At 38.2% G+C, this 144179-nt stretch overlaps 2 protein-coding genes across 4 annotated transcripts in view; one reads left to right on the forward strand and one right to left on the reverse strand.

The window, feature by feature from the left end:
- Positions 1-40987: 40987 nt before the first annotated feature.
- DCT (dopachrome tautomerase) lies at positions 40988-89660 on the forward strand. Of its 3 annotated transcripts, none has more exons than XM_027855697.1 (8): positions 40988-41383; positions 54718-55017; positions 59568-59668; positions 59836-60002; positions 65792-65971; positions 70937-71072; positions 74947-75148; positions 89611-89660. In XM_027855697.1, the coding sequence occupies exons 1-8, from the start codon at positions 41074-41076 to the stop codon at positions 89619-89621; spliced, it is 1407 nt and encodes a 468-aa protein (XP_027711498.1). In that variant the 5' UTR covers positions 40988-41073; the 3' UTR covers positions 89622-89660. The 3 variants fall into 3 exon arrangements, with proteins under 3 accessions (XP_027711498.1, XP_027711497.1, XP_027711499.1); XM_027855696.1 differs by lacking the exon at positions 89611-89660 and adding an exon at positions 78434-79109; XM_027855698.1 differs by lacking the exons at positions 54718-55017; positions 89611-89660 and adding an exon at positions 78434-79109.
- Positions 89661-107109: 17449 nt separating this feature from the next.
- The window catches only part of GPC6 (glypican 6), a 1245595-nt gene continuing 1208525 nt past the window's right edge, over positions 107110-144179 (reverse strand). Inside the window, exons 7-9 of the mRNA XM_027855687.1 lie at positions 133682-133818; positions 114259-114434; positions 107110-109159 (exon numbers count right to left, since the gene is read on the reverse strand). Coding sequence (XP_027711488.1) covers positions 108957-109159; positions 114259-114434; positions 133682-133818 — 516 coding nt within the window. The 3' untranslated portion in view covers positions 107110-108956. The remainder of the gene's footprint in view (positions 109160-114258; positions 114435-133681; positions 133819-144179) is intronic.

The following is a 144179-nucleotide window of genomic DNA, read 5'->3' on the forward strand; positions in this document are numbered from 1 at the left end:
TTTAGCAAGCAGTGATCCTTGGGAATGTATGGGGCCTAAGGGAACTAACAGTTCTCCCTGAGTGTGTATTAATTTTATCAGATGCTTTTTTTCCCTCTTCGAGCTGAAATATGCTGGAAGAATGCACTGGAGGAAAGTTTTGATGGTGGAGATGAGAAAGGAGAAGAATAAGGGTGATAAGGTATTGGAATGAATTAAGATAATAGATAAATATCCATCCTGAGTGGTTTCATACATTCATTTGCATTGAAACTGAAGACTGAACCAGATGACGAAGGCAGTCTATGATAGAGGGTAAAGGGTACTGGAGTAGGAATAAGGAAGCACTAGTTTAAGTCTTGGTCTTGATACTTAGTAGCCATGTGACCTTGGGCTTTGCCTCCCAGGCTCTCAGTTCCCTCATCTGTAAAATGACAGGGTTTGTACTCAGCAATCTCTAAGCTCCCTCTGAGCCCTAAGATTCTATGATTCTCTTGATGTGCCTCTTAACTCTATGATTCTGTGCACAATGAATGAAGTGCAATGTACGAAGCACTATGTTAAACAATGGGGGTACAAATAGAACAGTCTATGCTCTCAAGAAGAAAATGCAACCTTGCCCCAAAGGTAGACATGGAGGAGGCCCAGAGTCAGAGGGGGACTTTGGTATCTGAATCCTGTGATAAGCTGCTTCTTGCTATCTATAAAGCCTTTAAGGTTGCTGTCTATGCTTTTCTGTCTGCCTTCCACTATAGGGAATGCCACTTAGTTCCAGGGAGAAGGCTTAGGGTGGTTGTATTCTTCTTTCCTCAACACTAGGTTCTCAGGGCAGCAAGAGAGCACCTGTTCTTTAACCATTTCACTCCCTGATCTTTTAGGTTATCTTCACTCCAAGTCACAGCCCCTCCTATTCCTTACATAAACAATCCAGGGACCTTGGGTTTATGACAGTCCACTCCATAACCCTTGGGTGGTGGTTGTTGTTCAATCATTTCAGATGTACCCATCTCTTCATGACCCTATTTTGGGTTTTCTTGGCAAAGATACTGGAGTGGTTTGCTATTTTCTTCTCCAGCTCATTTTACAGGTGAAAAAACTGAGGCAAACAGGGTTAAGTGACTAAAACGGAGCAATTTTTTATACCATGAAAAAAAAATCCTAAAGATCCACATTACTTCTCCTGTTAATGTTTTTTTTTTTTTTTTTGGTACTGAATTAAAAAAAAACCAAGTATGAATCCATGCTGTAATGTTTAAATCATACTTAATTGTTCACATAGTATATACATAGGCAGTCACACTATAGCAATATTAGTTACTTAATTTAATGGAGCAGAACTTCATGAAATATTATTCTAAAATTGATATTATATTATGCCCATAACTTATCTAAGCCTAAAGTGTCTTATGCCTTATTCCAGAAGCACTTATTAGTTAATTAATTGATTTATGTTTTATAGCATTTAAGGCTGGTTTGTCCTATCCTGTAGTTATTAAGTAGGCTTAGTTGTGGAACAGGCAAGAATAATAGTGCTATATAGCAAGGCAGAAATAGTTCCTTTCTAAACACAATGATAACTATAGCCTTATAAACAAAGAGAAAATAGTTTATGGACAGTACTACATAGCTGTAAATTTCATATTTTAATCACTTTGTGTGTAGTATATCTCAAATCCTGTATGTCCTTCAATACCTATGTCAAATTCTACTTTCTACATTAGGCCTTTCTTTCCCCACTTTTTGACCTTTTCAAGAACTTTATTATCTCCACTTTACATTTTATCATAATCTTATAGTTCATCTTGAATTATTCTTTCTCCTGGTTTCATGTTTGCCCTTTTTACCAAAATACCTCTTTTAGACAGAATTGGAGATATTTGTGTTCTAAAATAAATATTGGCATTAAGTAAAGGTTTTGAGAATCTATAGGAATTTCTTTTAAAATGTACCATAAGTATCTAAGGGAAGAGGCTTTTTTTAAAAGCATAAGGTGACACTGTTCCAGCTATGCTAGGGGATAGACTAGTGATGCCAGGGGTTTGGCTTTATCCAAGATCTTTACTTTGACATTTCGACGATGGATCTTTAATATCACTGGCATGAATAATCTTCATTGATATAGAATATAGCTCCCCTGTGACTTCTAGTCTTGTGCAATTCTTGTCTGTGCCTTTCCACAAATTCTCAAAAGAGAATCCACCCAAGGAGCTACACTTCCTCTCATTCTTTTAATATTCAAGGCTACCAATGCAACACTGAGCCTTCCCATCACTTGCTGTTCATTATAACTATAAAGATAAGTCTCATTTCTGTCCATGAATATCTCAGTGATAGCTTTTGACTATAATTTTCAGTTGTAAGTCATTGTTGGCAATATGGTCTAGTCTACTTATACCTACCATGAATGTTTAAATACTCTTTTGTGTTGGTTACAATTTTGATTCTTTCAAGATTATGGTTCCCCAGGATTTGTACTCATATAGTATCATTGGAAATGTTATTATTAAAGTGATGGGATGTTGAGGCAATAAGCAGTTTGGGCTGAATGAAACCACTGTATGACTCTTCAAATACAGCCTATCCCATTTGCCTTATTCTACTCACCTGATGCCAGTTATTGTCAATCTGCAGTGCCTAGTCAAGATATCTAGGTTTATATTGATGGATTAATTTCATGGACTGCCTGTTATAGCTTTATGTTATAGTCTGAGAATATGCATTTTACACCCTCTGTTTTTTTCATTGTACTTCATTAGACTATTCTCTTAAAAATTTTTTTGGATTGTTGTCTTTTGCTATTACATTACATATATTTACCAGAGTGTCCTCCCTCCGATTTCTGAGGAACCATCCCTCATTCAAACAAAACAAAATCAAAGGCAGGGGGATGGGGCAGGCAGTTCAGCAAAACTAAGAAATATATTGAAAAAGTGTAATTTTATATACAGTGATTGATAATTACGATCTTACATCCTTGCAAAGAAGCTGAGGGAGGTGCTTTTTCATGTTTTTGCTTTGAGGCCAAGTTTGATTAATATAGTTACATAGCATTTGGTTCTGATTTTTTTTGTTATTGTTCTTTCAATTTATACCATTGCAATAGTGTTTGTTTCTCTGTTTCCTCTTACTTTACTTTGAATCAGTTCATATGTCTTTCCATTCTTCTTTGTATTTATCTGTCCTTGTAATATAATCACATTGTATTACATTGATGTATCACAACTTGTTAACCTATTCTCCACTGGATGAGTATCTGCTTTGTTTTCATGTCTTTACTACTGCAAAAGTGCTGTTATAAATGTTTTGCTGTGTTTGGGACTATCCTTGGGGTAAATGACCAGCTGCGTAATTTCTGGCTCATAGGTTATATACATTTTATCCGTTTATTGGCATAATTCCAAATATCTTTACAGAATGATTGGAATAATTCACAGTTCTACCATCAGTCCATCAGTGTCATCATACTTCTACAAGCCTTCAAACATTGACTATTCACATCTTTTGGTATCTTTGCCAATTTCCTTGGTGTGAGGTGAAACCTCAGAGTTTTGTTTTGTGTTTCTCTTATTATTAGTGATTTGGAGCATTTTTTAACTGAAAGGAATAGGAACAACATTTTTAATGAAGTCTAAAAGGTATAGATCAAAATGAAAATAGCTATCATCTGTTGAAGGACAAGGGAGAGCCTGGCTTCAAAGCAGAATAGATTGGAGAATGTCCAGAGTATCCCAAATTGAACTCATTATCCCTCCCCTATCCTTCCCCAACTCTTTCCCAACTCTTCCCTCCTCCACACTTTCCTATTACTGTTGAGGGCTTCACTATCTTGCCAGTTACCTAGGCTAGTAACCTAGATGTCATCTTCAACTCCTCACTCTCTCTCTCACCCCACATTCAATATGTTGCCAAGTCCAGTGGATTCTACCTTTCTGACATCTCTCCTATATACTCCCTTTCTCTCCTGTGACAGTGCTACCACCTTGGTGCAGCCCCTCCCATCACCTTATGCCTGAACTATTGCAATAGCCTCCTGGTTGTTCTCTCTGCTTCAAATCTCTTTTCACTCCAGTTCATTCTCCACTCAGCTGTCTTATTGATCTTCCTAAAACTCAGGTCTGACCATGTCACTCCCATATTCAATAAACTGCAGTAGCTGCCCAGGATCTGGGCAGGATCCTCCAGGATCAAATATAAAATTCTCTGATGTTTAAAGCCCTTTATAACCTGACTCCTTCCTACTTTTCTAATCTTCTCATCCCTCCCCCTTTCCCCGCCCCTGCCACTTACCCTGGATTCCAGTGACATTGGCTATCTTGCTGTTCTTCACACACAACAGTATCTCTCAACTCTGTCCATTTTTCACTGGCTGTCCTCTTGCATTGAATTCTCTCTTTCCTCATCCCCATCTCTTGGCCTCCCTGGCTCCCTTTAATTTACAGATAAAATACCACTTTTTGCAAAAAAGTCTGATCTGATTCCCCTTAAAGTTAGTACCATCCTTCTCTTGATTATCTCCAATTTATTCTGTATTTATCTTGTTTGTACATAGTTATTTACATATCTCCTGTTTTTGACTGTGAACTCCTTTAGATCAGAGCCTAAGTTTTTGTTTTTTTTGTGTGCCATTTCTCAGTTCCTAGCACAATTTCTGTTGGTTGGAGTCACTTAATAAATTCTTGTTGACTTGACTTGATGGAGAAGAGAGTTGGAACCCTTTGGTGGCACTCCAAAAGGAAGGTTATGTGCATAGTCCTTTGTCTAGAAAATTGTTCACGTAGTAAAGAGAAAGACAAGCTGAAATACTTCAGGGGACAGGTTCTGCCTGAGCACTTACAAAGGTTAATTCAGGTGAGAAGCCTGAAGGGGTCGAGTCTATGCATTCCAGTGAGCATCTATTATACTGTTGACATCTTTGAAAAACTCTCTAACAACCACCAAAGCAACAGCAACAACAGCCTTCTCTCATTTTCAAATTGCTCAAGGTGTTTTTATTGCTGTTATTTTAAAATTTAATGCTCAAGTAACTTGCCAGATATACAGATTTAGCAAAGCTTCCAGATGTAACTGAAAGATTAAGAACCGAGTTAAGCATCTGAGTTTGGAGAGCTAATAAGGTAAATCTGACAGCCTAACACAAATAGAAACATGTTGGAATAATGGAAACATTTCCCTTAATCCACCAATTATCAGTTCAGTCATCCTTGCTGTATTAATAGGCTGTGCAGGTGGAGTCTAGAATTGTTTGGCCTTCTGTATATGTGCTTGGGAGGTCTTCTCTGAAGAGTAATTTTTGGACCTTCTGGTGGCCCCCAGGGACTCCAGAACTTTTTCATTGAACAGTTTCATGCAGTGTTGAATCATCTGGTTCAGACAACAGAGTGACTCTCAGTTCAAGACCGGCATTATATGTGTGGCCAGGATGATTGTTCAATTTAATTCAGTTCTATTTAATCATTATTTATCAAGTACTTATTATGTGCAAGGCATTCTGCTATGTGCTAGAAATGCAAAAAAGACAAAAGGAAAAGTAATCACTGCCTTTAGAGAGTTACATTCTACAAGAAAAATACATTACCCATACAATTTGAGAAGGGAGGAATCATGGACCATTAGAGTAATGAGGAAAGGCTAGGGAGAGCAGGAAGGACATCCTGTTGGAGGTGGCAAGTGAGATGAACCTTGTGGATTATAACAGACTTGTCCTCAGCATGCGACTAAAACCCTTACACAGGGGCATGATTGTCATCTCTGTGCCAATGGCTTGGTCAGCTAGATGGCTCAGTGGATAGAGCCCTGGGCCTGGAATCAGGAAAACCTGAGTTCAAATACAGTCTCAGACACTCACTAGCTGTGTATCTCTGGGCAAGTCACTTAACCTCTGCTTGCCTTAATCCACTGGAGAAGGAAATGGCAAGAAAACCCCATGGACAATATGCTCCACGGAGTCTCGAAAGAGACAGGAATGATTGAACAATAAATGCCAGGGTTCACAAATCTCATATATTCAACCCCAGTTTCTCCCCTAAGTTCAATTCTACATTACCACTTGCTTTCTGGATATTTCAAACCGGATGTCCTTGAGACATTTCAAACCTAACATGTGCAAAGCAGAACTTCTTCTTTAAATTTTTAGGCAATTGGGGTTAAGTGACTTGCCCAGGGTCACACTGCTAATAAGTGACAAGTGTTTGGTCTGAGGGTAGATTTGAACTCAGGTCCTCTTGACTCCAGGACCAGTGCTCTATCCACTGTGCCACCTAGCTGCCCCTGAAAGTAGAACTTCTTACCATTCTCAAACCCATTCCTTTTCAAACTTCTTTTTTTTTTTTTTTTTATGTTGATGATCCCAGAATCCTTTCAGTCTCCTAGATTGGCAACCTCTGCCTTATTCTTGATTCTTCAGTCCCTTCCACTCCACATATACCAATCAGTTGCTAATTCGTGCTGTCTCTACCTCCGCAACATCTTTTGTATCCAACAAAATTCAAATACAAAATTTGTATTCTCTCTTCTCTTACAGCAACCACTTCAGTTTTGTTCCTCTCATTTCTCACCTAGATTATTGTTATGGCCTCCAAAATGATTCTCTGCTTCAAGTCTCTCCTTACTCCAGTCCATCCTCCCAAATGCTGCCCAAGTGATTTTTCCTAAATGCAATTATGACCAGGTCATTCCTCTATTAAATAAACTCTGAAAGGTTCCTTACTTTTGTCTCAAGTATAAAGTATACTTCTTCTCCCCTCCCCATTTAGCTTTTAAAGTCCATTAAAACCTATCTCCCAACCTGTCTTTTCAATCTCATTGGACATTTGTAGTTGTTTAGTCATTTTCAGTTGTGTCTGATTCTTCTTGACCCCATTTGGGGTTTTCTTGTCAAAGATACTGGAGAGGTTTGCCATTTCTTTCTCCAGCTCATTTTACAGATGAGGAAGCTGAGGCAAACAGGGTGAAGTGACTTGCCCAGGGTCACACAGCTAGTAAGTGTTTGAAGTCAGATTTTAACTCTTGAAGATGGATCTTCTTCTTTTTTTTCTTTTTATTTATTTATTTGTTTATTTTTTTAGGCAATTGGGATTAAGTGACTTGCCCAGGGCCACACAGCTAGTGTCACATGTTTGGTCTGAGGCTGGATTTGAACTCAGGTACTCCTGACTTTAGGGCCGGTGCTCTATCCACTGTGCCACCTAGCTGCCCCAGAAGATGGATCTTCTTGACTCCAGGCCCAGCACTTTATCCACTGAGCAATCTAGCTACCCAGTTCGCTGGACATTACTCTCTCTTATTCTTCCAGAATTCCACAGAACTGCCAAACTGGCTTTCTCTCTGTTTCTCACACATGGCCCTCCATCTCCTCCTGTCTTATGCCTTTGTACCATCCCTCCCTCATGCCAGGGATGCACTTTCTCCTCACTTCTGCCTCAGAGAATCCCTCTCTTCCTTTGATAAGTTGCTCAACCACTATGATAAACATGAAGACTTCCTAATCACCCCAATTTTGGTAAGGCCCTCCCTTCCTAGCTATTTAAACATCTTTTTTTTTTGGTATTTATTCTTTTTATATTTATTTCATATATACTTATATATGTACTTATCCTATTTCCTATTAGAACGCAATTTCCTTGAGAATAGCTATTATTTCATTCTTTGTATCTGCAACGCCTAGCACAATGCCAGGAATATAGTAGGTACTAATATATGCATGTTTGATGGAATGGAAGAGGATAAAGAAAAGGAAATAAGAAAAATGAGAGTTGAGAGTCAGCCATAAAAAGGAAGTGGTAAAACACAGAGACCCACAATTGTTCATAACAACTATTAGGCAGGGTTGTAGAAGCATTTTATGACACGTTTAGCAATTGGATGTGCACATTTACAGGTTAGTGTAAACTCCAGTGAATATCAAAACATGTTAGAAAGAGGGCTGGATTTGGAGTCAGAGGCCCTAAATGCTAATCTTGATTTTGCCTTAGATAAGTCAATTAATCCTCCCACTAATGGCTCCCATTGGAGCCACTAATGCCCCAGAGAACTAAAATCTCTCTATATAATTTTGTGGGTACCAATACTTTACTTTGGCTGTCCACTTATTCTCCTTTACACTTGTTGCTCTTAGGAACTAAGATTATGTTAATCTTATTAAAATAAATATGTACCCTTTGATTACCAAAAGGAAGAATCTTTGAGCCACTGTTTTAGAAAGATATAAATTCAACAACTCCATGTAAGCCTTACTTCTAAAGAAAGATTTTGCTTCTCTTCTGATTTTGCCAGGATGGAATCCATTTCCCATTCTCTTCTTTCTGTGTCTGCCTCATCTTATGTTCTGTGCCTCTGACCTAATTTAAACCCTATGGGCATCTCAGTTTTCTGAAAGGGGAAGAAAGAAACATAGGTAGATTAGTTCCCATGGATCATTTGACATTTTTATAAGATATTTGGTGCCCACTATAGTTCTGTGATATAACTTGCCATGAATAAAAACAGCCTACACAAAACTGATCCATAATTTCTGGACACTTTTAGGACTGCTCCTCTCTTTTGACGCCAGGTCTTATGCTATTTCCCAGTTCCATTGTAGTCCTTGCCATGAGAATGGATTAACTTTGTAATTACCCTTTCTCAATTTCAGTCCTTGACCAGAAAAAAGAGGTTAATTGTGTGCCATTTCTCAGGAGAATGAGGTATCAGCATTTTAATTCCTGATATTCTATGAATTGTGGGTAGCTAATTAAAACTTAAAGATTAGAGAAGCTATTTTGGCCAAGAGGCCATTTGTAGGATTGTGAAATGAAGAGAACAAAGGTCTGTCTTTTCTTTTTATTCCTACGGTTTAAATGAAACTTCATGCTAAAAAAAAAGGCCTGGAATTGTTTTACGTATTGAGTACTCATTGTATCGATTCTAATTTTAATTTTGCAGTGAGCATTTGTGGTTATCAGAAGGAGATAGCTACCTGGGTTTAACTGTGAAGATTATTGGGAATGTTAAGTAGGAAGATTTAGATTTTTGAAACTCCATTTGCCTTCTCTTGACCTCAAAGAGATATCATAAATTCAGATAGGAACCTTTATAGATTCTAATAGATGCTCCTAATTTCTACTTCAAAACTTGACATTTAGATAATTCTTTTCTCCCTTCTTAGCTAACTGAGTTTCTCAATGGTTAGATTAATGAGTTGGCTACTTTCCTCATTCCTTCACTAATTGGATGATGGTCTTTCAAATTGGGTCATTTTTTGGTGTACTAACAGACACATGAGGACTAGGCTTCACTCTACCCTGAAATCACCCACCAATGACAGGATCCTTTTGCATTAGTCTGGCATTCACTCAGATCAGTATAATTCTTTCTCTCACATTAACCATTGAATTCATCCTCTCTCCTCAGAGGGCACTTGCAGATCCAGTCGGTCAGCAATAAATATTTATTAAGTGCCTACTATGTGCCAGGCTCTATTGGTCAATCCTGTGCTCATTTTCTCCATCTCTGCCAGTCAGTCAATAGCATTTATTAAATACTTATTACATGCATGTCAGGCACTGTGGTACATGTTATAGATACAAAGAGAGGTGAAAACATGGCCAGCTGTTTGTGCTGAGTCAGTGTGGGTGACTCCATTTCAAAACCTTGCTTAAAACTATGAGTACGTGGCAGCTAGCCCGTGTAAGATGGCAGGGTGTGCATGCTCCATAATCCCATCTCTTTATGATTACATGCTCCAGTCATTGTTTACTGCCTTGGTGTGCTGAATAAACTCCTTTCAAACTTTATTTTTCTAAGTTTGCTCATAGCCTGAACAAAGATCTTTTTTGTTTCTAACAATCCTAACCCTCAAGTAGCTCAAATCCTAATGAGTGAGAGGACTTGCAAAAAAAAATTGTACATATAACATAGATACAGTTTAAATGGAAGGTAATCTCACAGTTAAAACTGTTGGACCACTGGCACATCCCAGCCAATTGATTCTTAAGAGACTGTTTATTGTGCCCTGGGATCCACTCTGCTACCTGGATGCCCATATGCTATTCAGGATCCTTGCTATGTAACCTTGCCAGTGTTTTTTCTTATGACAAAAAGCCTCTTCTGACTTTCTAAAGAGCTTTCAATTTGTCATGAGGTCCTACAGAGAGGTTCTGGACATCATACTCACACACTGGGTGATTGAAAGTTTCTTTGCATTATACTTTATTGGGAGTCTGTCTACAAATACTCTTTTCCTGGCAATTTGACATGACTTGGTTTTTTACTAGAATTCTTTTTTTTTTCTTTTCATTTTAGATAATCTCTTTTTTGCGGGGGGGGGGGAGAGGAAATGGAGATGTCCAGGATGATACTTGCAAAAATGATGTAATCATTCATCAGAGGATGTTTGTTTAAATCCTATGACTCTACTTGTGTGACTTTTGGCAAGTTTTATTTCCCCGAGCATTTCTCTAATATTAAAAATGAGTGGGGAGGAAACTTGTACTAAATGGCCTCTGAGGTCCCTTCTGGTTCTAAATATATGTATCACAAAGATCATAGTTTGCTACATACATCTTTTCTGGGGTGGTGGCTCTGTGGAACTTAGTCCTTTTTACAAAAATGTGATTGAGTTAAATAGATTGATCAATAAATCAGTCAACCAGAAAATATTTATCAAGTACCCATCATATACTAAACACAGTGCTGGGTGCTGCGAATGAGGTTTTTAAAAAAAAGACAGGATACGATCCTCTCCAAAAGTGTTTGAGGTCTAGTCAGGGAGAACAGATCAATATAGAAAAACAGAAAACAATTGTGCTAATGGCACAGTACTAACTGGGAAGGCTTGCTTCTTGTAGGAGACTGGACTTAAGTAGAGCCTTGAAGGATGAATATGATTTGGATAGAAGGAAAGTAGGGGTTGAATTTTCAGGCAAAGGGAATTATTAGAAAACATTACTTTGTTCTTCATGAGGGTAAAGACTGAATGTTACTAACATTTTATCTCCTTTACCACAAAAGAGTGCCTGGCACATAGCAGGCACTTAATAAATGCTTATTGACTGGTTTGTACATGGTAGGTGTTTCATAAATGTTTGCTGAATGTTGAAGGAGTGGAGATGGGAATGTATGAACAAATACTGAGGATCCTGGACAGTTTCTTTTGTTGTCCATAGTCTCTTATGCTAGCGATGGAAAACTTTAGAGCATTAGTAGCCTCTCTTCTTCTTAGATTTATTTTCTGCTCTTGTATTACTCATGGAGGATGAAAGCATATGCCTTTGGGAAGGAGTTCTAGCTGCTCCCTGTGATTCAGTTGTAGGGAGATGAAAACAGTGATTTTCCATTGTTTGTCTTCTCTATGAAGCTAATATAATAATAATAATTGCCTAGGGCTTGTCTGATGCATCTTCTCATGATCTCCATGACTGTTTTTTAGAGTTTACCAAGCAGAGCAGGAGTCTAGCCACCATAATATCCATCTCAATAGGAAAGAAAAAAAAAAGAAAGAATAGGAGAGAGGGAGGGAGAGAAAGGAGGAGGTTAGGTAGGAAGAAATAAAGAAAAGAACGAAAAACCATTTATCAGTCGTATTCTATGTGGCAAACCCTATGGTAAGTGCTGGGAATATAAATAGAAAAAATGAAAGTCCTTGTAATGGGGTGATGGGACCTGGACCCCTAAAAGGAAAAGACCATATCTTTGAAAGCAATCCAGTCCCTGATTTTTCCCACACATTTCAGCAGCCACATCAAGAAACCAGGCTGCTGAAATGTGTGGGAAAATTCAGGGACTGAACTGCTTTAAAAAAACATGGTCTTTTCCTTTTAGGCATCCAGGTCCCATCATCCCATCATTTGCTTTCAAGGAATTCACACTCAAATTGGGGGAGATAGCATGTTAAAGAATTCTACTAAAGGGACCACTGGGAAATCTCAAAAGTTCTAAAGGTACATTAGAAGGACACATGACAATGTCCAAGGGGGATCTGGAGGACATAAAGGCAGTGTTTATGACAAGGCTCAATGAACCTTAGGTTGAAATGACAGGACATGTTGTATAGCCTGGTGGTCCTCTACATGAATGGAAGGGTTAGAGTTGATTCCCATTTCATCCAAGCAGGCCATGCTAGATCCAGCTAGAACCAGCTTAAGAGAACTAATTGTTAAATTTTGGTGTGAGCAATTTACACTTTGGAAATAGGTAAATAGTCCAAATTAGGATTTGATTTCTTGTCTTGTTGATTTTCCAGATTTAAGAAAGTGAAAGTGTAAGTGCTATTAATACAGATTCAATTTAAAAGTGTGTTGTATATATGCTTTTTTTCCCCCTTGGAGAGGGGATAACACTTACCAGCAGACCCCTAGTTATGGACTTTTCCCCTGCTGACAGTCTTGATAGGGTTTCGGTGGTCTTTGGTAGTAATAGTGTTTTGCCTTTAGAAGGACCTGGTTGGTTGGGCAGTGAGGTTCATAAAAGTAGGGGCACTGGATTTAAAAAAAAATAGATATTTCTTTTTTTAAATTACATTTTAGTTTTTTTCTATTTTGAGCATTTTCTACCTCCTACCTGTTTCCTCCCCCCGCCAAAGGAAAGAAATCTTTTAACAAATACACAGTCATGCAAAAGCAAATATCCACATAGACTATGTCCCCAAGATGTGTGTCTCATTCTGCATATTAGTCCATTACTTTGTCACCTATTTGTCAAGAGGTGAGTAATATTCTTAATTATTGGTCCCTTAGAATCATGATTGATCACTGAGTTGATCAGAGTTCTCAAGTCTTTCAAAATTATTAGTTTTTAAAATGTTGATATTATAGTATAAAATTGTTCTCTTGATTCCTAGGTTTTTTCCAAGTCTGAAGAATCCCAAAGATCCACTTCATCAATCAATCAGCTTGTCTTTCCAATACATCCATCTCATTTGCTTCCCTACATTGAACATCTAAGTTATTTGGCTCTGCTGACTACCTGGGAACAGGAGAGAGAATTTTTCTGAATTCTGGCTACTGCTCTCCAACCACACAAATTCTGTCTTCTCAATGACAAAGTAGGAAGCTGTGGACTTGAAATGTGGCATTTGGTTGAAAGTTTCGTTTTGAAACAAACTTCCCATTTTTTTCTGCAAAATTTAAGGCATATTTATTTACTTAAGCATGATTTACTTAATCATGAAAATACATAGTGATGAATTTATCAGAGTGGATACTTCAGAGTCATAGTAATTCTAATATTTCCAAGGAGATTTCCTCTCATTTTGTTTGGCTATTCACACTGTCCACATGCCCCAACTTTTCCTGGAGCCAGCTGTTACTGCTAAGAAAGTAAATAGACATTACTACATCGGGACTTCAGAAGATAAGAGCAATAGGATATACCTCCTACAGCAGGGATTCTTTTTTTTTCATCTTTATTAACTTATTTTGATTGATCAACCATCATTTCCATAAGCTTTTGAGTTTTAAATTTTTCTCCCCCTCCCTCCTTACCTGTCTCCCCAACATGGCATGCAATCTGATATAGGCTGTACATATACATTCCTATTAAACATATTTTCACATTAGTCATGTTGTAAGGAGGAATTAGAACCAATAGAAGGAACCACAAGAAAGAGGACACAAAACAAAACAGAAGGAAAAAAAGAGCAAATAGTATGCTTCCATCTGATTTCAAATTCCATAGTTCTTTCTTTGGATGTGAATAGCATTTTCCATCATGAGACCTTTAGGGATGTCTTAGATCCTTGCACTGCTGAGAAGGGCTAAGTCTATCAATGTTAGTGATCACACAATGTGGCTGTTATTGTGTACAATGTTCTGCTGGTTCTGCTCACTTCACTTAGCATCAGTCCATACAAGTCTTTCCAAGTTTTTCTGAAGTCTGCTTGCTCATCATTTCTTATAGAACAATAGTATTCCATCACATTCATACACCACAGCTTGTTCAGCCATTCCCCAATTGATGGGCATCCCTTCAGTTTCCAATTCTTTGCCACCACAAAAAGAGCTATTATAAATATTTTTTGTACATGTGGGTCCTTTTCCCATTTTTATGATCTCTTTGGGATACAGCCCTAGAAGTGCTATTACAGCAGAGATTCTTAACCTGAGGACTTTGAATTTGCTATCTTAATTATTTTGATAATAGATTTTCAATATAATTGCTTTCCTTTGTAATCCTGAATATTGGATTTTATAAATTTAAAAACAACATTTTGAGAAGGGGTTTATAAACTTCACCAGACTGACAAAGGTATCTGTGACACAAAAAAGGAAAAAAAAAGTCCTATTGTAGAAGACAATGCATCTACCATGTGCCGTCAGTAGAATACCATTTTGTCTTCAAATAATGATGAAAAGAATTGAAATATGATCTGGATGCTCTAGACACATGTTTAATCAACTGGAGTTAGACTATGTTAGTCACGTAGAAAACATGCAAAAACAGGTCTAGAGATGTGTCCTTGATCTGTACGTATTTTCCATTACTAATGGTTCTGATGAGCAAACCTTTCTCTCATTAATAATGTGAGGACCGGAGGGGAAAACCCGTAGGCTCTTGACTGTATAAAGTTAAAGAAGATTAATTAAAACTAAGCTAATGTGTCCTGGAGTTTTAAGGGAGGATGGTCACCAAGAGAGAATTGGGAACTTAACCTGTTGTTCAAAAGCAAGAAGTCCTTTGAAATAATTTGATAAGGATCTGCCCAAGGAGAAGCTCTTTTGTAGCCTGGATCAAAGGCCCTTCATCCTTTAGGGTGTGGTATAAGGCTGAATGAACCATCTGGATCCCAATTTCAGTAAACCAGTGGTGGTTTTAATCAACAAAATAAGCACGTAGGAGAAGAAAGTCTATGGCATTTATAGCTTGAGGTGCCATACCACAGTCAATTTGGGTCTTTCAGAGAAGGGTGGGAGGTACAATGTAATAGTCAGCATTAGTTTATAAGAGAGTTCTTAGTGCCCTCTTTGGTTTTGGAGATGCATAGTAGTCATTTCTCTTAAAGTCTGGATACCCAGAATATCTCTGATTGTTTCTCAAAAGCTCTCTGGATTTCTTCCTTCCAACCCTATTTATGATCCCTAATAGCTTACCTTCAAATGAAGTATGAATTAATTTGTTTAAATTCTGTAAACTTCGGTAGCAGTTTATGCAATTTTTTTAGTTAATTTTTGTTATGAATTCTACTTCATTTGCTTTGGATCTTTTGATATCTGTGATGTTTCTGTTAAGTTTTCTTCCATTCCATTATAAATGCAACCTTATGATGTAGACTTTAAAAATATGTGCCTTCCACACACAATTGGCAAGGCAACCATACTTCCGGGGAAGCTGAGAGGGAGCATTTAACTGTCCTGGGGATGACATATTCCTTTTTTTTGGAAATGTAGCTAAAGCAAATACACGCTAAGCAAATTGGGATTATAAAGCTGCAATGACTAGCTTCAGGGGGAGCTAGGATTATACATGATTTTAGCAGAGGTCCAAGAAATGGAGAGCATGGAGTTTATTCTGTTGCTATTCCTTATACATGACACTCCATCTCCTCACTCTTAGGATTTTCACCATCTGTCCCTCTGCCTGGAATTCTCCCCTTCCTCACCTCTGCCTCCTATATTCCTTAGCTTACTTTAAGCCTCAGCTAAAATCCCTCCTACTATAAGAAGCCTTTCCCTAGACCTCTTAAATCTTAGCGACTTCCCATTCTGGAGAACAATTTCAAGCTATGTCCAAAGGGCTATAATAATGTGCCTACCCTTTGGCCCAACAATAGTACTTCTAGGGCTGTATCCCAAAGAGATCATAAAAATGGAAGAAGGACCCACATATACAAAAGTATTTATAGCAGCTCTTTTTGTGGTGGCAGAGTTGGAAATTGAGGGGATGCCCATTAGTCGGGGAATGACTGAACAAGCTGTGGTACATGAATGTAATGGAATGCTATTGTGCTATAAGAACTGATGAGCAAATAGACTTCAGAAAAATCTGGAAAGACTTGCATGGACTGATGCTGAGTGAAGTGAGCAGAACCAAGAGAACATTGTACACAGTAACAGCCACACTGTGCAATGACTAATGTTAATAGACTTAGCCCTTTTCAGCAATGCAAGGATCTAGGACATTTCCAAAGGTCTCATGATGGAAAATTCTATCCACATCCAAGGAAGAACTATGGAGTCTGAATGTAGATGGAAGCATACTATTTGTTCTCCTTTTCTTTAGTTGTTTTGTTTTGATTCTTCTTTCTCATGGTTCCTCCCATTGGTTCTTATTCTTCTGTATATCCTGACTAATGTGAAAATATGCTTAATATGAATGTATATGTAGAGTCTATATCAGATTGCATGCCATCTTGGGGAGGGAGGCAAGAAGGGAGGGGAAGAAAATTTAAAACTCAAAAGCTTATGGAAATGAATGTTGAGAACTAAAATAAATTAATTAATTAAAAAAAGAATAAATACAAAAGAACAAAAAAAAAGATATAGAAAGAAAAATCTTAGTGACTTCTCTCTGAGATTATTCCCAACTTACCCTGTATATATCATGTGTATAAAGTTGTTTTTATGTTGTCTCCCACATTAGACTGTAAACTCCTTGAGAGTAGGTATTATATTTTGCCTTTCTTTGTATTCCCAGAACTTAACACAGTGCTTGGCACATAGTAGACACTTAGTGCTAGTTGACTGACTGACTATGGTTTGACTCAGTAGTATTTTTGCATGGGATTGATAATGCACTCCTAGGGGAACTGCATTTCCCAAAGCCTGTGTTTAGTGCCCATGGAATGGTCTCTTCCCTCTCTACCACATATAGCCTGCTAAGATAGTGCCAGGAACACAGACTAGTGAGAAGCAGAGGTTTTGAAAGGAATGTTGGGCGAGGTGTGGTGGCACATACCTATAATCCCTGCTACTGGAGAACTTGGCAGATGGCTTAAACTCCAGAGTTCTTAGCTGCTGGGGTGTCTGCTTATCCAGAATCAATATTTCAAGTCCCTATGAGTGGGAAGCCATCAGGTTGCCAAAGGAGAAGAAAGGAGATTATGGCCATCATTGTAGAGTTGATATCCTGGCACACCCTATGTCAAGCATCACCACTGATCCTTTCTCTATGAGTAAGAGAGGTCAGGACCTGGGGGGAAGAGGAAGGGCCAATGATAATGTCCAACCCAGGAGGTACCAATACATTTGACCTCATGTTCTATGAATAAGGTGAACTCCGAAAGTGGCAGTGGTGCCAGGATGGCAAAATGTGGGGTTAGGCTCTCTATCTAGAAGGCTTTCCCCCAGTTGTGTCTCAATTTTGCCAGTTGGTACATCCATGGCAAAAGTAGAAGCAAGAGACATTCTCTTCCAGCTGTAGTCCCCATCTAGAGAAGTCACAACAAGCCTTCAGTGTATTAGAAGTTCTGGCACTGAGAGTCTCAGTGGACCCCAAGAGCTGCAACAAAGTCTCCTCCTGGGAGTGCCTGATATGTCCCCTAGGCAGTAAAATTATCTGTAAACTGTCTGGATTCCCTGTTAATGTAAAGAGTGGAGAAGGATTGAACTCCCAACTTTTTGGGAATGAGGAAAATAATTGCACCTATTTCTCAGGGTTGTGAGGATAAAATTAGATAATATTTGTAAATTCATTGCAAACCTTAAGGGAAGGGAACAAGCATTTATTAAGCACCTAATATGATACAAATACTGAGCTAAATGCCTTATAAATATTATCTCATTTGATCCTCACAATAATTCTGAGAGGTAGATGCTCTCCCATTTTACAGTTGAGGAAACTGAGGCAGACAGAGGTTAAGTGACTTGCTCAGAGTCACGCAGGAAGTAAGTGTCTGAGGCTGGATTTGAATTTAGGTCTTCCTGACTCCAGGCCCAGCATTCTATCCACTGTACCACCTAGTTTTCTTTATAAAGATGCTAGCTATTATTATTGTAATAATTATTGTAATCATGATAATGTGATTAATTAATGCCTGATCATAGGAAATAAATTTAGAGGGAATGGGGGCTTATAGTACTTATTTCAATAGATTTAATTAAAAACCTGTTTCTGATAACCAAAAGGAAACAAGCTGATATTCTTCTTGGCAAATAACTAATTCTGGTTCTTCACATTTAAACCTATTCTAAATATTTTAAAGCAACGAAAATAGCATTCAGATTTGGACAAAGAGATTTGGGTTGTAGATACATAATGTTAAGCAAGCATTTTTGTGAGATCCTGTAAGTTTCTGTGGGTGGGACTAATTTATTAAAAAAACAAAAAACCTCATTCATTTTGACTATGCTAATTGGACTTTGTGATTAATTCTATTAGGGCTGTGCTGAAGCCTACTTTTGCCCCCTCTGTAAAGAAACAGTTTCCCAAGTAAAGCAAAGAAAGATTAGAGAGAAGCTTTTATTCATTCAAAAGAATAACTTGCTTTTCTTTTTAAGTTTTATCATTGCCTTTAATTTTTAAGTCACCCATGATCTCTCCCTTATAACATGAAAAAAACCAATCAACACAGTAACACATCTGACAGCACATGCAACATTCTAATCTATACCCATAGTTTCCCACTTTTCTACTGAGAGGAGGGGCAATGAGGTCATTATCAGTTCTCCAAGGCCAAGACTTTTCTTTATAATTAATGCCAGGTTAGTGGTTTTTCAATGTTGTTTGCATCTATGTGATTGTAACTGATATATATATATATACATATATGTATATATACATACATATACACATATGTGTATATATATACACATACATACACACATACATATATATATATTCACAAGCACACACATGTATGTGTCCTAGCTCTGCTTCCTTTACTCTACAATAGTTTATAAACAAGTATCATGCTTCTCTGAATTCCTCATTATTGTAATTTCTTAGGGTGCAATAATATCCCATTCCATTAGAGGCAGCTTGGTGGTACAGTGGATAGACTGCTGGGTCTGGAATCAGGAAAAACCTGAGTTCAAATCTAGTCTCAGAGAGTAGCTATATGACCTTGGGCAAATCATTTAACCTCAGTTTCCTTATCTGTAAAATGGGGATCATAATTGCACTTATCTCCCAGGGCTTTTGTGAAAAAAATGAAACAGTAATTGTAAAGGGTTAGTGTAGTGCCTGGTACATAGCAGACACTACGTAAGTGTTAGCTATTATTATTATTACATTCATATGCTACAATTTGTTTAGCCATTCCCCAATCAATGATACCCACTTTTTTGCTACCGCAGAAGTGTTGTTACGAATATATAAGACCTTTCTTTCTCTCTTTGACCTCATTAGGATATATGCCTAATAGTGGAATTATTGGGGGAAATTGTAGGATTGGTTTAGTGGTTTTCCCCCACAGAGTTCTAAATGAACACACACACACACACACACACACACACACACACACACACACGACTGCTTTTTATGCATGGATCTTTTTTTTTTTAATTGTTGAAAGCTGGTCTGAGAAAGTGTCCCCTTGGCAATATTTCTTGTAAGCGCTGGCTCTGATTTACTCTATGTCCTATAATTAATTCTTTATATATATTCTGTAAAACTGTTCTATGAACATATAGTTCAAATGTATTCTATAATTCAGACTGCCCACTAATTCAGATAAGCTGTCTCCTCGATTAGCCTGAATTACCTTAGGACTTAGAGCTGGAAGGAATGTTAGAAATTGTCTAGTCTAACCCTGTCATCTTACAAGTGAGGAAACTGAGATTCAGAAAGGCCACATAGATGGTGAATAGCAGAGCTAGTGAGTATTTGATGAACTACTAGCTACAAGACAAGAATTCGTGTAATAGTGGGCATTTTGGAGGTAGGCAGCAGCCAAGAGCCAAAGATCTAGCCAGAAACTATTGAGATCTGACACAACAGGGGTGAATAAAACAAACTGAGATCCATCTTCCTGTTTCCTCTGAACCTCTCACTTGTGATCAGAGTAGGAAGCATGTGAGCCCATCTTTAGGAGAAAGAAGGTGAGAGCAAGATGACAAGGAAGATGATTAACTGAGTCACAAGAATTGCTTAGTTGGAAAGTAACATAATCATGTGCTTCCCCTTCTCCTTTTAATTATACTACAGTAACAAAGGCCTCTTTTCTCAATTTCCACAAGCTGACCCAATTTCCATCTTGTCCTCATGACCATCACTACTACCCTGACCTTTTGTGTGAAATGCTCTGGGCCTTCTAACACTCCCTCTCACAACTATCTTTTCTCCTTTTTGTTTCCCCAAGCAGGGGGGTTGTTGTTCAGTTGTTTCAGTCATATCTGACTCTCTGTGACTCTATTTGCAGTTTGCTTGGCAAAGATACTGGAGTGGCTTGCCATTTCCTTCTCCAGCTCATTTTACAGAAGAGGAAACTAAAGTAAACAGGGTTAAGTGACTTACCCAGGGTCACACAGCTAGTAAGTGTCAGAGGTTAGATTTGAACTTGGGAAGATGAGTCTTTCAGGTTTCCAGCCCAGTGCTCTATTCATTGCACCACATAGCTGCCTAGCCCCCGAATCTCTGGCTTTTGAGCGTAAAGCACAGCCATTGTTGTTTCTTCTGGAGTCCCTGGATTGACTGCCTAGGGTTAAACCTAACTTTTTCACTTGCCCTCTGTGACATCTGCTACTTCTTCTCCCTCTCACATCTGACACTAACTATCTGTGTGATCTTGGGTAAATCGTTTAATTTCTCTAGGCCAAAGTTGGCTTAGCTGTAAAATGAGGGGATTGGATTAATAAAGTCTCTGAGATCACCTCTAGCTGGTCTAGCTTCTTCACTTTAGGGATGAATGGTATATTGCTGACTACTTCTAGCCCTAGTGAGATCGACACGCCCCTTAAACATGGTACTTAAGGGGCATAGGACAAAGGCTGGTAGGGGAAGAGAAATATATTCTATTCAGTTCACTGCTTGCTATAGCTTTTGTGGTTAGGAGAGCCAACAACCCCAATTTCTGCATAATTGTGGGCAGATTTCTTAACCTAATGAAATTTATCCATCTGTAAAATGAAGAGGAGAGGCAGTATCATGTGGCTTAATTTAACTAAAACACCTTATGCAGCAAATTTTGCTCTCCACTTGCCCAAGAGAATGCTATTATTCTATGTTATACTGTCATCAACAGCCGGTGCCTCACGTTTCAGGGATGATTTCCTCCTATAGTTCTTGTGGCTTATGGAGCAAGAGGAGAGCTATGCTAAAAATTTTCACTTCCTTATGCTAAACAGAGTTCCTTTGAGGAAAGTATTTTGGAAACCTTAAAGTGCTATGGGGGATATAAATGGTGATTTATGATAATCATAATAAAATGAATTGCAGAGCATGGAAAGCTCTCTGGAGAAAAGCATTTTCTTTCCCTTGGAGTAATTTTCTTAGTTAATGTCAATACTTCAATGGATGGTCAATTCATCAATCCATTTCTCTATTGTGCTATTCACAACTCATCTGCATCTTCTTATTCTGTCCAATTCTGTCCAAGCACTCCCCTAACTGCTCTAAGGAGAATCTACTCAATGTGCTAGATACCTTCTCCTGTATCTTAACATATTTTTGTGGGCATTAGGGAAGTACTCCGGTTGTCTCTCTATTATCCCTTGCTTCTAGCTACCTCTTTCTTTGTGGTCATACATTTCCTGGGTAATATCCTTCGAGCCCTTTTTTCCCCTTCAAATATGTGACTATTTAAACTAACCGTCTGGGGCAGCTAAGTGGTGCAGTAGATAGAGAGCTGGACCTGGAGTTAGGAAGATTCCTCTTTGCGAGTTCAAATCTGGCCTCAGACACTTACTAGTTGTGTTACCCTGGGCAAGTCACTCAACGCTGTTTGCTTTAGTTTCCTCATCTGTAAAATGAGCTGAAGAAGGAAAGGGCAAACCACTCCAACATCTTTGCCAAAAAAACCCCAAATGGGGTCACAAAGAGTTGGACATGACTGAAAAATGACTAAACAACAAAACTGCAGTTTGAACAAAGACTGGAGGAGTTGAGATTTATAAGTGAAGGGTGTACCTGCACCAATAAAATCACTTCACTTTTGAAGCACAGGTAGAAACTATGTATCGCTGGGCTAGGAGCACACACGCTCAAGTTACTCAATCAGCTTGGCATAGGTTTAAAGTCTTAAAAAATCTCTCCCAGGTACTTCTTGTTTTCAGTATTCCTTCTTGTTAATTTATCCTGAAGCACCTCCAGGCCCAGGCTAAGCTTCCAAGGTCCCTGGTGAGGTTGGCTCCTTTTTTGTCTCTGTCTCAAATCCACCCCTTTGGCCACCAGCCCAAACTGGGCTCCTCACCTTAACTATTGACTTGGCTGGTATTTCTCGGGCTCTGCTCGCAAATATCTGATTGTGTATTCCTTTGGTTCTGAGCCCTCCACTTTCTTCTTTGATTCAGTGAGCTGAGCTCCCAATCTTCATTAGCACATCCCACGGCCTCCCTCCCCCACCTCACCCATCTTTCTCTTTTCCTCTCCAGTTCTCTCTGTTCTTTATTTTCAATGCTTCTTTAGTGAATGAATTACCCCTAGCTCCTCCACTTGTAATCAGTTCTTCCTGGGTTTTGCCAGCTATCCAGATTTCTCCTTTCACAGGGCATTTAAAAGCACTCCTACCCATCCACCAGGTTCTTTTCTTACTCTATCCCATTCTGTGGCCTGCAGTGCCTCTTTCCTAATTGGTGATCAAGATCCCTTTTAGTCTTGAAAGCAACCCAGCTGTCAAGTCAGCCAGGTACCTAATTAACATCTTAAAGAAATCCTTATGTAAATCATAAATTTTGCCCTGGGCTACCCTAGCATTGTACTTTTCCTTATAGCATTCTAATAGAACAATAGCACATCTGTATTTAATTATAATTTAACAGAGAAAAACTTGTGACTATTGATATCAAGGGAGGTACATAAAACAAGGAGATATATGCTTGCCAGAGGTATTTGCCACCATGTGGAGAATGTCCAACATGAAGTCCAATTGGAGAGAGATTCCCTATGGATAGTGAATCTTTCCAGATTCTCCTGTTTGCAAATGCATTGTTTGCATCAAGTCCCAGAATACTACAAATCCTCCTATGTGAAATATATAATATTATATGTTAGGTGCTGTGAAAAACACTGGGAATACAAAGAAAGGGGGAGAAACAATTCCTGCCTTCAAGGAGCAAATAATCTAATGGAGGGGAGAAAACATACAGATAACTATGTACAAACAAGACATAAGCAGGATAAATTGAAGAAAACCTTGAAGGGAAATATTAAGGGGACTTTTGTTTGCTCTATAGGGAATCAGAAAAAGATTCTTGAAGAAAGTAAAATCTTTGTTGGGGTCTGAAAGAAGTCGGTGACAGATGAGGAGGGAGAGACTTGCAGGTATGGGGGATAGCCTGTGAAAATGAAGAGTTGGGAGATGGAATGACTTGTCCAAGTGAAGAGGGGTAGGGGTTTTGGGGTACTCCTAGATGCACAGAGGCACCCCAAGATCACGGGAGGTTTTGGGGTGCTGGGACAAAGCCCCAGATCACAGCGTGGATCTGCCTGAAAGAATTCAACCCAAAAAATCTTCTTCCAGCCAGAGAAAAAGTTTAATAAAGATAAAGCATATAGGCCAGACTCCCAAGGAACACAAACATCAGTGATCTAAATGGAGACTAAGGTGGTCAGGTGATGCTCATAAGGACGAGGGGGCATGAGGCAGTCTCAGCCTTTTGGGTGTGAAGAAAGCTCAGCTTCTGAGTGGGGGCTAGGGTGGATAGGCCATGTGACACCTGTGAGGACGAGCGGGCATGAGGGTCTCAGCCTCTAGGCTTGCGAACAGCTCAGCATCTGAATGGAGGAGGCCAGGTGAATCCCAAGCCAGGTGACACCTGAAAAGACGGGCAGGCATGAGAGTCTCAGCCTCTAGGGGCATGAGAAATTCCCAGCATCAGAATGGGGCAAAGGTGAATCTTAAGTACAGAAAGACTGTGGGAGGGATATAGGAGTGGCCAAGCAGTTTGGAGTGATGGGAGGAGGGGTCTAAGGAGATCTGGATGGGAGTGGCTAGTAATCTAGGGTGAACAGAACTCCTGGGTCCTGGACCTCGTGGTGCCTAGCTAGGATTAAGGGTGAGAAATGACCAGGAAGGCAAAACAATGGAAGGGAGATTGGGTGAAGCCACAGTGAGAGGCCAGTTGAGAAAAAGGGTCCAGGTGAGAATTTCCATTTGGAAAGTCTGAGAGATTTGAACAGACAATGAGAATAGATAATGAAGGGAGATAAAGAGAGACAAACAGAAGCCAGGTTCTTTTCAGGGCCAGGGAAGAAAGATGCATATGAATAAGGTCAAAAGGCGAGGCTGAAGCTTTGGAAAGGAGGTAAGAGGAATGTAAAATCTAAGGGTTTTCAAACTGGATGGTGGGCACATAACCCCGTCATTTCCCAGGGGAACGCCAGAGATTTGGCCATGTGGGAAAGTCCAGGGTTTTTCCTTTCTGGGGTCCAGATCCCTATCTCATCACAAGGATCAGCAAGGAGGCTAGCATCACTGGGTCTCAGAATATGTGGAGAGGAGTAAGGTGTAAGAAGACTGGAAAGGTAGGAGGGTTCTGGGTTTGGCTTTAAAAGCCAAACTAAAAGATTTTATATTTTATATTTTATATTTCATATTTTATACTAAAGGCAATAGGGAGACATTGACATTTATTGAATAGAGGAATGTCAGAGATCAGACCTGTGCTTTATTAAGATCACTTTGATAGCTTAGTGGAGGATGGATTGGAATGAGGGAAAACTTGAGGCAGGGAGACCAACCAGCAGGCTATTGTAGTAGTCTAGGCATGAGATGATGAGAACCCACACTAAAGTGGTGGTAGTATCACAGCAGAAAAGTGGATATATAAGAAAGATGTTATGCAGGTAGCATGGACAGGACTTGACATTGGATTGGATGTATGGGGTGAGAGAGTGAGGAGTTGAAGATGACACCTAGGGTATATAGATGTATATAGGGTATATAAATTAGGGTATATAGGGTATATAAATTAGGGTATATAGGGTATATAAATTAGGAAGTTAGGGAAAGGGAAGGTTTTGAAGAACAGATAATGAGTTCAGTTTTGGATAAGTTGAGTTTAAAATGTCTATGTGATATCCATTTTGACACGACCAACAGGCAGGTGGAGATACGAGCCTGGAGGCCTAGAGAGAGGTAAGGGCTGGATAAATAGATGTAAGAATCATCAGCATAGATTGTTAATTGAAGCAATAGGAGCTGATGAGGTCACCAAGTGAAATAGTATGTGAGAGGAGAAGAGGGCCCAGGACAAAAAAAAAAAAAACAAAAAGCAAACCAGGGTTAGTGGTCATGACCTGGATGAAGATTCAGCAAAGGAGATTGAGAAGAAATGATCAGAGAATTAGGAAAAATAGAAGAGTTTAACTTCACAAAAGAGTAGATTCAAGAGAATATCAAAGAGAAGAAGGTGATTGTGTCAAAGGCTGCAGAAAGGTCAAGAAGTATGAAGATAAAGAAAAGGGCTTTATATTTGGCATTTAAGAAATTACTGGTAATTTTGTGAAAAGTAATTTCAGTTGAATGATGAGTTTGAAAGCCTGATTGCAGAGACTTAGGAAGAGAGTGAGAGGAAAGGAATTGGAGGCACTGAATGTGGATGGTCTTTTTAAGGAGTTTAGCCACAAAAAGGAAGAAAGAAAAAAAAAGGAGAAAGTCAGTTGTAGAGTTTATGATGTTCATTTGAACGGACAACCCATACATCTTATCAGTTAGTACAAGTTTCTTGAAACTGGATGAAGAATTGAGCCCAGAATTACATAGGAGGAAGAGAATGGTAGCTGGATCTCCTTTTAGTGACAATTGATAGTAGCCACTTAGTAAATTCTTCCTTCCTTCCTTTCTTCCTTCCTTCCTTCCTTCCTTCCTTCCTTCCTTCCTTCCTTCCTTCCTTCCTTCCTTCCTTCCTTCCTTCCTTCCTTTTAAACAGGATGTCTTTCAAGTTTGGCTCCTACACAGACAAACTGATTTTGGTTTGACTTGTTCAGAGAGTTTAGTGATCACCTTTCTTTAAGAAATAGCCCCTGAAGAATAATCAAAGCCTCTCAGAGACGCTGTCTGGCTTTGTACTGTGCTTTTCATATATCCTTTCAAATCTATTTTCCTTTTCTGTTTTGCCCAAGCACTTTTCGGCAATGAACAATTCATAACAGTAAAATTTACATTTACCAGACAGCTGCCTGCTACAATTTGTAAGATCTTATTTCTCTTCTACAGCTTATAAAATGAATTGGAAGTTTAGGTTGCCACTTAAAGGTTTTGTTTGTGCATTTGGTCCATTAACAGTAACTGAATTACAGTGGATGGGACTAAATGAAGAGGAGCAATTTACAAAGTGTGCACCATACACTATGAGATTCTTTTTGACAGCAACTATGAAATAATGAACTTTGTGTAAAAAGCTTCTGATGGAAGTAGAAAATTTTTTGTGAAGTTGGTTCTTTCTTCCTTCTTCCCTCTCTTTTTCCTTTCCTTCCTCCCTCTTTCCTCCCTCCCTTCCTTCCTCCCTCCTTCCTCCCTCCATCCCTTCCTTCCTTCCTTCCTTCCTTCCTTCCTTCCTCCCTCCCTTCCTTTTCTTTCTTTCTTTCCTCTCCCATTCCTCTCTCTTCCTTCCTTCCTTATTCTCTCCTTCCCTCCCTGTTTCCTCCTGAGTGTGTGCCCAGCAATTACTTCTGTGTCTGTCACCTGGGAACTTACCTAGCTAAGTACAGAGAAGCCACATACCAGAAAGTTAGCTATGTTAAATTATTAAACAGCCAGTTATTAATAGGTGGGAATAATTCCACTAAAGAAATAAAAGCTCTTTTGATAGATTTAAATAAAAAGAAGTGCCAATAAGTTTCCAGCAGGGATAAAGATTGGAAAAGATGCCTATAGCATATCAGAAGGCAATGGTTAGGTGTATAACAATTAATCATAAAGCTAAGAAAACCTCTCATATGAACACCTGAGGAGCAACATGTCATGATCATATGTGTGACAACTCAGGGGGTATCAATGATTCATTTCAGGCTTGGGTCTCATAAGAATGAATGAATAAATAACAAATTAAAAAGCATTTATTCAGTGTTTACTACATGCTAAGCATTGTGTTATGGGATTACAAATAGAAAAATGAAGACAGTCCCTGCTTTCAAAGACCTTACTTTCTTATAAGGGGAGGCACAAAAAAGTGACACACATATAGTGGCCAGGGAAGAGTATCTTGGTATAAATAGTAAAGAAACCCATTTATCCAAATCATAGCAAAATAGAAATCAGAGAAGGTATACATATATGAATATCACATGCACAATACAGAGTGAAGGAGCCCTCCCTTTGGGAGTGAAATAGCTCAAGCAAGAGAGAGAGAGAGAGAGAGAGAGTCCTGGATCACATACAAAGGAAAACTTGCAATCTCTTGTGTAGCAAGATAGGAATAGGGACATGACAGAGACTGCCAGCCCCTCTCATGTCTTCGCAGAATCTTTTCTTTCAGCAGCTTGAAGTGGGAGTTGGTCTCTTCTATCTTCGCTCTTGAAGCTGGGAGCCAAAAGCATCCCAAGTTACTCCACCTGAAGCCTGATAAGTCCTAAAGGGGACTGGTGTTTGAAGGCGACTAGTCCCATGAAGAGTCCCATAAGTAGATTCTTCTTGAAGAGTCCCCAAAAGGATTGGCTTTTAAAGAGTCCCAAAGGGCACTGGTTGAGAACCGAAGCTCTCCTACCTTTTGCCAATCCCACCCCTTCACTAAGGGCAAGGCATTCATCTCCACCAATAAGGAGAGAATCCTATACCAATGTGCTTTGGGACAAGAATTATATTCATTTGGAAAGTTGTAGGGATAGTGAGTAAAGCTATACAGGAATACCTTGACACATCCTTTCTAGGAACAATGACAGAATTGATTTGATTATGGTTTCAGTATTGGAAAAAGGGGAAAAAAGTTTGTATTTGGTAAGGTAGGTGGTAAGAAGATGGTAGGGGAATAAAGTGATGCAAGGCTGAGGCCTAGCTGAAATAGTGGATCAGGTGAGTCACTTAACAATCAGGGTGGGAATTTCAGATCTACAAAGAGTAAGACTTCTAAGGCATGGTCTCTCATCCTGGTGAAAAGATGGGGCTAAGGAGTAGAAAATAGGAAGCCAGATTTTACTAAGCTCTATCTTGAAGAAAGTAAAGGCCTAGTTTATAGCAAGGAATATCTAGCAAGTATGGCTGGGAAATGGAAATCAGGGTCAGATACAGAGAGATCAACCCTGCAGAAATTATGTATGGAACTGCCATGGCTAATCACTTTAATTTGCATGATCAGGGTTCTATGGCCCATGGGCTGTTCTTATGCATCAGTATGGTTTCTACCCATCTGTGCCTATTTGAATGCCATACATCTGTACTGATGGTTGTAGGGCATAGAAAAGAATGATGATCCGTATAGTGATTCACGTGGGTGAGCACAAATAGACTTACTCTTAAAATATGAAAAAGCAGAGTCCAGGAGGGAGAGTTATTGACAATGAGGCTGAGAAAGATAGGTTGAGGCCAAGTTCCACAGGGATTATTTATAAGCTGCACAAAGGAGTTTATCTTTGAACCTAGAGGCAATAGGAAACCATCTGAGTTTACAGAGTAGGGGAGTGATATTGTTAGATGTGCACTTAAAGAAAATAATTTTGGAAACTGTGGAGAGAATGGATTGGAGTGGGGAGAGACTTAAGGAAGGGAGAACAATTAAAGGTCTATTGCAGTAGTCCAAAAACTGGTGATTAGTGCATGAACATGGACTTATGAGAAGAGAAAAGGAGTTGAATGTGAGAGATATTATGGTGGTAGAAGGCATAAGATTTGACACCTAATTGGATATGTGGCCTGGTGGAGAGTGGAAGGCAGAGGGTAATACTCAAGTTATGAACCTGGGAGACTGAAAGAAGACTGGTGTCCTTGACAGAAGTAGGGAAGTTTGTTAGAGGGAAAAAGTTTAGTCTTCTGGAAAATTAGCTGGATTGGGAACTAAGATTAGAATATAGGCCTCCTCATTCAAAAACTTACTAACATCTGGGGCAGCTAGGTGGCACAGATTTAGAGCACTGGTCCTGGAGTCAAGAGGACCTGAGTTCAAATCTAGCCTCAGACACTTAACACTTACTAGCTGTGTGACCCTGGACAAATCACTTAGTTCTGATTGCCTTGCCAAAAATATCCCCCCAAAACCCCACCTTCCTAAGAGCTTGAACATAGATCTGACCATGTTAGCCCTGGTGATCCCCTATTACCTCCAAGATTAAATATACAATCCTCTATTTGGCATTTAAAGTTTGTTATAGCCTAGTACTTTTTCTACCTCTTTAATCTTCTTATGCTTGACTCCTTTTCATGCACTCAACTATTCTGTTGCCCTGTGTGGAAGGATGTTAAAAATTCCTTTTTAGTAACACTGAAAATGTTAAGAAATAATATTTTCCTCTAAAACCATTTCCAGACTCTAGGGAAAAACCTCTTGGGAACATAGGTGATAGGTCAAAGTGGAAAAAAAAAGTATTTTCCTTGGGAAATGGTACCCAATCTTTTAAGGAGAGTAATTATATTTTACACCTTTGCCTTCCTCATCTCATTCTGAATTTACCCATATAAGAACCATTTCCTCTTTGCTCAACCTCTTGGCTAGGATCCACCTTTCTTCATTGAGAAAGGATTAAGATATCGTTGAAGGGGAAGAAGTCCCTATGTTTACTCCAGGAGTGAGGGAAGTGGTCCAGGTGACTAAGTTGTTCCACAATTCTAGAATGTTAAACTAAACTGCACTTTTATGTATTGTGATCTCTTTCTTGTTAAAGAGTCATATAAATGTTACCAGACACATCTTCTTATCTCATCTCATCTCATCTCATCTCATCTCATCTCATCTCATCTCATCTCATCTCTCAAACTCCCTCTTTTTCTCTCTTTCTCTCTCCTATCTGCTAGAAATGGCTTGGTTATAGATGAATATTAAATTAAATCAAATTATTTCTGGCATGCCAGCCAAAAAATTACAGAGTGCAGTATTTGGATTAATATATTTTCATTGATAACTGATCTACTTGTAATTCCTAAACAGAAGACTCCATTTCCTATCTCTGTGCCTTTGTATTAACTGTTTCCCATGCCCAGAATGCTGTGCCTTTTCACTTGGCTTCCTGTAGAATTCAGATTAAATCCTATCTTAGGCTGGAGACTTGTCCAGGTCTCCCCACTTGCTAGGGCCTTCCCTTTTCAGATTGCCTTTCATTTATTCAATTTATTTCTTGTATCTACTTAATTATTTACCGTGTTGTCTCTCTCATTAGAATGTAAGCTTCTTGAGGGCAAGGACTGTTAGATAGCAATAAAAATCTATTTAAAATATTTGTTGCTTAGTGTCTGACAACTTAAAATTTCATTCAAGCTCAGAAAAAATTACTCCATTAGAAAGTAAGATGATAACTGAATTCATAAGACTATAAGAAACAAAACACTCACAGTGGTGATATTGAGAAAATAGTACAAAATTGTCTTTAGAAAGAAATAGTTTTCATAGAAAAGAATAAAGCACACAATGGAAAAGAAGACAAAATAAAATAATTTAGCAAGAATTGTTAGGTAAAGTAATTCATTTAGAAAGATGAAAAATAAGTAAAGACCTTTCAGAAAGTATCTTTTACTTTACTGGAGTATAAGTTTCTGGAGGGTAATGACTGTTGCATTCTTTGTTTAAGTATCCCCAGCACCTACGAAGTGCCTAGAACTTAGTAAGTGCTTAAAAAATGCTTATTGGTTAATTACTGTGCTACATTTTATACTTCCACAGATACAAAGGTAAACAAAGGATTAAAAAACAAACCAGCAAACAGAATACAAAAAGCAAAACATTTGCCCAATTGAAAAAAAGTACCATACTTAGTCTTTATCCTTGAAGGTGATTGTTGTTGTGGTTGTTGTTGAGCTATGTCTGACTCTTTGTGACCTTGTGGATCATACTGTCCATGGGGCTTTCTTGGCAAACCTGAAGGTGATAGGGTTAAATAAATAGAGTCATTAAAATGAGATTGCCTCTGAAGCAATGTCTTTGACATAGAGTGGGGATTCTTAATCTTTTTTTGTGCCATGGACTCCTTTGGCAGTCTGGTGAAACCTATGGACTCCTTCTCAGAACAATGTTTTTAAATAATTGAAGGAAATGTTAAATTACAGTTAGAGGTTAGAGAAAATGAAGATGTAATTTCTCCTCCCTCCAACTTCATAGACCCCCAGTGGCTCTGTAGACCCCTGGCACAGAGGGACACTAAAAGAGTACTTAGTCACACTGATTTGAATTAAAATTGGACAAAGGTTGTGAAGAAAGTATATATTTATATCTAGCAGAAAATAGAGTAAACAAAGAGAATCAAAATCAATTCTTCTTTATGACAGACCTATGTCAAAAATATTTGAGGATGGCCTGGCAAAAACTCTTCCCTCTGTCCTTTCTTTATTCAGACTTAATCTGGGAGAATCACCCTCCAACTGATGGGCTTCTATGAAACAACATCAATGGAAATTCCTGATTATCAGGTGTGATCCTGTAGAACCCCAGCTGTGGAGCAGACGAGCAGCTTAACTTTCAGTTAAGATAAGTCATAGTAAAGTCTTCTTTGGCCTGCATATGCCCATGAGTAGAGCAACCCCTGAAGGATTTCAGGAAAAAAAACCCCAATACAGAAGTGCTCTTCTGAGTCAGACCAGTGATCTGCTCAGGAAAGCACAGTAAATGAAAAGGAGCTAGTTGCTTTATGGAGAATTCACAAGTTGGGAGGTGTAATCTGAACATCACTAATGCCCCTTTTCTAATCCACTATGAAATTTCAGCCACCAATTTGCTTTCCTTCTAATTAAGAAAGGTACTGGACTTGTGATTTCATTGACATAGGGAATTCCCTGAAAGAGGAAACTCCCTGATTCCTCACCAGGCTGCACTCTGGATTTCCTCTACCAAACCCCAGAACTTTCTTAATCCTGATGCTCCCTCCAGGCTTCCTATCTTGTGGCCTCTTACTCTGACTGGATGCTTTCTCCAAGAACTTTCATTTAAGGAAGATAAGAAGCCAGCCAGGTCTCATTCCTCTCAGGTTCCTTCTATATGTTGTCTTCCTCCATTAGAATGTAAGCTCCTTGAGGGCAGGTACTGTCTTTATGCTTGTATTTGTATTTCTTGCACATTGTACTTAATAAATGCTTGTTGCTTGAGTGTCTCTGACAGCATCTCTGACGCAATTTATAGTCTTAGAGAACTGCCCCCAGAGCACTGATTTGCCCATGGTCACCCTTGAAGGTGATTGTTGTGGTTGTTGTTGTTGAGCTATGTCTGACTCTTTGTGACCTTGTGGACCATACTGTCCATGGGGTTTTCTTGGCAAACCTGAAGGTGATAGAGTTAAATAAATAGGGTCATTAAAATGAGATTGCCTCTGAAGCACTGTCTTTGACATAGAGTGGGGACAACTGACTGGGGAGTATGTGTGACTGGGGAGACTTCAACCCACCTCTTGGCTCCAGTGTCAGTTTTCTTTCCATTAAGTCACACTGACTATCATATCCTTCTTGAAAATATTAAAAATATTGGGGCAGCTAGATGGCACTATGGATAGACCACTGACCCTAGAGTTAGGAGGATCTGAGTTCAAATCCAGCTTCAGACACATAACACTTACTAGCTGTGTGACTCTGAGTAAGTCACTTAACCCCAATTGCCTCACAAGAGAAAGAAAATATAAAAAATATGGAGCTTCTTTTAGTTGTTCAGGTTGTATTCACTTGTTTGGTTCAGAGATGAACAGGCAGAGAACTGATTCCCCACATAATGCTCTGCTGCAATACTGTGTATACAGGAGAGGAAGTATAACGTGTTAGAAAGAGTATTACATTTGGGTTTGGAGGGCCTGGTTTCTAATCCCTGCTCTGTAACTTACTACCTATATGACCTTCAGCAACTGATTTGACCTACCTGGGACTTAGTTTACTTATCTATAAAATAAGGGAGTTGGATTTAGAGACCACTAAAGTCTCATTTAGCTCTAATATTCAGTTATCCTACTCAAGCCGCATCCCTTCCTTTCAAGGTAGGGGGAAGGGGAGAAGTTACTCACCCTGCATGTGCCATTCAATTATTGTAGAACTTTTGAAAAGTCTACAAGACTCAACTGAATTTGCCAGCATGAAGAAAACAAGAGATTGAAAATTAGAACCAGAAGGCATAGCAACAGCATAACTGGACTAAAATGCTCACCCACAAAACAGAGATAATGAGGATAAAAGTGACATGAATCTGAAATTTTGAAAAATGTGTTTGATGTTTATCTGGTGGGATAAGAAGGCTTAAGGATGGACTGTCAAAAATTCATGCCAAAGGAAAGTAAAAATGACACAATTGAAATAATTGAAGCCACACAGCACATTACCAACGCAGATTCCTCTGAAGAACAATTCACACCACCAAGGAAATAAATGCTCTTAGATGTTGAACTCAAAATCCTTATCAGGGTAGATGCTGAGCATTTGGGAAACAATTTGTGGATGTGGAAAAAAAATAATCTCCTTTTCCCATGATGTGGTAGTAGGGAATAGATCAAAGAACATCAGTCAGAGAAGTCCAGCAGGGGGCAAAACAAAGAGGAGGATTTTCATATTAAGAGATGGTGAAAAAGCAATAAGGTAACTGCTGAATAGCAAAATAAAGGTACATATGTATATGTTCTCTGGGTTGACAATCAGGGATAGTGCTAAGTGATTTATCACATTATTCAAATGCCTAATTTGGCTCCCTGTTTCTCTCTTCTTCTCATAGGCCAGCCCTATATCCATTTCCCTATGAAGGTAAGGCTGGGTGAATGTGAGTGCCCCATTTTTATTTTTATTTTTATTTTCATGGTCCTAATCTGTGATTTCACTGATGAAGAGAATACAGTTGTGTGTGGAAACTCCTTGAATTGATGCATATCAATTTATGTTAGTCAGCCAAGCTAAAGCATCCAGCCACCCTGAAGGAGGGACAGGAGGCAGCTTGTATTAAGGAAGTCAAACCATTACCACTACCTTGACCACCATCTCCCCTCAGATCATCTTGGAGATAGCTCAGGAACCTAAGCCCAAGAGCCATGGCAATAGCAGCGTCCCCCACATCACCAGATGTGCTTCCAGCCTAGATCCTGCAACCATCATTGAAGGGAGAGGGCTCATTGTGGAGAAGAGGCCCACCTTCCTCATCACCACTGATAACAATTGCTGACTAGTTGCCAGCAACAAACAGATAAGCATATAAGCCCTAGGAGTGGCAGCACCCAAAAGACCACAGGTCCTGTTTCCAGCTCAGTCATTATCTGGAGAAGTAACTTCTGTGGAGAAGGGCCAGACATCCACACCATTTGCCATCCAATTGCCATCCACAGGATAGTTAATCTGATCTAACCAAAGCAGCAAGGCACCCTGAGGGAAAGACAGGAGGGATCATGTACCAGTCAAGTTAAACCACCATTACTAACTTGACCACCATGTCCCTTCAGACCATGATGGAGTCAACTCAGGACCCTGAACCCAAGTGCATTGGAATAGCAATATTTTCAGGGCCTTTAACCATCAACCTGGTAAGCAACTTCTCTGGAGAAACATCTGCTCTTGCAGGTGTTACAGCCACATTTATTGAAGACTGAATAAAGAAAGTAATTGTCACTGAAGTCCTTGGCACTGTCAAATTACTAAACACAAGACACTGATATTCTTTTATCAGTGGAAATGACATTAAAGAAGAGGCATTGCTACCTGTTTTGCCACTGAACCCTAAGGACCACGGGACCTTTCTATCTGATTTGCAATTGGAATCTTCCTTATGAGTTGTCCCCCCATTGGAATATGGGCTCATTGAGAGCGAGGACTATCTAACTTTTCTATTTGTGTCCCCAGTGTTTAGCACATAGTAAGCACTTAATAAATGCTTTATTGATTCATTCCTTTATAATTTATGGTCTTGGAGTAGCCTGAGGACTAAGGAAATTAAATGACTTGTCTATAGTTGCCTAACTACTATGTATTAGAGGTAGAGCTGGAACCTGGGTCTTCCTGACTCCAAGCACATCTGGCATTCGATATGGTACTTCTTGTGTCTCTCTTTTTAACGAAGTTGACATATAATTACAGCCATGGTTTCTGACTTAGATGTCCTTGACTTAGTTCAGACATCTCAGGTTTCTTCTAACTTTCCTGCTCTTCTGTGATTTCCCTTTAAGTCTTGACTTATCTGGAAATGGTTTCTTGGGATGACTTTGGTCACCCACTTGCAGCTTCCATCAAAATCTCATGTCTTATGAAAGAGATGCCTGGAATTTTAGAATTCCATAGCTGGAAGGGACCAAAGAAATCATCCTACAGAAGAATAGAAGCTTCTGGGTTGTTGTTTTTTTTTTTTTTTTTGTCTTTGTATCCTTAGTACCTAGCACATTGTCTATATACACATAGTATATACCACAATGTTTATTAAATTGGAATTGATCACAAACTTTTTCTGAAATTCCAATTCTTACTATAATATAATTGACAAATGGTCATTCAGCTTCTGCAAAAAAAATTCTATTTAGGGGGCAGCTAGGTTGCACAGTGGATAGAGCACTGGCCCTGGAATCAGGAGGACCTGAGTTCAAATCCAGTCTCAGACCAGACACTTGACACTTACTAGCTGTGTGACCCTGGGCAAGTCACTTAACCCCAATTGCCTTAACAAAAAAAAATTCTGTTTAGTTAGAAAATTTCTCCTTAAATTAAGTTGGAATTCTTCCCTGCCCATTTGTCATAGTTCTACCCTTTGTAGTCCTATGATAACAAGATTTTATATTTCCTGCTGAGAACCTTTTAATTAAATTCTGATTATGCCAGGTAAAGTATCCAACAAGTGGTCCTATAGCCTCTATTTGAAAACTTTCAGGGGAGGATGATCTTATCAAATCTCAGGCTGACCCATTTCAGTTTGGGCCAGCTTTAACTGTTAGGAAAGTTTTTCTGACACCAAGCTTCAACATGGTAAGCTAATCAATGGATCACAGAGACCCAGATAAGAGAAATGTCCCTCAGATCTCTAATCACCATAGACATACTACTCTGCTGCATACCACAGACTTGTCTGGCTCTGTCCCTTACTTCAAATCTTCAGTGTCATAAAGGACCAATTTTACATATGCTGGAAAGCCTCAAATTGTCTTTTCTACTTAAATATATAGGCAGAAGTCAGAAGGCAGCCTTTCTGGAGATAGAAATAGAGTCATAAAATATGAATGTTTTGAAGGAACTTCACAGATTATCTAATCCCAACTCTCATTTTACATGTAACAAGTATATCAGGATGAGCGGTAGCATTTTTATGTGAGCCTTTACCAATGGTTAGGACCATGGACAGAGATGGCAGTCAATCAAACCTATCCTTCCTTGGCAGCTAGGTGGCCACACTCCTTCCATTTCCAGACTTTTCAGGTACTTAATAGTTATGGTTTATAGTTATGGTTAAGCAACAGTTTAATTAGGTAGGATGAAAGTACAGTAAAATGCAAAACAAAAGATGGGGACCAACGTTCTAGTCACATCCCTGGTTCAAATTCTCAAAAGCAGGAAAAACAGGGTTTAGGTTGGCATCTATTTCTCCCTAAGTCATAGTTTCTTCAGCCCAATTATTAATCATGAGAATATGAGAAATCAATATCTGATCACAAGTGTCCTATCACCCAGCTGCAGCCAAGGTCAAATGGTCCAAACTCACAATTGTAACTTCTACCTTCGTGGAGGTGTGAAGTACTGTGGTCTTGTTGGGGTAGTCTGCTACTTCCTTTCCCATCCATGAAAAAGATTCTTTTCATTCTTTCTGAAGTCTGTTGGGGGTCTAGTCTCTGAGTCAGGAATACTTTGATGTTCTTGAATACCCACCTTCATTGGGAAAGGTCAGTGCTTAAAAGTACCCAAGGAAAGACAGCCTAAACCCAGCATCAGGAAAACCAGTACACTTGCATCATCCTAGCTGCTATTTTCCTTATCTCTTTATTTTCAAAAATCTATAATAAGCTTATTCTTGATGTCTCTGCTCTTTTTCCGCCTTGACTGCCTTCTCTACCCCCCTCCATTTCCTCAACCCAGTGCTTTGTGTAGGGTACTATCCCTTTAAGGACCTTTTTATACAGAACACTTTAGGGACCCAAAAAAACCAGCAGAAAAGTACTGTTGTATTAAGAAAATATTTAAATTAACTATTAAAAGCTGTTAGATATTGACATTATTATAAATTAACCTGTTGGAACCTGAAAGAAGTAGGGAAAAAAACTTTGGTTCAATAAAAACTGCTAAATTATGTGTATGAAGAAGCATTGGTTTCAGATGGGATTTGATCAGTTTCAGATGGAAAATGAGCTCTGGAACAAATATAAAGACTTAAATCATCTCATGAAAGATGTAACATGATGCCTAGTTGTATGCAAACATTTGAAGTGTTAAAAGAACAGAGAAAGAGATTGTATTTATAGAAAAACAAATAAATAATAACAGAAACAGCTTTAAGGACACAAAATGAAATGGAGAGACATGTTGAAAACCTTAAGATATATGGGATATTATGGTTCTTCAGCTCAGTTGCATATAGTAATCTCATTACTAAAGATGGTAAAACTAAAAAAGCTTAATTATATCACTATTTGAAGAGTGAGGTGTAATTAAATAAAGTCTATTGATTTTATGGGGAAAATTGGGTGGGGGAGAGTTGTTACCTTTACAGTGAAAGGGAAGTCACTGGGGCAGCTAGGTGGCACAGTGGATACAGCAACGACCCTGAAGTCTGAGTTCAAGTGAGGCTTGAGACCAAACACTTGACATTTATTAGCTGTGTGACCCTGGGCAAGTCACTTAACCCCAATTGCCTAAAAAAAAAAAATTAAAAACAAAAGGTAAATCAGTGAGAGCCAGGAGTCTGATTTAAACCATTAAAATATATAGAAGGCAGGAGAGGAGACTGAGCTGAAGAACATGACAGAAGAGGAAAAAAAAACATTAGGAGAGCCAAAAGTAGTTTGTTGGAGCTATTGGAAGAGACCTTCGGCAAGAGAACTCAGTTGGCACAGATACTTTGGCTGCTAGTTCCTTGACTGAATAAAGACTGAAAGTCCAAGTATTGTCCTTCAGCACTATTTAAAGTTGAAGAGAGGTAGAACTTCTCAGAAGTACATTATCTTTTCCTGTCCCCTTTGATTTGAGAGGTAGCAACAGAAAGGGAAAACTGCAAAAGACAAAAATCAAAACAAAACAAAAAAACAGGGATTGCAGTTGCTTTACTGCATAAGAAGAGCTAGCTAAGCTGGTTTGCCTTTCTAGAGTAAGAACAGAATTTTATTCTAATTGGACAAAGCAGTATCCTGCCCAGTAAATACCTGACTGAGCGGATTGGTATAGCCTAAAGACAGCCAGCCTGATGAGCTTTGTAGATCTATGGCTTAAAGGAAACTATTTGTCACATTAAGGGGTAACATTTTCTAAATGCCCTTTTAAGGGTGAGTATAAGTTGTTTGTAAATGCTATATTTGAGGATAGAGAAGAAGAGAATTTTTCCAACTGGACCAACAGACAAGCAGTTAGCAAAGAAGTGTTTTTGTGTGGTGCAGATATTTCTGAATGGACCAATAAAATCAAAGCCTAGAGCCCAGTGTTATGAGTTATGAGTTATGAGCTTTTCCTCCCTCATATACTTTCCTGCCAGGTTCCTATAGGTGTATGCCCACTCTTCCCCAAAGATATTAAGTGCATTGGTGGGAGAGTATGACCTAGATTATGTGGACACTTGCTTTAATATATGAGCACCTGTGTTTTGTAATTTTGCTTTATTAAGTAGTTATTTTTTAAGATCTAAAAGTGTCATTATTGTGAGTGACTATTTGTATAAATAGAAACACATTTGTTGGGGCTAAAGAGCTAGACTGGTAAGTAGGGGGTATGTCGTATTACCATCAACAGGATTACTCATAAGACCCGAAAAATTTAAGTGTAAGTATGTGGTAGTAGTCCTTTTGTAGGAAACTAGCCCTGTTAAGGTGAGAGTATGAACAGATGTCTTTTTACATGGCCAGGTAAGAGGTATGAGGTGTTATAAGTGGGGGTGGCCACTCCATATACTCCAATAGTGTTATATATGCATCTCTGTAAATAAACTAGGTAGATAAAGGTATGCCAGAATGTTAGAGTTCTGGGAAAGAGGCTATGTCTCAGTTATTTATAGAACAGGAAATTGAGTCTCAGAGAAATGAAGTGATTTTGCTTAAGGATGGTAATCATACAGCCAGAAGGTAATCATAGAGCTAGAACTACAATCTAACACATGTATTTAGTTCTCCACTTCTCATCCAGTACCATTACCAAATTGTAAGGAAGTGTCCATACCTACTTCCTTTCATGATTTTAGTTGCCTTGGTTTTTGGGCCAAGAAATGCCAAGACCTTTACCCATATGGCAGGCATATCTTCTTTACCCAACCTGTGTTACCTTTTTACTGTGCTCCATGATATGTGCATGAGAGAAGTCAGAAGAAAGCACTAGGTGAGGTCTAAGGAAGGAAGAATCATTTCTGGCTTGGTGTGTGTGTGTGGGGGGAAAGAGGGTAGATCAGAATCAGAGAAAGCTTTATAGAAGACATTTTGTGTTGATATTTAAAGAGTGGGTAAATATCAGGTAAAGATGGGGGCGCATCTTTGGCATAGAGAATGGTTGAGGGAAAGTGGGTGGAAGGTCACCGATTCCAGCAAATGCTGGACATGTGTGGGAGACTAAACATCAGCTGCCACAGGGACACATGAAGAGCTGCAATCAACTGCTCCCAATTCTCTGGCAGGTGGAACATTCTAGTTGTTGATTATCAGCTCTCTCAATACACTGAAGATGTCCCAGAAGCACAGAGAGGCCATTACGAGTCTAGACAGATGCTTGATAATATTTGATTGCTTATTTAAATGAAAGTATCAAAAATGTGTTTCAATATCTGTCACTCTCAATCACTCATTGACTTCATTATAACTTCGAAAAAGACAATTTTGAGTTGCCGGTGATAAATTAAGACATTCTATTTTACATAAAAGAAAAGGAGGTGTGCCAATCAGGAGAACAGCATGCTATTGTTCGCTGTGGAAAAGGATCCCTAATCACTGAACAAAGCAGTGCCTTGTACTGCTGTCCTAAATAAATGTTGCTTTATTTCTGAAGCTGCCTGACCCCCTGTAGTGGTCTATGGAGCCTGTCAGTGAGCAGTCATAAGGACAAATTTTAGTTAACTCGCATGCTTGCCCTTAAGCATCCTTTGACGTGGGGCTCACTGAATCTATTGACTCCCCAGGAAGTTGGAGGTCACAACTTGTCCGAGGCACATGAGTTGCAGATAAAGAAGATGCTTTTACCCCTTGAACCAACGCCAGCAACTTTGCTAACTTCACTGTGCTCTTCGTGTCATGTGCTCACGATGAAGATTTCTACAATGCTAATCCCACTAATGAGGGCTTCTCCCAGCCATTACATAATCCCCACAAGACCCAGTGGCCTGGCAAGGTACCCCAGTACAGAGAGGGCGCTTTTTGCCTTTTGAACTGAGTTCAAGATAATTAAAGTCAAGGACTAGAAGAAGGGAGGGGGATGGTGGTAGAAATACCAGCATAATAAGTAGTATTACTGTAGCGCTTTGTAAATTAACTCAATTAAACAAAGTTTGATTTTTAACGGGGTTAACATGGTGAGAAGTGCAGCCCTCATTAAACTGAGCTGCTAGAGGAGTTTCTAATTAAGTCAAAATTGTTTGGTTGTTTCACACTTAAAGCCACATAAAACAGTGTGTGTGCATATGTGTGTGAACATGTGCACACGTGCGTGTCTTATGGTTTTGCATGTGCTCTTCTAAAAGAAGGGAGGCTAAAATAAAAAAAGACAAAGGGAAGTATGAGAACTGGAAAGAATGTAGGGAGAGAGAAAGTAATAGAAGGAGGACAAGCTAAAGGGAGAGAGAGGAATTGAGGGTTTGAGATTCTGTGAGAGAGACAGAGATTTCTCCCTGTTTTGGAGCAATGGAGAAGCAGCAGCAGGCTGGCCTGCCACGGTGGGTCACTGTCATTTGTCTGGGGTCCTGTCTCCTCCCTGTGACCTGGGCTCAATTTCCTCGGATCTGTATGACTGTGGAAAGTCTAGTGTCCAAAGAGTGCTGTCCCCCTCTGGGTGTGGAACCTGCCAATACCTGTGGCATACTAGAGGGCCGAGGACAATGTGCAGAGGTTCAAGCAGATACCAGGCCCTGGAGTGGCCCCTATGTGCTCCGGAACCAGGATGATCGTGAGCACTGGCCTAGGAAATTCTTCAACCGGACATGCAAGTGCACAGGTGAGAGGCCTGAGTGGGTTAGACCTTCCTCAGTCATTGTTCACTGTATTCCTCCATTCCCCCAGATGGGATATACTCAGGGAGGAGGGGAGAATCCCCATCTAGGAAAAATGACTTCTTACTGGGCCAGAGATGATCTTGTTATCAGAGAACATAGGGCTCACGTTCTATTTGATTTTTAGTGGGGAACCCATTGGAAAGGGTCTTAGATCTTTTGTTTTTTAGAATTTTTAACAAATAGGCTTTAGGAAGGCAGCACAGTGCAATGAACATAAAGTCACTTGCTGGCACTTGCTAGCTATTTGACCTTAGGCAAGTCACTTAACTTATCTGATCTTCAGTTTCCTCCTCTGCAAAATGGGGATAATAATTACTGTAGGACATACCTCACAGGATTGTTGTGGGGCTCAAAGGAGATACATGTAAAGCTCTTTGCAAACTTTAAAAAGAGATGCAAATTTCAGCTATTACCAAATAAATGTTAAATGGGGCAAATTGGGCACTCTGACCTCTTGCCAAATAAATGATCATTGGTTTGTTTGTAAGAAGGTGCTAAAGACAAGGCAGCAGCAAGTCGGGTACAAGTCTTTTCGAGATTTCCGAGGTTCTCTCCTTAGGAAATATGTTTGCACTTGTTCAGGAGGGAGTGGAGCTCAATTATTAGCACAAATACAAGAATCCAAACATTCTGAAACCTGTCTTCAGTTTTCCCATGTGCTTCTAAAAATATTAAAAAATTATGTAAAAGTACAAAGTGAAAACTTTACTATGTGTGATGGCTTAATTTAGCTCACATTTAATTTGTATGGTTGCCTGTACTCTATAGAGAAAAGGACTAAGTGCTGAAGGCTTTGGGACTTTACCCTGAATTTTTAGGAGCATTTTACCAAAATGTCCATTTCTCCATTGACTTAAAAGAGTTATTTCCACATGATTCCCTTGCTAATAGAGTTGCTTCTCTTTTAGATATCCCTTGATACCTGCTCAATATGGGGAACAAGGGAGTAGTCATTATGGCACTGATCCCATCCAATTAATGTTGATGATTATGATGACCACAATGATGATGATGATGATGATGATGATGATGATGATGATGATAATGATGATGATGATGACATAGCTAACACAGTACTTTACAGTTTTAAGGTGCTTTACATACATTATCTTGCTTGATCTTTACAACAACACTTTGAAGTAGGCATTGTTACTATCCATATTTTACAGATGAGGAAACTGTGACAGGGTCACACAGTCAGTAAATGTCTGAGGCATGTCCTCCCAACTCCAAGTCCAGCACTCTTTCCACAACAGCACCTGACTCTGAGTAGAACTCTGTTTAATGGCCACGCAACTGTTTATATTTTTCTAGAGGAGTAGTGGCCCCATATGCATTGTTCATGATATTTGGGATATAGAGGGCCATCTCTATGTGATGTTCTTCAGGTATGAGCTCTTCATCCCTAGATTGAAATTGAATTTAAATGTTTCCCATTATCCTTGCTTTCCCTCTGCCTTGTCTCTCAGTGTATCCTTCAATATGAAATCCAGCTTTGCTCTAGCATAAAAAAAAAAATCCCTATGACTTTTCCAAGTTTTCTCAAGTTCCCTTCAATAGAGCTCCCCTCCAGTTTTCATCCCCCTATGTACAACAGTGATAAACACACAAAAGCTGGAGCCACATTTGAAATACATAAAACACAAGAGCTAAACTTCAGAAAAGCACTTGGATGGCATTCTTAGGGCAATTGGCTTCTTTTGAGTGTAGGAGGATTACCAGAAGATTGTCATAAGTACTGTGCAGTTGGCTCATGAATGTGATTAATTTTATGTTTTCACGGAGTGAATGTTTATTTTCTCCTTTGTAGCCTGTCTATATAATAGTCATTTCCCTGATCCCTCCAGTTGCTAATGCTCAGTCTCAAATTACCTTATATTCAATTACCTGTGCATATAGAGCTCCCAGTCGGATATGAGCCCCTTGGGGGCAGGGACTATTTAGTGTTTTTTCTCAGTGCCTAGCATAGTGCCTTACACATGGCAGATGCTTATTAAATGTTTGTTATATGAACTGAATCTCAGTCATATAGTTAATTTTCTGATAAAATAAAAACATTGATGTCCTTAATATATTTCTAGATGTTTAGTTATATTATTTATATTAATAAAGTATGTTAAATGTTTATTTCTATTTCCTGAAAGGTTTGTATATTTTACGTACTAAATATTATATTGTTAGTTCTCACAACATTTCATCACATTAGTAATAGGTAGAATTACAGTTCCTATGATACAGATAAAGCATGCAGACACAAATTATGGTGTCATTTGGCTAAATTTTAAGCACTTGAAACCAAACAACATTTAGAGTAATGATTTCTAACTCAAAAAAATAGGGAGGTACAACTCTTCAAAGGTTAAGAATTTTTGTTATAAACAATATGATTAACATGTAGGTTTGCCAAAGTTATAAGTGAGAGGTAGGCATGAGCATCTCCATAGAAGAAAAGGCCACAATGCAGGGGTCTAAGGGAAATTTCTAATTAGCATTTACCTTATCCTTCTGCTGTGGCTAATGAGTAGCATTTTTCTCATATGGTCAAGGATGGGTAGAATAGAAAGGTATAGAGAGGTATAATATAGAACAAATAGTTTTAACCACTAGGTGGTATTATTGGTTACTAGCCTAATCCTATTTAACAGTCAAGGTCCTGGGAAGTCCCATGCTCACCCTAGCAGGTGAGCTCCATTTGAAACACTGAAGAAGTATAAAGTTAATTTGGTTCTCAGTAGGTGGCCTTCTATTACTCAATGCCACCTCTTTTAAGTGGCTATACTCACCTTGTTTTTCTAAAGGAGTATGGTTAGAGTGGCTTTACCCAATCAGACTAACCCTGGGGGACCACCAATTGGAAACCCCACCTTTGCCCTCTCATCTCTGGCCGTTTATTCAAATTTCCACTGGTCAAGAGTCAGGTCACTTCCCTAGTCTCTTCCAATTGAAATCTGAGTTTGGCTGCTTCCTACAGAGAAGGAGTTGAAAAGCAGAGGAAGCATTAAAGTACCTTAGCTGGTACTTAAAAATAAATAAATAAATAAATAAATATATACATATATATTCATTAAATATTTCTCAATTGCATTAAAAGTTTTTTAAACATTCATTTGAAAAATTTTTGAGTTACAAATTCTTTCCCTCCCTCTCATCCCTCTACCACCCCTTAAGTAGGCAAGGACTGTGTTATCGATTATACATGTGAAGTCATGCAAAACATATTTCCACATTATCCACATTGCAAAAGAAAACACACACACAAAACCCAAGAAAAATTAAGACAATGATAAAAGTCTGTTTCAATCTGCTCTGAGTTCATTGGTTTTCTCTTATGAAGTGGAAAGCACTTTTCATTGGGTGGATCCTTTAGAATTGTCTTGGATCATTTTCTAGATCAGAGTTTAGCTGCTACTTTTCAAAAGTGATGTCCCCCTCTATCTGAGCCGCTGAGGGCCCCATTGAAAGCTTACATCATATCTACCCACTTTTCCAAGAGATTCTGTATGAAGGAACAAGTAAGATTAGGGATGGACCCAGGACTATAAAACTATAAACTGCCCAAGCTGGAAGAATTAGAGAATACTAGAGATCATTGGTCCAATGCCTTATTTTACAGATTAGGAAACCGGAGGCTTAAGTGATTTACCCAAGGTCACATTGTATTCAGTGGCATACCTGGAACTAGAATAGAGTAATCCTATTCCAGGCAGCTAGATAGATAGATGCAATGGATAGATCACTGGGCTTGAAATCAGGAAGATCTGAGTTCAAATGTGGCATCAGACACTAACTAGCTGTGTGACTCTGGGCAAGTCACTTAACTCTGCCTTAAAGTCCTCATCTGTAAAAATGAGCTAGAGAAGGAAATGGCAAACTATTCCAGTATCTTTGCCAAGAAAATAACATGGAGTCACGAAAAGTTGGACATAACTGAACAACAAAATTCCAGGCTTTATTAGGGCAAACAGTGAACTGGAAGAGATTTATATTTCAGTGGCAGGAAAAATGAGACATGGAGGAAAGAATACCTCCTTCTGATTCCTTAACATGTGCCTCTCACCATTCACCTTTTCAGAGATGGTGGGATTTAGAACTAGAAAGCACCTTAGACATAGAGGCCAGTTTCCTCATCTTACAGGTGAGTAATAGAGAGGGGAAATGATTTATTTGGGGGTATGTAATGCCAGCTTTCTTTTAGGAAAAATGAATTATTATTACTATAGTGCAGATCAGTAGATCACTCAGATATATGAACAGATGTAATTAGATGACTCGAAGGCACTGGAATTGAAAATGAACATAGGAGTTCTTCATCTTATACTTGCCATTCAGCTGTAGTTGTTTCACAATTTTTTAAATGTTCTGGGGCAGCTAGGTGGTGAAGTGGATAGAGCACTGGCTCTGGAGTCAGGAGGACCTGAGTTCAAATCTGGCCTCAGACTCATAACACTCACTAGCTGTGTGACTCTGGACAAGTCACTTAACCCCATTGCCTAGCTAAAAAAAAAAAAAAATGGATGTTCTATAAAATTAAAAACAATTCTTGTATTCATTGAATTTTAATTTCAGGAAAGTTTGCTAGAATGTTTAACCATTATCATGTTTCCAGTGGCTTTCTCTGTTAACCAAAATTTATTTAGGAAAAATAAGCATCCTAATGTCACATAATTAATTCCCATGGTCTTCATACGTGAGTTACTTTCTTCATCTTTACAATGAGGAATGTGGATTAGATAGTCTATAAAGGGTCTGCCAGAGCCAGCTCTTACTAGCTTTCAAGTACATTGTTACATTTTCAGTTTGAGAATTTACACCTCAGTAATCAGCAAACACTACAAATCAGGATTTAATTTAGTGTTTTATTGATTGTTTAGACTTGAGAAAATGATGGAAAAAATGTTTATAATAGAGATAAAATTTAAAAGTGTGTTTTATGTACATTTTTTTTTTCTGAAGAGGTGGTTTACCAGCACACATTTACCAGCACACCCTTGTCTACAAACTATGTTTTTATATAGCTAAGAGGCACAAGAATAACTCTGTGCCCTAGAAACAGAAAGACCTGAATTCAAATTTGATCCTCAGACACCTTCTGGTTGTGTGACTTTGGGCAAGTCACTTAATTGCTGTTCACCTCATTTTCCTCAACTGTAAAATAAGGATAATAATAGCATCAATTTCCCAGGGTTGATGTGACTTGGGCAAGTCACTTAATCACTATCTCAATTTCCTCACCTGAAAATAGGGATAGTAATAACACCTATCTACCAGGGTTGTTGTGAGGATCAAATGAGATAATATTTGTAAAGTGGTTTTTATTGCTTATTTTAGTGCTTATTATTGTTATTGTTATTATTATTTTAGTTCTAAAATCTTACAACCTAATAATCAGGCAGAGAAATAGCTAGAATATAATACTAGAAATCTAAAGTCCTAAATTCTGTGATCCTGTTTGTTTACCAGCTTCCTTAGGGCTAAATTGAAGAAATGATAATATATTAAGGCTTTCATTGCCAGTCAGGGCTAAGTTTTAGGAAAATTAGGTGTTCATATTTAAAAACTTCACCAACAGGCTGGAAGTCGTGGGAACATTTCAATTACACCTGTATCTTTGGACTTAAAAAAAAGGTGGCTGCCACATAGGTTTTGAATGTTTTGTGTTGAACTTCTTGTTTGTGCAAGAGTCTAAGTGCCTCAGTTTTCCAATCTCTAAAATGGGGATAATGATGAAAACCGTCCTTGTAAAATCCTTTTAGCTATGTAGATGAAAGGTTCTATATAAGTGTAAAGTATTGTTATTATAATAATAGAATCTTTAATTAAAAGGAATAGACCATTTAGAGCTACTTGTAAAAGCACTAATCGACTGGTCTTTAAAAGCACTTAGTCTAATAGTCTTCTAAGCTTGAGCTGTGCGTGGCATGCAGGAACACATGCTCTTTTAGGTGGTTCTCACTCTCTCCATTTTTATCCCAGTCCTAAAAGGTAACAGACTGTAAATCCTCTATGCTGAAGGACATCATAGATGGTGGAGATATCATGATTTAAAAACTCCCTTCCCCCCCGCCCCAATTCCACAAAATCCTCTTAAAAATCTGCATCATGAACATCTATTTCTCTTCCTGTAGGATATTTTTAAAAGTTTGTGATGCCAATAGGTGTGGAACAATTTTTCTCTTCATAAATGGAAATAAAATGCTCATGTTAGAGTGAGTCTAAATTAAAGAAATGACAGGTGTTAGGTTTTTGTGTTGTACGTCTTGTGGATAAGTTCAATCATTTGTCAGATCTCTTGTATATTTAGTTTTGTAAGATCTGAAATGAAAAGGACTAATTTCAAGAAGTGGTATATTTTCTCTGCATTGTGTTAAGGGAAAGTGTGTGTGTGTGTGTGTGTGTGCGCGCGTGTGTGTGTGTGTAACATGACTAAAAAACCCCTAGATATATCAAAAGCTCTAGATCAGATCAAATCTGTGCAAGCCCTCTTTAATCATTATCATTAGCATGTGGTCTTCAATGTTATTCAGTCTTTTCAGTCATATCCAACTCTTTGTGACCCCATTTGGGATTTTATTGGCAAAGATACTGGAATGGTTTGCCATTTTCTTCTCCAGATCATTTTACAGATAAGGAGACTGAGGCAAACATGGCTAAGTGACTTGCCTAGGGTCACACAATTAGTAAGTGCCCAAGGCCGGATTTGACCTTAGGAAGATAAAGTCTTTCTGATTCCAAGCCCAACACTCTATCCATTGCACTACCTAATTATGGTCTTCATTCACTGGCAACTATAGTACCATAGTACAGTGGAAAGAAGAGGGCCTCTGGTGCCTGAGGACCGGATTTAGATCCTACCTCTGACATGCATGACTTTGGGAAATTCACTTAACCTTTATGAATCTCAGTTTTCTCAACTGTAGAATGAGGAGGTTGGATTAAATGGCCTCAAATGTCTCTTCCAGATCTATATCTAAGATCCTCTGAACCTACAGGCAATTCCATTTCAAAGGGGTATTCAAGAGAGTGGGTTCTTTTTGGAAGGCTGACAAGCTGGGTTAGCTACGACTGGTGTCAACTACAAGGAGCTTTGGTTAAAAAGTATTTCATTATTATAAAACTTAAGACATAGCTTATAAATGACAGGGAGTAACAAAAACTTTAGATTCAAAGAAAAAAATCAGTATAGTCATGCTTGATATTTCCTGAATTTCTTATTACAACATTTGGAGAGGAAAATTTCTCAGTATATTAAAAAAGAAGAATTTCTTTTCCACCACAGGGATTCTATTGACACATTTGTAAATATCTGCATTAAGAAAAACAACACATTGTAGACTTAACCAAATGACAATAAATTTAATTATATTACACACACAGAGCAAGAGAGACAGAAAGACAGAGGCAGAGACAGAGACAGAGAGAAAGAGATGAAGGGAGAGAGGGAGAAGGAAAGGAAAAAAGGAGAGGGGCATGAGACACACAGAAAGACAAAAAGACAAAGAAATACAGAAACAGACAGAAGGAGAGAAAGGGGAGAGACACACACCCTTATAGAGACAGAAGGAGACAGAGACAGAAAGACAGAGTTGAAGAGGGAAAAAGGGAAGAGGGTGAGGTGAGATAGAGAGACACAGAGAGATAGAGTCAGATAAAGCAATAGAGGGAGACAGAGAGATAGAGGGGGAAGAGGAACACGAGATGATAGAGAAAGAAAGAGTTGAAGGGGAAAAGAGAAAGGGAAGTGAGACAGAGAGAAACAGAGAGTCTGATAATGAGATAGAGGGAGAGATAGGGATAGAAGAGGAGGGGAGAGACAAAGGGGAGAGATGGGGGAGAGAGAGAAAGAGAGGGATGGAGAGAGACAGAAAGAGGGAGAGAGACAGGGAGAGAGACACAGAGAGAGAGACACAGAGAGACAGAGAAAGACAGAGAGGTAAAGAGAGACAGAGACAGAGAGGGAGACAGAGACAGAGAGAGACAGAGACAGAGACTGAGAGACAGAGACAGACAGACAGAGAGACAGACAGAATCATTTTACTAGTCTTGATGAAGGTAGTTTGGTTTTAATGAGATACACAACTTTAGCAGCTAATTATAGAAATGTAATAGGAACATTAAAAAAAAAAAAGAAATATAATAGAAGGGAGCTTGGTGCCCTTGAGAGAACCCTGACCTTGGAATCAGAAAACCCTGTGTGTGATACTACTTATTAGCTATGTGGTGCCAAAGTTCTCTAAGCATCATTTTTCTCAACTGTAATACTCAAATCAGAAGAAAAGAATGAAGGAAAAAAGGAAGGAAGAAAGGAAGGAAAGAAAGAAGGAAGGAAGGAACAGAGCATTTGTTTGCCCTCTATGGGCCAGACACTGTGCAAAGCACTTTACAAATATCTCATTTGATATAGACCTGTGAGCTCATTAATGTAGATGTTCCCTTCAACGGAGCAGAAGACAGCTCGTCAATGCCTGTCCTCCCCACATTGTGACAATCTTGTTAGCATCCACACATCGCAATGAAGTCCTTCCTCCTTTTCTCTTGCCATCATGAATGTACCAGTGAGCTGTTTAGGAATGATCTCTTGCTACGTGACCAGCCCATCTTTTCCCATCATGCATTTCTTTGATGACCGCCATTCCTTTGGTTTTCCTTTGTAGTTCCTTGTTTGTTGCATTGCAGATGGGCCACACCCACCATCTACCTCTCCCCTACCCTCTAAGTGATGCTCATTTTAAGTTTTTTGAAAACTGTAGTGCTCCTTGACAGGGGGTGAAAATACCCCACTGACCTGTTTCAGGACCAAATTAGTAATGTGTATAAAGAGCTATAGAAATGTTAATTATTGTTGTAAGGTGGGCAGAGGAAAAGGGATGATATGAATTTGAATAGCTTTGCTCCTATAATGAAGGTGGTGATGGTCATTTGGACAAGATTAGTCAGTGACATGGTTGTCAGTCTTGGAACTCATTAAAGGATGATTCCTTTTCTTATTAGTCATTTATCATTCCCTGGAAGCATTCAAGATTATGGTAAAGTAAGGTTTTTGAGCTACATAAGGGTTGGCTTGCGCTACATAGCAAGAATGTGATCCTGAAATGCTTAGCTCCATGGATCTTTTTTATCAGCTTGTCCTCCTTTCAAGTCTTCCCACTGAGCTCCTTGGTCCTGAACCTCTTTCTTTCACTATAAACACAAAAGAATGCACAGAAAATAAAGGGTTAATGCCAAATGAAATCTATGCTTCTCCTCTCCCATCTCCCCCTGTGGTTTTTGGCCCTCTGAAGTTATAATCCCTTTTCTTTGGCTATACAGAGAGCAGCTTTGCATCTTTCTCTGCCATATGCTCTGTATTATGTAAAACATCATTTTACTTTTCATCTGCCTATAACTGAGTTCTAAGAAGCTTCCTGATAGCACCTGAATTTCAGATTAGATTAGTTTGCATTTGATTTCCCCCTTCCTTGGCCTTTCTAGTTATTGCTTGCATTGCTATGGGTACCTCATTGCCCTGAGCGCTGATAAAGTAGAGACCATCCAGTAACTGACAGGAAAACCTAAGTGAATTGCACCTCCTCCTGACAATATAGTAGCTAATTCACCTTTACAACCTGCCAGCTTCCACTGATTTTATCTTAATTCTTCTTCCTTTGTGAAATAAAGTGGACTTTCTCAACTTCTTATGTTGGATTTCATTCAAATTTGGGTAAATCAGCTGGGGTTTTTTTTGTTGTTGTTTTGTTTTGTTTTGTTTTGTTTTGTTTTTTGCCTTTTCCTTTTGGTCTCATCTTTGGATAGCTGTATATAGTTCTGCTCCCAAGGGAAGATAAACTAGCAAAAAGGACAGACTTCATTGAAGAGGCCTCTTGCTTGTTTCGTCCTAACTTGACAAAAAAGTGCAGGAGTAGATTCTTAGGGATTGTTATTGCTTTGTTGCCGAGTAGGAGATGTATATGTGTGTGTGTGTGTGTGTGTGTGTGTGTATACATACACATACATGTGTATATACAGACAGTTCTTGCTTTACATAAATTTGCATTACACAAATCAGACTTTATGTAAAGAATTCTGAAAGAAATATGCATTACCCAAAAAGTATGCCTATGTTAACTTTACTGTACAGTACTGTTCTCTCTCTCTCTCTCTCTTTCTTTCTGTCTCTCAGCTGGGTGCTCCCCAGTCTCCCATCATTTCCCCTAAAAAAAAAAAAAAACAAAACCCCTCCAAGTGAAAGTGGAAGAACAGACCTTGACCACCATTGCTGCTGGCTTGGAGCTTGGCTCAAGACCTTTGGTGCCTAGAGAAGAGGCTTTTGCCCTGCTCATCTTTTATCTGTCTATGCAGGGGTACTGCATGTCTGTCCCCAGCCCCCCAGCATTTGCTTCTCTGTATCGCTTGCTTCTCCATGTCTTTGAATCATGTCCTGACTGGCTCCCCCCCCATTCCCTGGGTCCCTTCCTTTCTCTCTCCCTCTCTATTTCCTTCCCTTCCCCAAGTCCAAAGGCAAATTTGCATTACATAAAAATTTTCATAGAAGTTTGTGGAACAGTCCACTTACCTAAAGTGAGAATTGTCTGTATACATACGTGTATGTATGTAGATATATCACACTATCTACCAGGATTCTCCTCTCCTTGTCTTCCAATCCAATTTAGGTTAGCTTTTCCCCAAAACCCAACAAATTTGACCCCCTGCCCCAAACTGATTGGCCCAGAGGATTAATCTTGCTGGTGACTTCTAGTCAAATTGATGTGACTTCCTGGTCACCTTAGAGCATAAAAAGCCTACCTACATGGAAGTGAGGCCCTTTAGATTTGGTGGATATCCCAAGTCCTTCTGAGTCACCATACCCTGTCCTGTTGACCAGATTCAGTTTTATATGAAAGAAACTACATTGCTGGAGTATGCTTCTTAAATAGCCTTTCTATGCTATGGCTAAGCAAATCACCTTTTATTGACGATCAAATGACTTATTCATTTTGTTCCAATATTCAACATAAACTAATGATGACTGACCTGAGTTAGATCCATCTGTTACACCTGTTTGTAAACAATGAGTAGAGGGAAGGATTGAGTGCCATTTCACGTTTTGTTTGCTGACTGAGACCTCTTTCAAAGTCTTCATCCATGATTTGCTAGTGGAAGGTGACTGATCTCTCTAAATTTATGCCAGTTGAGTGCAAACTCTATTTGGTTCTTCTAAGGTAGAAGGTCTTTGGGGTTGTTCAGTGATGGACTTTAATTTCCCAGAGTTGTATTACTTTTGACTTTTCCATCCTGCCCCAGGAACCTCTTCATTCTGCGAGATCTTATGAGCCCTGGTACTCATACCTCATCACCTGTAGCCTCTCTGGCTATAACTCTGATTAGGAAATTCCTTCCAGAATCTTCCTTTAAGGAGCATACTCAGGCCAGCAATCTCTCATTTCCCACCTGACTGCCTTCCTTAGGACTTTGCCATCTTGACCCTGTGCTGGCTACCTCCTCAATCCCTTTTCATCCTCCTTTTGTGTATTGTCTTCACCCATTAGATTATAGGCTCCTTGAGGGCAGGGATTATCTTTCTTTTTAGTGCTGTATTTGTAACCCCAGCACTTAGCACAATGCCTGACACTTAACTGGCACTTTATAAATGTTTATTAACTGATTGACTTTATGTCACTGGAGAGCCATCCTAGGGAGCTAAGTGGTGAAGTGGATATAGAGAAGGACTTGGGATTAAAAAACAAACAAACCTGTGTTCAAATCCCGGCTCAGACATGTACTAGTTGTATGACCCTGGGCAAGCTACTTAACCTCTGTATGCTTTAGTTTCCTCATCTATAAAATGGGGATAATAATAGCACCTACCTCACAGAATTGTGAGGTTCAGCTAACATATGTAAAGTGCTTTACAAACCTTATATACATACATATGTATAATATAAACACTAGCTATTGTTCTTATTATTAGCCAAGTCTCAGATCTTCAACCTTTCTCTACTGGGGGCTTCCCCACTGCCTATAAATATGCCCCTATCTCCCTCATCCTCAAAAACCTCTCACTTGATCCTTTCTCCATCCCTTTTTAGTTCTGGTGTCTTTTTCTCCATGATTGTTTCCTATTTATCCTGTATATAGCTTATTTGTGTGTAATTGTTTGCAGCTCATTAGATTGTGAGCTCATAGAGAGCATAGACTTTACCTCTCTTTACTTTGTATCTGTAGCACTTAGCACAGTGCCTGGCACAAAGTGGGCTTACTATGATTATTTACTGACTGACTGACTAACTACATTAGACATAAGGCAATGAATATTTTAGCTATAGCAATTAGCAAAGATCCCTGATAGGTCCTAAGGAGGTTGCAATCTATTTGATGGGTAGAATAACCACACCAAAAAAAAATTAGTGATATTTACAGGACTGAATGAAAAAGAATCTATTAAGAGACAAGCATTTTATCATTACAGATAGAAAGATAAAAAATCAGACTGTACTTGCCCTTGAAGAGCTTACGTTTGACTAGGGTTACACAACATATTCAGAGGGGTGGTGACCAGAATGGGATGTTATTAGGGCCAAGTGTAGCCATAAGACCCCTGGTTGACATATCCTTTGCAGGAATGGTAGTGTTGGTTTGATTACTGGTGGAAAGGGAGTGGGGCAGGGGTGAAGATTGTATGAGAACAGTGAGTGAGTTGGGTCTGGCGCTTCGTATAGAAAAACTCTTAGTAGTCTGCTGTCCAGGACTGAACACTGGTCTGGTCTGAGGCAGAACATTTAAAAATAGTGTAAGAAACGAGCTAGACATCAATTCACTTGACTTCTAGAAATAGAGATGTTGAAATCTCAGAGGAAGGTGAGGGGAGATGGTTAGATTCCTTTGCTGTGAGTAACAAATATCCTTTCCCAGGATGGTGGTGGGGGAAGACCAACTGTGGTATGGTGGAAATTGCACTACTTCCAGAATTAGAAAGCTTGATTTCAAATTCTAGTCATTCGGACAAATTGCTTAACAACTTCCCTGGGCCTCAGTTTCTAAAATTATGACTATATTCATATATACATATGAATGTATAAGTAAAATATACTATGCATTATATTAAGATAAAATGAAGCATAAATATAGAAATAAGTGTATCGTACGTTACATTTCAATATAAATTTATGACACAAATTTATATTACACAATCCATGTATATATAAAATTTCTCTTTCATCTCAAGTTTTATATTGATACATTGGTCATTAACTGGAAATCTGACTATATTTTTGGCCAACATTCTCTTGTTTTCTGAATCTAGACAACTTTGCTGGCTACAGCTGTGGAGAATGCAAGTTTGGCTGGACAGGTCCCAACTGCACTCAAAAGAAGCCACCAGTTGTTCGGAAGAATATCCATTCTTTGACTCCCCTAGAAAGAGAGCAATTCCTGGATGCCTTGGATCTTGCTAAGAACACCATCCACCCAGACTATGTGATTGCTACTCAGCATTGGCTGGGCCTGTTGGGGCCTAATGGAATGCAGCCGCAAATTGCCAACTGTAGCATTTATAACTTCTTTGTGTGGTTACATTATTACTCTGTCAGAGATACACTCTTAGGTTGGTTTTTTTCCCCTTTGTTCAAAGTATATCATTAGGTGTAGAGCAAAAAAGGGAATGATTTATTTCAGTAAGTGGGTTTACAAGAGACGAGAGCAAATTGCAGGGAAAGACAGGTTTATGTATGTGTCATAGCTTATCCCCAAATGCCTATAGTTAGGTTGAGCTTATTATATAACTAATAATAGTAGCTAGCTTTTAAAATTTTCAAAGTACTTTTCATAACTTATTTCATTTGAGCTTCACAATTATCCTGAAAGTAAAGAATTAAACAGTCATAGATGCATAGATTTGGTGCTTCTAGGAGCCTTTTTACAGAAGAAAAAATTGAGGCTGAGAAAGGTTATATGATCTGGCCAGGTTCACACAGATACTATCCTCCAGAAAAAAGTACCCACAACATACTTTTAACATACATTATTTCATATTTTCTCCATCATTTTCTTCAGCCTAGAGTAGAGGTGAGCAAAGTGTGATCCAGAGAACAAATCTAGTCTGCCACCTGTTTTTGTATAACCTACAAATTGCTTTTACATTTTAAAATGCAATAAAACATTATTTAAAAATGTAAAAATCATTCCTAGCTGAGGGTTCCACTGAGGTCTGTGATTTGCTGACCCCTAGTCTAGAGAATCAACAAAACAGCAAAACAAGGTCTGCTTTGTTGCAAGTCAGTAAGAGTTGACTCCAGAGCAGCAGAATTGAGATTTGCACCTAGGTACTCGGAAATCCAGAGCACCTGAGCTCAAATCTTGATTCTGACCCTTATTACCTGTACAACTCCTTTTTTTTCTTTCCCAGATAAGGAAACTGAGATTCAGAAAGGGTGAGTTACCCATGTTCACAAAGCCCCTATGTATTAGAAGGGGGGTTTTTGAACTCAGGTTATTCTGACTCCAAAAGTCTAGACTGGAAGACTATACTAGTTATTTCCTTAATTTAGTTTTTCTTTTCTCCTTTCTCTTTGGTTATGTGGTTCATACTCTCAACTTTCCAGCCTGGTGCCATTAATCCTCAAAGCCCAGATCTGATGAAGTGAAGATTAATTTAGTTTGGCTCAAGAAAAAGAAAAAAGGAGAAAACCCCACACATTCTTAAATGTGTGCACAGAATAGCTCAGGGAACTTTTCTTCAAATTAGGGGATTTAATTAAAAATATGCCTATACAAGTAAAAATTCCTTGTGCAAAGCTAAGACTTTCATGTTGAAAACTATGTTTGAGTTGACATCTTTGTGAACACCTTTCTCATAATCATCAGAGTCACCAGATACTCATAGGGTTAGAGAGTACTTTTTCTTTTCTTTACTAAAAAACTAGGTGATGGTTTTGGCAAAGGAAAGTGGCATCACAGTGGATTTGGTCCTTCCTATCACTGTGAATTCTTTTAGGGTAGAACTCTGGGAAAATATCCAAGAAAACTAGGCTCTACCCTTCCTTCCAGTCTCATTATTTAGCTTAGCCTGAGACCAGACCTCAAGGTCAGGGGCAGAGTGCAATTTGAAGGATGGAAGAATGTGTTCTCTGGTCTTCTGCATCAAGACAGGCTAGTTTTGTTTGAACGTCATCTCTACAGAATGCCATGAAGACTATTCTCAGTTTGCCTAGGATTTCAACATATTCCTGAACCTACATCAGAATAAATTGAATCCTTTGTTTCTGAAATGGGCCTGTGTTAGGATAGTATAATGACATAATGGAAAGTGCATTGGATTCAGAGTCAGAGGTTCTAAATTCAAACTTTAGCTTTGCCATTAACCTACTACCCTGTGGCAGCTAGGTGACACAGTGAATAGAGCACCAGGCCTGGAGTCAGGAAGAGCTCTGTTCAAATCCAGCCTCAGATACTTAATAGCTGTGTGACCCTGGGCAAGTCACTTAACTCTGTTTGCCTCAGTTTCTTCTTCTGTAAAATGAGCTGGAGAAAGAAATGGCAAACCATTACAATATCTTTGCCAAGAAAACTTCAAAGAATCAAACACGACTGAAACTATTGAACAACAACTACCACTACTATTTGTTTGATGATGACCAACTCTTTGGAGTTTCCTTCCACTAAAGGCCTGCTGTGATGCTATGTGTTGCAAGGAGGTGACCCTGGCAGAATCTATTATGCTGTAATGTCTTTGAGTATGGTCATAGTGATGAACTATTTTCTCTCTCTTTTTTTTGTGTGTTTTTTGCTAGGCAATAGGGTTAAGTGACTTGCCCAGGGTCACACAGTTAGTAAGTGTCAAGTGTCTGAGGCCAGATTTGAACTCAGGTCCTCCTGACTCTAGGGCTAGTGCTCTATCCACTGTGCAACTTAGCTGCCCCAGTGATGAACCATTCTCCAAGGACCTGTCTAAGGTTGGAAGAAATGAATTAAAAAGCATTTCTTAAGCACTAAAAAAAGTTCAGTTTCCTCATCTATAAAACGAGGGACTTCTAAGTCCCTTCCAACTCTAAATATGTGATTGTGGGACCCTCTGAATTATTATAAGCCCCCTTCAAAAGCAGAAAATGATAGATCGAGAGCTGGAAGGGAGCTCAGAGGACACTCAAGAAGTATTTAGCTAAGCCATCCAGCCCAACTCCTTCATTTTACAGATGAAGAAACTGAGGCCCAGTGATTTGCCCAAGGTCGCATAGTCAATAAGTGTCACCAAAGCCTCTGTCTACCATACCCAGGATGACACAGAATCTGATGCTGGCTTATAGAAGTGAAGAGTTTGTTTTATCTCTATTCATTCCCTGTATCCTCACTAGATTTCCATTCAGTCTTTTCCTTTAAGACTTTCTGCCTTGGTTCTGGTTAAGGATCATGAAATCAAATCTTAGAGATAGTAAGTGTTCTTGCAATGCAGGGAGTGTGTGTGTGTGTGTGTGTGTGTGTGTGTGTGTTTAAATAAACCTTCATAGTTTTCATATCATTATCATAAGATATTTGAAGGAAGCTTAATAAGGGGAAGAGGAAAACATAGTTTCTAGTGGTCTCCAAGGAATCAGTTTATACCTTGCACATTTCTTGTTCGCCTTTCTGAAGCATTTCTAGGCAGTCTGTCAACTCACTTTCCTTTCAGCAAATAATAAGCATCCACTATGGATAAGGAACTAGGGACACATAGGTGAAAAAAGTATATACTTTCTTTGCCTCCTGGATGAATCAGTAAATTACAAATAATACCAAAGTTGTTAAAATAAGAAAGAAAATAAAAGAAAATGCGAAGTGCTATGAAAAAGCTGATGAAAGATTAACTACTTATTGCTATTGTTGTCAGTTGTGTCTGAATCTTTGTGACCCTATTTGAGGTTTTCCTGGCAGAGATAATGGAATGGTTTGCCATTTCCTTCTCCAGCCCATTTTACAGATGAGGGATTAAAGCAAAAGGGTTAAATGACTTGCCCAAGGTCACACAGCTAGTAAGTGTCTGAGACCAGATTTGAATTCACAAAGAGGAGTCTTCCTGACTCTAGGCCTGGCACTCCATCCACTGTACCACCTAGCTGCCCGGCTACATCTAACTTAGAGCTTCGTGGAGGAATAGTCCTTGAATTGGGCCTTGAAGGAAGAGAAAGTCTTAATAGGTGGAGGTAGGTGAGAGTCCATTTTTAGGCATGGGGTATGGGCTGAACAAAAGTTCAAGAGAGAACACAGGTTAAAAATGAGAATCATAGATCATTCTAGGATTGTAGATCTATAACTGAAAGGGAGATCGAATGTCCTTAGTCTCATCTTTCAACCGACATATGAATATTGGGACTCAGGAAGTTTAAGGGACTTGACCAAGGACATACAGATTGTAACATGGAGCCTGGATCTGAACCTAGGTTCTGTAACTAACTGACTAGTACTCTTCCCGTTTCTTTAGAATGGTAAATAATCCAGTATAATTGGCATGTAGAATAAGTACCCTTGATGGCTGTGATAGAATAAACACATTCTGAAGAGGAAAAATAAAGGTGTAACTGATGATTTGGTAGTTGTCAAATAGCCCCAAACATCCTTACTTTATGTGAAATATTGTGTATATGAAAATAATCAAATTGGTTTGAATTTCTTTGTCTTATCCCTGTAGTAATAGTACTATATCTTTCCTCAAATTATCATGTATCTATTTTTCTGTTTACATACTATATCTCACCAAGTAGAATATAAGCTTCTTGAGGGCAAGGACTCTTTCATTTGTTCTTGTACATAGGAGATGCCTTAATATTAATGCTCGTTGGATTTGGATTGGGTTGTGTGATCTCGGGTACACATACACACTAGATAATATCTGAGGTTCCTTCCTGGTCTCATTAATATAGTCTTAGTTTAGGGGTTGGAAAACTATTGTCCATGGGCCAAATCCAGCCTTTTGCCTGTTTTTGTACCACCCATGAGCTAATAATGGTTTTTGTGGATTTGGTTTGTGATCTGCAGTTTGCTGACCCCCACCGTAGAGAAATGCCAAATAAAAAAGTTCCCCCCACTTCCCCACAGCATTCCAAACTGAAATGTCAGGGAGTCAGTGGCTCCTTCATGTTATATCTCTTAATGTCTTCCTTACCGAATTTCTAATTGTTTCAGGACCAGGGCGACCATTCAAAGCCATAGATTTCTCCCACCAGGGGCCTGCATTCCTTACCTGGCACAGGTATCATTTATTGTTGCTGGAAAGAGATCTCCAGGTGAGTCAAAATTCTTATATTTCTGTGCTTCCAAAGATGCTTGCTTGTTAATTCTGGTCCTTTGAACTTTGCTAAAGATGTGGTAGGTGTTAGTACCAACTGTTTTGGGGGACAACTTGGTTGGCAGTGTGAAATGGTGACCAGATTTTTTTCTTTCTTGATTTTAGAGACTCACTGGCAATGAGTCCTTTGCATTGCCTTACTGGGACTTTGCCACAGGGAAGAATGAATGTGATGTTTGTACAGATGACTTATTTGGTGCTTCAAGACTGGAAGACTCAACCTTGATTAGTCAGAATTCAAGATTCTCCCGCTGGGAAATTGTATGTGACAGGTAATGAAGCATATAGCTGGAATAAAAAATCTGGTTTTTTTCCCCCTTATGCCTTGAAGAGCCATATATTAAAAATACTTTTCAATGTCTATTTTAATGCCTTTTAATGTATGTTTAAAGGGTAACATGTATGAATTGTTGTGGGGCCCAAAGGGCCTGGGGTCTTGTGTTCATCTTTAGGCACAGGCAAAGGGTTGGATTTGGTTCAATCCTGGTGAAGTCTGGTCTCTCTAATTAGAAGGGCTGGGCTCCCTTTTTCACAGTCTTCATTTTATTAAATTCTACCTTGGAATTATGGAGAATGATTTATTATACTTAGGTTTAGGTTCACATCTCTGTTTCCTTGAAAGGAGTGAGGAGAAAGGTACCCAATTTTCCATGTAAATAAGGTATGAAAAAAGTTATTTTTCCTATACAGAAAAGCAATGTTAAAATGCAAAAGACTCTCAGAAGCTGTGCATTCATAAGACTTAAACTAAACAAGTAGCTGTGTTAGCTACTGTTATATCCCAAATCCATTTAAATATAAAGCAGTTTGTGGGATTGCTGATGACACATTTTCCATTTTACCTCTTTACTGGCCAAACAAGTTTGGGCATATATCTTCTGGTAAATCTTGTTAGGTTGTTAGGAGACCTTCTCCAATACTTTAAATATTGGTGATGGGCATATGTCTTCCGGTAAAATAGGCCAGCCTTAGGCCAGTCCTACTGTTGGTGGCCATCTTCTCCAAAAGCACTGGAATAACTCCTGGGCACACCTTTCTACGCTGTAATTGAGCTTTCACCAAAAGCTTCCAGGACTTTCACCATTCACAAGAATGCCTCTAAATGTAGATGAACCATCTGGAGACAGATTCTTATTCACCTAAGATCAGGAATGGAAATATGAAGCAGAAGAGGCAATCAGGGTCCCAGGCACAAGTCTGTTCAGTCAAGTCCCTTGCTCTAGCTGCCACATGGGTATGGCTACCATGATGCTATGGTTGAGAAGGTCCAGCTTTTTCCTTCTCCCCCAGGAAGCCTTAGTGTTATATGATATCCAGTTATTGAATTGAAGAAAGAGAGACATAGCTGGAAGAGTTCTCTTTTAATTGACACAGCACTCATTCCCCACCCTCCATGCCTGCCAAGGAGTAGAGGAAAGACCAAGAGGTGTGCCACACCAAAAGACCAAGTCTGTTAAGAACTGGGCTATCACATGTCTAGAAGAAGTTAGGAAATTCATCATCTCCAGTGCACCTTAATGTATCACCATGTACTGGGGGTTCCCAGAAGTTTTTTTGGGTGGGACTACTTTGGGTACGTGCTCCCTAGGATGCTCTTGGTAGGACAATTCAACTTCCCTGACAAAAGTATCTTTAAAAATTACATTCTGGTGTAGGCTAAAATTTATGTTGCTCAAATAAACATCTTTAGTAAAGATGAACCTGAACCAAATATAAGTTGAACTTGTTAGATTGTTAGGAGACCTCTGATGCTTCAAAATATTGGTGATGACCCTTTAAGCCCTAAATATATAGTTGTATAATACCATCAGGGTGGTATTCCCTCCACCAATTCTGATTGCCACCCCTGAATGCTTTAGTAGCATCTTTGTGAGTTGTGAGGGTCAAAATTATTTATTACTTATTAGACAAACAGGTGATGATCCTCTTTGACCTTAGCAAGTCTGGTTATGGAAGGAAAAATAAGCTCATTACTGAGCTTGGATTAGTAGTTTCTGCCAGAACTTGTCCATGCTGGCATAGTCCTTAGGAAGTTAGGGTCACCCCCATGCTATGATGAGGTCCAAGAAAAGGCTTTTCAATAAAGGCAATTCAATTTAGCAAAATTCAACAAATTTATCAAGCACTTACAAAGTACAGAGCACTGTTCTGAGCCTTGGAACGAGTGTGAAATCTAAACTATAGATTAGCCATGGTTCCTGTCTTCCTAGAGCATCTAGTTTAGAGAGGAGGGGATAAGACATATACACAGATAACTATAATACATTATGAGTACATTAAGAATGAAACAAAAAAGTTCTATGTGAGGTTTGAGGGGAAAGTCATTAACAACAGTCAAGATCAGGCATGATGTTAGACATTGGGGATAAGAAGAAAACAAAACAAAACAAAAATGATGAAATAGTACCTCTCCTCAAGGCGCTTACACTCTATCTACAAGATAGTTGTGTTATCTTGGTCAGACCCTTTAACCCCTTCAGGCTTCAGTTTCATCTATAAAATCAGGGCTTTGGATTAGATGAACTCTAATAGCTGTTGAGCATCAGCATTCTATCATTCTTGAACATAGCTTTGCATGAAATGTAGCATGACATAGTGAGTAATTAGTCTACCTTGGAGCCAAAAAGATATGAATTCAAGACTCACCTCTGAAACATTGTCTAGGTGACCCTAGGCAGTTCCTTTAACTTCTCAGTACTCTAGGCAATTCTCTAACGCTACAATATTAATACTAATAGAGAGAAGGTGCTAATCTATATAGGTAGAGGGAGTTCTCATGTTTGGGAGTCCCTTATACCAAAGAAATCACAGGTCTAATCCACAAAAACTGTGTTCTATAGAACAACCACAAAACACTCCTTACAGAGATTAAGAAATCAAATAATTCGAGAAATATTAATTGTTTGTGGGCAGGCCAAAATAACATAATAAAAATGACAAAGCTATCTAAATTAAATTTACCTATTTATTGTTGTGCAAATCAAAATATCCTCTGGAGGAGGAAGTCAAGAATCTCAAGGGAAATGATGAAAAAAAGTGAGAAGAGGATCTAACAGTACCAGATTTCAGATTATATATACATACATAAATATATATTTATGCAGTAATCATTTAAATGATTTGGTACTGTTTTTTTAAAAAAGAGGTTGATACAGTTGAAATAGATCATGTTGGAACAGATTGGTTACATAGGATACACAAGCAAACAAATCTAGTAGCTTAATGTTTTATAAGACCCCAGCTACTGGGGCACTCACACTGTTCAACATAAACTGCTGGGTGAAGATCAGATTGGAAGAAATTAGATTTACACCAACGCTTCATACCATATATCAAGAGAAGCTTCAGATAGATGCATGACTTAGATATAAGAGATCACATCATAAATTAGAAGAGCAAGGAAGAAATTTTCTGTCAGACCTTTGGGTAGGGAAAGAGTTTATGGTCAAACAAGGAATAGAGAGGAGCATAGAAGGTAAAATGAATAGTTTTGGTTCCATAACTTTTTTGCAATTAATTTTTTATTTTTATTTAATTTTTTCCAATTACAAAACAAATAAACAAAAAATTTTAGCATCCGGTTTTTAAAATTGAGTTTTAAACTCCCTCCTTCCCTCCTATCCCTCCCCCCTTCTGGAGAAGACAAGCAGTTTGATATAGATTATACATGTGCAGTCATGCAAAACATTTCCATATTAGCCATGTTGCAAAAGGAAACAGACCAAAAATCAAGATTAATAAAGAAGGTTTAAAAAAGTATACTTCAATCTGCATTCAGACTCCATCAATTCTTTCTTGGGAGGTGAGTAACATTTTTTATCATAAGTCCTTTGGAATTGTTTTGAATCATTGTATTGCTGAGAAACTTGCTGTAAAACTTTCCACCAAGTTTCCTGCTTCCCTTTTAGTCTTGGCCACATTGGTTTTGTTTGTGCAAAACCTTTTAAATTTGATGTAGTCAAATTACCCATTTTACAACCCATAATACTCTCTATCTCTTACTTGTTCATAAATTCTTCCCTTATCCATATATCCCATAGGTAAAATATTCCAAGCTCTCTTAATTGGTTTATGATATCATCCTAAATCATGTCTAAATCATGTATTCATTTTGACCTTATCTTGGTATATAGTGTGAGATGTTTTTGCCAAATTTCTTTCTAGTTTTCCCAGCAATTTTTGTCAAATAGCGATTTCTTGTCCCAAAATCTTGGATCTAAACATTAGATTACTATGGTCGTTTACTACTGTGTTTTGCATACCTAATTTATTTCACTGATCCAACCCTCTATTTCTTAGCCAGTACAAAACTAGTTACATAAAATTAACAAAAAAAGGGTTTGTTTGGTTTTTTTTGCACATACAAAATTAATGAAGCTAAAATAAGAAAGGAAATAGTTAACTGGAGAAAAATATCTTTGAAGCAAGTTTCTCTGATCAAGGTCTTATTTCCTAAATATAAAGAATAGATTAAAATTTATGAGGCCAAGAGTGATTTTCTAAACAATAAATGGTCAAAAGATATGAAAAGCAGTTTTCAAAGGAAGAAATCCAAACTATCAACAGCCATATGAAAAATATTCCACATAGTTAATAAGTAAAGATAAATTAAAGCTCCACATCATAACCATTAGATTGGCAAAGATGATAAAAAAGAAAACGACAAATGTTGTGGGGGGCTGTGGAAGAATAGGCACATTAATGCAGTATTAATAGTAATTGTGAATCAGTATAGCATCCTGGAAAGCAATTTCAAACTGTCTAAATACATCTATGTTTGTGGTATGTATGTGGTACACACTCGTTGACCTAGTAATACCACTACTAGGGCTATACCCCAAGGAGATCAAAGCAAGTGGAAAAGACCCACATATTAAAAAAAGATATTTATATACCTCTTTTTTTGAGGTAGCAAAAACCTGGAAAACTGATGGGGATGCCTATCAATTGGAGAATAACTGAACAAATTGTTATCTGAATATAATGGAGTATTACTAAAGTGTAAGAAATGATAAAAGAGATGGTTTCAGACAAACCTGGTAATATTTGTATGAATGGAGGAAAAGGAAAATGAGCAGAATCAGGAGCCCAGTTTATACAATAACAACATCTTAAAGACAAACACCTTTGACAGACTATAGAACTCTGATTAGTGCAATGATCAGCTATGATTCCAGAGGACCAATGATGCACTATGCTCTTCATCTCTTGACAGAGGGATGATGGACTCAAGATGTAGAACGAGACATATGTTTTTGGACACAGCCAAAATGGGATTTTGTTTTGCTGGACTTTCCAGATTTGTTATATAAGGGTTTTTTTTCTTTTTTCTTTTTGGCGGGGGAGGGGGAAGGTAGGAATGTGGAGGTGAGAGGGAAGGGAAATAAATTCTGGTTAATTGAAAAATAAAAGTTATACATACAAAAAATTGGAAGGTTAGTTCCTAATCCTCTAGGTATGTATAGCAACAAATATACTGCAGGAGGGATTCCTACTTTTATTTATAGGTTGGACACTAGTTGACTTTCAAGGTTCTTTTCCAACTCTGACATTTTGTGATTCTATGATTTTAAAATACTTGAACTCCACATTTACATTTTAGCCCATCTGAGAAGCTATGTGGTGTGGTGATAATGCCTTGGATTGAGACTCAGGAGATGCTTGTGTTCACATCAAGCCTCTGAGAAATACTAACTGTAAGACCATGGGCAAGTCTCCGTTTTCCCATTTATAAAATACCTGTTTTGTTGCTGTGAAGGTCAAATGAAGCAAGGCACTTTGCAAACCCTTAAGTACTGTTTTACTAGCAACAATTATTTTCTAACTGCCTCAAAAGGTCATTCCTGAATCCCCAAATACTTATTTTTTGGGAGAAGGGGTACTTTTGCCATAGATGAAGATGTTTCCTCTGTGTAGGCATCAAGATCACAGGTAATAAACTTTTATTGTGAGAAAAGCTCATAAGTGGTCTCCCCCTTACCCCCTGCCCAGCCCCAATTCATGGTCTTTTCTATAACTTAACATTTCTATGGCTTCTAATCTATTTTTTAAAAAATCACAGCTTGGATGACTACAACCGCCGGGTCACCCTGTGTAATGGGACAAATGAAGGTCTGCTGAGAAGGAATCAATTAGGAAGAACTAAAGAGCAGTTGCCCACCATAGAAGATGTCCAGGCCTGCCTTTCTCTTGAGAAGTTTGACAATCCTCCTTTCTTCCAGAATTCTAGCTTCAGTTTTAGGTTTGTGCTCTCACCTTTGCTCGAATGGTGTTTTATACCATCTGGAGATTTTCATTCTCCTGGTTGTTGGGAATAGCAGTTAAGGGATTAAAGCTAAACAAAGGTTAGAAAGAAATCTAGTGTTGGAGTGCATGAGGGTGTTTAACATGATGAGCGGCAGGGCTGGGTGAGAAGAGGGAATAATGGAAACCTTTAATCAGTTATATAAAGCCGTCATTTAGAAGTACACTGATGTTCTCTCCTTGGTATTAGAGTTTTAACTACTATCTGGACAGACTGTCTGAAGTAATTTTATCATGCTCTTTTTTCTTCTATTCATTTATCGGTAAGGTATTAAGGGTCAGGGTACCCCCATAAAGGACAAGATTTATAAACTTTGGGAATTAGTCCAGAGACCATGCTATTTTATGTGTAAATGACCAAAATGTTTTACCTGTCTTATGTCCATGTTGTTGGAGTTTGATCAGTCAAATGAGTCTTTTAGCATAAATTCCATTCAAGCTATAATATAACAATGTCACTAGTCATGTAATATTCAGAGATGCATTGATTTTTTCCACAATGACAGAAAGTCTGATGAATTATTAGAATGATGTATGTGATTATTAAAAGGAAGGCAAAACAGAAAGGTGGCTAGAACTGTGGATTGTAGATGGAGTTTGAGGGCATCCCTTTTCATCATTTGTTCATTCAGCAAACATTTATTAAGCACCACTGATCTAGGTGAGAAGATACAAAGTTTTCATAAGATAGAGTCCTTGCTCTCATAAAGCTTATAGTTTAGTAGCATATTGATTTCTCTACTTCCTTGTAAGTAGGTACTCTGGTCCAGAGGAGAGTATAAACTAACATTTTAAGGTTTGAAAGTGAAGGTATTTGGTAGGGGTAGAGCTGAGGCTAAGAGCCTGAGCTTACAATGGGGAAAGGCCAAAGAGTAGGAACAAGGCCAATGTCAGGAGTGAGACTAAAGAATGAGATGTCAATTAGTTAAAGATATAAGAATAGGTCAAGGTCCAAGTTAAAGCATTTTCATCTAAGCAGTCAACATCACACTTCTTTATCAAGTGTTCACTATGTTCAAGATTCTGGGCCAGGTGTTAGTGATGTAGAATTTATAATTTAAAGGGGGAATACAGAATATAGTCAGTAAGTCAGTCAATGAACATTTATTAAGTGACTAGTTATGTTTTAGGCACTGTGCTAAGCATTTGGGATACAAAGAAAAGCAAAAAACAAAAAGCAAAACTAAAAGCAACCCTTTCCCCAATTTTCCCCCCAAACCCATCCCTGTTCTGTTTTGAGTTGCTCTCAGTATAATGGAGAAGACAACAGGCAAACAATTTTATACAAACAAGATGTATAAAGGATAAATTGGAACTAGTCTCAGAAGGAAGGGACTAAGATTAAGGAAGTCTGAGAAAAACTTCTTGCAGAAGATAGAACTTTAGTTGAGACTTGAAGGAAGCCAGGGAAGCCAGAAGGTAGATTTGAGGAGCGAGAGAATTCCAGGCATGGGGGACAGTCAGCAAAAATGCCTGGAGTGAGGAGAATATCTTGTGCTAGGAATAGTGAGGAGACAAGTTCCACTGAATTCCAGAGTATATGGAGGGGAGTAAGATGTAGGAAGACTGGAAAGATACAAAGGAGTCAAGATGTGAAGGGCATTGAAAGCCAAATGGAGGATTTGATATTTGATTCTGGAGGTAGATAGGGAGCTATAAGAGTTTATTGATGGACTGACACAATTAGACCTATGCTTAAGGAATATAATTTTAATAGCTGAGTAGAGAATAGACTGGAGTGGAGAGGGATAAGGCAGAAGGTCAACAAGAAGGCTACCAAAGTGGTCCAGGTGTGAGATGATGAGGACCTGCATTGGAGTGGTTGAAGTATCACATGAGAGAAGTGGGTATATATGAAAGATGTTAGTATGTTATAAAGGTGGGTTATGACAAAAACAAGCATTATGGTAGTGTTAGAGATAGAGATAGAGATCTGGTCCTGGGTTAGTGATAGAGATCTGGTCCTGGGTAAGTAAGTTAGAAATGGGTTTCAATCTTGCCCCTCATACGTATTAGCCTTGGATATATCGCTTAATCTTGCAGCATCCAAGGAACTCTCAAAGCCTAGAAGTTGCGGAAGAGTTGAGGTACATGGATAGAAGGAGCTTTCTTACTTAGTCCACAGGCGTGGATTACTCTCTCCCACTCCTCCCCTAGGTTCCATCTCCTTTATCAAATCCTTATAGGGCATTCATGTATAAAACAGACATGGAAGACAATTTCAATATATTTTTCCAAGGAGAGAATCAGGCCAAGACCTCTAGGTAAATTTGAAGGAAGAGGGGCAGCTAGTGATAGGAGAAAGCTTTTGTTAGTAGTCCTTTTACTGGGTCCTGTTTACTGCCTAGAGCTATTCTAAGCCCTGACACTAGACTGAAGTGGAGATAACTAGCAGGTCACAGCTCTCTGTCAGTCTCAGTTTATTTGGTACGGAGGTGTTATTATTATTATTTTTAATCCATAGGCTCAGAGGATGGAAAAATTCTGAAAAACTAGCTATGTGTCAAGGATTCAGTATGTGTTGATAACCAGGAAAAAATGTGACCAAGATAAGGAGAAATCAGGGAACCAATATAAGGAGAAGTTGGAGAAGTAAGAATATAGGGAAGTCAGAAGACATTTCTTTTTAGGAAAACTCTTGAGCTAAGCCCTAAGGAAATGGAACCTACCTGTGAAAAGGAACTTGAGGCCACTTGGATGACAAAGTGGTGCTTGATGACAAAATGGGGGTTTGGCAGCTGTTCCAGTAAAACTAACCTTGCAATAGCCTCCCTTGCCATGGGACTGGATGGAGTCCCAAAGGAAAGTGTAGGAAGAAGAAGAGAGGGTTGAAGACTGAGTCTTAGGGGACTCTTACACTTGGTAGAGGTGGTGGTGGTGGTGGTGAAAGATAGGATGAATTATCTAAGAAAATTAGGGAGCATTCATACCCATAGGAGGAAAGCTAACAGAGTACAGTGTCACTGAATTCAAAGTAGGAAAGAGAATAATAAACAGTATTCAATATTACAGAAGGGTGAAAGAGAATGAAGACGGAGAAAAGGTCATGGATTTGGCAGTCAAGAGAACATGAAGATTTTGGAAGGAACAGTTTTGGTAGAGGGGCAGGCTCAGAAGCAACACTTGAAAATTGGGAAATTGTGTGCACTCTGTGACCTTCCTTTGGAGACACTTAGTCTGTACTGCAACATATGGACTTTGAATCACCATAAAATAGATACGTGTTGCTAATAGCAAAATTTCCTGGAATTAGGCATATGTGGAATATTAAAGGTAATATTAAAAAAGTGCCCCTTATTGTGACTTGCCAACTTTTCCCCTTAGTCTTACTAGGTAGGTAATATAGTACTGTATTTGGAGACAAAAAGATCTGAATTTAGATCCTACCTCAGCTGTGTGATCCTGGACAAATCATTTTAAACTCTCAGCCTCAGTTTCTTAATTTGTAAAATGGCAAACCACTCCAGTATTTTTTTTTTAGGCAATTGGGGTTAAGTGACTTGCCCAGGGTCACACAGCTATTTGGGTTGGACTCAGTGGTTTCTAAGATCCCCTCCAGCTCTAACGCTCTGGTCCTGTGTTTCATCCTAGTCAACTGCTTGCCTTGATTACCTCTATTCAAACCCTCAGAATAGGGAAGTAGGTTTTTAAAATATATATATATATATATAAGGTTTTGGTTACAGTGCTTCCATACTTGAAGGGATCTGTGATCTCATTGGTGTAACTACTTTCTCCAGTGGCAGAGATAATAACTCAACCATGCCTTCTTATCTTGTATAATTGTCAACTGTACCCTTCCATAAATTCTCTATAGAGAATTTGTACACCAAGAATTCACTGCACTGCAGTTCCTTTTCTGATTATTTTTAAGGCAATTAGGGTTAAGTGACTTGCCCAGGGTCACACAGCTAGTAAGTGTCAAGTGTTTGGTCTGAGGCTGGATTTGAACTCAGGTCCTCCTGACATCAGGACTGGTGCTCTATCCACTGTGTCACCTAGCCACCCCCCTTTTCTGATTTTTTAAAAGAGCATTTTGTGGATACCAGTGTATGACAGCAAATGTGCTGGGTTGGGTTGGTTTTTTCAATGCTGAAAATAGGTTCTCATACTAGGATTTCTGTTCAATTGAGCAGGTGCAGAATTGAGCAGTGACCAGGAAGGAAAGATGACTCTCAAATTTTAGATCTAGGTGACTGGGAGGATAGTGGTTATAGAAGTTGGGAGAAAGAGGACAATTTGGCGAGGTGGGAAGATGTCTTTGAGCTTCACTTTTCTCATCTATAACCCTCTCCTCACACCAAGGAATTCACTTTTTAAAAATGGGGGCTAATGTCAAGCCTATTAAATATGCTCATTACATATGACTCCTTTAGTCTCCAATTTAGTAGAATATCACTATTGGAGAGTACAAAAAAGATCTTTTGAAAATATCTATGGATATCATGGGACAATTAGTGGTTTTGAATAGAATGCTGGGTCTGGACTCAGGCTCAGACTCATCTTCCTGAGTTCAAATCTGGCCTCAGACACTTACTAGCTACATGACTCTGGGCAAGTCACTTAACCCTGTTTGCCTCAATTTCTTCATGTGTAAAATGATCTGGAGAAGGTAATGGCAAACCACTCCAGTATTTTTTTTTTTTTAGGCAATTGGGGTTAAGTGACTTGCCCAGGGTCACACAGCTAGTAAGTGTCTAGTGTTTGGTCTGAGGCTGGATTTGAACTCAGGTCCTCCTGACTTCAGGGCTGGTGCTCTATCCACTGCGCCACCTAGCTGCCCCACCACTCCAGTATCTTTGCCAAGAAAATCCCAAATAGGGTCATGAAGAGTCAGACACAACTGAAACAACTGAACAATAACAACAAAATGGATATCATATTTCATATTTCTCTTATGCAGGAATGCCCTGGAAGGATTTGATAAAGCAGATGGAACCTTTGATTCAACAGCAACAAGCCTTCATAACTTGGTTCATGCTTTCCTGAATGGCACTAGTGCTTTGCCCCATTCTGCTGCAAATGACCCCATTTTTGTGGTATGTCCTTTTTAAAGACTGATAGGAGATAAAGATGCCTCGAAGGCAAGTTTTTCTTTTCCTTGAGAATTAAAAAAAATTATATCAAGATTTGGCAGGTAAGTACTATTTAATCTAAGAGCAACTTTTTGGTTCATGTAATGTGTACAAGTGTTAACATCGTTCCACAGCAGAAGCTGCTCTAAATAAGTATCTCAGTGTCCTTGCCTCAGTAGAGAGCATCTTGATAGTTACACCGTAAATTTTAGGTTGCAAAAAAGTTCATCCTTACTTAGAGATTTGTTTGGTTTTGAAAATGTGCTCAGTGGGACAATGTCCTGAGACAAAGTAGTAAGTTGGCTGAAGGTCTCATAACCATGTTATTCCAATGATCCTCAGTCAATAGCTAATCAATACAAAGTCTGTTGAGAAGCATTAAATAACATAAAAATCAATGTTTCAGCAGTGAACCTCGACTCTATCTCTGCTTTATAGATAGTTACTTATCTCACCATAAATTATCTTCAGACTATCGGTCTTCATGGCTGTACATCTTTGGTAGATGGTTTCAAAGCAATAATGAAAAAAAATTTCATCCCTGATCTTTTCTTAGGCTACCCCTATTGTAAGACTATTTTCTTGCACAGATACATCCAGACACATTGTAGCAACAACTGGCCCATTTGCCCCTTCAGTATGTCACCAGTCATAGTATCTGTGTTGAAAGACTGCATAATGATGTAGTAGAGTCAGACTCAGAGTCAAAAAAGCTCTAGGTTCAAGTCCTTTGACCCATACCCTCTCTGTGACCCTAGCAAGTCACTTAACCTCTTAGTGTCCTAGGAGATTTCCTACGGCTATAGGTGGAAGAACTGTTGCCAAACTACATTGGTAGAAGGGATTTCCTCACTAAGAACCCATGATAAAATTGAAATTAAAGAATTTTTGTGTGTTGTGTTTTGTGTGTGTGTGTGTGTGTGTGGGTGGGTGGGTGGGTGAGAGAGAGAGAGAGAGAGAGAGAGAGAGAGAGAGAGAGAGAAGGGGATTTAACAATTGGTTAAGGAGACTACCAACGTCCCAACAAACGCCTTCTTGTTGAAAACCCTGAAGACTCTGCACAATGCTTGGAAAACTCCACTACACTCAGAAATGCTCCCTTTGTGGAGGGGAGAGATTGAGCTACTAACCATTATATTTATGTAAACTTTATTATCTAGTGGCTGTGGCAATTTAATCTACCTTCTATTCATCAGCTTTGTTAGAGACACCAATTGTTAGTAAATATCAGCCAAACTCTTGCTTTAATTTCTTTCAATTTGCCCCCAGCTGTAGCTTTCTCTTCAGCAATTAGTGAGCCACTCACTTTAGATACTATGGGATGCTTGTACAAAGGATTGGAGATTGTGTAGAGGATTGATAGTGTACTCAGACATCGTTTACAATTAACCTCTATGTGGCCACACTTATGTCAACTTGTAATTCTTTGTAAGCCTATTCCCTCAGTCAAAAAACAATTGGGACTTGCCATATGTGGAGGCTCCCCCAAATTCAAAATTGCTATCTGCTTGGTAACCAAGTATTATAATGGGGTGCGGGAAGAATCAACTAGAAAAATCAGAAGGAGTTTGGGCTACACAAACTTTAGTCCAGGGTACTACTGCCTTATAAGGTGACTTTAGAGAAAAGATTACTTTGAGACAGCACTGAGTGACAGGGGAGATATGTGAAAGACGTCAGAATGATAGTCAATTAGGTAATCCCTGTGTTAGGACTAATGTGCATAATAGGAATAACTTCATAATAGTTATATGGCAAAATTCTCACCCAATGCTCTTTCTAGAAGGCAGGTTTATCTAGGTAGAAAATTTACTTCTATAATTTTAAAATATGGAATGATCAGAGCTGCTGTATTTGAAGTCAGAAGTTTTGGATTCAAATCCCTACTCTGATACTGAATAGCAAATAAGATGGTATTAAAAATGTAGTTGTCCTTGACTTTCTGACCCAGCAACATCATTTCTGAATCTTTGCTGTTCTCTGTGCTTCAGACTTCAAGTATTTGGCAGCACTGCTCAACATAAAAGACTTCCTCAGGAAAACATGCAATGTAGGGAAATATAAATACAAATACGAAGGGAAAAAGTACCCAGGATACTAGATCACACAGCACGTATTCTACTCAGCTTCCTAACTGATCTTCCTAAAGCACAGACCTGACCATGCCTCCCCTATCCCCTGCCCCCCTTTAATAAACTCTAGTAGCTGCCAGAATCAAAAATAAAATCCTGTTTGGCCTTGAAAACGCTTCACAGCTTGGCTCCTTCCTCTCTTTCCAGACTTCTTATACATTACTCCCCTCTATATACTCTGTGATTCAGGGACATTAGTTTCCTTGGTGTTCCTCGAACAACACACTCCATCTGTCAAGTCTGGGCATTTTTGCTAACTGGATTCCATGCCTGGAACTCTCTCCTTTCTTAACTCCACCTTCTAGCCTCCCTGGTTTCCTTTAGGTCTCAAGTAAAGTCCCATCTTCTGCAAGAAGATCCCAATCCTACTTAATCTCAGTGCCTTCCTTCTGAGATTATCTCCAGTTTATCCCGAATACATCTTGTTTGTTGATAATTGTTTGCAGGTCATCTCTGCTATTAGCCTGTAAACTCCTTGAGAGCAGGAACTGATTTTTGCCTTTCTTTGTATCTCCAGTGCTTAGCACAGTGCCTGAAACATAGTGGCAACCTAATAAATGCTTATCTACTAAGAAGTTTCACTCAGGTCACTTACTCTACCTCCTTCCACTAATAATAAATTTTAACAATATATTATATTATAATAATATATAAATAAATAATAATTTATATGGCACTTTAAGATTTGAAAAGTTTCTTTACAAATATTATCTCATTTTATTCTCACAACAACCCTTGGAGGTAGGTGCTATATTATCCCCATTTTGCATATGAGGAAACTGAGACAGTCAGAGGTTAATTGACTTGCCCAGGGTCACACAGCTATTAAGTGTCTGGGGCATGATTTGAATTCAGGTTTTCAAGATTTTAAGTCCTATATTCTCTCCACCGTGCCACCCAGCTGCCTGATATTACAAAATGGATCATTCTGTAACTTCTACATAATGGGCCAGCCAGGACAGCAGCCCCAAGACCAATGCTCTATCAGCTTTGTTATGCTGCCAGCAAATGGCCTCAGAAATGGGTGCCTTCATTAGAGTCATTGGCCATAGTTGCTGCTTTCCTGCTATCACAGATTGCAAGGTCATGTGATGTAGTGAAAAGAGTATAGGATGTGAAGTCAGAAGACCTGGATTTGAACCCTGGATCTGCTACTTGCCCTTTGGGTGACATTGGGAAACTATTTAACCTCCCTTGTCCTCATCTACAAACTGAGGGGTTAATTAGATGACCTTTAGCTTTAAATCCATAATTCTACGATCGACAGTTCTACCACCCTGGGTGTGATAGCCCTTCTTGGGCTTTCCTTGGCCAAAGGGTTAAAAAAGATTTTGAATTTGTGTCATAAAAGTGAACTGTTTCAGCACGTTTCAGGTAAGAAAAAGTGGAGAAGTCATGTTAAAGAATATTTTGCATGTCCTTCAATGTTAGCACTACTGGTATGCTAATTTTAAATGTTCTATGAGAATTTTTTAAAGGAAGAATCCCACTCCAACTTTCTCTTATGTATATTTATTTATGTATATGTTTTCTTGCTCATGAGAAGGAAAACACTTTGCATCCTCAACACTTAGCACAGTGCCTGGAATGTAGTAAGTACTCAATGAATGCTTATTGATTGCTAGATTGATTAATTTCATATAACAAAGCTTGGAGATGGGTTTGGAAAAGGCTAGCACTGAATATTGCGTTCAACTTTGTGGCAGGTCCTTCATTCCTTTACTGATGCCATTTTCGATGAATGGATGAAACGCTTCAATCCAACTATCAATGCCTGGCCTCCAGAGCTAGCACCCATTGGTCACAATCGGATGTATAACATGGTCCCTTTCTTCCCTCCTGTGACAAATGAGGAGTTCTTCTTAACTGCAGACCAACTTGGCTATGATTATGCTATTAACTTGCCAGGTAACCATTATAATTGGTTCATTGTCTGAAGCAACATGCTTTCTTCCTTATCTCTCAGATGAACAGAGGACTATAAATAAGGCATTCAGATTAGATTTAGATTTAGATTTATTGGCTATTCTATTGATTACATTTGCAAGTATTTTGAAATGAAGCTGTAAGATCCTGAATGAGGTAGGTGAATGACTGGTGTTACCATACATTGTGACTACGCTTAACTAAAGCTATGTCTATCTATACAACTGATTTTACTATTGTGACTAAATTAACTGTATAGCTTTTCAGTTTCAAAGGGGAAAAATAGTCAAGCTGGCTGCCTCTATTGACCAATCAATTAAATGAAAATGGTTAATGGGCTGGCACAATGTAGACATGGCCCTAGAGTGTCTTAGAGATAAAATTCATAGAGCTTCTAACCAATCTACCGCTTACTGAAGCAAAGGGAAAGTAAAACAATATAAATAGTCAAGAATAATTAAGTAGATGTTTAAAGATGATATATTTATTTGCAGGTGGCTTTTCCCTAATCTAACCCATTTACTCTTTCCTCATTCTTGACCTAATAGAAGGTCAGAGAGTCAATTTATACCCTCACTTCTGCTACTTTGGCTCAGTGTCAACAGGAGCCATCAGCTCCTGCTTCTGGCTCTATCTAGCCTTTGTTATAGCTTACTATAGCCTATGAAATTCACATTAAATCCTCACCACTTTCTCATGGCATATGTCTCCTGAGATAGTAAAGGAACTCTATTTTATATTTTATTTTGTCTATCTTCTCTCCTGTGTTAAAACTAAGAGGAGCTGTGGTGGGCAGGTAGATGGAGCAGTGGATAAAGCACCAGGCCTGGAGTCACGAAGACTTGAGCTCAAATCCTGTCTCAAATACTTACTAGCTATGTGACCCTGGGCAAGTCACTTAACCCTATTTGCCCCAGTTTCCTCATCTGCAAAATGAGTTGGAAAAGACAAACCACTCTAGCATCTTTGCCAAGAAAACCCCAAATGAGTTCATAAAGATTTGGACATGACTGAAATGACTGAAGAATAACATGATAGGGGAGATGTATTCAGCTCATATTAGTCTTCATTCTAATGTAAGCCCATCTGTAGATTATCTAAAGTGGGGCACAGAATTGAGCTGTGATGGATCCAATAAGCCATTAAGGAATTTATAGTTTGAGCTGAGATAAAACATAAATTCATAAAATGTGAAATAACAGCATTAAGTAATATGTGATTATGTACCATATAGTATAATGCTACATGAATTCAAAGAAGGGAGTCATCAATTAATTCAGGAAGGTTTCACATAGTAGGTGGGCCATGGGGACTAGGTAGAATTTGGAAAAGTTGAAGAGAGAAGAAAGAGAACATTTTAACTTGGAGAAACAATGCAAATAAAAGTACAAGTAGAAGAAAGGTTAATATTAAAGATTCATCACGAAGATTAATGGCAGTTAAGGTTGGATAATCAAGAGGGGTCCAATTATTGAGGGTTTAGAGAACTAGGGAGGAGAGTTTGAGGTTTATGTGGTAGACAATGAGAAGTCACAGTGGGTTCTTGAGGAGAATGATGAGATTACGCTAGTATTTTAGGAAGATTAATTTATCAGCATGGCATAGAACAAGGCACGCTATTAAGTACTGGTCTTAGAGTCAGGGGACCTGGGTTCAAGTTGCAGCATTGACATTAAATTTGCCATTCTGGACAAGCCACTGATCCACTATGAGTCTCAGTTTTCTCATTTATAAAATGGGTATGATACACTACATATCTCATAGGATTCTTGTGAAGATCTTATGATCATGAAATGAGATGATTTACATGTGTGTGTATCTATGCATGTCCAATCTTCGAAAGTGCTTTGTAAATCTTAAAATACTATATATACATATGGAAACACATACATATATGTCAGTATTTATAGAAATATTTATATTGGTATTATAGTAGGGAAAGGCCAAAGACAGGGACACTAACTCAGGGTTGAAGAGCCAGTATGGTGTAGTGGAAAGAAAACTAAACCTGGAGTTAGAACAATCAGGTTCAAACCCCAGCTCAGCCTCTTATTACCTGTGTGATTTTGGGCAAGTGCCTTAACTTTTCTGGGCATCGGTTTCCTTTTCCATAAAGTGAAAAAGTTCAATCATATGGCCTCTAAGATCCTTTCCAATTCTAAATATAGGTTATTATGCAGTAGTCTCATTCAAAAAGGTCCTGAATTAGGTGGTTGTTGTTGGGACCTAGTGTTGGAAGAGATCTTGGGGGTTATCTAGCTCAATACTCTTATTTGAGGAAATTAAGGCCCAGAGAGTTTTTGTGGCTTTAGGGAAAGATAATGAATCCTGCTTTGGAGTTCAAGCTGAGATGTCCAAATGCCCCTTGGTGATACAGTACTGGGACTCAGGAGAGAGATGAAAGTTTGATTTTGTAAAAATGTTTTGAGTTAACATAATAAACATTATGTGAAAGAATAGAATATTACTATCTACCTTCTTCTAGAAAAGTAAGTAGATTTTGACCAATAGTTATGCTGGAATAAATGCGGCATAATGGCTAGTTCTAATTCCGGGCCCTAATTCTTCCTCAGATATTTACCAGCTGTGTGATAACCTAGGTAATTCATTTTGCCTCTCTAATAGTCACTCATTATTTAATGAGAACCTCAGTTTTTTTCATCTGTAAGATTGGGATAATGATAGCCCCCTACCTGTGAGAATCAAAGGAGATAAGTTGTATAAAACACTTTGTAACCCTCAATAAATATGAGCTATCATAATTTGTTGTGTGATCTTGAGCAAGTCATTTGATCTCTGAATCTGTTTCTTCACTGTAAAGTGAAGGAGTTGGGTTTGACCTCTAAAGTTCTAACTCTAGATCTATGATTCTGCAGGCTAGTCAATTTTATTTAAGTAAGCTGTACATAATTGATTTGCAGTTTCATGTGTAATCATCCTTTTTATTATACTATGTTACAGAAGTGCTTGTTTTATTCCAGAAATTAAAAAAATAAAGTAAAAAAGGTAAAAATTAAATGTAAAAAAAACCGGGTTCAATCTTTTTGGTCTTCTGATCTACTATGTAAAACATTAAATACATTAAAGGTGACTTTTTGCTCTCCAGAAAGAAAGAAAGAAAGAAAGAAAGAGAAATCTAATACTTTGGTATATTATGTCACAGAGTACCAATGATTCGTATCAAAAGTGGTTTGTTTCTTTTCTTTCTTGGGGTGTTGAACTGCTAAAAGTCTTTGACCTAACCCACACCTTCATTCTCTGTTTCAGCTTCATTTTCAGTGAAAGCTACCCAGGGCCCGACTATAATCCTGTCAGTTATTGGAGCAGGCCTAGTGGCTTTAGTAGCCTTTTCTATGCTACTAGTTCTCCTTCAGTACAGAAGACAGCGGAAAGGATTTACGCCCCTGATGGAGACCAGATTCAGTAACAGGAAATACACAGAAGAAGCCTAATACTAAAAAATACTTGCTTTTCAATTAAGCCTCAGAAGAAAGAGCCTGGTCAAATTGTAAGGAATTAGCTTGGTTACTGGTTCTGTTGTGACTTTGGTATTGAAAAGATTATTTCCTAGGGAGCTAATTGAATTGTTCTTTCTTTCACTGAGCATATTGTTGGCATAGGTTTTCTTGGTGTGGCAATGTTCCAAAACATAGGGAATACTTAGCTTTTTCTTTGAATAAACTCACAGCTAGAATACTTGGGAAGTTTCTGTTGCTAAATAAAGGTAGAGCTCATGATTTTTATCTCAAGACAATCACTCTCCACACATCTCAATCTTCACCATCACCTGAGAGCATCAAGATATGAAGAGGAGAAAGTCACTTAGAATTTGAAGACCATAGAATTTTAGAGATAGAAGTTAAATTAGTGATTGTGCCCACTTATAAATGGACTTCTGTTCAGCACATATGACTTGGAAGATCTTTCTTCAAGTTGATTCTTCTCCAGAGGACTTGCATTTAATTTTATGTGAAAATTAAAATAAAATTTCAAATTAGATCTTCAAATTGCCATTTTGTTTTTTCAGTGTGGGGACAAAGAGGGAAAGAGAAATTATAACCTCAAACATACAAAGTTACACACAAAACCATGTATACATATATACACACATATAATATTTAAGCTGGCAGTTAGGTTTTCTCCAATTAATTACTTTAATCTTTGGCTTATTTACATCAGAATAATTTCCTGACACACTCCCTACAATCTTGAATCCTTCAATGTAACAAAGAAAAATTTGAGCCAAATCTAACTGACAAAATAATCACATACAACAGTATTTACAATATAATTCCACACCCAATAATCTACCTTTCTAACAAAATAACTCCCAAGCATCTGTCAAAATTATACAGTATTTCTTGAAAGGCAAAGTAATAGAAATAACTTTGTTCAACAACTCTTTGCTTATTACATCAAGGAAGCCATAAAATCGGAATATAAGGGTATCCCTGCCACTGTCAGGGAGGATGTTCACTGCAGAGTGGGATTCCCTATAGAGGGTGAGATGTTTCTGTTTGTAGCTGACACTGTGCTGGTTGCAGCAAGTTCCAGAACATCACAAAGCTTTCCTAATGAGAGCTCACTCAAAAGAGTCCAGTTAGACTGTCCACAGAGGAAAAACCCTTAAAGACAATGAAACTATTATGCAGATGATGTTTGTGATAGAGCTGAGCCATCAGCACTCAAATCTTGGACAGAACCTGTGAATGGATAAAGAACTGAATGAAAGGAAAAGAGAAGTCTGAACTGCTTTTGGAAAATTATCTTTATAATTATCTCAAGCTTTGACTACCACAATCTCTGAGGAACTAAAGTTATAGGTCACTTAAATGCATGCTCAGTATGAATAAACTACAATGAATTGACATAACTTGTATAGATAGCTAGCATCTATACAAGTGTTATCTCATTTGATCTTCACAACATCCCTGGGAAGTGTTTAGTCCTTTCCATCATGTCCAACTCTTTGTGACCCCATTTGGGGTTTTCGTGACAAAGATACTGGAGTGATTTGCCATTTCTCCTCCAGCTTATTTTACAGATGAGGAACTAAGGCAAACAAGGTTAAGTGACTTGCCCAGGGTTGCACTGCCAGTAAGTGTCTGAGGCCAGATTTGAACTCAGGTCTTCCTGACTCTAGGCCTGGTACTCTATCCATTGTACCCTAGTTGGCCCAGGAAGTAGGTGCTATTGTTTCTCCATTTTACAGAAGAACAAACTGAGGCAATTAGAGTGACTTGCCTTGCATCACATAGGTTTCAAGTGTCAAGAGGCTGGGTTAGATCTCATTCACTTTATCTCTCAGAATCTCAGTTTCCTCATCTGGAAAATGAGACCTTTAGACCAGATGGCCCTTGAGGTACATTCCAACTCTAAATTTATGATCCCCTGATCTCCAAGGGACTCAAACAGGGATGCATATGAGCATACCGAGTGTTCAAGGTATAATGCTTTGTCTCTCTTTCCTTGCAGTACCATCCGTAGGGACATTGTGTGCACACCTCCAGCGCACACTGCCACCAAATGAATGACATAATTGACTCTGATCATTCTCTATGAAGACTGGGTGGTGGTTGGGTTCCTAGGTCAGGGAGTCTTTTTCTCCATGTAAATTTATCTATACATCAGACTCTCTGGTTGTGTTTCTTTTTTTCCAAGTCCCTTCCTCTTCCAACCTGTATATATATCGTGTGAATAGGAAAATTCAATCATTTTCACTAGAATCTGGCCCCACTAGATTCTTTCAAATCATCACATGCATCTCTATTGTCCCCTAGTGGCTGAATGTGGGGAAAAAGCTGTGCACAGAACACTGAATCCTTTCATCTAGGGACCTCCTCATTCTCTTGCTATGCCTGTGCATTATTTCAACAAAGGTGGGACTAATTGAGTTAACAATAGCTAGAATTAACATACTGCTTTAAGGGTTACAAAACACTTTACAGTTATATAATTTTTATCCTCATAACAGAGGTAGGGGCTATTATTATAGCCATTTTGTAGATGAGGAAATGAGGTAAACAGATTATGTGACTCGCCCAGGGTCACTCAGATAGTAAAACACTTGAGGCCAGATTTGAACTCAAGTCTTCTTGAGTTCTTTATCTGCTCTGTATCTACTGCATCACTTGCTTTATCATTAGCTAGACTAGCTGCCTTAAAAAAAAGAAAGAAAGAAATTCAAGGAATTGGATTATTTTGCTGTGAAAAAGCAGATAAATGGGGCAGCTAGGTGGTGCAGTGGATAGAGCAACAGTCCTGAAGTCAGGGCAATCTGAGTTAAAATCCTGCCTCAGACCAAACACTTGACACTTATTAGCTGTGTGACCCTGGGCAAGTCACTTAACCCCAATTGTCTTAAAAAAAAAAAAAAGAAAGAAAAAGCAGATAAATGTGGAAATCAGTAATAACAAAAAGCAAAAATCTTGAAAAAGACCTTAAGGAAAGATATGTCTAGCATAGTAGGAATTAGGGTTGTGAACCATCTTGGTTAGTGCAGAAGGTGGATTATGTAGTGGAGAGTGAGCAGGATTGTGAAGGACCTCAAGATCCCACAAGAAAATAACTTAAAGGAACCGGGGGCATTCTGCCTGGAGAAGAAAAGGCTCAGGAAGGAAATACGATATTTGGCTTCAAGTATTGGAATGACTTTTGAGTGGGAGAGGTATCAAAATTATTCTGTTTGGCCCCAGAGGACAGAATAAAGGACAATATAGGTGGAAATTAAAGAGAGGCAGATTTTGGCTCAGTATAAGGAGAAACTTTTTAATAGTGGGAACTATCTAAAAGTGGGATAGGCTACTGCTAGGAATTAAGGGCTCATTCTTACTAAAGAGCATTAGGTAGCCACGCATGGCAACATTATTGAGTGGATTCTTGTTCAGATCCAGTTTGGAAAAGATGGCCTCTGGGTCTCTTTGTAGACTCTGCAATTAGCCCTCCTCAGGGTCATTCTCTGATTGTTTGGCTACATATAAATACCTATAAAAACTATCACAAAGTTTCCCAAGTGTTTTGTGGCATATCAATATGAGCCAAATAGAAGTGTCACCCTTCTTTACACATTTTTATTTATTAGTTCAATGTAAAATTTCATCACCAAAGTTTAATGCTTCTGGCTAGGAGTGAAATTACTCCACATTAAGGTACAATCTGCCCTCTTGTGGCTAATGGGAAACTTGCAGAGAATACGGGAAAGTCCACTAAACTGGTTTGCATTTGTGGCTTTAATTGTCTGGGTCAGAAACCAAGTAAGTAATGCTTTCAGAAAATCTAGAAATCAGTGCAGATAAAATACGTACCATGCTGTTTAAAATGTAACCATTTTCTGACTGGTCAAAAAAAAATAACACAGCAAAGGATGTATCCAAATTTCCATTTTAAACCATATTTGAAAAATTTCACCAGCAAACTATAAAGGTTTTGGAACATTTTAAGCTGCAGGGCAAAAATCTTTTACATTTTCTTGGCAAATGCATACAGGGTATAATTTAGTTAAATATTATGTATATAATTACACTGCAGCTGGAGGTTGGTGGAACTTCCTTTTCAATAAATTTTTTATAGTGGAGTTGGCCGTTCTTGGAAAAATTTGTGAAAAAAAAATTGGATCACTGAGTTGAAACTAGATATAACCACCTTCAGCCCGGATACAGAATTGGGTTTGAATCTAAGCAGCCTCAGAAAAAAGTCGCTTTCAAGATTAGACATTTGAATCACGTTCAAATAGTTATTAAGAGCCCATTACAAACTTAGTGCCAGAGCCCATTGGAGAAAGAGACAGATATTAATCAATAGAGAATCATAGATTTATAGGTGTAAGGGATGTTATTGGTCTTCTGGTCCAACTTTCCAATTTTACCTGGAGGCATCTACATTTATATGTAGCATAGAGCCACTAAAAACTATTGCTAATGGGCTCCCACAGATGTATTTACTTTTGTTAACCTGCCAGAGTACACACAGTTCAAAGTTAAGACATTTAATTAAATAATACAGTAAGAAAAGTAACAATAAAAACATTTCCCCTATAAACCTTGGGCATTTTCATCCACAAAGAGTGCATATACCTAGGGAACATGTGTGGAAGGGCGCACATGGAAGGAACAATATGACTAGAGCAATATATGGGGGAATACGTGACCAGGACAAATATGTGGAGAGACACACATGTGGAAGGGAATATATATATATACACACATACATACATATGCATGTGTATGTATATATATATGTGTGTATATATACATATACATACATATACATATACACATATACATATATACACATGCATATATACATATACACATATATACACACATATATACATATATATACATATATGTATATATATATATGGTACTCAAATGGCCAAGGTGTATGAATGGAGGGGATCTCATGCCTCTGATGTTATAGAGTCACCAACATTTTCTGGTGATGTTATTGAATTATTTTCACTGGGCATGCTCCATATTGGAAGTTCCTTTCTACTAGGCCTACTTGTTGGATATCATATCTCATCGAAACTGAGTTGCTCTCTGGCTTTCTCTATTGGGATGATCTTGCTGCTTCCACTCACTGGATGTCAGTTGAAGTCTTTGGTTGAGGCACTGTCTCTTCTCCCTAAAAGGAATGGGCTCTGCCATCTTTCTTTTTGCTTAGCATCTATAGCCTAAAGTTTAGAACTTTTAGTGGAAAAGATAGGCCTTTAACAACCTAGTCATTAAAAACCCTTTATGCCTTTTCTTACCATAAGGAGAGGGAGGTTGATTAGCTCCCAGAGTCTTCTCGTTCCTTCCCTCAAGCTCTTTTGAGGCACAGACTAGTCAGCCAGTTTATTAGAGTCTTCAAGCATTGAACAGATCTTTGAATATTTGCCCTTGCTAGGAGGATTAAGGTCTCTATCCAAAACTTCTCTCTTAGGGTTATAGAATTCTTTTTAACACCTATCAGCTTCTGATTGCCAAGCTCCATTCCCCTCAGGTCTCTTCAGGGTCTGCTTTCCAAAACCCTCAAAGATTTCTGGGTCTGAGGCAACACTATTTTCCTCATGTGCTCCAATTCCTTTGGAACTTACCTTGCAAATTAATCTGAACAAGCACAAAAACAGCTAAGATGACAAGTCATTGTCTGGCCCACCCATTCCTGCCTTTTTTATTTGTATGTGGACAGCCACAAGTCTCCTAAAGCTTTGAATCATCCTTCTTCCAGATGAGGTCCTGAAGCCCAGAGAGTTAAGTGACTTGTCCAATGTCACACTAATTATAAATACCAGAGCCAAAATTTGAACCCAGGTTGACTGACTTCAACCATCACTCTTTCCACTACATCATCCTCTTAATTTCTTAAGGCATTTCCATAATATGAAGGACCAGACCTATTGAAGAGATGAGGCAAAGGAAAAAAGCAGTAGAGAAGGAGAAAATACAGGAACTTTAATGGTTTAAACTTTCTTTATTGGTGTGTCAGGACCAGGATTCCCCTGTTTCCTGCAACAGGGATTTATTTTCCTTAAAAGGCAATAAAACTGCCCCTGGAACCTGATTGGATCCTGTCATCCTTGATTCAGTTTCTTGGTCATCCAAAGGCATAAAGGTCTCACCCACATGTAGTCAGTGGTCCCTCTGATTTGGTGAATATCTGGAGACCACTCAAGTCACCCTGCCCTTCTCTGCTGACCAGATGCATTTCCATATAGAGACATGTATAAAAGCTAAGCAATATCATATCCTTGTTACATATCTTTGCTGTGTTAGGGCAGAGTGATTTGCATTTTTGTTGACTGTTCAAGTGCTTCATTTCATCCCAAAATGGAAAATGAATTAACAAGATAGTGGTGTTAGGCCTTCCCCTGACAGTTGCGTATATGTGTAAAAGAGTGAGATTGTATTAATAATACCTTCTAACTGGTTATTCTTGTTCCATAGCGGGCTTTCCAGAACATGAGCACCAACTATGATTGGTGCCCATCAGTATGCTGGTAGTTGGTTTTGGTAAGGAGAATGAGCACCTAGAAGAAAGAAAAGGAAGGAAGTGAGCAGACATTCCTAAGTAATGGGACTATTTTTGCTCTGGGAGAGAAATTAGCAATCTCCTTTTGAGCAGCACATATTTCAACATAGTTAAAGACCTAATGTCAAAAGAAAGAAAGAACAATTAGTGATTTCATTGTGTTCCTGTTTAAATGGCTATTTCCAAAGGTAATTGCTTGCTTGTTCAAATGGCAAATCCTGTCTTAATTATGACCTTTAGTAAATAATCTTTTTTTCTATTTCCAAAGAATGTTCATATTTCACAAGTATTAAAATTCATATGTGGAAACCATGTTCTGCCAACACTTTAATATACTGACACCTCAAACAAAGACCTTAGGCCTACTTACGTTGGCAAATGATCAGGCTTGACAAGAAAAAGTAATTACAAATACTCATAATTCACAAGTTTACCTATTCTTTACTTCTATCTACATGAGCCACCTTTTAGTTTTCTTTAGTGTCATGACATATCTATACTTTTTGTCCTTTCTCTGGGTTTAAAACTCTTCTGTTTTTATTCCATTCTCACATTTGCTTTTAGCCTCATACTGTTGAGAGGCTTGCAACCGTCCAGTACTCATGTTCGTTATCCTTCCCCCAGCCCTCTTTTTGTGCAGCTCACTTTCTCTCACTGATGCTTTTTTACTTCATTGATGTCCTCTTATCATGATACATCAATCTCGGTGTTTTCAACATTTTTCCTTGGGATATTCCCAGCTGCTTGATTCTGCCTTTTGACGTGGAGTTGTTTGCTGTCAGCTTGACAAAATAAACTGTCTGGAGGTTCTCTGGTGCCTCACAGTCTGCCAGTCATTTGACAGCAATATCAGCTCTTTTAGATAATCAAAGGACCCTACTGGCGACACAGTAGCAAGCAAATTTGTTCTTTTTTTCTTCTTCTGAAGTCTGTCCTAGCCCCTATTTCCTAGCTTAGTTTGCACAAAAACAGAACTTTACAAGGTCTTTCTGAAGGTGCCTTTTGCTGTAATGGATGCAAATGTATTGCTCTTAAACAATAGCTACTTCAGATTCTTGCTTATTGAATTACTGTAATTCACCTTGCAGCTAGATGGCTGTCTCAGACCTGGATTTTCCCGTCTGAGAAGAGGCTGCGGATAGAGAAGTCTTTTATCATTAGACACATCTTGCTTTTGCTATAGCTGTCAGATGGTCAGGACCCTGGCCAGCTCCAAGGGGGTTTCACAGACAAATTGGACTGGGGGGGGGGGAGGAAACAATTATTTCTGTAGCCCCTGAATCTCATTTCCGGTTTCTACCAGTCCATTCCTTCCCCTTGGAACTCAATTCCCTCCTTTGAAAGTTAAAAATGGGGCTAGGAAATCCTAGGTAAAAGCCCACTCTTTCCCCTTTCTGGAATCGGTAAGGGAGCTGATTTACATTGTCTCTTGTGGAATGCCTAGATGTGTAAGGTAATGAGGACTACCTCCCATGAAGAGAGTCCAGTTATGAGTCAGGGCTTGATAATAATTTTGGGATATTTCTCTTTGGACATTTGGCAGGTTCCTTTTCATTCCCATTAGCCCTGTGATAATTTCAATGGTGAATGATAGCTCCCAAGGGCTACTTCCAATGGCAGTGGGACATGCTTCTACATAAGAAATGCATTTTCATTATTTCATAGCTGTTCTTCATTTTTTGCTCACTTTTCCCAATAATCCTTAGCTTGTGCAGAACTGAATCAAAATCATTTGACTATGTAACAGGTTTGCTCTGCCAAAAGTCAGGACCATGGAGTAGCACTTTGCCCCCTAATATTTCTGTCAAAGCTCTTTAGCCTGGGAGTACCTGAGAAACATGTTGTATCTGGCTTATCCCCAATCTAATGGCATCTTCAATTTCTTCCAGATCCAGTGTTGTTTCATTCACTGAAGCCTCAAGATCATGGGCAAACATATGATCATGATCATGATCATGATCATCATCATCATCATATATTGTATATTACATATAATATAAAACAGTAGAAAACATCTTTTTTTTTTTACAGATAAAGAATAGCAAATAACTGGCTCTTTTTACCTTTGCTAGAAAAACAGACACTAGAACATCATAGATGCTACATTCCAAACATTTCCCAAATGTAAACCCCAAAGTAACAAAGCCAAACAGATTGGAATGTTTCTCCTTTCTACAGTTTCCCAAGCTGCAAGAGGGAAGTCAGGCAGTTCAACTCTATACTATGTGACTCCCATCTCCTGCCACCATCATTGATGTGCTGGAGTGGAGAGGTATGACTGCCATCCCTACATACATTTCTGGATTCAGCCAAAACAAGAATTTGTTTTGCTTGGCTATCACTATTTGTTACATTGGTTTGATTTTTTCTTTTCTTTTCTTTTTTTAAACTGGGGGCAGGATGGCGGAAGGTAGAGAAAATAAGTGATTGTTACTTTAAAAAAAAAAAGAAAAGATAGATTTCACTCTTTAATGCTTGCTAGGGAAGCTTGACATATAGGGAATGATTAGAGTTTCTCCAGCAGTGGATTAAGGAATAGGTTGGGTGCTAGAATTCTTCACCAAGGTTGATGCTGTTTCTGCAGATGCTAGGAGATAAGGAGTTTCAGTTCCAGAGATTCACCCAGTACTTTGTTATGGCTTGTGCCACAGTCTGTCCTCAAATCTTCTTTTCAATGTCCCCCTCACTTGAAGGATAAACTGCTTAAAAGGTCTTTAGGAACAAAGCCACTCAGAGCACTTCTGACACGTATAACTCTCAGCAGGATGACCAGTGTGACCATGATATTAACTTGAATGCCATCTCTTGAGGAGATTATAAGGGTCCTGAAAATGTTTTGAAAAGTCTAAGTTAACTCTTGTTGGTGGGAGGGGAGGTTCCATCACAGCAGAGGAACTAGATTTTTTGCCCTAATGCTCTAAAATTTTATAGCACCTTTCCTCTTTCTGCAGTAGAAACAACTGAGCTTAGCAACAAGTTATCATTTTTTGTCCCAAACTATAACTTATGATTTTATTATTGTAGAAAACTTTTACTGTGGAAAATTTTTATATTTGTGCAGAACAACAGTTTTAAATTATTTGTAACTTATGGGCTCAGAGAGTTGACTGGGGACATTGGGAGATTATGTGATTTGCCTTTGGTCGCATGGCTAATATGCATCAGAAGAAGGTCTTGAACCCAGGTCTTGACTCTAAGACTGGCTCTCCATCCATTTTGTGTGTCTATTTATCAAAAATAATTACTTAAAATAAGAGGCTACCAGATGGTATGTTTCTTCCCCCACCACGACTTTATCCTCAGTGAGTTTTTCCGTGGCCTGTTATGTTCTGCTTTCTGCTCTCTACCATGGTGACCTCATGGTTTCTGGAGACTTTATGTCAGGGTCTATGATAGTTCTTGATAGTTGCCTGGTAGGCCATCTCATAGATGCAAGACACTCCTCTATATGAAGTACTGATCAAGAAACCCTGGTTGAAACCCTGGTTACCTCACATTCAGACTATTGAAATAACCTGCTGTTGTGTCAGCCTGCCCCAAGTTTCTCCCCACTCCAACCTATCCTCTGTTAGGGCACTAAAGTGATTTTCTTAAAGCACAGGTTCATCCATGTCATTCCCTACTCAAAAAATGGAAATGGTTCTCTGTTTGTTAAAGGACCAAATCCGAAACACTGTCTGGCATTCAAAGACCTTCATAACCATGCCCTCTCCTACCTTTCCAGTTTGCTTATACCTTACTCCCCACTATGTACTCTTTAATCCAGTAACACTGTCCTTTGGGCTGTTCATAAACAAGATACTTCATTTCTCAGCTCTGGCATTTTATTTGACTGTCCCATGCCTGGGATGTTCTCCTTTCTCAAGGAAACCTTTTCCAACCCCTCTTAATTCTAGTGCCTTTTCTTTCTTGATCATTTCCTGTTTATCCTGTCTATAGCTTGTTTGTATGTATTTGTTTGAATGTTGTCTTTCCCATTAGATTGTGAGTTCCTTGAGAGCAGGGACCATCTTCTGTCTCTTTATGTATCCCTAGCACTGAGCACATAGCAGGTGCTTAATAAATGTTTATTGATTGACTGACGGGTTTGCTGTAACTACAGTATGTTTTATAGCATTGTATTATGAACCCCTTTGTAAGTCTAGTGAAACTTAGGGAGTCCTTCTCAGAACAATGTTTTTAAATGCATAAAACAAAATAGATAGGATTACAAAGAAAATAAATTATGTTGAAATACAATCATTAGAATATATATGTATGTGTGTGTGCATATACATGTATGTGCACACACATATGCATATGTGCATATGTGAATGTGTGTATTGGACCCCAAATTAAGGACTCCTGCCTTGAAATCCAGAGTTAAAAACTAAATCTAAAATTCTAGCTGTGAACAGACTTAATGACATTTTTATTCATTGTTTTTCTAGGAAGCCACTAATGACTATCTATGGGGAAGGATGAGCCCTTCGACTCTGAGAAATTTGAGATAAATGTTTCACAGATTCTAGCCAAGGCCATGAAACCAACCCCCTATCTCCATGTGTACAGGCCCAATAAATCTGTCAGGCATGGAGAGGCTCAGACTCTCTTTCTGTCTTATTTTTCTTCCTTTATCCTTTCAATCAATTACAATGCTCAGAAATTGCAAAATGTATATCTGTTAGTAAAAGTAACAAATAACAATTAATGTGATGGAAACACTATCCTAACATCTCATTCCCATTCAAAATAGGCTAGTTTTTCTTTAAAAGGTATTAAAAATTGCCTTGAAATTTAATTGGTTCAAAGAACCAAAGGGTCAGGTGTTGACACCACATAATGGTTGTCAGAATTAAAACAACAACAACAACAACAACAAGGAGTTCTAAGCACTCTCTGATGCTTGGCTGGTGGACCACGAATGGGAACTCAAAGGCAAGGAAGCTTTGCTGAGCTGAATCAATTTGTGGTATATATTCTTGTTGAATATCTTTCTCCTGTTATGGCTAAATAAATCTCCTTTTGTTAACTTTTGAATGGCCTTACCAGCGTCTCATTTCATTCCAGCACCTAAACTAAACTACTAGCGGACTGACTTGAGCTAGTTCCAGCTACCTTATCTACCTTAAGAGAAAAGGAAATCTAGTAAAATATTACTGAAGCATTTGAGAGGGGGCCTTTCCTATTAAAAAAGTAAAGATTTGGAAGCCATCTATACTTGAAGATTTATAGCATCACCCATTGATAGTTTCTCTAAGGCCTCAGTCAAGCATAAAGAATGTTGTTTGATAACTCGTATTAAGATTTATTAAACAGCCAGGTGGCAGAGTAGATAGAATTGGACTTGGAATGTGGAAGATCTAAGTCCATGGCAGATGATTCATCACTGAAAGACTGATCTTTTAAAAATATCATTTTCATCATATCAAGTATGTACCATGGCTCCCTGTAGCTTGTTAAAAGTCCCAAACCCTTCTGATATTTACAGCCATCTACAATTTTGTTCCATTTAACTTGTCCATTCTGCCTCCTTTTCCTTTCTGACATATGCCCTCCTCACCATTCAGGCAACACTTTTTATCGTCTTCTACAAATTCTTTTTCTTGCCTTGGTGTCTTTGTTCATGCTGACTTGTCTACCTGGAATTACCTTCAGCATGAACCATATCCCACTCCATCTGAAACCCACTCATTCTTACAATCCAACTTACCTCTTCGTAAATAGCCTTCTCTGCCCACAAGCCCACATTGATTTTCTGTAAAGTCCTATGGTATTTTTGGTCAGTGCTACATACTTGGCAGTTAATTAAACTTGAATGCACAGAGTTTAGAGTTGTAATCAAATAATATCTACAGTAAAGTTAATACTTAACGATGTGCATAATCATTATTTGCTGAATGATAATTAGGCATAAATGCTAAGGAAGATGGGAAAACCTGAAGTCAAATTAATTTTTCTTCTTGATTTTGCCCATGATCAGCTCTAATGACAGCCTTGACACTTTAGCCCCTCATTCTGTATATTTTTGTTTTTTGGCGAGGCAATGGGGTGAAGTGACTTGTCCAGGGTCACACAGCTAGTAAATGTTAAGTGTCTGAGGCCAGATTTGAACTCAGGTCTTCCTGAATCCAGGACTGCTACCCTATCTAGTGTGCCATCTAGCTGCCCCCCCATTCTGGATTTTGAGAGACAATATCTAGATTCTTGTGGAGATTCCTGTCAAGATTAAAAGGAACAGGAATTCATATATACTTTTTAAAATCTCCTTGTCCTTGGGTCTGTTGGATTAAGTTGAGTGGTATGGTTTAAAGGAAGGGATCTCTACTCCAAAACGGTTCCTTCCCATTGCTTGGTATTTTATTAGTTAAGGAGATGCAGTGTATTGCAGTGACAAGGGAATGGTGGTTGGGAGACACATTCGAATTCCACATCAACTGCTTACTTAACTATGTAGCCTTGCTCAAATAAGCTCATATCTCATTATTCTAATCTCTAAAATGAGGGAATTGAACTAAATGGTTTCTATGGCCCCATCTAGCTTGAAATATAGTGGCCCATTGGGTTAATAAGAGCTCCCTAACCCCCATTAGGGTTTAGAAGGCCAAGGTTTGGTATCACAGCAAAATCAATTAAAAGCAGTAGGAGGGGGGCAGCTAGGTGGCGCAGTGAATAGAGCTCTGGCCTCAGAGTCAGGAGGACCTGAGTTCAAATCTGGCCTCAGTTGACACTAACTAGTTGTGTGACCCTGGGCAAGTCACTTAACCTAAGCTGCCTCACCAAAAAAAGAACAATAACAAAAAATAAAAGCAGTAGGAGAATAGATGTTACCAGGCACTGAGATGAACTAATTAATCCAACTGTACACTGCATTCAGCTCATTGTTCTTCTAGGAAGCCCCTCATAAGCCAATGACTATCTGTGGAGAGAGATGAGTCACCGAACTCTGGGAAATTCAAAATAAATGTTTCACAGATTCCAGTCAAGGTCATAAAAGTAGCCCCCATTTCTATGTGTACAGGTCCGATAAATCTTCAAAGTCAGCGATGGGGTAAGTCAGACTCTCTTCCTGTTTCATTTTCTCCTTCCGCTCCCTTAACCAGTTACAATGCTCAGAAATCCCAAAGTGTTTACTTGGGAGTAGATGGACCTTTTCTGGTAACAGAAATAAGAAACAAAGATGGTCATGGAGTCAGGGATCTAGAGTTGGAAGACGTCATCCTATCTAAACCCCTCATCTTGGATGTTGTGGGGATAGTGTGAATAAATATCCCAACCCCTTCATCTAGTGTTTGTTGTATAGTTCTTAGAGCCTGACAAAAGAAAGCACATGAGGTAATCTGCACAGATGTTTCTTTTAACGTTGGCTTCAAAATGAAATTTATCACATGGCTGTTTAGATAAGAAGCATTGTATATTGAAAGGAGCAGTGTCTTAACCTTGATTTTGCAGACTGGATCATTGTAAAGGTACAAAGAGGGAAGATTTACTATGTTAAATTTTGATCTCAATAAAAGAAAAATAACAAGGTCCTAAAAGTATTATAATAACAACAAAATACCACTAGCTGTGAGGCATGACGAGAGAGGAATGTTAGACATTAAAGTGAATCAATTACCTTTGGATTATACCTTTATGTTGTTGTGTTTGTTTGTTTTTTGTAACATTTTTAGTTAGTGCTATAGTCACCTAAGAATCAACTGTATTCTTCTGTATTAATGATAATGAATAAATTCTCATTTTTAGTCTGACATGGCAGAAGATATTTCAGTTTGCAGAGAAGAGGTCAGGAGACAAATCTCATTCATTTTCTTTTGCCATATAAAAACTCTCAAACAAGCTTAATTTTCTTCAGTAAACAATACACCAGGTGCTGCCATCATCTAGCACCAGCCTTCCAGTAATAAGTGAAATAAAGTTGAATAAGACAGTAGAAATGGAAATTATTAACTCTGGAAATCATGATGGATGAATGTTTTTTACTTTAAACTGGGTTTCCTTTTAATGTCTAACACTGGTTAGATTCAACTGTGGCTCCATTTCCATTTTTTTCTAGGGTTCAGATAATGGTTAATGACAGACCCTGAAGGATATTATTAGCCATTATGATGGTGAGACATTAAGGAAAAGTACGGATGATGAATCCATCCGTGACTGCATGGTTGTTTTGAGCCTTATTTGATATTTTTGTAATGAAACCAAAGCATGTTATGTGGGAAAGTTGATGAAATTCAGAAGTTTTGCAAATGACTTATTTTTATTTTTATCTATCCAAACCTTATAAGGCTCTCTCTCTGTGTAGTATAATCAATTTAAAATAAAAATGTAAAATTGATTTTAGAATGACAGTCAAATCAGCAGTGCCAGATAATCAATGGATAATAATTTCTGGTCTCCTTGCACCTTGGCCCATCTTTTCTGGCTCACTTGAACACTCTGCCAAGCTTATTTTCCCTTTCTGACACTTTCATCACATTGCCTTATATTTGTTCAATTGCCTTCTCTCCTTTTCTGTTCCTCTGCTTTAAGGTTACTAATAAGCACACTCCCTGTTTAATATTTTCTCCTCTCAATTCAATAAGCTACTAAAAATTCTGCCTCCATAACTCATGCGTGCTCTTTAAAAAATACTGCCCCCACTTCAATGCTCTTGTTTAGATACATTTTCTACGTCATCTGCCAAAGTACATTTTCTTTCTTCCAGTTTTCTCCTTTAAATCACATTCCCTTTCTGAAACCTGCTAACGTCTCTTTTCCCTAAAGATAGCTTACATATTGTGCAGAACTTAAACTGATATGAACAACTTTGAGCCTTGACCCCAGGAGAAGTAATAAAATTTAATTGAAATGAAAATATTTTCCTCTCTCTCTCTCTCTCTCTCTCTCTCTCTCTCTCTCTCTCTCTCTCTTTCTCCCTTTCTTTTTCCTTCCTTCCTGGAAGAAAATTTTTTTAGTGCCTTTCAAGTGGCTTCCTTCAATTATCTGATTCTGCTGGATTCTACATTTCTTTTTGGAAGTCTATACGTAGCCAAAATCTTAGCCACACCTAACCATCCAAATATTCATTCTTCACAGGATACCAAGTTTTTATTTTTAAAAATGATCCCTTCTTAATTAGGATAGTCAATGGACATTAGCAGAAGCTGAAGATGGGCATCAAAAAGTGTAACCTTTTAGGAAGATTATTAAGGCAATCCTTAATACAATAATCAAGCACAGTGCCTGACATTTGGAGTAGGCACATAGTAAATGCTTGTTGGAAATAAATTAAATTCTTCTATTTTAGAAAGGGATCTAAAACCAGCCAGTGAAAGTCTCAGGCCAAGAGAAAGCTAGAAGATAGGTTACAAAGAATCAATGTGATTAATGAGATACTGAATCTGAGAGTTAGAAGGCATCTTATCAGCTATGTCATCCAACGCATTTTTGAAAGGAATCTCTGATATAATAAACCCAAGTGATTGTCTAGCCTCAGCTTTAATACCTCCAAGTAGGAGCCATTCCAGGAAAGGCTACAGTTGGGCTCAAGGATCCTGAAGACTGAATAGCCAACTAAGCAACATGAGATGAGAGGGAGGATATAGAATCAGAGGGCTAAGGTCATACTTGATGTATAACTGAGCTTCAACTGCCTCAGCCATCAGATAGAGATAATAATACTGACCCTGCCTAACTCAAAAGATCATTGTAATGAAAATGATTTTCTAACCCTTAAAAATGCCAGAGAAATAGGAGCAATAATTCTTATTCCTATAAATTCTGTAACCATTGTGTATGTGTGTATGTGTGTGACTGGATCACAGAAGCAGCATACTCTCAGGAGAGAAGTCTGTTTTTGTCCAAATTAGTGCAGTTTGCTACTGAACTCTAATGATAAGTAAAATGTGGGGATAAAACACTGACTTCAGACCTGGGGAAATCTGGGTTCACCTTCCTCTGGCACTTACTATCTGTATGACCATGGTTATTTTTTTTAACCTCTTAAAACTTCAGTTCCCTCATTTTATAAAATGACAGATAATGATACTTCTGGTTACTGTGAAGATCAAATTAGATAATATACATAAAAACCAATACAAAGGTCAGTTATTATAATCATATTTTTTAGAGGTACTTAGAAAGGATTGGTGAATTGAATTGATTTTAGAGAAGATATAGGAGAAACTGGGTGAGAAAATCTTCCTTACCAATGAGTGTATTTGGCTTTGATGCCATCCCTACTAAAGGCCAGGCCCAGTTCAAGAGCTGAAGGAGTACTAGAAAAGAGACCATTTTGAAAGTACTGAGGAAAAACCACAAGGACACAAACCATGTACTTAATTGCAGTATTTATTGTAGTCCATCAGAGGGTTCCAAATCCTTTTTTTTTTCAAACTACTGGAATATTTTCCCTTCATGGAGTACAAATCAAATGAAGGTAAAAATTAGGTGAGTTGGTGACAGGATTAGAATGCTCTAACATGGTTCTTAAAAGAACGAATAGTATAGTTTGCATGGCAGAGCAGGTATGGTTTATTTATAATGATGAAGCAATCTAACACAACTTGTATTATTAAGTCATCACATTGTAAAAAAGTAACTAGGACAAATAAGGCATGTTAAAGTCTTCATCACTGAGGTGTCAAGTCTCTACATACAGTACTGAATATTGTAGCAACAGTGTCAAGGAATGCCCCTTACTCCAGTTGTCTTCACGGTTTATTGGCTGAACAACTACGTCTGTGGGGTAGGGAAAGTAGGGCTGGAATAGCACTTGTAGTAACATTTTTAGTCCCAGCAAGTGGCAAGCTCCAATGATTTGCTCTCAAGGTTTTTAAGAAAAGTGCATTAATTTTTTAATAGCCAGAATAGGTTACCCAGACCACCATTAGAAAGTGGATTTCAGGACTGAATGTTATTCATCCTGCTATCCACAGTACGTGGGTATGATCTTGGGGGTTACACAGACTTTTGTCTTTTCATAACAAAAAACCGTGGTATAAACTGACCACTTCCCTCTCACCATTCCCAGATGATGATGGGGTATGGGAAGAGGGAAAATTATAGCTTTTGCCACATTAGTTTCCAGACCAAGACATCCCTTCCAACTGGGCCTTTGACTATTTGGAATGTCCAACTTAGAAATATGAAAAGACTTTTTATAACAGCAATAAGGCACATTTGGCGGAGAATCAGATACCTAAGGATTTAGAGGTACTTAAATGTGTATTCAGCTTTTTAATGCCTTAGATGTATGATATCTCAGCATTACACCCCCCTCCGCCATATCTTATTGCTTAATTAAGAAAAGTCCCAGGATTTCTCATTACCACTTTCAGGCATATTGGGGGAAAAATATTTCAACAGATGCTAAAGAAGTTTTTTAAAGATTTCTTGATAAGGAGAATTTTTTTTCTTATAGGGTCCCCAAAGTGTTTTAGGCTTCTTTTGCCAGAGTTGAGAATAATTTATGACATGGTCTTTTAACAAAAACCAAAGCACTCTGAAAAAGAATTCCCAGGTAACTACTAATTTGACTCCAAAGAGTTTCTGCAAATTAAAATTTTTCTTGTTCTTGATGACCCATGTCAGATAAGTCAGTGTAATGTAACTGAAACATTTTTTTGTGTGTCTAACACTGTTGTTAATGGAAAGCTCATATTCACCAATATATGTATCACCCAGCAGAAAGAGTAAGAACCAGATATCTGGTAAATTTGGATCAACAATTTTGCTGACAAAAGGCAGGCAGAATAACCACAGTTTGGGTTTGGGGACATGTTAACTATTGTCCTCTCCATTTATTTACATTTCCTCAATCTGATTGCAAGTGTGTTTTAAGCACTTATGGGACATCTAGTTAGGCAACCTTGTAAAGTATGACTTTTCAAATTTTACCTCAAAAGTGTTTGAGAACCTCCTTTGTCTAATAACCCAATATCACATCTGGCCTGATAGCTCCAGCTGTCAAATGCAATTCTTTTAATGGCATCTATGCAGCCCTTTTGGAAGATGCAGAATCACCAGCATGAGTTTGTGTTAGCAGAATGTCATTAGTTTTCTCTGTCTTCAATATTTGTGTAGAAAAGCAGGCTCAGCTAGAAACTCATAATGAATGTAAAGCAAATACAAAACATCCCTGCAGTCAGACTCCATTTCCTGATGGATGGCAGCACAGCCTTTCATGGTCTAGCTGCTTTGTGATTTCTAAACACTGTCTGTAAAGTATTTGGCATGAAATATCATGAGCTAAACAAGTATGAAAAACATAGCAGCAAAAGCAAGTCTTATAGGAACAAATGGTATTTACATTAATGATCATGGCTTCTGGAACTGCCATATTCCATACCGGGTTAATAATGACTTGGATATAAATGAAGAGGTAAATGGGCAGCAGGCCCAAATGAGAGCATTTAGGAAATGTCAAGCATGGGGCAGCTAGGTGGCACAGTGGATAGAACACTGGCCCTAAAGTGAGGAGGACCCGAGTTCAAATCCGGCCTCAGACCAAAAACTTGACACTTACTAGCTGTGTGACCCTGGGCAAGTCACTTAACCCCAACTGCCTAAAAAATAAAAAAAAATAAAAAATAAAAAAAAGGAAATGTCAAGCACCATCTTCCTATTGTCATTGGGAAATCAGAATGCTTCTCTGGTCCCCTCCACCCACCAACTTTGTTCCTGCTTTCCCCCTCCATCCAAACTTTCTGAAGCTGTGCTAGCTACGAAAAGAATTGTGATTAAGAAAACTCAGTAGCTGGAGAGGGGATTTATGGTAGAGATCTAGAAAATAGAATTTAGGCTCTCATATACTGAATAATAGATAGGGAGAGTATGATTATAAAGCAGTCAAGGGGTCAGATGATATCATAAATAGTCAGAGCAAAGCTCCTATGGTTTATGTTTGGATATCATCAAGATTTCAAAATTGAACAGGAGTTTGGGTAATCGATATTTTGCCCGGTCTGATTTTTCAGAGCATGTGGAGTTGGGAAAATGGTCTCATTTGATCAACTGTCCTAGCATGAACATAGCAAGTATACATAGATTTGGGAAGCTTTATGAACATTTTTTCCCTCTGGAGTCAGAACAAGCAATATCACTTTTTAAAGTCATGGTGGAGTCAATGCATATATGAAAACAGATGGTCATTCGCTATTTTTATGTATTTTGTTCACAGTATACCACACATTCTTATTATTTCTGAGAAAAAAAAATGACCTTACCCATCTCTCATTTCCTGCTGAAAAACATCTCTGCCTAGTGTGCAGCATAGTGCTATGGATATAGTTAAGTACCTGATAAATACTTCTTGGGTTGAATTGAACTGAATTTATCAGCATCCAGAATACTGAATTGTTTTCTACCAACATATTCTCGCCCTGATGATTCAGTCATTTCTAGACTAAAACAACCCCATCCTTTTCCAGGAGGAGAATGGTTCATTTTGGAACAGGCATCATAGAGAATGAAGAGCCTATTAGATCCTCTGATAAACTGAAAGTCTTGGTATTGTGACCCTCATCTCCCCAGTGGCCTGAACATCACTCCCCCATCCCTCTCCCTACCACCTTGGTTCTTTCATCTGTTGGGGACTAAGAAGAACTACCATTTAACTTAAGCTTTGGCATCTTTGGATTAATTGGGTCCAGTTATGCTAGGAAAGGGCCATATAAGATACTCAACACAGCATCAGAAAGTAAGAAACACGGGGTTTTCTTATAGAATTGGACCGTTTAGTCCCAAAGCCAAAATGGAGAAGGTCATAGCTATTAGAGGACACTGAGATTGGCAAGGTGAAGAAGACATAATCAAATGAATCTAAAGCACATCTATTCAGTGGCAACAAAAGAAACACATTTAGCAACAAACTACATAGGATATGGTAGTTCTCATGTATGCTCCTGTCCTTTGGGAGAGCCTAGCAAAATTACAAAAAGGGCAGACTGGAACAAAACCGAGTAGTTTGTACATTTGAAGCCACAGAGTACCGTAGAGCAAGAAATGTGTGGGTTAGGATTATGTACTTGACAAGGTCAGAGCTGGCTCTCAAGTTTTTGATGCCATGTATTCCTTGAATTATAGTAGGTAGGTACAGGAGTGTTAAACAGGAAGGCTAGTCACAGAATCTATGGTACAGGGCTGGTTATTTTTCATAGGTGGGCACATAGAATAATTATAGCTGGGGTGGAATTCTTCTGCCCCCTTAAGGTAGAAAATGCATTTCTTTGGGTGTAAACTGACTGTGAAAACAGCTGGAATTTACTCTTGATGAATAGAGAGGTTTGCTAATTTAGCCATTTTATTACTAAAATTACCAATTATTACATCTGGAGAAGGATGGCAAAACAATAACTCTGTGTAAGATAATAGTCCAAAAATTGTGTCATTTCCTACAAAGCTGGTAATAATGGTTGGTGGAGTGTGTTGCTTCTGGAATTTCACCGTGTTTTATTGAACAAATCCTCAAGGGCTTTTATGGTGTGTGGGCATTTTTAAAAAAACCTGGCTCTTTGTTTTAGAGATCAGAGAGAAAGAAGGCTAGGAAATACTTCTTTTGCTGGCATAGGAGTAGGAGGTGTTATCTATTTTTAATAACTTAAGTCCTAGTATAATCAAAGAACTTCAAAACTGTGTCTACACAGCATAAGGTAAAATGCAAAAAGTAGGTCCAATGGCTATTTCATTGGCAGAATTCTTCAATTGACTGATCTGTCCACATAGATCATTGAACAAAATGACTTGCCAGTCTCAAAAATGGACTCTGTAGCCATAGACATAACTAATTGCTACTGCATTCTTCTAGTTTACCAAACTCATAAGTTTTTCACAACATTTGAGAACTTTCATCCAATTCAGAAATATATTAAAGTGTAGGTGATAAATGTTGTATAGTGGAAGGATGGAGAGTCACGAGACCTGGGTTCTAATGCTAGTTCTGCCACTAACTAGCTATGTCATCTTGGGCAAGTCACTTAACCTCTTTGGACCTCAGTTTCTTCATCTGTAAAATGATATATGAGAATTTTATTCTATTTCTTTCTAAGTTTTCATTGATTGCCATTGCACTATGCTAAATATAAACAGGACTTTTTTTGCTTATGAGTTTCAAGGATTTCCAATTTGAGAATGCAATGCAGAAAAACAAATATGAATCTTATAATAATGGTTAACCTAACCTTATTCTCAGCAAACTCCTTGTGACATGAAAGAAGAACAGGCTGGAAGAATGCCCCAGAGAAAAATGTGGAGAATTTGAAAGGGCCATATGAGAGTATATGTGGATGTGTGTATTTGGGGGGTGTGGAGAGGTCATCTTAATTCCTTTTTATTTGGATTGAATATTCCTAAGCTCCATAATAAGTAGCTGATGTTAATTATAAAGCAAAGGTTTAGGATGCTTTATAATTAACATCAGCTACTTATTATGAAGCTTCATTTTCTACTTTTTCAAAGAAAAAAACATGCTTTTTAGAGGTTAACGTGTCATCACCCATACATTTTGACATACAAACTAGAGCAAATAAATCACGTAGTCAGATGAAAATGCTGGCTAATAGCCAGTGGTTAGATTTTTTTTTTGTATCAGCAAAAACAGCCTTAAGTTGCTAACTGATATGAAATGGCTCATACGAATAAAGATAATCACTTCTGTGTTATTAAAACAAAGCTGTTTAGATGTAACTTCTTTGGCTTAATACAATATGGGCACTTCTAATTTTTCACACTTGTGAAAAAAAATTTCCCCTCAGTGTGTGTAATTAAGTCAGGGAGATCTGTGTTCCAGTTCTGATTCTGACAAATACTGTCTGCATGACCCTGGGCAAACCACACAATTAACTTCTCAGTGCCTCAGGCAATTCTTTAAGATTGTAAATTGCTGAACAGTTGTCAGATTGCATTAGGAGAGGGAATTTCTTCATCTAGAGTTAAAAGGTACCCCAGTGAAATTACAAGACCAGACCAAAAAAAAAAAAATCAGACCAGAAGGTGAATCAGATGACTTTCAGATTATCAACCTACCATCAGAGACAGAAAGGAATTCTTTCCTACAGTGTTCTTTAAGTTGTAGCTGTTAGTCTGATGTTTTTACAACTCAGAATTAGGATGCTGAGGGATTGGTTTATGCTAAAGCCTTTATGGCTTTGGGGGCCACTTTAAAGAGACAAGAGGTTTAAATGGCACCTGCAGTTTCTTCTGTAACAAAGAAAAGTGAATAGAAATTTTGCTTGTATCCATTCTTGTGAATTTGCTGAGGACAATTTTTTTTTTTTTTTTTTTGCAAGAGGACTGTCTTTGCCACCAAGTATCTTGATTCTTTGGTTGCTTTAACCAATTTGTGTATGCACCTGTGTATGGTGGAATTCAAAAATACATATGGTGAGCTTTAAATCAATCAATCAACAAGCATTTATTAAGTGCCTACTCTGTGCAATACAAAGACATCTTTGGAGGAGGTGAGCCTAGTTATGCTAAGAAAGCTGCCTCAGGGCCATATACTTAGCACAGTATCAGGAAACAGGAAACTGGTTTTGGGACTGGACCACTCAGCCTCAAAGCTACAGTGGAGAAGGTCATAACTGTTAGAAGACACTGAAACTGGCAGGTGAAGAAGACATACTCAAAACTGGCAGCAGAAGAAACAGCTTCAGCAACTAATCTGAAATGATGCCTGCTCTCCAAGAATTTACAGTGTAGAGGGAAAGTCCATGTACTTGCGTGACCTTGGGCAAGTCAGTTAATTTCTCTGGGTCTTAGTTTCCTCATCTGTAAAAATAAGGAATTGGACCAGATAGTCTCCAGGTGCCCCTCCATCTGTAAGTTTACGAACTAGGAACTAACTATCCATGCCCTGATCTTCATTTTAACTTGGAAAAAAAAAGGTCATTAGGACTGTGATTGAGCAAGTCATAAAAGACTCTTGAAGCTGTTTCTTTATGTGACTAGATCCATTTCTTGTTGGTCATAGCAGTAAGAAAACTGATAGCCAAACTAGTGCTGACTGGTTGTTGAACAGGCTTTATCTAACATTTTTGCCTTTTAAATGAGTTGCAGATAGCCTATGGAAGAGAATGTTGTCACTAAGAGCTGAGTGAAAAGGGAGTGATCTTTCCCGAGTTAAAAAAAAAAAAAAAACAACTCTCCTTCTCCATGTATTTAATTTGAAAACAACAAACTCCATGAAATTATAGAAAACAATAATTCTCTTTCAAATGAGAAGACAAATCTATCATGTTATAGCATGGTTTAGCAGAAAAAGCAATGGAGAATATTGGATTTGGAATCAGAGAAGCTGAGTTCAAATCCCAGGTTCTTGGGCAATAGTTCACTCCTTTAGATCTTAATTTCCTTATCTACAAAACTGATTAGAGAGAGATCGGACCAGATGATCTCTAAAGTCCTATATACCTCCAAATTCTATGACCTATAAATGCAATTTGAGATGACTTTTTCAGCACTCCCATATGAATAGCCCATTAGTAACATTCCATATCTATGATTCAGATTTCCAAATGCCTCCTCATAAAGATTACATAAAATTGCCTGCCTCAGTGACCTAACTTCCTGTTCTCGGTTCCTACCTGCTGTAAAATCAAAGCAGGGCACTCTGCTGACTCAGAGGTTACATAGATTCAGATGTTCATGGCTACCAGAACATTATATCCAATTATACAAGCCTTTCATGTTCAAGTGCTTTACAAACACCAACCAATTAAATGGCATTCAAGCTCTAGGTGCAATTTTCCTGGGCTTGTTATAAGCAATATGGGCAAATTGCTGGATTCTGTTCCTTCATTAATCACTGATTTCCTTCACAACCTCAGATAACTTCCCTAATATAGCCCAACCTTCAAGGAAAATGAAAATCTTACCCTCTAGTATGTCACCTGCTTCCTCACCTTGTTTTATTTCTTCCAAAAGGTAACTGGAATTCAAAGGTGTTTGGCTTCTTTGTATGTTACAGGAGTGAGATGAGATATGCAAAAGCCTGGCTTTTTTTGCGCTAGGTTCTGGCTTAACTTGTTTTCCAAAACATGGAGTGGGTTGTTATAAAGGGATAGGGAGGCAGAACCATGTAAGTGACTGAATATATGTTTCTTCACCCCCTAAACCATGACTTTTATCTAGAGATGTTGATATTCACTGTGATGTTTATACTAATGAAGAGGACACTTATTCTTAAGCCATAGGAAAGATGGCTCAAGAGAAATATTTCCTTTATGATTTCTGTTTTTCTACATGTGACATGTGATATCCTCCTCAGAACAACATAATCTCCTTGCTTTTTACTTTTTTCCTCATTTGCCTCAGCTCCTTGTACAGTACCCCTCATAGAGTAGAATCTACTCAGTAGATCCTCAATAAATGCTTGTTGGATTGGGCTAGATTTCCAAAAAGTTGAATTTGAATCTCATTTCTGCTTCACCTTAATATGGGACATTTGTGGGCACCGTCTTGCTTTGCCATGTGTTTCAAGATGGGCCAAAGAAGGTAAGGAGAGCAAGAACACTTGAAATGTAAAGGCAGGGGCCTTTATAGCTTTCTGCCATGTCTGCCCATTGCCCTTTGCTCATGTGATGAGAGCTCTTAAATAGAAGTGACTGTTGAACAGAAATTTGTTTTCCTTCAGTTAATAGTCGCATTGGAGTGGAATGCTCAATATTCTGTTTTTATGCCTCTTTTCCTTCTGTGCATTTATCAGTCACTGTCTGATCAGCACCAAACTGGAAACGGTGTTAAAGCAGAGGACTTTCCATTGTGTGAGTGTGAATTATGTTGTATTACCCCCTTTTAATCCCTCAGAAAAATCAAAGTGCTTATTTAGCTTCATGGTTTTTAAAATTGGGAATTACTGTGAATAACCACCACATGGATCCTTTTTCCTTCCTGGGCAATTAGCTTCCTTTCCCTGAAAGAAATTTGTATCCTTATTTCTCAGTTGGAGTTATTTTAAAGTTGCCTTAATTTGTTTTTCAATGATTATCTTTCTGGATAAACCAAAGAGATTAATGTTGTGAGTTTAAATTATGGTGTTGCTTACAGGTAAATGCTATATTTTGGGGGTCTTTTATAATTTTTTACTAAAACATTTTTGAAATGGTACTATATTTTCAGTAAAGAAATCATTGTTAACTGTGTTAAAGAGAGAGTTATTTGAAATTGATTGCTTGTGATCTGTTTAACAGGTCATTTAAACCTGCCTATGAGCATGGTCATATCATTTTAGAGATCACAATCAATGCTATTTTCTTATTTTGGAAAATTTTTGCCCATCACTCCCTGCTCCTTCCACTTGCATATTATTTTTCCATTTCTGACCTCACTTACATAATAATGACATTCTTTCTCAGGGTTCTACGTTTTATCTGGAAGGAAAAAAGAATTCATAAGTGAGAGAGACAGGATTTTCCACTTCATTGTTTAAACTACACACATTTGGAGAGGCATAAGGATTCTAGGCATAAAGATAAAAGTCAATGGTTTCCAAAACTAAATGCATTCAAATTGTCATAGTGGTGGGATAATCAATTGCTCAATTTGTTTATACTATAGCTTCTAAAGGCCCTCAACCTTAAACCATGAAGGTAATTAAGGAAAATACATAAAGGGTACTGGAAACAACTATCAGATGATTTTTTTTTTTTTTTACTATTTTCATACAAGCTTAATGGCAACTTTCTATCCAAATTAGAAATGCAAAATCTTAACCCGCATAGTAATTGACAGCCACACAAAAAGTTAGGAGAGGACCTGTGTACACATACATAATGCATATATTTTATGTATACACACACTGAAGCCTCACTATAATGCCATTTGTGGGGACCATGCCATTAAAATGCATTGTTAAAAGGTCCTTTCAGTACTTTTAGTAAGAAACAGCCCCTCTTCTTCCCACCTTGGACAAGGCCAAAGATGACACTGTTAGACTGAGTTTTGTGCTATAGCATGCCATATTATAGCAAGGCTCCAGTGTACATACAACTTTATATCACATAAATATGTCTCAGTCTAAAGCTAAACACTGACTAATATCTATAACAGGGAAGAACAATTAGCAAATCAGTGTAGTATTAGTTATGCTTTTCTTGCCAAAGGAAAAAGCATTTGTTTAAGTAAGAGGAAAACTTGGATGAATTGTTACTAATTTTCTATTTTACAACAAGGAATCAAACTAAGCTATTCCCTTACTTTAAAAATAAAAGCAACAAACAATTAACTTTGCAAATATAAATGTAAACAGATTTACAATTCAAAAATTGGCTAATTGTTCTTTCTCATTATGGACCTTAGCTAATGTTTAGTCTGTAGCCATGATATAGCTACTTGTAACAGGTAAAGATCAAATGTGGGCCAGTGTTCACAATAGGAAATGTCAATTAAAATCATTAATTAGGGCTATTTTAACATTGACATCATCAAAACAAATCACATTTCTGTTCAGATGAAAAGATTTTTGTCTTCATTACAATTGTTAGTTTGTCAGTGAATGATAGATAATGTGTCTGAATGTTCACAAATACATTAGAATTTCACATCCCTTATATTTCAAAGCAGGCTTTACTGATCCCTGTATTCAAAGTATAGAATATTAAGTAAAAGAGCAAATCATTACCCTTCAAAACAGAATCATAAACAGAACTCTAATTTATGAATTTGCTAACTGTTCTTCTCTGCTAAAGACAAAACTCCATTTAGTCTTTAGCTATAACATATACATAGTTTAATATACACCTATTATATATGTGTATTACTGTTAGAAAAATACATATTATAACTAAAGAACATGTAAAATAGAGGCACTTTAAATAATCTAAATGTTTGCATTTATGAGCACCACTCATTATTTCCTAGTTCCAGATTTCAATGAGCCCAGTGGAACTGATTCTTCCCTATTTAGAACAGAGGTTATGAAGTGAAGACAAATGGACAACATTTGGGGAACATCAGGTTGACAAATTATGGAAAATCATGGAGTTTTTTCCTGTACTCCACTATATTATACTACTTTCTGAAACTAGAGAACTCAAGTTATAGACTTTCCAAAGATTTCCTAAAAAAGGGGTAATAATCTAGATTAAGCTGATGTCATGCCAACAGTGGAATAAATGCCTTACTGCTCAAATGAACATAAAAAATCACATGACATAAGAGGATGGCAGGGGAGAAGCCAAGAAGTACAACCTGACTGATGTTGTGACCATGTCTACCCAAGGTGATTTGTATTATGGTATGGTGACCTGATTATTTCAACTCTTTTCACAGTTGTTTTGCTGTAGCTAATCAATGTCATTACCAGATGTGAATGGATCAGGTTTTTAAAAAAATATATATACATGTATATGTATATATATATATATACACATACATATACATATATAACCTTTGTATTGGGAAAACATGAGGAAAAAGGCATCTCCTTAATACACTTCATAGAAGGAAAAGGAGGAAATACTGTAAAAGAAAAGAATTTGAGTTCAAAGCTGTCTAAGCCAGCTTTTACTCAAATTTTCTGGTAAATAAGGTTGGTGTCATTTTCTTTGTACCTTCATTATTGGAGAAACAAAATACTGATTCTTAAACACAAAATGGAGTCAGTAATTTAAGGTATTGGTCACTGCAGACAGCTCTCAAAGCCAAAGTTTGTCAGTCAGATTGATGATTTTTCCAAAAGTATGCAACAAGAAATTTGTGTTGGAGTTTTAGAAAAATTTCAGTTAGGAGGGTGGTAGATAGTCTCTTATAAACCTATATTTCCTATTTCATTAGGCATAATATATCAATAGTAGCTTGTAAATACCTTATTTTGTTTTTGTAAAAGTGCTTAAGTGTACATAATACTATTGTGCTGTGTGTATTCTACTTAAATGCAGTGACTAAATCAATAACTAATTATAATTTTGATGAGAGAAGATTGAAAATACCATTTACATGTCATTATTATTGTAAATTTTAATATGACTGAAATACTTTGTAGTATCTGAAACTAACTTTACCAACTCCAGATTCATCATATAAACCAAGAAATACTTGGAAAACCAATTAATTTTTATGGAACTCCACCCCACCTCCAACTGTCCCCTGGGGGTTTTGTTCATTTGTGTGTGTGTGTGTGTGTGTGTGTGTGTTTTGTCATGTTTTCCTTTGAGGGGTTGGTAGCATCTGATTTTGGCCTTCATGATGCAGATTAGGCCAGGGCTTTGGACTCCTTTCCCTCATCCTCAATTAAGGTAATGGGTCCACACCACACCAGGATTTTTAGACCAAAGACCTTGTTCCTAAAAGCAATAACTTTCAATGAATGACATTCTCTATGCACACATTTACCATCACCAGTCAAGTCTTACAGTGCCCTGGATCTCCCCATATGCCCTGTCTGATCTGGAGCACTCCCAAGCCAAATCACATTCATGCGAAAGAGGGTGTCCTCTGGTGAACTTTTAATAAAATGACAGTTAGATACAGAAAAAGTTCTCTTTCTTGATTCTCAGTGCTCATAGGTCATTTAAAAAAATCACTTCTCTGAGCAGCACAAGACAAGAAGAGCTGGTTGACAAAACATTTTTGTTACAAAGGTGTGTCAACCCTGAGCTTGTAGTTAAGAAGTTAAAATCTGTGATTTATATATATAATATATATAAAAATAGATGATCATACTAAGACTAAAAAAGTGAAAGAAATCTCCATGTCAATACTATTACTTTTTTTTTTTATCTTATCTGTTTGTTTTGTAATCGAATGCCCTTGGGATACAGAAACCAACCAACACAAAGGAAGTCTTTATATATGAAAACTCGCATATGGATCCAATTGCTTATCAGTCCATTGAAAGAACTGTCATTTTGGGAGGGTAGTAAGCACAGGAGCAGAAAAACTGAATAAATGTTGGATTCTACTACTGGAGATTATTTTTCAGTCCAAATCTTAGAGGGACGATTTGTCAAGGGTAGTGCAAAGGAGAGGGAACTCCTGTGCCAAGTGGATAACAAAGAGAAAGACTAAATAGCTTAGAAAAATGGTGCTGCTATTGAAATGTATATTGGGCAGGTTGATGTGAATCCTAAATGGCAAGTAATAGGAAATACTGAACTCTTTGTGGTGTTGGTATACTACTAAAGATTATTTTCTAATTGTCAGTTTCAATGCATTCCAACCAATTAGATAGTGTTGGTGGCCAAGAGTGTAAGACATTCACCACTGAGACATAATGTATTTTCACTACGTTTTTTTTCTTAGAAAAAATTCCAAACTTTCTTCCAATTACCATTTTATAGACCTGAATTGCCATAAAGAAGCCCATGTTAGAGGGCTTGGCTGTCAATAAAGAAATGATATCATTTAGGTTCTTTTTTTTTTCTATCTTCCTTTGCCTGTTTGTTAAAAATGCAACAGCCTTGGGATTTTGCCTGATTTTTGAAGAAAGGCTATTTTCTTTTTATCTTGCTCTCCCTTACCACTCCCTCCTTGCCCCCCCTTTTTTTGAAAGGAAATAAAAACCCCACAATGTGAGATCCCTTTACTTCTGCAGCATAGAAGCAAATGAAGGTAAGAAAGTCCCTTGGTAAGAAAGATTTGAGTAAGAATTCACTCAAGAATAGACATGGTCTCCACAGACAGCTGAAGGAAATAGGAAGCGGTTCAGTCTGGCACCCGGTACTCTTTGGGAAAACAAAAAGGGAAGCAGATTGTAGTACTGCTCTCTTCTCATAGAAAACTGTAAGTATTGTGTCATGGTCCATTGTCCAATAATGTAAGAAAAAGAAGAAGTTGGCTGTTCATATAGCTAAAATTCAGTTTATCTGACCAAAATCCAGGATTATCTCCACTGTCTCTGCAGTAAGAGGACAATGAAGAGGATAGACCACGTGAGGAGTGAGGAGCTGAGCTTGTCGGCAGAAGAGTTCACTTCTCTCCTATCTGAATCGACAGGGGGTGCTTCAGTGGTGACGAAATCAAACTCAGTTGGGCAGATGTCATCCATACAGCCACTGCCACTGCCCGAGCCACTGGTTTCATCACCTATTGCAGAGAGAAGGAGAAAATGTCATGCTGAAAAAACAAAGGATGAAACAAAACAGAACATTAAAAAACCAAAACAAAACCAAAATGAATTCTTTGAGTCCTTTCCTCAAATTTGTGTGCTATTAACAAATGTTTTACTTAGCTCGACTATTTGTGCATTCTGAGACTGCTGAGATGTAGTATTAACTTCTATCCCAGGTGTGGTGAGTGTCATAACACTATTGTACATTATAATTGCTTACCGTTTGTGAATGTGTATGTGTGTGTGTGTGTGTGTGTGTGTGTGTGTGTGTGTGTGTGTGTGTGGTGTTTCTACTCCAAACCCCACAAACTAATTTCTATTTAACAAATATTTATTAAGTGCTGACTATGAAGCAGCTAGATGGCATGAGCTCTGGGCCTGGCCTGGAGTCAAGAAGACCTGAATTCAAATGTGGCCTTGGCTACTTCTTAGCTGTGTGATCCTGGACAAGTCACTTAACCTGTTTGTTTCAGCTTCCTTATCTGTAAAATGGGGATAATAATAGCACCAACCTCGCAGGGTATTGTGAGGACCAAAGGATATAAAAACTGTAAAATGCTTAGCATAGTTATAATGTTATAAATGTGAGTTATTATTAATATTATTATTATGTGTATTATTATGTGTCAGGCACTATGCTCAGTGGTGAGATAAAAAAAATGAAACTATATCTTTCTTCCTCTTTTTTCCTATTTCCTCCCTGTTCTCTTCTCACTCTCTTTTTTTTTCTTTCCCCTTTGCCCTTTTCCCTGGCATATATTTACTTTTTGGCACAAAGCCCTTGGTATTGAAAAGGTTGCTGATTTCTGTTCAAATCTCTGTCCCTGAATCATAGACTCTGGGTAAGCTACCAAGCTGGCATTGACCTTTTTTTTTAAGGTCACCTAATGCTGAATGGTTAGTAAGTGATTAGCATTGTCTAGAAGTCTAGGCAGGAAAGTGTCCTTTCTCTAGAAGACAGTGGCAATGGTGAACATCTCTCTCCATTCTTTTAGTCCATGGCACCAAGCTGAAGAGTATTCTTTGCTCCCCTAGCCTGTCGTGGCATGCACTAGACCTTTGTACAGACAGAGGAGGTAGCTGAGTTGGTCACACGAGGAGAGGTGGACCATCGGAAAAGAAAGAAGCTTAAATCATCTGAGTTGTGGTGACCAGAACATGTTACCTTGATCAATAAGAGAGAAAAGAGGCATTGCAGCACCTGTGTGAGTTTTAAGTAAATGACTTATAACTCCTACTTTTGTCCTGGGTAGTAGTGGGAATCTTTCTTTGTTTCTTTCATTCTTTTTCTCTTTGTCTCTGTCTCTGTCTTCCTTCCTTCCTTCCTTCCTTCCTTTCGCAAATTAATTTTCTACAGTCTTTTTCTTGGAGCTCAGGAGACTGAAGAGAATTTTTTTTAAAGGACTACAAATAGAGCTGGGAGTTTGTTTTGGGAGTGGGAGCTGGGGAATGTCTAGAATGACATTTTTTAAATTTTATGATACAATCAGCTTCTTGATTTTACTCTCTTTTTACTAATTTAGTTGAGTTGTTTTTTTTAAGCCATGACTTTAAATTTTGAGTGCTGGAAAGAATAGGTAGGATTTTGAAGGCACAAGAGTTGTCAGTGGGTGGGAGCTGAGCCAATGAGTGACAAGTTATGATTGACAGTTACAATTAGATAAAAGGCCAGGAATATAGCTGTTAGGGACAAAGTGCTGGTGATTGACAGTCATCTGTTCCAAGTCCTCTTATAGGCAGAGGCAAAGCTGGTCCCTGTAGAATGACTGTATAGCATACCTGTTACATTAACACGTACACAAAACACACACGCACATACACACACACACACACACACACCCCTCTTCTTCTTAACAGACATCATCTTGTCACAAAGGAATGGTGTGAGAAGGTATTTAAAGGAAACATGGGAAGGAAAAACAGACATTATACGAACCCATCATATCTTTGATGGGAAAGAAACAGTCGGGTGAAGAAGCAAATACTTCCCAGACGAGGGAATAACTTTTCTTTCAATGAACAAAATTGTTCGGTAAGCCCCATCTGTTTCTGTCTTTGGAGCACTAGCCTCATCCTTTGTCTTGGATGATCTCTTTACCAGCTTCCTATTGTGTGCCCGTTGGCTTTGTCTTTCACAACCCACCCTTTTCAATTCCATACCCCCAGTCAGCAACTCCTTCACCCAACATCTCTACTTCCTCAGTTCTACATTAACCTTCTTCCAGTTTCTCATTTTCCACTTCCCTGATAGACCCTGCCTTCTCTCTTTGATTGCATGCCCAATGGACAGAATGAACTGCTGTCCTCTGCCTGATCTGATGAGGTTAACTCTCTGGGCTGTTTCTGAGGTAATGTCACAATCTCCTTAGCTAGCAGCTGCTAATAGCTACACTCAAGTATGGAATATTGGTTAGGCTCAGAGGGTCATAATTTTTGGGCCTCCCAGGTAATGTACTTCAACCTCTTCACTTTACGGCTGAGGAAATTGAACTTTCCTTTCCTGCCCCTAATATGTTTCAAATGGTCTATTGGGAGAAAATCACGTTTCTTTGAACTGAACGTTTAAATATTAGATCAGATCATTTGAAAACACTGTCCTGCGTCCTTAACATTTATTCTGGTTTATCATTACTGATCCATGTGATGGTTAAAAGAGCACATTAATTAAATTTGGAGATGCTAAATTGATAGGGGAATTGTTTTGAAGACTAGTATGGGCATGAAGTATTATAACCTTTACAGAGCTATTATTAAAAGAGATTCAGAATATTAAAAAAATTTAGCAGCAAATAATGAAAGGAGATTCCAGTTAGAAAAAAAAATAGCCACATTTCTTTGAGAAAACTAATCATGGATACAGGTATTCAAGGGGGCAAGAATAAGTGATAAAACAGAAATGTCAAAAGCAACAAGGGTTATAATAGCTATAAAACGTGATAATGGTTTTGAGCTTGAGATAGAAGCCAAAACAGGCAATGCTATTTAGAGCTGTGCATCTAAGTGCATCAGGTCATATCCTTTTTGCAAACAGGTCTCGAGAGATAAAACCAAGAACATGGCAATCTTGTCTCAGCTCGTAAATACCAGAAAGAAATAGCAAGCACACTTGCAATGAGTTGAGATAAAAGTCATATAAATGCAACAGTCCTTAAGTTACTGATGTTCAGTGAAAGCTCTTATCTAGAACTTTGTCCATTGGGAGAAGGAAAGCCCAAGATCTAGAAACCAGAATTTCTGACACGTCTTTACAAATCTCCCAACTAGCACCTGGCACTCTGTAGGAGCTAAACTAGATTAATAGGGTAGAATTTGCTTGAGACCTGTTATTTACTATTCCTGTTAGGTGGTGGTCAGGGAAGACAGGTTTAGAGCTCTGCCTTTTAAGATTTTACCAAAGTGGCAATTTATAGGTATAAATCTCTACCCCTTGATTTGTGGGAGAATAAGGGAAAGATTAGAGGTATGGCTCCTAACGTGAATGAAATCTTAGTTAACTGGAATTTTTATATGACATTTCCCATTTCCTTGACATGCCAGACAATGTAACTTTGGGGTTCATATTGTGACTCTGCTAATTACTATTTTGGGGAAGTTAATCACTTGTGGGACTGCATTTGGGAAGCCATTTAGCCTTTCTAAGCCTCAATTTCTTTATTAATGTTTAACTCAACTACGTAATTAATCAAAACTTCATTGCTCAGATGTAGAGACAGAGAGTATTTGTGATCAATTAATTTCACTTTTAATACCTTAAGTTAACCATGATTGCTAGTGCTTTCACTGTGAAATTAACTACAATTCACCACGTGCCTTTATTGTATATATGTAACTATTTGCATGTTGTTTCTCCCACTAAAAGATTAGTTCCTTGAAGGTAGAGATTGTTTTTGCCTTTCTTTGTATCCCTGGCACTCAATGCAGTGCCTGGCACATAGTCAGACCTTAAAGATTTTTTTTTCCCTAGAAGTAGTAGGATGATCGTGAGAAGAGTGAAATTCAGGTTTATTATAGCAGAGTCCCCCTCCTCCCCCCACCATAGTTACAAATTCTCTCAGATGGCAAAATATCCTGCCTATAAAAGTGTAATTGTTGGAGTTATTTAAAATTATACTGAATAAAGCACTAAATATATATTGCAATGGAAATGTTTCACATAATTGTACACGTATAACCTATATCTTAATGCTTATTGTTTCAGGCAGGGGAGAGAGGAAAGAGGGATAGAATTTGGAACTCAAAACTTTGAATAAAAATGTTAAAATTTGGAAAAAATGTATTGCAGGAGACAACTCTGTAGGATGATAACTAAGAGGGATATGACTTAATAACTTCCATCTGTAATTTGTTTCTTTCTATCTCATTAATTCTCACATGCAAGTATAATCTTTTGCTTCGGTGACCAAATTACAGAGTCACCGTTAACAAGAGTACATCTAATGTTCAAGAGATAGTTATATGATTACTTGTTCTTTTTAGTGGCCCAAACCTTTCCAAAAGATCTTTTCTCTGTACATCTGATAACATCTTGAAACTTCCTGATTTCTCTTATGGAAGTGAATGTTGAAAACTAAAAAAGAAATAAATGAACTAATTAATTAATTAACTAATTCAGACTGGTTTCAGTCTGAAAGTGTTTTCTAGCAAGTGTCTGTCCAAATATTTTGAACATTTCTGATGCAGGGGTAGCTAGATGGCACAGTGGATAGAGCACCAGCCCTGGAGTCAGGAGGACCTGAGTTCAAATCTGGTTTCAGATACTTACTAGCTTGTGACCCTGTGGAAATCACTTAACCCCAATTGCCTCCCCAAAACAGCAACCAAAAAACCATTTTTTTTTTTGCAAAATTTTCAATCTTAAACCACAAAGTTGATATGTGACTCTGTCCAAAGCTCAAAGGCTACTTCTCAGTTCACAGAAGTGAATATATAAAGGTACATATTTCATAAATATATAAATGGTACATATTTCTAGTCAAGAAAAATTATGTAGTGATTTTGAAATATGATCTCATTTTAATCATAAGGTATCCACGAGGGTCACCAAATTGGATTTTTAATTAAGCTGATTGCTTACTTGTGTCTTGGAAATTCACATCATTTCCATTGTACGCATTTTTCAACTTGTTGGTCATTACTCGCAGGGCCATGATCTGTTGTCTTATGAAAGTGTCTGGTCTAGTGATGTCTACATCGACTTCTGGATTATTGATCTGATTGGTCAGCCCATCATTCATGATCTCAGGCAAGTATCTATAAGGTTGAAAGGAGATAAAAATTATTAGAAAAGATTCGCTTCAAAACAGGATTGCTTTCATATATAATAATAACCCAAAACAAAGCAAATGAGCTCATTAGGCACAGGTTCCAGGAAAACTATCCAGCAACAAACATGCTTATTCTATTAGGTAAATAAAATTTTTAAAAGAGGAAATTGTGGCTAAAATAATGACTCTATCATACAAGTACTTACACTTCATTATTATGTCATTAATATCTATGAATGAAGGATGAAATGGAGAATTATGGAAATTAAATAGCCTGTAAACATTTTACTCATTGATTAGATAGTTCTAGTGAATGGATTTTAGTTGCCTGGATTAAATAATCTAGTTTGGATAACAGCTTGAATTCTCTTCTTACTTTTGAATGTGTAGATTGGGCCTACAAAACAGTAATGGTATAACCTTGAGGTCCTCCTTGAATCAGAACCAATTTTAGGAGCGAAAGACTGTTTTAGGAAGTCCTAGAACTGGGGTTCTTAACCTTTTTTGTGTCATGGGTCTCTTTGACAGTCTATTGAAGTTTATGAACCCCTTTTCAGAATAATGTTTTTAAATGCATGAAAGATAAAAATAAAACACAAAGGAAACCAATTATATTGAAATATAGTTATTAAAATAAAAAAACCCCAAGAAGTTCACAGATCCCAGGCTAAGAATCTCTGACCCAGAAGGAGTTTTAATCTTTAAAAGATTGAAGTTGATATTACTTAGGGTTTTGACAAAAACTTGAGAAAAAAACTAACACAAGTGAGATCAGTGGAATAAAATTGTATTACTTTCAATTCAGTGAAATTCAAAAAGCATTTGTTAAGCAACTACTAAAAGTACTCAGGATACAAAGACAATGAAAAATAGTGCCTGTCTTCTTTTTCTTTCCTTAAGAACAATCTTTGTTATAAGTGATGGCTCTCTGGGAAGGCAAAGGGGAAGACTACAGGGGGAAATCTAAGTAATGTAAATACATACATATACACACACACGTACATACATACATTAATTAATGATTTTTATTTTTCTAGTTATATATAATCACGTCATTCGATACAGGACTGATAATTTTTAGAATTGGTATACATATAATATATGGCACTTCAAGAAAGTTCTCTAAAGGAATATTTAGCTAATTAGTTTTAGGAGGTTCAATCAATTTTCAGAGTCTAATCCAATCTCTCTACAAACTCTTCAATGTGCCATTAGTAGATGAAATTTAGTCATCTACCTTTTCAGTCTTTTTCTAGGTTGCCTGCATATACCTTCTTGATCAAAACTAATAATTAATCTATTAAAACATAACTGATTTGTGAAGCTTCTGTTTCCTCTTTTTCTCTCTGACCTCTCCTTCCTCTAATATGATCTTTTAAATGTATCTTTCAAAATATCTTGTAGAAAAGATTTAATGATAATACAAATTAGTATTTACACAATACTTTATAGCTTGCAAAGTGCTTTACATACTATCTCATTTGAGCCTCATAACAACCCTGGGAGGTAGGAGCTATTATTATTATCCCCATTTTACAGATGAGAAACCTGAGACTAAGGGAGGCTAAGTGACTTGCCTAGGGTCATATAGCTAAGTTGAGGCAGAATTTGAGCCTAAGTGGCTTCTTTACATCCCTTTAAGCTAATGACTTTGATTGTCCCAGGTCTTCTCATTTTAAGATCCCTCCAATCCTCAGGTCTTTTTGTTTCTCATAACTTTCTATTCCAGTGTACTCCATTTGTGGCCCTTCTTGCCACCTTACTACCTTGTTCTCTGACAATGATGCTAGTTCTCTCCTCTTCAGGTATCATCTTCAGGTCTTCAAGTCTTTCATATATTTCTGGAGTTACTTTCATTGTGGTTTTTTTTTTAATACCTTTTCCCCTTATTTCTCACTCTGATCCATAAGATTTTTCCTACAGTATAATTATGTTGGAAATTATTCTTCTTAGCATAGGCTACCCATTGTCATCTTCCTGATTCCTCCAGGAAACCTCCTTTTTTCAAGTCTTTCAGTGATGGTAATAGATCCTAGGCATCAACTTCCAAACTAGGAGATGGAAAAAACACACAAGGAATCTTGCAGTTTATTTTTAAGTCAGGGTGTTGGATTATGTGAATGAAATGTTTGTGTCTGAATTGTTTCATCTGACTTAAATCAAAGGTCCTCTGAGCAGGCCCCATGTATCCATTTATATCCTGAAAAATCCCAACCACAATCAGCATTCACCAAATAATCAATCAAGAAACACACAGAGCACAATGTAAATTTTTCCCCCAAGAAGTTTGCCTTTCAAAAATATCCCCATAAAAAAGTCACAGAAGCACATCTCTCTGTTTTTGCAATAGGGCACTAACTTCTGTTCTGTTTCAGCTCTCTTGGTATGTAAACTCAGCTCGTAATCTAATCTGCAGATTAGATCTCACGGAACCTCAAATAGCTGATTTGAAGGCAAAACCTTGTTGGGATGCATCAGTGATTCAGATGTCTAGGAAAAGGACGGAAATGGTGTTCATGAGATCCCCAATTCTAAGGACTTAAGGATCTGCCCCCACTTTGGGTTCAAGGATAACAACTCTGAAGGAATCAATGAACACTACAGAAATAGGCTTTCGTTAGAATCTGAACTCCTTTTATATAATATGAAGAAGATGGCATCCGATTATCTGTTGGTTGAACTAATATAATGTGTCAGACTTCCTGCAATCTGCCTTCACACAATAGTGAGTATCAGAACCTAGTGGAACAAAGGCAAGGATTCCAAAAGGAACAAAAATCAGTCAAGGACATGAAGCTTCACCCTTTGCTGAAACAACAGTTCTTCAAAGGACGGAAGGTGACAGTTGGTTCTGGTGTTACTGCCTGATGTTTTAGCAAAGGATTACTGCAGATGTACCTGTTTGAGTCAGATGAGGACTTCGTTTTTTGTTTTCTTTTTGTACCCAGCACTCACTGCCCTGCCAGCTAAGACTCGTTTATCAGAAGCTGGCTACAATAGCTTACATGGGAATTCTTCCCCTGGGAGCCTAAACATCCAGGAGCAATAAGAGACTGCCAAGAATGCCTGGCCTCTAACTGTGCCTGCTGAAGCTTCCCTGGTTACAATGAAAACAAGGAACAATGCATCAGTGTCCTTAAAAACCTTTCCTCCTCCCTGTGTATTTAAAGGGTAACTTTGAAGACAATATAGAACTTTAAATCTGAAAAAGAAGGGAAATTACCACTTTGTCAATTACCAGAGGTAAGAACTGAGAATAAATCCACAGAGCTGTCTAAAAGTGGGAGATGGAGCCCGTAGGGTCTGTGAAAGCCCTTGACAGAACTTGGATTTCACAAACGAACTCTTTTTATGATCTGCGAGGCTCAGGAGGCCCCTCACATCTCTACTACTCACCCACAAGGAGAAAGTCATTTCTGAACTTGCAACTTTGATACCTTTCAGTTGCAAGTCACCAATAGGGACTTTATCCCATCTGTGCAGCATCATCTGACCTTGAGAGGACATTGTCCACAGGTGGCAAGGGAGAGAGGATTGGCTTGGTTTTGATACTTAGGGGGTCACTTTTGAAGCCATATCTGCCTAGAGAAGGGAGACACTCAAAAGAAATGACAAACTGAAACGCAAAAACTGAGAAAAGTCTCTGTCTCACTTTCCTCTTGGGATTCCTACTTCTTAATGAGCTTTCACTATATATGATTTGTGAAGGGGAAATACCAAAGATTTGGAAACATGGCTGACGTTTTTGATAAAGGGCCTTCTGCTTTGTAAAGAGCTTGTTGGAGGTGGGAGTGGGTTATATCTTGATCCATGCCTTGCATACCTTTTGCTTTTTCTTATCCAGTTTTAATTATAGTCTTTCCCCTTTCCTTGATCATGTAGAAACATTGCTGCTGAATACTAAGGTAGAGGGGGTGGGTGGGAGTGTAGGAAGAGCTAATATCTGAATCTTTATGGAACAACACTGATTGTCAAGGTCAGCCCCAGGGGCATAAAAAAGCATGCCTGGGCTCCAACCATTTACTTCATTGGCATCTTTCTAACTAGGAATTTTTGCACCAAGTGTATACTGGACCTGAAGCAAGTAGCACATAGCAAACATCCAGCTGAGGCGGTCAGCCCACTGTGAAGGAAAGACAAAGAATGACACAAAACTGATGTAGGTGAGGTTTCCATGGAGGTGAGGGGAAGGGAGAGAAGGTACTCCAATTTGACATCTATTAATTCCCCATATTAACTATTTATGCTAACTAGATGCCATGTTATTATTGTTATTTAGTTATTTCAGTTGTGTTTGACTCTTTGTGACCTCATCTGGAGTTTTCTTGGCAAAGATAATGGTATGCCATTTCCTTCTCTAGCTCCTTTTACAAATGAGGAAACTAAGGCAAACAGGGTTAAGTGAGTTACCCAGGGTGACATAGCTAGTAAGCGTCTGAGGCCAGATGAGTCTTCCTGATTCCAGTCCTGGGTGCTCTATCCACTGATCCACCTAGCTGCCCTTAAATATATGCTAAGCTCTGCCTTCTCCCATGCCACCAAAGGACTATAATTGTTGCTAGCCATGTCTAAATTTAGGATCGGGGGACAAGGCCTTAATTTATCCATCCTAGCTATAGCTCTGTCCACTAACCTAATATAATACTTAAAATTCCTACCATCAGAATCTATCCTTTCATTTAAGGTTCTATTTCCAGAAAGCCCCTAATGAAATGCAACTATGATACCTGGGAGTGCTAGCATGCTAAGTGAGCACTGATCTCTTATGAGTGTATTAGTACCAATTAATCATTAAAACTTAAAGAAGCAAATCCTGAGGGAATAAGCTGTGAGACCCACACATTTTAATGGCTATTGGAAACTGATCAAGGTTTGGTACCAGGCCAGGCCAAGCTAGGTGGTGTGTGATTGTGTTATATGAGAATTGGTTAAAGAAGCTAAAGATGATTGGGCTGCAGAAGCCCTGGGGGTGGGGGTGAGGAGTGGAGACACCTGAGACGTGTCTTTTGGTATTAAAATGAGTCATGGGGAAGAAGAATTACACTTGTTCTGCTTGCCCTCAGAGATCAGAAATAGGAGGAACAGGTAAAAATCGTCTAGAGGAAAACTGATGCTTGATGTCAGGAAAATCCTGACAATTAGAGTTATGCGAAAGGAGAATGGGCTGCCCTGAGGAGGGAATGGGTCCTCACCAAGGGTGGGTGGTCAAGCAAAGACCTGCTGGTCACTTGCAGGGTATGCTTTAGTCTGGAATTTTTCAGGTTGTGTGTTGGACTACATGACTGCTAAGGTACCATTTAACTGAAATTCACTGATTCTTCCTATCTCCTTCCCTACTGCCTACAAATATGTCCAGGTCTCCCGTCATTCTCAAAAACACTCCACTATCCTAATATATCTCCTCTGCCCTTTGTGGCTAAAGTCCCTAGAAGGCCATCTATATCATAGGTGCCTCTACCTTCTCTCCTCTCACTTCCTATCTCCTTACAGCCCGGCTTCTGACCTAATTATTCCATTGAAACTATTCTCTCCAAAGTTACCAGTGATCTTACCTGTCAAATCCAATGGCCTTTTCTCAATCATCATTGTTCTTGTTCTCTGTAACCTTTGACAGGATTGACTGCCCTCTTTTCCTTGATATTTTCTTCTCTGTAGGTTTTTCAGGACATCACTTTCTCCCAGTTCTCCTCCTAACAGACTGCTCCTTCAGTCTCCTTCTCTGGTCCTCTTCCAGAACACACTTTAACTGTAGGTACCCCCACTGGGTCCTTTTCTCTACATACTTGTTCACTTGGAGACCTCATCTGCTCTCATAGATTTAATGATCATATCTGCTGATAATTCTCAAATCTACTTATCCTGCCCTAACCTCTCTGCTTATCTCCAGTTGCACATCTTGAACTAGATATTTAATACATACCTTAAACTCAACATGTCCCAAATGGAATTCGTTACCTATCCCCTTAAACTCTCCAAACTTTTTTTTTCACTATTGAGGGGACCACCATCCACTCAATCCCCTAAACTCACAATCTAGGTATCATCCTCAACTCCTTACTATCTTTCACTCCTTATCTTATCTCAATTTAATCACACCCATTCAATCAAAGGCCTGACAGTTCAGCTTTGTAACATGTCTCAAATATGTTCCTTTTTCTCCCCTGACACTCTGGTACATGCCCTCATTACCTCCTGCCTGAACTATTTCAATAACCTGCGAGTGGGTCTTTCTGCCTCAAGACTCTCCACTCCAATCCATTCTCCATTTAGCCACCAAAGTGATTTTCCTAAAGCACAGGTTTGATTATGTCACTCCCTTACTCAATAAACTCCAGGGGCTCCCTATCACTTCTAGGATCAACTATTAAACCATCTATTTGTCATTCAAAGTCTCTCAAAACCTAGCACTTCCCACTTTTCTAGTCTTCTTATACCTTACTCCTCACCATGTACTTTTCAATCCAGAAGCACTTGCCTCCTGGCTATCCCACAAATAAGACTCTCCATCTCTGGGCTCTAGGCATTTTCTCTGGTTGTTCCCCATACCTGGAATGTTCTTCTTCCTCATCTCTGTCTCAAGACTTCCCTAGCTTCCTTTAAGTCCCAACTAAAATTCCATCTTTTACAGGAAACCTTTCCCTAACCCTCTTAATTCTAGTGCTTTCCCTCCCTTAATTATTTCCTACTTATCCCTTATATAGTTTGCATATTTTTATTTGCATGTTGTCTTCCCTTCAGATTGTAAGTTCTTTGAAGGCAAGGGCTATTTTTTTGCCTTTTTTTGTATCCCAGCACTTAGCACAGTGTTTGGCACATAGCAGATGCTTAGTAAATGCTTATTGACTGACTGGATGAGACAAGCATGAGTCCAAAGTAAAACACAGACTGCATTGAGTAGTGCAAGATGGAGTTATACTGGCCCTAAACTAACTGTTTCACAGATGCTAAATGCATTCTCAGTCTCCTTGTAGATTGTGGAGTATGGTCTGAAAACTATTTCCATCCTATTTATTGCATAGCTTCATTCCATTGTACCTGCCTAATGCACTTGACGTGGCTTGTCTAAATGGCAAGTTATGCTTTCACAGTCCTTCAGCAGTTAAAAAGAAAAATCTTGCCTAGACAAGCAGAAATAATGTTTATCCAAATTGTCACTCTTTCAGAAGTTCTCCAACTAATACTGGAACAGGGCTTAAAATTGAATCTAAATCTCTCTTTATATTTTATATACTTGAAATAGACATTGTTTTCTTTTATTGTTAGATAACCAAAATTTTGTTTCCACAGCTTTTCTTCCTATAACATAAAATACTACCCTATAACATAAAATACTACCCAAAAAAGGGAAGCAGATCTATCTCCAATGATCTTTCCATCATCTTGAAATTGATGTCCAGTAGACATCTTAACCTCAACATGTCCAAAACTGAACTCATTATCTTTTCCCTAAACCCTTCCTACTTCCAAACTTTCCTATTACTATTGAGTGAATACTCTAAATATTTTAAAATGAATGAATTCAAGTATGTATGTATGTATGTAGCTATCACTGGACTGGGTGATTAGGGAATATTACTGGCTTTTTGGGAGTTAGCTCACAGTCTAGTGGGAATTTTATAGAACAGGAAAAACTATAATAAAAAGTCATACATAGTAAGTGCACAAAAGGAGTTACAAATAAGGCATCCAGGAAAACTTCTTGGTAGAAGTGGCATTTGCCCCATGGGAGGAGGGCATTTCAACACCTGAATCAGCATGATAGAAGACAGAGAGGTAGGAAAAGACAGGATATGTTTGGGGGATAGCAAGTGGTTCAGTTTGGCTGAAGCACAGTTTGGAGGGGGATAGAATAAATATAGGTGATGGGAGGGTAGAGCCAAGATGCTGGAGTAAAGGCAGGGACTTTCCTGAGCTCTCCCAAATTCTCCCCAAACAACATTATAATAATGACTCAAAGTGAATTCTAAAGTGGCAGAACCAACAAAAGGATGGGATCAAATAATTTTCCAGCCCAAGACAACTTAGAAAGTTGGCATGAAAGATCTGTCCTGCCGGGGCGAAAACGGAGTCCAGTCCCACACAGGCCTTGGGGGCAGCTGATTCTGCAGCAGTAGTGGCTTCTGGAGTTCTCAGCCCATAGATAGTAAGGGGATCAAACAACTGGTCAGAAGGAGATTACAGGGGATTTTTTGATGGCACTGGTAGCAAGACTCTATTGTATTGTCCATAGATTGTTCTGGGTCACAGTCCCAGGGTGAGGGGAACACTGGCAGAAGCACGGACCCTGGACACAGTTTCAGCATGCAAAAAAATGCTTGCAGTAACTGCTCAACAACCAGAGGACAGGCCAGGAGAACAGTGACCACATCTCTCCTTAGATCATACCACCCTGGAAGAACTGAAAACTTACAGACCTCCAGAACTAGTTCTGAAAACAGTAGCACAAAAAACCTAAAGCTTGGGACAATACACTTTGGGAGCAGAGCCCAACTTTAATATAAAGATAAAAGTCAAGGAATAGGCTGGGAAAAAATGAGCAAACAACAATAAAAGAATCTGACCACAGAAAGTTGCTATGGTGACAGAGAATTCAGAAGAAGATAACTAAGTCAAAACAGAGACATCCAAAGTCTCAAAGAAAAATGTGAACTGCTCTCAGGACAAAAGAAAAATCTTGGAAGAGCTCAAGAAAGGATTTTTCAAATCAAATAAGAGAAGTAGAGGAAAAATTGGGAAAAAAAATGAGAATGATACAAGAAAATCATAAAAAAAGAACCAACAGCTTGGTAAAGGAGACACAAAAAATACTGAAGAAAGCATCACTTTAAAAAGCAGAATAGGCCAAATGGTTAAAGAGGCACAAAAATCCACTGAAGAGAACTCCTTAAAAAGCAGATTTGACCAAAAGAAAAAAAAAGGCACAAAAGATCACTGAAGAAAATAATTACTTCAAAGTTAGAATTGGGCAAGTGAAAACTAATGACTCCATGGACATCAAGAAACACTAAAACTAAATCAAAAGAATGAAAAAATGGAAGAAAATATGAAATATCTCATTGAAAAAAAATCACCTGGAAAATAGATCAAGGAGATCAAGGAGACAGAATGTAAGAATTATTGGACTTATCTGAAAGTCATGATGAAAAAACAGCCTAAACATGATCTTTTAAAAAATTATTAAGGAAAACTTCCCTGACATCCTAGAACCAGAGGGTAAACCAGAAATTGAAAGAATCCACTGATCAACTCTTAAAAGAGATCCCAAAATAAAAAACTCCCATGGAAGCCAAATTCCAGAGCTTCCAGATTCAGGAGAAAATACTTCAGCCAGAAAGAAATAATTCAAATATTATGAAGCCATAGTCAGGATAGCATAAAATTTAGTAGCCTCCACTTTAAAAGAACAGAGGGCTTGGAACATGATATTCCAAAGGGCAAAGGAGTTAGGATTACAACCAAGAATCATCAGAGTATATCCTTCAGGGGAAAAAAATGGATATTTAATGAAATAAAGGACTTTCATACATTCCCGATGAAAAGATCAGAGCTGAAAAGAAAATCTGAATTTCAAATACAAGATTCAAGACAAGCATGAAAACGTAAACAGGAAAGAGAAATCATAAAGGATTCAACAAGGTTAAACTGTTTATATTTCTACATGGGAAGATAATACTTATAACTCCTAAGAATTTTATCATTATTAGGGTAGTTACAAATAATATGCATAGACAGAGGGTATGGGTGTGAGTTGACTATGATGGGATGGTACCTAAAAAAAATGAAGGTGTGAGAAAGAGGGATGTACTGGGATAATGGGGAAAGGAGAGGTAGAATGGGGGTAAATTATCTCAGATAAAAAAAGTGCAAAAGAGTTTTTACAATAGAAGGGAAGATGGCAGTTGGCAGACAGTGCTTGAACCTTACTCTAATTGGAATTGCCTCAAAGAGGGAATAACATACTCAGTTGAGTATAAAAATCTATCTTATCCTACAAGGAAGCAGAAAGGAAAGGAGAAAAGAGAAGAGGGGTGGGGCTGATACAAGGGAGGGAGGATTGGGGGATGCAAGATATCTATATATCTATATATCTATATATAGATACATACATCTATATATATCTATATCTATATCTATAGCAATCAATCAATCAATCTATCTATCTATCTATTTATCTATCTATCTATTTTTTTTTTTTGGCTAGGCAATGGGGTCAAGTGATTTGCCCAGGGTCACACAGCTAGTGAGTGTTATGTGTCTGAGGCCAGATTTGAAGTCAGGTCCTCCTGACTCCAGGGCCGGTGCTCTATCTACTGTACCCCCTAGCTGCCCCAATGCAAGATACTTTTAAGGAGAGACAGGATGAAAGGAAAGAGAGAGACAGAGAGAGAGAGGGAGAAGGATAAACAGGGGAAAACAGGATGGAGGGGAATACATAGTAATCATAACTGTGAACAAATTTTTACAGTAAATTTCTCTGATAAAGGCCTCATTTCTCAAATACATAGAGAACTGAGTCAAATTTATAAGAATACAAGTCATTCCCTATCTGATAAATGGTCATAGGAGATGAACAGGCAGTTTTCAGAAATTGAATAAGTCACATAAAAAATGATCTAAATCACTATTGTTTAAAGACACGTAAATGAAAACAACTCTGAGGTAGCACCTCACACCTATCAGAGTGGCAATATGACAGAAAAGGAAAATGACAAATGTTAGAGGGCATATGGGAAAATTGGGACACTAAAGCCTTGTTGGTTGAGTTGTAAACTAATCCAACCATTCTGGAGAGCAATTTGGAACTATGCCCAAAGGGCTGCAAAACTATACACACCCTTTGATCTAGCAATACTAATACCAGGTCTGTATCCCAAAGATATTTTAAAAAAAGGAAATAGACCTATATTGACAAAATATTTATTGCAGTTCTTTTTGTGGTGGCAAAGAATTGGACATTGAGGGAATGCCCATCAATTGGAGAATGTCTGAACAAGTTGTGATATATGATTGTAATACTATTGTGTTATAAGAAATGACGAGTAGGATGGCTTCAGAAAAACCTGAAAAGACTTACACAAACTGATGCAGAGTGAAGTGAACAGAACAGTGTAGACAGTAACAATATTATATGATGATCAACTGCTAATAACTTAGCTATTCTTAGCAATACAATGATCCAAGACAATTCTGAAGGACTTATGATGAAAAATGCTACCCACCTCCAGAGAAAGAACTGATAGAGTCTGAATGCAGATTGAAGCATTCTTTTTTTTTCACTTTTTTTTCCCCTGCTCTGTTTTCCTTTACAATATGACTAATATGGAAATATGTTTTGTGTGATTGTGTATGCATAATCTATATAAAATTACTTGCCTCCTCAATGAGGGGGGAAGGGAAGGAGGAAAGGAGAGAATTTGGAACTCAAAATTTAAAAAATTAATGTCAAAAATGTTTTTACACGTGATTGGAAAAATAAAATATTAAAAGTTCTCTTCAAAATATAGGTGATGTTAGATTATGGGGGGGAAGGGCTTGAAAGCCTGGCAAATGAATTCAAACTTTACTCAGCAGGCCACAGGGACTCAATGGCAATTTTTGAGCAGAGGCATGACATCACTTGATCTGTATGGAAGATTTGTTTGGCAGAAGCATAACTGATAATAATAACAATAATAATAATTCATATTCACATAACCCTTTGAGGTTCATAGTTTCTTGATAACAACCCTGTGAAGTAGGCAATATGAATATTATTTCCATTTCACAGATGAGGAAACTGAGGCTCAGAGAGTTTGAGTGACTTATCCAGGGTTACATAGCTATTGATTGTGTCACAGCTAGGATTTGAACCCAGGACCTCTGACTCCCAATTCAGTGAAAGTGATTTGAGTGTCACTTTTGAAAGGTTGCCAACCCTTGTCTTAGAAGGATGGTTCACCTTCCAAAGGTTTGCTGGGTGTGGCAAATCCTTCATGGTATATGGTTCAAGAGAGCTCTGAATTTTTTTCGGTACTTTGGGATCTAGTCAACAATTAAAACAATAAGGATCTTAATTTAAATATACAAACAGTATACAGCTTTATTATCATACTTCATTATATGGCTCATTTATATTGAACAAATTGAGTGAAGCAAAACCTGGTTTGTTGTTGTTGCTGTTGTTGCTGTTTTTGGTTGTTTTTAATTGTTAAATCAATAATTTATTTATTTTACAGATTTTCCTATTCATCTTATTTCTTCCAACTTACAGCATTTACTTCTGGCCTAGGGGAGGATGACCCTGGTCATGTCATTGTTTCTATAAAGGATGAATCGATATGGAAATATTACGGAAGGACTTGCAGAAAAAAAGTTCATTTCTGCTTGGGCTAATGGATCTTGGTTGCTAGCTCACTCTTCAAGTACTTTTTTTCCAAACAGCATTCAAGAAAATGCATAATACATGCTAGCCTAAACACTTGCGATTGTTGACTGGCTTAGAGATGAGTGAGCAAGGTAGAAATGTAGAAAATTGTTTTGTATCTTTCATAGTAGTGGATCTAGAAATGTTTGACTCAAGAAACCGTCCGTTTCTCCAAGAAATCATTTCTGTCTTAGTATGTGATATGCATGCTGATGGAAATCAGCTCCAAAAATGGTTTTCTTTTCAGTTCTTCTCATGGCCTCCTTCCCTTTCAGGTCTTTTGAGTTCAGAACAAGCTTTTCTGTGATGAGGGGAAAAAAAGAAACCTCTTAAGGAAAATAGAGATAATAGAACTTAAAATGGCCACATTCTCAAAAAAGAGCAGAGAAGCTTTTGGATGTGTAGAAAGATAAAGGCTTAACAAAATGCCACTATCACTTTTTTTCCCCTTAAATGGACTGACAAAGAGTTCTAACCCTTATATGCTAACCATATAAAAGTTTTATTTCCTTCTATGCCTGTCCTTTCCTGCCTTAGATCTCATCATCCTTTCCTGACTTTCTTATAGACAACTCATTCCTGCCACTGGGCTGTAGAAAAAAACCTTTCCTTTAGATGATGAATGACTGAAAATGTACTCCTAAGGTCTCTAGGTTCACCCTGGGAACTTTAGAAGTCTCAGATTTGTAACATGCACCACAAGTCTTTAATTTTTTTCCTTTGGCCTCCTAGATTATTATTGATTTTTCCACCATTACTTACTAGCTTCCTTTCAATTCCCATTTGTCTGAGTTGAATCAGAGTGTTGCATCGTCTTTCTCCCATTTTCTCTTAGGAAGTTATTTAGGTAAGTGAAAAATGGGAGTTACAGAAGTGGCATTTAAAATCGCTTTCCTGTTGGTTGCTGAAAATGTACTATACCCTCTGCCACTTTCTCGTGAGGAATCTCATAGACAATTGGAGTTAATTCTAAGGAAATCCTTCCCTTTAGTTATTCTTTCACCCTCTGGTGGTGGGCCAGAGGTGAGACAGTTATCAATTGCGTGAAAAGTTCTTGTTCACCTGATCTTTGCCCATTTGAGGGCAGAAGTTTGTGTGGAATTTATCTATTACATTTGATGGTTATGTGGTCTTATTTCCCATGTCAGATTTCATGCTTGAAATAAGACTTAAGCCAGATTTGTTCATTACTGGGACAACTTGTGACACATTACCTGTACTCACAGCCATCTCGAGGGAGGCATGAGGCCTGAAGTAAACTGGATTGAGTGTACTGACCTTGCTAAAGTATTTATTTAGGTGAAATCAGGTTAAAATTGCGGCTTTGAAGGGAAAGAATGGGCTAAAAAGGACATATGAAGCTTGATGGGGCCACATTTGAAGGGTGGGGGAAGGAACAGTCCTTACCTTTTCTCAGTGATAGTTGAGTGAACAGGATTTATAAGCTAACCCTGTTTTTAGAGAGGAAGCAAAGCATAGTGAATAGAGACCTATACTTGCAGTCAGGGAGACCACCTCAGATGCATATAAATTGTATGACCATGGACAAGTCTCTTAACCCCTTTGAGACTCAGTTTCCTCATCTATAAAATGAATATAACAGTACCTACTTCACAGGTTTCTTGTTAGAAACAAATCAGATAATGGATGTGTAGTGCTTTGCAAATCTCAATGTCTTATATAAAGTGTAATTACTCTCTCTCTCTCTCTCTCTCTCTTTTGTTTTGGCACCAGCTGGTAGAGCACCTACTGTCTTTCTTGCCTCTTGCCTCCTTGTGTCATCACCTAGCCACATGACATCTGAAGCAACATGAGACACCCCCAAAACATAGGGTATAGGGCCCCTTCATTTCAGGGGTAACCACATCTATATTTTCTTGACCATTCCTTACTTAGCATGCAAAGGTTGAGGGTGTAGATTATAGTTATTATTTAAAAAAAGACATATATTTGCAAATTTTCTATTTACTAGAATTATCTAGCTGTGTATGTTTTGTTTCCTCTCAGTAAATTGTAAGCTACTTGAGAGAAAAGACTTTCTGTTTTTTTTGTCTTTACAGGAATGAATAAATGAATGAAAAAATATTTAATAATAATTTACTACTGTAAGTCAGGCACTATACGAAACACTGAAGCTATTCTTGTCTCCAAGCCTTTCACGTTGGCTGTCCCCTTATGTCTGGAACGCTATGCCCCTTTTCTCCTGGTTTCCTTAAAGACTTTGCTCAAATTCCACCTCATGTAAGATGCTTTTCTTTTTTAAAAAAGTTATTTTTTTCTTTATTTTTTTCAATTAAGAAGCATTTATTTTTTCTTTCTCACCCTGACCCCTCAATTCAGGAAAAAAAAAGAAAAACAAAACTCTTGTAACATTTACATTTAGTTCAACAAACTCCCACATCGGCTACATCAAAAAATGTAGGTCTTATTCTGTATGTTGAATCTATCATCTGTCTGTCAGAAACTGGGCAGCCTGCTTCATTATTGGTCCTCTGCAAAAATCATTGGTCATTCTATTGATCAGAGTTACCAACTGTTTCCAAATTTTGTCTTTAGTGTCATTGTTATGGTAGAAATTATTCTTTTGTGTCCTGCTCACTTTACTCTGCCTCAGTTCATGTAAATCTTTCCAGGTTTCTTTGAAACTATCCTTTTCGTTTGTTATCACACCATAGTATTTGGTGACATTCATATACCATAATTTTTTCAGCCCCAAATGATAGGCACCACTTTAGTTTCTAGTTCTTTGTTACTATGAAAACAGCTAGTATAAGATGTACAAATATATGTAATATATAAGTATATATGTATATATATGTACAGACATATACACATACAGAAACACATACATTTTTTAAAAGTTCTTTTTATAGTGTATTTTATCTTATTGCCCTGGGGCACTATGCTCCTTATTAGTGAGAGTTTACCGTGTCTAGGTACCCCCAGACTCACACGGACACTGTCTGGCCATCTTTGGTTTGCTACCTTGCACCTCCCTCCAACTAGTTCCCACCCTAGGACTTTTGTGAACCTTACTGGTGAGAGTTCATCGTATCTAGGAACCCTCAGGCCTATCATATTGTATGCCAACTACATGTATTCTGGCCGTCCCCCTGCCTTGCTACTGATATAACCCACTCCAGCTACTTTTCCACCTCTTATCTGGGAACAGTAGTCTAACCAACAATAATATTCCTGGGTGAGCTCTCTCTTTTCTCACTGTCTTCATCTCAAATTTTCTTGGTATCATCTACTGATACTCAGTAGTGGCATCACCGGGTTGAAAGATTAAAGCAGTTTGGCAATTTTTCTTATAGAATTATAGCTTGTTTTCCAGATCATTTGTAACAAATTCATAGTTCCACCAAAAGTATAGTAGTATGCTCTAATTCCTTTCTGATATTTTACTGTCTCCCTATTTTATTATATTTGGCAATTTGATAGATCATTTTAATTTGCATGTCTTATTGTTATTAATTTGCAGGGGTGGGGAACCTGCAGCCTCAAGGCCACATGCAGTCCTCTGGGTCCTCAAGTGTGGCCCTTTGACTGAATCCAAACCTCACAGAACAAATCCTTTATTGAGGGGATTTAAAAGGATTTGTTCTGTGAAGTTTGGATTTAGTTTCTTTAGTAGGTTGCATTTTCATTTTACAAACTCTTTCCAATTCTTATTTTCTTAAGAAGAATGCTGGCGGGCAGTTAGGTGGTGCAGTGGATACAGCACCAGCCCTGGAGTCAGGAGGACTTGAGTTCAAATCCAGTCTCAGACCAGACACTTGACACACACTAGCTGTGTGACCCTCGGCAAGTCACTTAACCTCATTGCCTGGCCAAAAAAAAAAAAAAGCTTGCAAGTCATCAATTCTGTTAAAAAGTCATTTTCCCCATAGGATAAGTTTGTAGGATATTTTTTGTTGGGGGCAAGTCATGTACATTTCCTTCTTGTTCTAGGATATCCTAGCTTTTCCTTTAATTTTTCTAGTGTTGATGAGTAGTACTAGATAATTCAAATGGAAATTCCTTGGTATTGAGTTGTTTCTTTCTGGTCTCTTACACTACCTTCTCTCTGTCTTGGAAGCTCTGCAGCTTGATGACAATCTTACTGGATAAATTATATCTAGGGTTCCCTTCTCTGGCAGCCTAAGGACTCTGTTGGCCCCTGTTTTCAAAGTTTTCTGGTAATATCCTTTTAAGATTTCTTGAACTATGAGATATGGGTTGTTTCTTCATGTTCTTCTGGGAGGCCAAATTCTGTATTGCAGGTTACTTGTCTTTGTTAGTATCAACCTTCTCTCTTCTTCCAATTCTGCTCTTTTTTAACTTTCTGAAAAAATTCTTATTGTATCATTAGATTTTTGAATTCTGCCTTCTCCATTCTCCTTTTATGACAGCCACTGCTTTATTAACATTTCCCAACTTCTATTCTAAGCCATTAATTTTCCTTTTCAGGTTTCACCACAAGCTTTAAATTTGTTCCTTATTTTTTCCTATATTGAATATAGGAATACATAATCTACATAGAATGTGTAATAATAATAACATAATTAGAATGTATTTAGTACTTCATAGTTTACAGAGCACTTTACATGTATTAACTCATCTGATCATCACCATGGCCTTTTGGGATAATTGCTACTATTATCCCCACTTTATAGATGAGAAAACTGGGGCTGATAGAAGCTAAAAAGGCTTAGCTTCTTAGATCACAGAGCTAGCTACCTGTTTGAGGCTGGATTTGAATTTAGGTCTTCTGGATTACAAGCCCATTACCCTGTCTACCATGTCATTTGTCTGCCAATAATTACATCTAATACATAATTATTTATGTAATTTATGTGTACATATATTCTTATATATTATACGGTATATGCATATATGTTTACATACATAATATTTATATAGAGACACATAGGTACTATAGTAATATATGTATATATGTATAATATAGCAGGAGTATGCTGGTAAATGTTTAACAACTGGATCTTTGAAAACATGTAACCCAGTTTTAAATTTAATCGGCATTATTAACATTTTACCTATCACCTTCTTAAGCTACACAATCAACAAAACACCTAGTGTTTTTAGATTTCTGAGGCAATACACACATGGAAAATTTAATAATCAGTTTTCATCTGCTGGTACAAGCTGGTTTCAGTATATACTCTGTTAGGCATACTTTAGATAAGAGTCTCTCATAAATATGTCTCTGAAATGGTTATGTTAGATTAAATGAAATATCGACCAGGTTTCCTGTATTTCTAACATTTTATTTTTTTTATTTCCTCTTGAGTCTTCCTTATTCATTTATCAGATGCAATACAGTTTTTGAAACATTTTGGTATTTTCCTCAACTTGCACATGTTCTAAAACCCAGGAATACAGTGCACAACACATCCCTAAGTTTACCAAGGGCTGCTAGGTAAACACAGATGGGCAACTGTAGCAGCCGGAGAAATCAACATCTTTATTCATTAAGCCATCTGGAAACCCAGTTGCACTTTCTTTCTGAACAGTCATTAAGAAGAGACACCTTAGAAGCTGTTGTTAATGCATTTGCTGACCTCAGTCTCCAAAGGTCTCCTTGATAACAGTTAGGTAGTTAGGTAAACAATTGCAGGGTGTTTTAGGGAGACATGCCAATAACATTTGGTGTTGCCTAACCTACAGCACTAAGATGAGGTCTTAGTATAGAAGGCTTCAATATTTAGGGAACCTGAGTAGATCCAAGTTACCACCACAGTCGTCTGGTTTTCACTTTACTAAGCTCTTCGTCATAATGTTTACAAGATCGTTAACACAGGAGGTTTGAAAATGCAACTCAGCAACACAAGAAAAAAAGTCTTAATGAGGACCTGAGTCTCCCCCTCCCTTCTATCCCTCCCACTTCTCTACTAATCTCTTGCAGCTGCTTCTAAAGTCAACTTTGGCCTTCTCGTTCCCCTCAGACCACATCTGCTCCACACACCTGTAGCTAGCCCATCAAAGTCTCAGAACAGCCTTCCCTCCTAACTTCTCCACCTACTGACAAATCCCACCTACCCCTCAACTCCTACTTAACCCATCCTACCAGCTGCTCAGCCCACCTGCGCCTCTACCTGTCAAGTGACCAGCTTAGACATCCCTCCTGGTGTTTTGCCCTCCTGGCCAGCTCCTAAGCTTCTGTACCAATCAGTTGTTCCATTCAGTGGGGAGAATTCCAAACCCATTTCAACAGCTGAAATGAGCAGACCCTTGTCAAACAGTGTTTGTGGCATTAAGAATCGCATAAGTAGATCAAGATCAAAGCCTATCAGGTGAGTCAGGCCTTCATAGGGAACAGTGGCTGTCAGAGCACTGTGTCTGTTATGTCCCCCTGCTCATTGACATTACACCTCCAATGAACAACTCAGTTATCTTGCAAAGGGAAAAAAATTAAAGTTGAATTTTCATTTTCTCCTCTACTTGAGGATAAAAATATGACATGCAAATTTAACCAGGAATAAAAATAGTTTCCTCATCGAAGAGTCATTAAGAGGACATGAAGGGGCTTCTTTGAGATCTCAGAATGTCTGTAATCTGTCATCTGTCATCGCCCATTCTCATCCCGAGATTTTTAACATTCAGAACAAGGATTCCAAGTTTAATGGCACCTTGAGACTAAGTGCTCCCAGGTCCCCATCAAACCTGTCAATGCTAACAGCTGTCACAGAGTGACAACTTGTTCCTCCACTCACTATTTCTTTGTCTGAAATGGCCCTGTAAACAAGTCTCAAAAGCAGTGCCAGGTAAGTGTTCCAAGGCAGGATGGGAAATTCCCATGTTGGTGCTAATGGCGAAGTAGTCCTCACCTGGATTTGCTGTGTCCATTCCAACATTCCTCTTCATTTGACGTGCCAGCTGTCACTCTCTCATCCTTGCAGATAGTGTAGGGTAAAGCAGACCAGAACTTTTTGGACAACTTCAGCTTTTCCTTTATGTCTGTAACCTGATCAAAAGACAGAGAGAGAGGATTCAGTAAAAAGGGTCTTGTCATAAATGCTTTTTCAGACTCTACATTGGAGCACAAAGCAGGTGACGGTTAAAGACTCTGGGGGTATGACAAGGGACAATCCTTTACACGTTGTGCTTTTAGACAGGCGTTGTGCTTTTGGGTCTAATTATAGTGACAAGGGCCTCTTGCCTAGGATGCTTAGTCTTCCTCTAGATTTTAACAGAGTTATCAGGTACTGTAATTGATTTGTTGTATTTGTTAGGTTCCAACATCCTTTGCATTAAATGGTTATAAAGTAAGTAAACTGATTTCAGTTCTTTCCTCCTCTGGGATTCAACTTTCTCAAACCCCCAGATCTATTCCTTAGAATTCACCTTCCTAGCAGTCTGGTAAATGCAGCTAGACAGTGTGTTCTGAGATAAGATGCCAGCTCCAATGGTCTACTTTTTTCTGCAAGAAATAAATATGGTAACTAATTCAGCTCCTGGCAGCCTCCCTTGCTCCTGAGTAGCTGAGAGAATGGTGCAGCACACATTTGCACTGGGATCCGTGAAACAAATCCAGTCCAGGATTCCTTGAACTGGAATGAGAAAAGAAATTGGAATGAAGTTCACGACCTATTTGGAGGAGAGGCTTAGCATAGACATCTCTAGAGACAACTTTCACCCAAACAAAAGGCCCTTCTGGTCAGGAGAAAAAGGTAAAACCCTTTTGGCTCGATGATGCGGAAGCCCTGGCTTGATGAATACATTGGCTAATGAAGCAGCAGGTTTTGTTTTACATTTAGTCTATAAGAACCCCAGGAAAAATCAATGGAAGTAGATGAAATGCACAATATGAGGGGAAACTACTGCTAAATACAGGCATTACATCTGAGATTGATATGGCCTTTGGGAAATAGATGCATCTCTCTGTTCGCTGTTGATAGGACGGGTTTTTAGGGAACTTTATGAGTTATGTTTGAGAAAGGACAATGAGGTTTAAGACAGAACACAGGGAAATCAAGGGCTGTCGTTGTGGTCTTAGCACATCCTTCCCTGTATTTCTAGGTCTAGGACAACGAACAACCCTTTGGGCTCTTTTCTTAACTTTGATTTGAATGATCATAGGATCATAGATCCAGAGCTGGAAATACCTTAGGATCTATTTAGTCTAACTTCTTGCTTTGACATATGAAGAAGATTAAGAAGGTTAACTGAATTGCCCAAGGTCACATGGGCATGAGGGATAGGGTTCAAACTTGGGTATTTCTGTTCCATGTGTCTCTTTTGAACAATAAACTGCATGGAATGCTCCTTAGACTCTAAGGTGTCTTGACATACTTACTGGAAGAAATATCCAGGCTACAATAGCAGAAAGTCCTACATGTGGCGGTTTTTGTTTTTTTTTTTGTTTGTTTTTTTTTGTTGTTTTTTTTTTTGCCAAACCTATGATTTCATTGGTGAAGGGAATTCTGATGAGGAAACTCTCTCCCCCAATGCAGACTGGCAACTGTTCTACAATTTATACTGCCGCTCTCTACCCTCTCTAACCTCACTTATTCCTCTTCTTACATATACTCTACAAATACCACCTGCTTAAGGGTGTGGAAAAAGTACAGGCATAATGATATTACAGAGATTAATTTTGAATGAGAAAATAGTTGTCACCCTGAAACTGGAAAATACCTAGTTCCTACTATGGTTATTGTGATTGAATCAATTGTAGGCAGAAATTTTCTATGAAACTCCCATTCCTTTCTCCATAACATACATGCAACTGATAAACACCCTTCCTTTACAGCCCCCAGCCGATCAATAGTGAGGTGAGAGAGGTCTATTGTTGAAATCAGCTCTCTATTAGAACTCCTTCTCTACAGACTTTAGCCTTCTCATCGGTTAATATTGGATACTGGAATAAAGTACAATTCTCCTAAAAGAAAGATCTATTGTTGAAATCAGCTCTCTATTAGAACTCCTTCACTACAGTCTTTAACTTTCCCATTGGTTAATATTGGACACTGGAATAAAGTTCAGTTTTCCTAAAGAGGATCTGTGGCTGTTTGAGATTGCTACTGAAAATCCCTATTTTAATCAAAATACAGCTTTTTATCCATTTCCAACCCCCTTGCATTGTGCTCCCTTCTCAGGCCTCGAAAAGGAAAGGTGACCTCATAGATTACTTTCTGTAAATACCAAGGGGAAGCCAGAAGCTGAGTAATTAGTAACACTACCAGAGGAGGTAAACTCTAAACACATTCACCTTGAGTTTGAAAAGAAACTGGTGTCTTTGGGCCCATAATGTCAGTTTGGACCCATGCTGCTTCAAGGCACCATATAATAAGGATGAAATTTTTTTCTCCTGTTTTTTTTCTCCTGTGTTTATTGTCATCCATGCACCAAAGAATAACACTGAATGCAATCCCACTTCTTTAATCATGTCAAAGGTCTGTAATTTCATTTATTTGTGCCCTCTCCCCACCAACGAAGATTCGTGACTCTGCTAAAGCTTTGAAGATTTTTCTCTTGGGTATGCTGGGGGAGAAAAATTCATCAGACTTCAGCCAACCTATTGCTTATCCTGTTGATAATGAATGTCTATTATCCCAATGTTTGCAAAACATTAGCAGGTCATGATGAGATGAGGCCAAGGTTATAGGTTTGTGACATTATCAGACCAGTTCACTTCCCTCTATTCCATGATCAAAGACTATATCCTTAATAATAGCTAGCTGTGGGATCTTTCCAATACTCTGTCATGAAAGGGACTGGGTGACGGAGTTTGGTGATATATTTCTGCAGTTCTCTCCTCTATTACTGCTCTTGGGAAAATAAATCATAGCTGACTACTGATGGTAGGTGGGTAGCAGCATCCTTGTACATGAAGGATAGCCCTTTAAAAAAGGGAAGGAAACAAATATTTATTAAGAGCCTACTATGTGCCAGGCACTGTACTAAGTGCTTTACAGATATTATCTCATTTGATAATAACAGAGCACAGTACACCAGGATTTCAACAGTACATTATTGTCTCTGTGCTACCTTAGTCCTAATTGTATTCTGCATGGAAACAATGGGAAAATATATTGCCAGATTGTAATGACAATGCAGATGGCAATAAAAAATGGAAGAGATTAAGAATTGGTTTTTGGACTCAGATGTTTGTCAGAAAGATTTTACCTTAGCTTTCAGTGTCTAGGGAATGTTTTAATTTCAACACCTGTTTTATATACTTTCCAGTTTCTTCCTTTTTAAACAACATATACAACTCCAGTTTAATTATACACCCATGACCTTGTTTTTTTAAAAGAGGCAAGCAAGAAGAGAAAACTCAATTGTATGGCCTCATAAACAAACCTTTATTGTTGCTTGCCTCTCAGGATAAAATATGATGAAGAGAACATGTGACCCTTAAATCATTAAAAATCCAGGCCTGAGGAAAAAACAATCCTGGAATCAAATTTAGCATCATTTGTTTCTATCTCTTTTTTTTCTGCTCCAAGATTGTTTCCCAAGATTCATTGTGATCTAATTTTGAGACAGATCTATGATAGGGAAACACATTTGTAATGGGGGCTGGTTCATATTATCATTCACTGAGTACTTCTGATGTATTTTCCCACATGGAAGAAGCTAGGGACTCAGGAGAGTCTCGATGAAGTGTAATGGGAGTTCCATGGAGATTTTGGCGCCTATGTAGACATATAACTGATTTAGGGCTGCTGAGTTCATGTTGAATGATTGCACAGCCTTTGAATTGACTATGGCTGCAGAGTTAGATCTGGGGGAGGGGGCATTAGTCTCCTTTGGCCTCTTTCTCTTGGTTTAACTTCTTCTCTTTGGCTCTGACTTTTTCCTGCCAAGTGACCTTGGGGGAGAGATAATGTGATAAGGGCAGAGGCCTGGGGCTTTCTCTTATCTGAGGCTGACAAATGATCCTGAGAATACAGATCTCAGTTCCTCACCCGTCTCAGCATTCTGCTCTTTTGTTTTAGGTGAAGGAAGTTGGAGTCTACAACCTGTGAATTTTGAAAGGTCAAAAGAACAAGTTTTCCAGGAGTCTAGGAATCTCAGAGTCTGGGAGTTGAGTACTCATCAGGTTTTAGAGCCAGCTCAGAATCAATACCCCAAGGAGCAAGGAAGGACTTGGGTTAGTGGTAGCTGAGGTCTCATCCAGCATTGATGCCTCATTTGGATGTGAACTTGGTGGGACTCTGCAGAAACTGTGCCCGAGTCCTCTCTCAGCAGAGATGGAGGTGGCATGGGTGTTAAGGAGAAATGTTTGTACTTCTTTTCTTCCTTTAACTTCACAGTAAATATCCCTTTGTAAATGCTAATTGATATTAAGTGGTAAAAGAAAACTAAGATACTAGTCATTTGTGGCTAACAGTGGGAGTGGGGAACATACCCAGAATGGGTACAAAAAATAAACAAACTGGGTACCAAAACAGCAAAAACAAAGCTCTCATAACATATTTGGTACGCACATATTTGTCATGAGAGTTTTATTTTTGTTTTCCCTTTTTTCCCCCAGTGGTAAGGGAGAGGGAAGCAGAGAAAGCAAATGCTTGTTAATTGAAAAAAATCTGTTTAGAAAGGAAAAAAAATGAAAGGTGATATATTTAAAAAAGAGGAAGACAAATGTTCTTCACATGTTTGCCCTCATTTACTCTCTGCCCTTACCTGTCCTTTTTACAGAAGCATAGTGAGATAAAAGGGAAAGCAGTCACTTTCTTCTTCCCTTCTGATGGCTAAGAGGACTGAGCCACTCCTTTAGAACTAGGAAACTCAGAGGGAAACATTTTTATATTATTGTGGGTTTTAAAACCCAGGTTGGAGTCACCAGAGCAATCTGGCTATAAGTTAGTCAACCACAAGTTTAACTGAAATGATAGTGCATGGGGTGGGGGGAGACAGAGTGAGAGAGAGAGAGACAGAGAGACAGAGAGACAGAGAGAGAAAGTGTAAGTGTAAGTGTATTAGGGAAGCCTTACCTGCTTCACCAGGTAACTTTATTCCAGTCCCTTCATGTGGGTGGAGCTTAACCTAGTTCCCAAAATTGTTTTCCCTCTCCCTCTAATGGTATCCACAGATAGACTCAAAGTAGGTCAGAGACTGGTGTTTTCATTGGAACTATTGACAAAAGCTACTGTTTCTCTTCTTCCACAGTTCAACTGTCCTGCTTTACTTGTGGTAATAGCTATATTTATAACCCGTCACTTTCCATGTTAAGATACAGTTAGGTTCATTTTTGTTGTTGTTGTTTTTTTTTTTTTGGTCAATTTTCCTATCTTTTTTTCTTGAAATTTTTGTTTTTTTGTCTTTTCTCCCCTCCCTTATCCATCCCATCCCTCATCTCTCGGTGCCTTTCTCTGTTGTTTCCTCTCCCAGTGGAAAGAGGGTATATCTTGGAATTAGGGTGACCGAGATTCATATCTCATTTTTGACATCTACTTAACTTCTCAGTGCTCTAGGTCACTTTTAAAAACTAGGTTGCAGAATAAGTTGCCAATTTACATGGGTAGAGAGTGTTTCCTCATTGGGAGAGCTACCTACATGGAAGAAATCACAGGTTTAGAAAGAAAAAAAAAAGATACAGGTGTGTGTGTGTGTGTGTGTGTGTGTGTGTGTGTGTATGTGTGTGTGTGTGTGTGTGTGTGTGTGTATGCTCCCACTTACAGATATCTGATCTTCTTTGGACTTTTTGGTTCCTTGATCCAGAACTACATTTTTTTCAACATCATTTTTGCTGTCCTCCCTTGTGCTCATTTGTACATTGAAGTCATAAGTAATCAAAGTATAAGCTGACTTAATTTGGAGATTATTGTCCAAGTTTTTCAAGCTTCTTTATCCTCTATGTTGGATGATGGTTGATCATCAAGGTACATTCACAGTGGTATGATTATTTATGTTTATCATGAAAACTAAAACAAGATGACCAATTGTTTCATGAAATGTTGTTTTTTAGGTCCCTTTGACTACACAGTGGAATCAATGCTTTCATCTCCTTTATTTGCCTCTCTTTGGTGAAATGATTTCATTCCACTTATCCTTCCTAATATTAGTTGTAGTTTCCTTATATCTTCTGGTATCATTCACTTATTGCTATTAAGAACACCAACATGGATAAAGTTCTACTCTTCTGGTAGTGTGTCCATGGGGAAGCTAGGTGGTGCAGTGGATAGAGCACCGGATTTGGAATCAGGAAGACTCATTTTCCTGAGTTCAAATCCAGCCTCAGACACTTATTAGCTGCATGACCCTGGGCAAGTCACCTAACCCTCTTTACCTCAGTTTCCTCATCTGTAAAATGAGCTGGAGAAGGAAATGGTAAACCACTCCAGTATCTTTGATAAGAAAACCACAAATTGGGTCACAAAGAGTCAGACATAACTGAAATGACACAATAACATCAACAAAATGTATGCACTAATGTTGGCCATTAGAAATCATCCACTGAGAATAGCAACAATTAAACCGTTAGTAGATGACTTTAACACTGTATCATCCTTATGGTTTTCTCCATATTTTCTCCCGTTGCCACTGTAAAAACAGAAGGGGACTACATAGGACTAAGGTTCATATTGTATTTTCACTGATATCATGGTCAGATTGTGAAATAGACAGTAGAAACAGAAATGGTATTACTTCATGACATAGGAACTACCTCCAATAATTAAAATCGGCTTATGCCATTTGTAGGTATTAGTTATTTTTCACAAATTTTAATGAATAACTTATATTTGTAACCTATGAATTTGAGACCAATATAGATCTCGTGGGAACTTGAGAATAATTATTTTCTGCTATGGATTTGTCTTCCGACAAAAGGTATTACCTGATCTGCCCAGAGTTCACAATTGTGGGGCTCTAAACCTTTTATAGAAAAGAGACTCAAATATAGTAATAAGGAAAAAAAGGCTTAGCTTAAGTAAAATCCCTCTCAAAAAGTCCACATGCTTTACTTTGTTGAAGTCAGTGAAGTCATGCTTAGGCCCGCTGACTTAGAACCATGCGAACAATGAGGCAGCAATTTAGAAAAAGAGACATGACAGTAGCAAGATGTGACAGCTAACACAGAGGGAGGAGACGGGACAACTCTAAAACACGGAGAGAAGAGCTATAAAACATAGCGGTTTGGCAACATTTAGCACATGGATAAACAGTCCTACATGTCTCAGTAGTGTTTGAGCGCATCACTTTACAGCAGAATAGTAAGATAAATGGTGGCAGTACCTAGCATGGTGTCTCACATGTAATAGACGTTTAAGAATGCTTTGCTCTGTGACTAACTGAATGAATCCATGAAGGAGTCATTGTGAGATGGTTCAAATGTGTTCGATTTTTAATATTCGATTTTAAATGGTAGTTATTGAGAAAATTTTCTTTGATGGAACACTTCATTCCCTAGAATTGGGAAAATGGAAGATCATTATATATTGGATCCTTCCAACATTATGGATGCTGAGCTCTGTGCTATGGGAGATGTTATGAAATATAGTATCTCCTACCAAGTAAAGTACAGAATCTTTAGAATATCATTTAATGTCTTCCACAATCTGATTCAAATGCCTCTCTTTAGCTAGGTAGTGTAGCGGATAGAATGTTAAGACACCTAATAAGATGTGTGACCCTAAGTAAGGCATTTAACTTCTATGAACCTTAGTTTCCTCATCAAAAAAATGGGGATAATAATAGCACCTATATCAAATGGTTTTTGAGGGGATAGAATGAGATAGGTATAAAGTTCTTTGTAAATCTCAAAGAGAATATATATCATCATTATCATTATTATTAATTTTGTCTGACTCAACTATGTTAATGGAACATTTGAACCAGTTTGGAGAGAAACACTATTCCCTAAACACAAACTGCATTTTCTTACTTCCATTAATTGCTAATATCGTTACCCTTGCCAGGAATACCTTTCCTCCCTTCTTTGCCTATTTAAATCTGATACTACTCATCTTTCCTCCTCTGTATTTAGTTTATGGCTCTCCTATGGCACTTAACCTCTACTGCTTTGCATCACAGATATTTGTTTCTGTGTTTTATCTCCCCTGCTGAGTTGCAAGCATTTTGGGGGATGGAATTGTGTTTTGTGTCTTGCCCAACTGTGTATCCTTCAAAGTGCTTGCCTTACATTTAATGGCACCCAATTAATACCAGTTGAATGAATGAACAAACGAGTCTCTAAAACAGTTTGTTATCACTTCAGAAAATTTGTTTCCCTTTCAAAGACAATAATCCCAGATTTTCAAGTTCTCTGTTGTGTGATGCCTTAAGTCTCTCTCCTTTGGAGAAGAGGGGAGCATGGGTATAATTAACCTCTTCAGGATTAGATTATGTCCTGAAAAAAAGGGTTCAGGTGGGGCAGCTCGGTGGCGCAGGGGATAGAACACTGGCCAGAGCACTGGCCCTGAAGTCAGGAACACCTGAGTTCAAATCCGGCCTCAGACCAAACACTTGACACATATTAGCTGTGTGACCTTGGGCAAATCACTTAACCCCGATTGCCTCACAAAAAAAAAAAAAAAAAAAAAAGGGTTCAGGGACCAGTGTTTTGGTATAATGTCCCTAATGTTCTGATCAGGATTCTGTTTCCCTGTATCCTTAAGTAACATGCTATGTGATGGGACCCCTGGACTTAGGAGCCAAAAGACCTGGCTGGGTGTCCCAGTTCTGCCATTTACTAGCTATGTGACAATAGGCAAGTCATTTATCCTTTCCTGGCTTTAATTTTTCTTATCTGTAAAATGGGGATAATAACACTTGTACTACCTACCTCACAGGTTCATTGTAAGCAAAATACTTTGCAAATCTTAGAGATATATACATACATACATATACACACATGTATATATGTGTGTTTATGTATATATATAATATATATACACACACATACACATATATAATATGTGTATATAGTGTCCCAAAGGCTTACTGCAGTTTTAAGTTATTAAAATCACTGCACTAAGACTTTGGGGACATCTTATGCATGTGTATAGGTATATAAACATATATGTATAGGTAACATATATATACATATGCACATATAATATACTATTAAGGTCACATTACATCAATGGCCAATTTCTATGGATGTGATATGCTCTCCCTGATTCCCTCCACCCTTTTATTTCTGGAAGGTTAATCAATCAATACTGCCAGTGCTACTGGAAAGATGGTGTCAATGTATTCCCCTGTGGTTCCACAATGTCCCTCCAATTTTCCAAATCAAAGTACCCCTCCCTGACTACTTTTCCTATGTGTATTTTCTCCTCCTATTAGAATATAAGTACCTTGAGGGAAGTGATTGTTTTTATTTTTGTCTTTGTATAACCAGAGCTTAGCACAGTGCTTGGCACATAGTAAACTCTTAATAAATGCTTGTCTGTTCATTCATTTATGATCCCAGGGGCTTTGGATAACCCAGAAGCAATAAGAAAAACACCACCACCAACAAATCACTGTGTGACCAATTAAAAATGGAAGAACTGAAGGAAGGCATATTATTTAGTAACTTCCCTTTATTTTCCCAAAGGGTAAGCTTTTGAATTCTGATTTCCAGACTTTACTCAGTTACTGTCATTGTAAAGAAGGTGGATTCTTTGATGCCTTATCTTAGAATCTTTTCTCAGTCTAAAAGACTCAGCTCATGGTTTCCTGTGATCCAAAACCTCTCTGAAGCCCTCATTTCTCCTACATTGTCACCTTTATGTCTTTTCCCATCCTGCCATTACTGGGTGGCGACATTCAGACCTAATAACAACCATATCCTGAACCATAACACATACCCTCTTGAACATATATGGTCTGGGGACCTAGCTCTGGCGGCCTGTTTGCTGATGATTTCATAAGAACTACAATAAGGCTATTTTACCTGTCTGAAAAAATAATGGAAAAAAATATAAATTATATATATGTATATATATGTATGTATATATATGCATATATATATACATACCATCTTTGGAAAAATGATTCTAAATATTTTATGAGCTTTACAGTAAATAATATATTGAAAAAGAAACAATGTGAATATTTTATGAGGTGGCAGGTCCTTTGTTAGTTTTGGAATGAAATCTGTTTATAGAAATAAAGACCTTAAATCTTCCTTGTGGATTCTTTTGCTATATTTAATTGAGTTATAGGTAACTTTTAATTCACTCTGTTTATACTCTTCATGACTTGAGAGTACTAGGATCTAGCTCCTGAGATCCTAATACCTCTCTAGCTCTCTAGCTCTCTTCTCATGGAGCATCAATTTATTCAGTTCAATTCTCCGAATTCCAATCAGTAGCCAAGGCTTCCCAATCGTGGAGAAATCAAATCAAGGCTTGTTAATGTGCCTATTTGGAATTTTTAAAATTCATC

The sequence above is a fragment of the Vombatus ursinus genome, unplaced genomic scaffold, assembly GCF_900497805.2.
Source record: "Vombatus ursinus unplaced genomic scaffold, bare-nosed wombat genome assembly UNPS02011014.1, whole genome shotgun sequence".
In the NCBI taxonomy this organism is placed as follows: domain Eukaryota; kingdom Metazoa; phylum Chordata; class Mammalia; order Diprotodontia; family Vombatidae; genus Vombatus; species Vombatus ursinus.

What these genes read in the sequence shown, in the direction of transcription:
- DCT (XM_027855696.1), top strand. Translation starts at nt 41,074, where the DNA reads ATGGAGAAGCAGCAGCAGGCTGGCCTGCCACGGTGGGTCACTGTCATT. An exon ending in CCGGACATGCAAGTGCACAG is followed by an intron (nt 41,384 to 54,717) that starts GTGAGAGGCCTG and finishes TTCTGAATCTAG; the next exon opens with ACAACTTTGCTGGCTACAGC. An exon ending in TGCTGGAAAGAGATCTCCAG is followed by an intron (nt 59,669 to 59,835) that starts GTGAGTCAAAAT and finishes TCTTGATTTTAG; the next exon opens with AGACTCACTGGCAATGAGTC.